At 37.3% G+C, this 144,179-nt stretch overlaps 1 protein-coding gene and 1 pseudogene across 3 annotated transcripts; one reads left to right on the plus strand and one right to left on the minus strand.

Moving 5' to 3' along the window:
• Nucleotides 1–16,097: 16,097 nt before the first annotated feature.
• SPOPL (speckle type BTB/POZ protein like) lies at nt 16,098–84,723 on the plus strand. Of its 3 annotated transcripts, none has more exons than XM_026510062.4 (11): nt 16,098–16,364; nt 55,783–55,919; nt 56,107–56,228; nt 56,473–56,624; nt 58,505–58,632; nt 64,185–64,362; nt 64,443–64,498; nt 65,879–66,001; nt 76,825–76,967; nt 77,056–77,109; nt 80,456–84,723. In XM_026510062.4, the coding sequence occupies exons 2-11, from the start codon at nt 55,842–55,844 to the stop codon at nt 80,598–80,600; spliced, it is 1,179 nt and encodes a 392-aa protein (XP_026365847.1). In that variant the 5' UTR covers nt 16,098–16,364; nt 55,783–55,841; the 3' UTR covers nt 80,601–84,723. The 3 variants fall into 3 exon arrangements, with proteins under 3 accessions (XP_026365847.1, XP_057173351.1, XP_044244168.1); XM_057317368.1 differs by lacking the exon at nt 16,098–16,364 and adding an exon at nt 36,401–36,452; XM_044388233.3 differs by lacking the exon at nt 16,098–16,364 and adding an exon at nt 44,023–48,095.
• Nucleotides 84,724–130,621: 45,898 nt separating this feature from the next.
• Nucleotides 130,622–131,086, minus strand: LOC113263404 (peptidyl-prolyl cis-trans isomerase A-like; annotated as a pseudogene).
• Between the last annotated feature and the right edge of the window lie 13,093 nt (nt 131,087–144,179).

The following is a 144,179-nucleotide window of genomic DNA, read 5'->3' on the forward strand; positions in this document are numbered from 1 at the left end:
TCTTTGAATAAATGAGAGTTGGACGGATTCAGCAGATTCTATTTTCAGAGTAGAACTATTAAGACCTGCCAATGAATTGGATGTGGTAAGATCAGGGAACGGGAACAATCAAACATGGTAAATGACTCGAGTTTTTGGCCTGAGCACCTAGATAAATGATTATGTGTTAACTTTTCATGAGAAAGACCAGGTCTAATACGCATATGTGGGTTATGGGTAATAGGTAAGAATTCTATCCTACACATTTGGAATTTTAGGAACCTATTAGAAATCTAACTGAAGAGTAAGAGTATGCAGCTGGTTATACAAATCTGGTAAGAGAAAACTAGGTGAATGTGATTTCATGGAACTCTAGAAAAAAATGCTATATCAAAATGCAGTGGCAATCTATTTTTGATGCTGCTGAGGTTGAGTAAAATTAGGACAGAAGTTGACAACGGATCAAACAAATGCAGGCTATTGGTGATCTTGGGAAGATGATATCATTGGAGTGGTGAATGGTTTAAGGAGAGAATGGGAGGAGTTAAATGGAGGACAGCTTATACAACTGATTTGATGGTAGAAAGATAAGTTAGTTCCCCCTCTGATTATATCCATTTTTATTGCAATATTAATTAACACTAGAGAGAGCATGAGCGGGGGCGGGAAGGGTAGAGTGAGGGAGAAGAGGTTCCCCACTGAGCAGGGAACCAGATGTGGGGTTCAATCCCAGGACCCCAGAATCATGACCCAAGTCAAAGGCAATGTTTAACCGACTGAGCCACCCAGGTGCCCATATTTTGTTCTTCTTATGGCTGGATGTTTTTCCACTGTGTGATTTTACCACATTTTGTTTACCCATTCATCAGCATATAGACAATTGGAGTTGTTTCCACCTATTACCTATATGAGTAATGTTCATATAAACACCCGTGTATGACTTTTTGTGTAGATATAAGTTTTCATTCCTTTGGTTATATCTAGGAGTGGGATTGCTAGAAAATACAGTAGTTGTATGTTTGGCAATTTGAGGAACTGCCAGACTGTTTTCCAAAAAGGCTATACCATTTTAAATTCCTACCAGCAATGTACAAAGAATGTGTATTTCTCCACATCCTTACCAACACCTATTGTTATCTGACTTTATGATTATGAGTCATGCTAGTGGGTCGGAAGTGGTACCTCACTAGATGTGTATTTCCCAGATAACCAATAATATCAAACATTTTTTAACAGATTCTGTTACTGACCACTTGTATATCTTTAGAGAAATGCATATTCAAATCATTTGTCCATTTTAAAAAATAGATATTAACTCATTTAATCTTCACAACAACTATAAGATACGGGTGGTACAACGGTCCCAATTTTACACATAAGGAAACTAAAGGAGAGTTTAAGTAACCTGCTCAGGAATGCATAGCCACTAAGGCCTGGCTTGAGGTTCGATGCTCTTAACTACAATGCTAAATCCCAGTGTACAGACTCCTGTTTCTAAATTCTGTTCAGTCTTATTCAACATCTCTGCCTGCACCAACCCCATACTTTTACAATATATTTTCAAATGTGTTTTAATTTCTGAAAGAGAAGTTTGTACCTTTCTTCTGCATTTTCCAAGATATTACTATTTTCTCTACAATTTGACCTATAGAATCAGCTTAACTTTTAAAAATGATGATTACAAGTACACTTCTAAATTACCTTGGGGAGGATTTGTATCTCAAAAGTAGTGTCTATTAGGAAGAAGCTCTTTATCTACATTTATTGGATCTTTTACTGTTTCCTGTAGTTTTAGTTTTTAACATATGAATCATATTTTTGTTAGGTATTTTATAGTTTTTGTTGTTGCAAAGAGGTTCCTTTTTCTGTTTCACTCTTAACATACTGTTGAAAATATATGAGAAAATATTGATATTTTTATACTAATTGTGTCATCATACTGAATGATTACTGTGTAATCATCATACTGAACTCTTCATTGATTCTAGTAATTTTTTCCTGGATTTTCAAGATAGTTGTTTGCAAATAATTATATACCTTGTCATCTGTCCATTTTTAAATTCAGTTATTCATCTTTTTATTTTTTGAGTTGTAAAAGTTTTTTATATTTTCTAGATAGGAGTTCCTTATCGTATACATGATTTGCAAATATTTTCTCCATTTTATGGGTTGTTTTCATTTTCTTGATAGTATCCTTTAATATGCAAGAGTTTTTCATTTTGATGATGTCAAATCTATCTAGATTTTCTTTGGTTGATTGTGCTTTTGGTATCATATCTAAGAAACTGTTGCTTAAGCCAAGGTCATGAACATTTACACCCATGTTTTCTTTGAACTGTTTCATAGTTGTAGCTCTGACATTTTGTCTTTCATCCGTTTTAATTTTGATATATGTTATGATCACATAACACAATTTTGTATAGTACTGTACATAGTATAATTTTGATAGTACTGGACATAGAATTCTTAATTTCATTTTCAGGTTATTTGCTACTAGTGTGTAGAAACACATTGATTTTTCTGTATTGATCTTGATCCTAAAACATTGCTGAACTCATTTACCATGATACTCTGATTGCTGTAGTATTATTATAATTCTTGAAATCAGAGACTCTTATCTCTCTTTTTTCTTTTTCAGAGCTATTTATATAATGCCTTTGTCTAGTTTTGATATTAGGGTAATATTGACCTCATAGAATGAGTTATTATGTATTCCTTCCTCTTCTGATTTTTTGGTAAAGTTTGAGTGGAATTGATAGTATATTTGTTCCTTAAAAAATCTGGTAGCATTCACCTGTGAAGCCATGTGGGCCTGCAAATTTCTTTATAGAAATTTTTTTGGGGGGAAGCTTTCCAATTTCTTTAACAGGTATCAGTCTTTTCAGGTTATCTCTTTCTTCCAGTGTGTCTTTCAAGGAATATATCTATTTCACCAAATTGTCAAATGTATTGACATAAAATTGTTCAAAATATTCCTTTATAATCCTTTCACTGTCTGTAGAATCCATACTGATGTCCCCTCTTATTCCCGATATCGATATTATGTATCTCTTCTTTTTCCTGATCAGTCCAACTATAGGTATATGTGTCTTACTGATCTCAAGGTATCATCTTTTGGTTTCATTGATTTTTCTCTACTTGCTTTTTACTTTTTATTTCTGTTTTGATCTGTACTATTTCATGCCTATTGTTTCCTTTGGGCTTAATTTCCTTTACACTGTTAGTTTCTAATGGTGGAAGGTCATTCACTTCAGACCTTTCCTTTTTTTAATTGTTTGTTTGTTTTATTTATTTATTTATTTATTCGACAGAGATAGAGACAGCCAGCGAGAGAGGGAACACAAGCAGGGGGAGTGGGAGAGGAAGAAGCAGGCTCATAGCGGAGGAGCCTGATGTGGGGCTCGATCCCACAACGCTGGGATCACGCCCTGAGCCGAAGGCAGACGCTTAACTGCTGTGCCACCCAGGCGCCCCAAGACCTTTCCTTTTTTTAAATATAGGTTTGATGGTTTAAATTTCCAAGGGAAATACCCCACTGATTCTTTTATGTTGTGTTTCTATTTTCATTTAATTCAAAATAATTTCTAATTTCTCTTTTGACTTCTTTCATTAATGGGTCATTTAAAAGTGTATTATTTAATCTTGAAATATTTGGAAATTTTGTCAAGTATCTTTACATTATTGAATTCCATTGTGGTCAGAGAACAGACTCTGTATGATTGGAATCTTTTTTTAATTTCTGAGATTTGTATTATAGCACAGAATATGATCTATTTTGGTAAATGGTTCATGAACACTTGAGAAGAATATGTATTCTACTCTTGTGTACAGTGTTTTATCAAGGTCAATCAGATCAAGTTGGTTGTCATGACCGTTGTTCAAATTTCCAAGTTCATTTGTCTATTTCTCCTTGTGGTTCTATCAGTTTTTACCTCATTTTTTTTGAAGTACTGTTAATAGGTGCATAAATCATTAGGATTACTTCCTTTTGATGAGTTGACTACTTAATCCTTATGAAATGACCATCACAACCATTACAAAATGAAAATTTTACAATAGAAATAAAAGTCATTTCATAAGGATTATGAAGGATTATGCCTGGTAATACTCTCACTCTGAAAATGTCTTTGTCTAATGGCCACCACAGTGTTCTTTTGACTAGTTTTAGCCATGTTGTATCTTTTTTCTATCCTTCTAACATATTTCTATCTTTATGTATGAGGTGTATTTCTTGTAGGCATAGCTGGATTGTGTTTTCAAATCCGATCTGGTAATTTTACTGTTTTAACGGCAATGTTTACCCTATTTATATTTAATGTGATTATTTATATGGTTAGATTTCTTTTCTGTATATCTTTGTTAAATATGTTCTTTGTCCCCCCCTTCCCTTTTCTGCTACCATCTTTTGGATTATTGTTATTATTTTTTTTAATGAATTTGCTTTCTGCTTTGTTGGGTTATTCACTATGTCTTTATTTAGTTATTTTATTGATTGCTTTATCTTGTTACAGTCTATGTTCAAGTGATAGTATAACACTTAAGCTCTACAAAAACTTTAATTTCTCCCCTCCTGAACTTTATGCTAATGTTGTCATGCATCTTACTTATATGTATTATAAACCCTGCAGCACACTGTTAATATTATTGTTTAAACAGTAAGTTATCTTTTAAAGGATCTGAGTAGGAAAAAAAAAAAAAAAATATATATATATATATATATATATATATATATATATATATATATATATATATATATTTACCTATATAGTCACCAATTCTGGAGTTCTTTATTCCTTTGTGTATATTTACATTTACACCTGGTATTATTTTCCTTCTGCTTGAGGACCTTCTTATAACTTTTCTTATAGTATGTGTCTACTGGTAATGAATTCTTCTAGTTTTTATACATCTCAAACATATGTCTGACTTACTTCACTGTTGTTGAAAAATATTTTAGGAGGACATATAATTCTAGGCTGACAAGATTTTCATTACTTTAAAGATGCTCTAATGTGTTCCCCCTTGGATTATTTCCAATAAAAAAATTCTTTTCAGTCTTATGTTTGTTGTTTTGTACATGTCTTTTATTTTGGGGTACTTGTAAGTTTTTCCTTTTTTATCACCATTTTTGAACAATTTGGTGATGACAGACCTTGCTGTAATTTTCTTCCTGTTTCTTGCAGTTGTGTTTCATTGAACTTCTTGGATTTGTGGGTTTATAAAGGTTGGAAAGGTTTTGAATATATTTCTTGAGAAAATTTTTCTGCCTCTACCCCTCTTTCTTAGGGCTCTAATTACACATTAGGCCACTTAAAGTTGTCTGACAATTCACTAATACTCTTTAATCTGAGGTTCCTTTTTCTATGTGAGTTTCACTTTGGATAGTTTCTATCGCTATGCCTAAAAATTCTTATCTTCTGCCACACCTGATTTGCTGTTAATCCTAGGCACTGTATTTTTCATCCTAGACATTGTAGTTTTCATCTCTAGAAATTTGATTGGGGTCTTCTTTTTTGTTTTTTTAATGTCTACTTACCTCTTTGAATATATAGAATATAGTCACAATTGTTTGATGTCCATTGCTACTAATTATATTATCTGTGTCAATCTGGGGACAATTCTGACTGATCGGTTATTTTCATTGTGGGTTGTATTTTTCTATCTCTTTGCATGTGTGGTGATCCTTGATTGCATGCATACTTTGTGATTTTATTTTTTGGATGCTGGATACTTTTAAATTCTCATAAATCTTCTTGAGCTTTGTTCAGGAATGATGCTAAATTATCGGAAACAGTTGATCCTTAGGTTTTGCTTTTATGGTTTTACAGATTGGGAGCAGTTCTGAGTCTAGAGCTAATTATTCCCTGCTAATGAAGCAAGGCATTCTTGAGTAATCTACCCAGGTCTTATGAACTATGAGTGTTTCTAGTCAGCCTGGAGGTAACGGGCACTATTTCTGGCTCTTTATGTGCTCCAGGCATAGACTGTCTTTATTCCTGCCAGAGGATTCTTTCCTGGGCCTCAGGTAGTTTCCTCACAGCATGTGTTGATCAGCACTTTGCTGAATATTTTGACACCGGTACCCTTACACACTGCCAGTTTTCGTTCTGTGCGGCTCTCTGCTCTTGGTTCCTCATCTTATCAATTCTCACTGCCCTGATGTCCCTGGCCTCTTACATCTGTCTCTTCAATTCATGGTCTTAACTGGGCTTCACCTCAGCTTTCCTTTCTTATGTGACTGCCTGAAAACTCTCTCAAGTTAGTATGCTGGGGCAACAATAGGTCTCATCTCTTGTTTCTTGCCTTTCAAGAATCATTACCCTTTATTACCTGATACCCAGTGTCTTAAAAACCATTGTTTAATGAAATTTGCCTGTTTTGGTTCTGTTTTGTTGTTTGTTTTGGTTGTTACAGGTGGGAAGGTGAATTTAGACTCTGTAACCCTGTCTGTGAACTTTTCTTAAGCAGAGGTAGCAGGAAGGACTCTGAAATGGCCCATCATCAATGTCTTCTCTTATTTATGATGGGAATGGAAAATTTGCCACCCCCCCCCCCCCCACACACATACAGTTTTTTGCTTCTCAGATCTTTAAAAAAAAACAGATGAAGCAAACACTGATTACACAAACAGATTCCTTCTCCAGAAACAAGAGAATTCCACCGGGGAACACTCCTTTATGGTGTAGTATCCTACCCCAAGCTTTGTCCTGATAGTTTACGAATTCAAATTTCTCCACAGGGGTCTGATGGGAAGTTGCAGGCCCGATATAATATGTAATTTATTGAAGAAATGGCAGTGAATGTAGAGGTAGGCCTGGTCCAAAGTCATTCAAATTCAGTAGTATGACAGCAAATAAAAGGGCCCTAACTTTCTGGCCCAACTTTATTGCACATCTTCATCCTAAACTCCCACCATCTACCTCAGTCATAAGACTTTTTATCGAAATACTCCATGGGAAAAAAGTTCTTAAAAGAAGAGCAATATATAATATTAATAATTATAGTGGCATTATTATTAATGCTGATAAGTCCTTTGAAGAGGATCTATAGTCCCCCAAAGAAAGGTTAACCAGGAGGATGCAAAATCATAGATGAGGAAATGAATCTAATTGCCCTGAAGCAGTAAGTATCCTTTTTAACAGTCTTGGAGAGGCTGTGTATCCACAAAGCTTAGCAACACACTCATGGCAAGGACAGTACATCTCTCTGTCTTCCCAGCAAAAGTAGCCCTATTATTACAACCTGCTTCTCGTGTTTTACAATCTGCTTTGGTCAATATTTCCTTAACCTAGGAAGAAAGCTAGCCAACACAGTTAGAGATGAGAAACTGCTGTTAGAAACCTATTGACGATATAAGCTAAAAAAGACATGTTTGTAAAGCTAGAATCAGTATTTTTAAAATATCAATTTCTATATTTTAAATAGGTATGGTTTGCTTTCCAATGGTAATTTAATGATAAGTAAGAGTATCATATTAGGAATTTAAATAATATGAAGGATTCTACTGATTATGGCCTAGCCATCATGCTCATAAAACTCTAACTCCTGCTGCTACTAAAGGTAGTCTACACTAGTACAGACCCAGATTATCTGAGTCATATTATGACTGAAATATATGTTCCTACTAATATTCAATGATGTCTTAAAGGACATCAAAAGAGAGCAACATATGATAGTCAGATGTAAAGTACTAGTGTATTTTTAATACCTAATATAAATAACAAAAGGAATTAATTTTATGAAGAAAGCCCATCTTGGTTAGGTAGTCTAACCACAATACTAAGCAGGAAGATTAGTCTTTCCAACATAAATACTTAGTGAGACACATCACTGCTATTACAATAACTACTGACTTTCACTGCAAGGTTTATTGATCTCTTAAGACAAGTTATGTTTCATGGCTGCATTTTTAAAAGTCCTTCCTTGTAGTTTTCTTTAGAAAGCCAAATTCCTTTACTTATTTTTTTCGACAACTTAAATTAAGAAGAGGTGACATTTTTCCAAATAAGTTTGGTTCAGTCAGTGGTTTTGTTCCTCTCTTTCTCCCTGGGGACATTTGGCAATGTTTACAGAAGTTTTGGTACCAAAACTGAAGGGGAGGGTGCTACCGGCATCTAACAGACAGATGCAAAGATTCCACTAAACCTTTTACAATGTACAGAACAGCCCCCTACAACAAAGAATTATCTAGTCCCAAATGTCAACAGAACTGAGATTAAGAAGTCATATGTTAGATATGATGCTACTAAACTTCACTATAAATTCCAATTGGGAAATGCGTTTGCTGCAACTTTTAAAATTACATTTAAGAAAAAATAATTAATCTTATTTATAGTTTTTAAACAACCTCTTGCATTTGCTTAGCATTTTATCACTTACAAAATTCTTTCATACGTTTTAATCTCATTTGTTCACTGCTCTGATGAAGTCATCTTTTCCCTGTTTTACTACTGAGGGCCCTGTTGTACAAGAAGAGGCTTAGGGATTCAACCAAAGTCACACAGATTCAAATTCTGGATGAAAAATCCAGTGCCCTTTTTTGCTACCTACAGTTATGACACTCTTGTTAAGAACATCATATAAAAAGGAATTTAAAAATTAAAAAAAGCAAATAAATCATTATCCATCCATGGTGATATGACTCCAAAAGACAGATGTCATATGCTCTAAGGATGGAAAGGAGCAGAGAACAGGGAATGGGTTGGGTATTTTGGGAGGTGGGAAGCAAGTATGGGAGATAAGAAGCAGAAAGAACAAAGACATTAGTCAAGCCATGTGGATAAGCACAGACAGATCCCTAAATTTAAAATGACTCCTTCTCTGTGAAAATCATTCTTTCCCCTGTAAATAGGATAATATTCTTATGAAAACATAAAATGGACAAAGGTGCTGAATCCACCCAGAAAAAGAGAAACCACATTCATTACTTCAAACGGAGAATTTGATACAAGGAATCTATTGTACAGGTGATGGAAAAACTGAGAAGAATCCAGGGATTAGCAACCCCAGGAAGCCATAATACTTTTAAACAGGCAGGAGAGAGGAAATAGTATTGCCAGGGCTCAGGGCTGATTCCGTGGTAGGCTTGTCCAGGAGGAGATGGAATCTGGGAGGATACACATTGTTGCTGGGAACAATGCCTAAGACAGAAAGAGAGGGGGAGAAATACACTGATTTCTTCCTTCTTCCCACCCTCCAGGCTCCTGACAGTGCTTCCTATTGGCCTAACCCAGCAGGAAGCCAGCTGACACAGGGCATGGGAAACAGCTGGGAGCTAGCTGAGATTTGGAGCACAGAAGAGCCAAGGGACGAATCTGAAGGAGACAAGCTCAGAGCCATCACATTGTCCTGTGGGCATTTTGCCAATGCAAGGACACCACAAATTAGTTTGAGGCATCAAATGAATATTCCAGTACTAAATCATGTTTTCCTTCAAGGCAAGAAAAACAGATCTTAAGTCTATCCTGGACCCAACAAATAAGTAAACTAAAAATCAAACTCAGAAAAGGAATCTGACAGATGAAGCACAAAAACATTTTTCGTAAATATCTAGACCTAAGTAATGACAACTGAGAGAAATAAAAATATAGAAAAAAAAAAAAAACCGGTTCTAATGGATGTTCAGAAAGGAAACTTGGATTTTGTCACACCTATTTGGCATACAGTAGGCTCCACATTCAAAATAGAAGCAATTTCTGAACTCCTGATACATCACGAAAATATAAACATTCATCACCTTTCCTCTTAAATTTGTGGACTGTAGCAGAACACAATTTTTAAAAGGCTAGCCTAATTTTCTTTCCAGCGGAAAAAATACTGAGAAAGGAGACTAAAGAGGCAATAATGTATTACCATAGGTTCTCCCTTTTAACTGGTTCACTGTGTGTACTGAATATGCATAATTCAATTTTAAGAAATATATTGAAATTGTAGAATCACTATTATAAAATCAGAAATCATGGAAAGTAAAAGCCAAACTTCTAATGGTTATTTCAGCTAAGTAATAGTTAATATTTAAAAGAGATATAACCTAGGGTAATTGCTGAGACATTTGGTTTCTTATATATACTCTCAATCTCCAATAGTGAATGATCATTAAAGCCTCCAGAAAAGTATAGCAGTGATGCTGTTGGTAACTGAGGCAGAAAAGTCCCCATTTAGGGAAGGAAATAGCTAAAGCAGATGTGAACAGGCACCAAAGTAAAAAAAAAATGTAAAGCATGATTTCTAGTAGCTATCCTGCCTCAGACACAAGTGGGTCTTCCTGGTCTGTCCCAGTGGACAGGGTAAGACTGAAACATCCAAAATGCAGCGCTGGACCCGTCTGTTTGAGTGGAAGAGCCACCAGAGAGCTGGATGCAGCTGCAGACTTATGAGAGTCCAGTGTGCAGAGAACATCATCATAGCTACAGGGTCAAGCAAACAAATGCCATAGTCCAAAACTGCAGTCTCCTAAGGGGAGGAGGCTTTAAGATTTTAACAGTGGGCCCCCAGTGGTAGGAGCACTGTGAACGCAATTCCAGGGTCTTGTGATGCTGTGAAATCCCAGCAGGCCAGCTGGCATTTGGAATAAAAGGAGTGTCTGTGTGAGCAGCATGAATAAAAGGTGAGTGACCTAGGCAGGGGATCAAACAGAGAAGACCAGTTATTAAAAACTGGAAAAGAAAAAGATTTAAGTGATGATAGGAGGTAGAGAGGAGGACTTGAACCTGAATCCAGTGTGGAATTGCTTACATCCTTCCCTCCCAGAGCCATTTTTTAAATCCTTTTAAGGTTCAGGTTCTAACTAAAGGCAAAACCCCTAGAGCCCCTATGCTTTTCCAGGTTTCACCAAATTGAGAGCTGGAAAAGAAAATGGCTTGGCTCTAAAATATACAGAAAACTGCAAAGTGAAATTAATATATATTTCAAGAGGAAAATTTTATGAATCTCTTTCATTTTGCACAACTGAACATTGTATTTTTCATGTGGGATATGACTATATTTTTGTGTTTGACAGGATGTGGGATAAGGCCTCTAAAAGAATATCCAGGTACTATGCAGCCCTTTAGTTGGCCCTTCTTTAGCCTGGCATAGTTCAGGCAGGGAAGGTCAAGAGTGTGTTAGAACTTCAGCAAGGATGGGCAGGCAAGAAGAGGAAGGCAGAAACTCAAATCACCAAGGCCAGAAACGTGGGGGTGGGAAGAAGAGGGAGGCTTGGGGGAAGGGTGTCTGAGACAGATGCAGAGGTTGGGCTTGACTGGGAGCTGGGAGGTACAAGCGCAGTGTCCCTGGAGATGGCACAGTCTAGTTTCTAATTTTGGAAATGGCCATACCAGGGTTTCCAAACTGGCAGGCAGGCTGGCAGCAAAGGGCTCTGAATAGTAGAGAGAACCATCTGGAGGCACGTGGCCACTCAGTGTTATGGAGGGGTATGATGCAGAATTGGCAACAGCTAGACAGCAGGGCTTGGTTTCGACAGGGAGTAAGAGGCAGAAGGGAAGTAAGGACTGAGCCAGAGAACTCAGTCCTTCTAAAGGAGCAGAGCAGTGAAAATCAGTGAGTAAAGGAACACTGGGGCACAGAGGTTCCAAGGCTCCCAGGTTCACCTAGTGTGATTGGCTACTGAGCAATCCCAGGAACACTGCTAGAGCTCAACCAATGGGACCTCCAGGATTTCTAGACTGGGAGTCTGGAGCAGGGCCCAAATCTATATGCCTCCCCCTTGAGAGGAGGGGTACCTTAGTCTAAGTGAAACAGGGGGTCATCTGAGATTACTCTGGAAGCAGGGCCCCTTAATGTGTCCAGAGAAAACGGCCATGGAGCTATTGTTTCTTGAGTTAGGGTCAGAGGGAAGTGAAGTGATCTCAATTTTCAGGGAGAAAGCTAGAGAGATAGGGAACCACCCAGCCGGCTTTGCAGGGGCAGATGTTTAAATAAACTCCTCTAGCCTGAAATTGCCCTGATAGGCAGAAGGGTGTGTCTCTCTGGGAGGGGACCAAAGACCCTGACCCGGAGACATTGTGATGACTGAGCAGAGATAAAAGAGGAGGAGACTGAGCAGTTGTACCTCTACAGTCATTTGAGGCTGCTGCAGAGGCTGGTGACCTCTGGCTGGAGAGCACAGTGGAGAGCTCTAGGCTTCCCCTGGGACTATCTCCAAGGTCAGGATCAACCAGAACTTCTCGGGTTACCTGAGAGCAGAGCAGGGGCAGGGCCAGGGCACCAGCAGAGGAGAAAGAGCTTAGCTAGCCAACCTGAAGAAGAGAGAGGTCATCAGGGACTACTAGATCATGGCAGCTGCAACCGCCTGGATCCTGGCACACTGAAAGATTTCCAGCAACTGTAAGTGACCTTGATGAGAGTGAGTTCTCAGGGCATGCCTGGAGGGATGCTGTAGGGACTTTGAATAATCTTGTCAAAGAGATCATTTTTGTTGTTTTTGTCCTATTATATTGTAAACAGAGAACTTGTAGATAGGGTAACCAAGATTTTTTCCAAGACGGTTTATTGCCTATGTAGAGGTATTGCCATTTCTCATTCATTGGGTATTAGTGATCCAGAATCCAGGAATAACTAATGTTTTAAGAGCCTCAAAAATGTTTCAAAACTGATTAAAATTAATATTTAATTGAATGGCTATAAAATGTAACAGTAAACCAACTCATGAATGCAACTCAACCCTTACTCTTCACATGGTGATAGAAGAAAAATAACAAAAATCATCTTTCTTATAGTAGACCCCACAGATTATCGAAAGGACCAAAGTATTCAATACATGAATGCATATTTAATTTAAAACAAGAGTATCCAGAAGTATTTGACATAATGTGGCCGGGGACATGAAAATAAAGGTGCCAAAGAAGGACTTAAAGGACACAAAAATGATCCTGTTCTCAAGATTCTGGGTGGGCCCTATCTCAGTTTTCTGGGAATGACTTTTGAATAAAAGTACATCAAACTTGCTGGCTCTTTCTTGCTATAGGCATCACTATACAAAGGTTGTAGGTATTTAATTCTAGAATTCTAAAGTTTTTGGATCCTTAGTGAATATCATATAATGCAAAAGTACTACAAAACTAGGAATTCACATGCAGGGTGAAAAGCCAGAGACAGAGAAAGAAATGGAGATGTGGGAAGAGGAAATGAAATTACGTGTAAATATCTCACAAGTTATTAAAGAGCTTTAGTGTTTTCTTCCAAATAAAAGACCTAAAATTTATAACAGTGAAAAATAATTAGCAACGAAGTTGTTCTTTTCTTTCCACATAAATTCCAGAAACTAAATGTTATGTTAAATGTCTGGTCACAAGTGTTAGTTTATGGAAGTAAGGCCTGAGTTTGGTTCCCTTGAAGAAAAGGGATAGGGGATAATGGTTAGAAAAATATGGAGAAGCCAGCCTACTAGGAGAGAAGAGCTTGGTGGACATTGGGAAGGGTGGCGTTTGAGCAAAATGTCCAGAAAAGCACAGAGTATCTCACTTGGGATTCATGAAGTATATCATGTTTACTAAAACGCACAGTACCACTTTCTTGACTCTAAACAGAATAATGAATTTGTGAATTATCTGCTACTGCATGCTTTATTTTTTTGATAGCTAGAACTGGAAAATGATAGAACAAAACAGGTGGTGGTATAGAAGGCAGTGGTGAGTCTATTGTGTGTACCCAGTCATGAAATGGGATCATCTGTGATTTTAATTTAGAAAAGAAAAATAAAATGCTGCAGTCACTGAAATATCAACTGAAATAAAGTGGGACACTTGGTTGATCCTTCAGATGAGCCTCATAGAGTTAGGTCAGGAAGATCCAAAGTCTAGTCCTCATCTGTGTTCATGACACTCAGAGAATGGTTCTTTTGATCTTTACCAACTGCCAACCTATTAATTACAGTAAGTAGACCTTGCAAGTCATCCACTGGAGAGTGTGAACGGTTTTCTACATAAAACTGGCACTGGGCAGAAAAATGAGTATCAAAGCGTTCTTGATCTCTAAGGAGTTGGAACACCCTAAGTGTCTGAAGGAGTCGGAACACCTTGTATTGCCTTGAGCAATGCAAACCTGATAAATGACTGGTGGAAGCACACTTTGCCCAATACCAGTGATAAAGCTGTTATTTATATATTTATAAAAATCACTTATGGCAGCAATAAACTATAGCCTATAATAGTCTAGTTTTCCAATAGATATCCAGTAAGTTCGAAATCAAATCAACAAAGGTAGTTCTTTAGGGTATTGGTATTGTAGCACCAAGCTTTGATCCAAGCTTATTGACCACTGAGTCATCTTTTACCTTGCCAAACCATCACAGTTTTATTATATTAGTTTATTATTTTATTAATATTTAGTTATAAGCCATACTTACCCTTACTCTTTACTGTTACTTTATCAGTGGATAAAGTCACCAAGAAAAAGAATGGTATGTCCTAACACTACAAGGAGATCAAGCCTAAGGAAAGGACTCTATGAGAATACCCTGAAGAGCTATTTGACATTCTTGTGGTAGAACCACCCCCAACTGGAATCCAGTCAAGTGTCAAAGGTCACCTAAGTACCACTCATTCCTTAATTCCCAATCGAAAATCTACTTCAAGGATTTATTATAATGATTGCTTGAGCTTATTACATGTTATCAGTACCTAACAAAGACTGAGCAATAGAAGACAGGGTGTGATGTAATTTAAGGGGTTGAAAGAGCTAAAGGCCTGAGCAGAAATTATACACAATTTTCACTGTTTCTGTCACATATCATAAAGTTAACACAGACCTACAATGAGTACAGCAAATAGTTTTAACTTTACGTTTGGAGAACACGAAATTTTGGACTGATATTTCCTTTCCCCACCAATCCCTAGTACACTAATGCTCACTTCCACTTTTGCTTTTTAACCCTTGGCTAAGGCAATTTTGAACTTTATAGTTATGCTATCTTACCTTTTTTCTGAAACTCTGGCGCTGGTTGTATTCCTCACATGTTTTGTGCGTTAAATACATGAATAATACAAAGTAGTATTAATTTGAAGTGAGGGAGATCTGCTTTTCCGGTATTCAAACTCCATTCACCCTTGAATGAGTTACTTATTATTTCGAATCCTCAGTTGCTTTATCTGTAAGATGGGAATCATTTCTACCATGAAACTGTGAAGTTGAGAGGATTTAAAAAGATCATACAAGTCTGTGCTTACACTGCTCAACACATAGTAAAATAATAAATGTTTTTCTTCCACCTTTCTTTCCTTTTCTTGAGAAAGCAGACAAGCAGTTGACTGATGCGCAGTTTAAAAAAAAGTTAAAGGAACTGGGGGGTTTTAAAATGATATTCGTGCCTGCACTGGTCCCTCAAAACTCTAAAATGAGTATATTCTTGGCAGCTAGAGCAAGTTTTCTCTCACCAGTCCTGAAAAGTGTTCTGTTCGTTGTCACCTTTCTTTAAATTCCATGAGGAAGTCTCCTCATGTCTTCAGACATTTGCTTAGATATAGCATTATTTACGGACGTTTAGTCATGGGATGCCACCTGTTCTTCTGTGCTTTGCAAGCAACCTCAGCTGCCTTTAGGCGGACCCCTCCTTTCCCAGGCCTGAGACTTCCCTTTGAGACTCATCTCCAACCGTTCCAATGTGGCACTTCATCTGCCTATCCGGAGTTGTCTTTATTTCTCACTGGAGACTGTATATTACTGTTCTTGTTTTAGCAGTTCACATAGTTATGAGCTCGCAACAGGGGCTCGGTAAAAGTTGCGTCTTGGCTTTCTACTCTGGTACAGCCCCAAGGAAATTATACCGAAACGGCTGCCGCCTTTCGCACTCTACGTCTATCATTTTAAGAGGCGTTATCAGCGGGCTTTTTAGGCAAGGAAAGTTTTATGTTGGGTCGAAGGGAAGTCCCGCAAGACGAGGGAACTCCTCGTCTCTCCACCGAGGTAAGCGCCGCTGACGCGCCCGGCTGAGAGCCCAGTACCTGGCGCAAGCGGCGGCGGCGCTTTCCAAAACCCGGCGGCGGATCCGGGCGGGCCCGGAAGTGCCCGGCGCGGGAGGGAGGGAGGAAGAGCCTTGCGAGTCCACGCCGCCGCCGCGCGCACGCGCCCTCGCTGGCTGGGGCTGGGGCTGGAGTCGCAACTCGGAAGCCGGAGCCCGGACGGGCCCGGGGCCGGGAAGGGGGAGCTGCGCGGGGGCGGGAGCAGCGGAGGCAGCCGCCCCTGGCGGCGGGTTTGTTTATCCCGGGGAAGAAGTTTAGGAGCGGGAGATAGGGAAGGAGGGCGGGCCGGGGAGGAGGGATGCGGCTCGGTGGAGGCGGCCGCCACAGGGACTTGCCGCCATCACCTCCGCCGCCGCGGCCGCCGCAGCCGCCGCCTCAGCGGGAGAGGAGCCGCTGCCGGGACTGCCAGCCGCCGCCCCGCACGTCCTGGTAGGTGCCCCTCCCCCTCCGAGGTCTCCGCCGCATCTTGGTCCTTGCTCCTCCAACCCCCAGCCCTTCCAGCTCGCCTGCGCTGGAGCGGGGCGGTCTCCTCCTCACTCACTGCGCCCCCATTCCTCCTGGCTCGGGACCCCTGTTCCTGCGGCGTGCTTTCCCTTTCTCAGGGCTGCTTTCCGCCCCCGCCTCTCAGCCCCACCCTCCGCCCCCCGGCCCGTCTTCCCCTCGCCAGTCTCTGCTTGCTCCTGTAGATGCCCCCCCCTTATCGATTTCCCAGCCTCCGCCTACCAGGAGCCCCCAGATTTTCCTCCACAAGCCTCGCCCCTTTTCCTTCTTCGGTCTCCCTTCTTTATACCTGTATATCTCCACGCCCTCCCCTTTATACCTAGTCTGTTTTCTTTCCCTCCCGGAGTCCTGCCCAAAGAGGGAAGCCCCTTCCCCCCCGCACCCCAGCGTCCCCATTCATACCTCCCATCGCAAACATATGTATGTGTGAAGTTATCCCTATAAGCCCATTTTAGGGTGAATTCTCTGCTCTCCGGCCAGACCACTTAGTGTTTACTGTGGTGTTCATGCCCTCAACCTACCTCTCTACCTCCGAGCACACATTGCCCGCTCACATATTCTTTCACGTTCACCAGGTAAAATCAAAACTAGCTCTGCGGTTCAGGGTCCAAATGTTCACTTTCCCCTTTTATTCCCTTGTGCTGTCCTTTCTCCTAACTCCTCTTCCTCTCCAGTCCGTGTGTACTTGAATAAAGGGGAGAGGATCGTGGAGTTTTCTTCCTCAGAGCAGTAGATCCAGTAGAAATAAGATTTACCTTTTGTTTATCCTAACTTTTGGCCTCTTTCTCTGTGAATTGTGTCATTTAGCCATAGTTTTGAGGCTTTTGATGCTTTGTCTATACTTGAATAATCCTGGGCCTAGATTCTTCCATTGTAATACTTGTCTTCCCAGTTTTTCCTTGCAGCTGAATCCACTGTTTCTTAGGAAATTTAATAAAAGGTTTATATCTTGGAAAATTACATCTCTGCTGCCATAATGGGAAAGCTGGAATATTTCAAATTATTCTGTTATTCTTGGGAGAAATGGTGCCAGGTGGTTAAGAGCTCAGATGTAGCTAAACTGCCAGGATCTAAACCCCTGCTTTGCCATCCACCAGTTCTGGCCTTGGGCAAGTTATTTAATCTCTCTATGCCTCAGTATTCTTACAACTCTAAAATGGGGATAGTGATATACTTGATAAGATGGTGGTGATAATTGCATAACTTATTGCAGGTAAAATACAACAGTTCCTGGCACCTGGTAAGCGTTCAGTAAATGTTCTTTATCATCATCTCTTAGCTTGACTTCTTTTGGCCATTGGTAGGTTTAATTTTGAGGAAGGAAAGTGGGAATAGAAGGCTGCTTTTTGCTTTTTTTTCATTTAACACCTTTTTTGATGTAGTTATGATTCATATTTTGTTACTGTATAAATTAATACTTTTTAGTGTGAAAAATACAGAGTTTTAGCTCCCTATTTAAGGGTAAGTTACTAGGCTACAAGCAGGTCAGTCCCAGCTTCAGGTGTCTTTAAAATGTTATATCTGTTTTGAGAATAAATGAAATATGTAGCAAATTTATCATAGTGGAAAATGAGGGTTTTACTAGTAAGAATTTTAGTATACTGCAGATTAAATACTGATAACTGATTGTTCACACCTATCAGTCCTTTATGATGGATTGATACTCAAGAGTTTGGCTTCATTCAAAAGACAAGTGGCTTTTCTCTCTTAACACATTATTTATTAACACAGCCATGCCTTGATGTTTCCCAGATTTTTCTCACTCTTTAAAACCCTGACAGTTTTTGTCACATTTGCTTACCTCCTGTGCATTATTATTTTCCTGATACTTTTTTGTAACAACTCAATTAAAATCCAAATAGGTACTGTTTAGTTTAGTACTGTTAAAAATAGTGACATATACACTATCAAAATAAAGTTATTACCCACGTATAGCTTAAAATCATATTTTATGTCCAGTGGAATGTACTCCAAACTTTGAGTGACAGTGACTTTGCTTATGGTGTTTCCTGGCCTAAAATAACCTCTGCTCTTTTCCCGACATATCCAAGTTCTACCTATCTTTCACATAGTTTCACCCAACACTGGTTTCTTTGTCTCTTGGTTTTCCTGCTGTCTGTATTCTGCATTTTTGGCTTTGAATAATATAAGCCCTGATTCAAGAAAAATGACTTCACCTAGAAAAGGACTTTGGAAGTTTATGGGAACTTTGAAGGGGTGGAATGAAATTGACACTTAGCATCTACTCTGTGCTGAGCACTCTTCCTTTGGTTTTGTACATATTCATTCTTTATAAAAATATTTAATGAGCACTTACTTCATGCCAGCCATTGAGGATACACAAGAGCAGCCCTTCTGAACCAAGAGTTCTAGTGAATATCAAGCCCTAATGCTCTAAGGCATCCAAGGTATATAATGAATTAACTCCTCTCCTATGTGCCTAAAATGGTACCAGCTATGTACCTTGAGAGAGAGAACTGAGGGAATAATCACTTAACTTAGTTTCTGTAGGGCTTAATTCTTACAGAACCCTGGCGGAGAAAAGCTCATTCAGAGAATAATAATATGGACTCTGCTTTTTTGTAATTTATTTTAGTGTGGCACTGATAGACAATAAGCAAGTAGGCAGATAAAATTATTTTGTAAGCATACTGGTAATATTAAAGATAATGGTAATCACTAACACTTACAAAACACTGTGCTAGGCACTGTTTCAAATAATGCAATATCTTGTTTAATCCTCATAGCAATCCCTTGAAGAAGGCTTTATTATATCTCTGTTTCAATAAGGAAACTAAAATTATTTAACTTCCACAAAATCACACAGCTTTGTAAGCAGTGGAACCCGATGATATTGTTGTAGTATATTACCTTTTGTTGCCTCTCAGATCTTCCAGTTCCTTGTTGGTTACTTTAGACAAAGTTCTTCACCTTTCCAGGGAAGGAAAAAAAAATTAATTTTGACAGTGAGGTTTCCCTGTCTTTTTAGGTTGTTCAGGGAAGTAAAGGAGATGTAACTTTTGTAAAGCACAGGGTAAACAGACTTATCCAAAGTCTTATATATGACTCATTTGCATTTTGGTGGTCCTGCTCACCATTATATTTCCTGACGTAGATTTATTCACTTAACCAAAAGTTTACTAAAGAACTGATACGTGCCAGACACTGTGCTAGACTCTGGTGATGTATGTTAATGAAAGGAATGTACCTGTATTCATGAAGGGAAAACTTTTGGAAAAAGAAACTAAATAGCTGATTACAAAATGATAATTACAATTATGGTTATTGCAACAAAGGAAAATTATTTTAAGCAATAAAAGCCTACTAATGTAACAAGGAATGCTTTTCTGAAGAGATGACTTTTAGGCTAAATCTGAAGGATTAACTGAAGTTACCCAAGTGATGTTGGCAGTTTCAGCTTTCTAGAACTGAAAAGCCCTATAGGGGTTGGACCTTAGCACATGAAGCTGGTTGATGCAAAATGAGACCAGAGCAGATCACAATGTCCAGTCATTGCTAAGCATTTTGTGCTTAAATCCTGGCGATGGGAAGCCACGGATAATGTTAAAAAGCCGAGTAAGTTACTTACATTTTTACTTTAAAAATATCACTTGACTGCTCTGCGGAGGACACATTGGAGAAAGGCAAGTGTAAATGCAGGGAGAACAGTTAGGCCAGTGCTTCTCAAACTTATCTGTGGAGAAGGACCTGTTTTGGTTTGTTTCGTTTGGTTTGGTTTCTAATCTGTACTGGTACTTGAGTGACACAGAATAAAATGGATGTTGTGGCAGTTGTCAAACTGCTGTAAAAATTTCTAAACACTTCTTTCAGTTTCTGTATTTACCTTGTCTCAGACCAGTAACAGTAGTTCATGGGTGACTGTTGGTCTACAGACCACACCTCTGAGTAGTAGAATTGAGTTCAGCTATTATAGTAATTTAGGCAGGAGATGATGGAATCTTGATCCAGGATGGCAGCAATAGAAAGTAGCTGTTGGGGGGAAGTTAAATTGATAGGATTTGGTGATGAGTTAGAGTAGGGGGTCTAGAAAGAGGAGAAGGCAGGTTTCCAGGGTTGGTGGTTCTTGTGCCTAACATAGGAAATACTGGGGAGAGGAGCAGCGTTTTGTTTGTTAGTTTCTGGAAAGTGAAGAGAGTATTGATCATAATTCAGTTGGGAATCCTCAGTATATGGCTTGTTATTGGTATCTTACTGTGGGAGGTGGGGGATGCCATTGCCCAGGGAGAGAGGGTAAAGGGATATAATAATCCCCTGTGAATTTTCAACATTTAAACATTGGGAAAAAGAAATGTAGCATAGGAGACTGAGAAGGTGTAGCTGGAGTTAGGAAGAAATTTTCCTTGACATCATTGAAGCCAAGGCAATACTTTTTGAAAAAGTCGTGGGTAATTAACTATGTCAACTATGTTGAATGAAGCTGAGAACTCAATTAAATTGGAAACTAAAAAGTACTCTTTGGATTGAGCAACATGAAGAAAATTTTATTATTCATTTATTTCTTGGGGGGGGCGTGGCAGAAGAAGACGGAGAAAGTATCTTAAGCAGGCTCCATGCCCAGCCAGCATGGAGCCTGACACCAGGCTCCATTTCATGACCCTGAGATCATGACCTGAGTTGAAATCAAGAGTCGGACACTACCCTGCTGAGCTACCCACAACATGAAAATTTTGTATTTCTCAGTAGCCTATCCATAAACTAGTTGATGATGAATTTTGTTTTAACCTGCCAAAGCAACAATCCTAAATTTAAGATAAAATTATCATCTGTAGCATGAGCCATCCTCCTTCAGTTTAGACCCGTGTTTCTATTTATCACCATCTAGATGTTCTATAAGCGTCTCAGATTCTTTCTACAACTCATTCATCAGAACATACTCAAACGGAATGTTTTTTGAGTACTATTTATCAAGTATTGAATACTAAACTTCTAGAAATGTGATTAAATTTCAGAGACTAGGGGCATTGGACAATTAAATATTGTTACAGTGTGATTAGTGCCATCATTGCAGCTTATTCAGGTTGCCTTGGAAGCACAGAGAAGAGGCATCAGGGAAGGCTTCCTATGGAAAATGACATTTGAGCAGTATCTGAAAGGTAAGTGGAGAGGCAGTGCAGTGCAGTGATGGAGGAGTTTAAAGACATGATACTGTAGCTATTTTGAAAGCATTCAAAGGCAAAGGTGAGGAATTGGGACTCTAGCATGTGCATGTTAGGTTGGAGAGGTTGGCTGTGCCATTCAAAGGTTTTTCTCTTGAAGTTGTGTACCTGTTTCTGTTTGCCATTTTGATTTATATCACTACCCATGTAAAGGCACCGAACATGGAGATACCTGCTGAATATTTTCAAAACTTAAAGATTATCTTTGTTGAGCATTTATTGTTCAAGGTGCTTTTTTATTGTTATTGGTTAGCTTTATGTTTTATATATTACACCCATACTTATAGAATCATTATGTAATTGATAGCATAACTTAATTTTATCAGTTATGCTTTGGTGATTTTTTAAAAATTTGCCAGAGAGCACACACACAAGCAGGGGGAGAGGCAGGCAGAGGAGAAGCAGGCTCCCCGCTGAGCAAGGAGCCTGATATGGATCTCAGTCCTAAGACCCTGGGATCATGACCTGAGCCGAAGGGTGCTGCTTAGCCGGGTGCTGCTTAGCCGACTGAGCCACCCAGGCATCCCTGCTTTGGTGATTTTTTTACGGGAGAAATTTAATACATACAACTTTTTCTCAAACTTGGAGAGTTGAAAATGAAGGCCTTGGTAAAGATTGCTTAGAGTTTACTACTAAACTTAAGGTATATGGTTAATGATGGTGCTTTTGGACTCCGTAGAATAAAAACAGGCCCCTGATACCATAAACACTATTTTAAATAGTTGTCTAAATGTCCCTAGATTTACCCTCTTGCACCATAGTAGAACATAGTTCATCTGCAGGAATTACTCTCTGAAGAATACTGTAGTTGGCAAAACCTTATTGGCAAGATCAAAGGCTCATAGAAAATAGTGTGTTAAAAGGGATAAAGAAGTTAAATGGATTTCAAAATTTTAAAACTGTAAAGGTTCCAGAATTCATCTGCTTTAAAATAAAAGGGGAATGGGCTTTATCAAAATTTGCTTCTGAATTCATTGAGTTACTGTAGAAATGTTGTTATTCTGATCTGCCAGGTTAATCTCCCTTAAATTTTGTACAAAGAAAATTGTAACTCTTAAAGTTTTTTTCTTGTCCTTTAATATCTTGCTCTTGCCTTCTCCCTGGTTTTTAGTTCCTTAAATCTTGCTGAACTCTTGTGTAACAACTGTATATTTTTCATACGTTACTATGGTTCTTAGAGGCATGCTTTTTCAGGTCTTTTATTTTTATGCATATAGAGCTCTGGTGTTTTTCAGACTTACCTACATGTTCTAAAGGAGGGCAGAATAATTTATATTTTGAATGTGTTCTGTAACTACTGTATGTGAAACAAAACTTTACATAGGTGAAAGCAGATTAAAAGAAATTTATCTACAAATTTAAAATTGTGTTACCTCAGTCCATGTTTATGCACCGAGAGCAAATGCATGATGGAAGTAATTCATCTGTGCAGTATGAACATGCTTAGAAAATACTCCTTTGAAGTTGTATTTGCTTTCATTCTTTATTGGATATGGGAATAAATAATTAGGAATGACAGTTTAAAAAGGCGCTTTACTCTACTATTAAGTATTGCAAGATCTCAAAGGTTGTAATATGACTGAAAAGTAGTATGATGCTTTTAAAATACTACTTGAGATTTGTTAGCAAAGAAGAAACCATTGTTTCCTGTCTGGATATGTTTTTTGAAGCAAATTTAACAGTTTTTTTTATTGTGTATAAATGTATTTGTACTTCTTCCACCACCCTCTCCCCCCAAGGTAATTACGTGACTTTAACTGCAGTTGATGCAAGGCGTTTTTTTCGGTTGTAATTTGGATACAGTTTTTGATGTTTTAGTGGGAAATTCCCCTGAAAGGTAAATAGTTTTCATCCTGGAAGTCAAAAACAAACACACAAAAAAACATTGAATATAAATTCATTCTGAAGTTGTCAGGGCAAATATCAACACAAGAAGCTACTAAATACTTAAATTAATTGAATTTGATTTAATTAAAATTTTTGGTGGCGATTCTTAGGACCAGTTTACTTTTTTTAGTTATTCAACATGGCAGTTGAGCTTCAAGTTTTATATGTCCAGTTTTGTTAGACCTCAAGTGGGCACACACTAAGCAGAATGGTCATTTCTGATTGCATTCAAAGTGTATTTATTATTATTATTATTATTATTTGGAGAGAGAGAGCATGAGTGGGGGAGAGGGAAAGGAAGAGAGAGAGTCTTAAGCAGGCTCCATGCCCAGTGTGGAGCCTGTCGCAGGGCTCGATCTCACGACCTTGAAATCATGACCTGAGCCGAAATCCAGTCAGACACTTAACTTACTAAGCCACCCAGATGCCCCTAAAGTGTATTTTTTAAAACTTGAAAATACCTTTTTTATGTGAGCATTTTATCAGTGGCATTTGAGAACTAGCTTGAAGCGAGTGGTATTTGGTAGTATCCTGATTTATGCTTTATTCTTGATGATTTTTATTTTCTCAGGTGTCTTATTTTCACTGTTACTTTGTCTGTCTGCTTCCCCCCCCCAAGTCCCTATCAATGAAAATTTCATAAAGAAATTGTATAATTAAACCAGTATTTCTTCCTTGCAAAGTGTATAACCAAGTTTATTTGAACATGGATCTGAGAAACTGACAGTAGTGTAAAGGTATTTTCATAGACTTTTCTCATAGATCGTTATGGTTTACAGGGAAGAATTGCCCTTTTTAAAGTGCTTGTACCAGACGCTATGTCAACTGTGTTAGATATTTTACACCATTAGGTATAGATAATACAATTATTTTTTGAAATGTACTTGCCTACAGTTATCAGATGCACCATTATTTTATGTACCCTAAAGAGAGAAAACACTATCAATTACAATTGTAAAACGCCATCGATTTTAGAAATGTTAAAATATGGGAGAAAATGAGTATCTTAGAATTAATGAAATGTGGTATTAATGCTACCTCGTTTTATGGTTATCACCCAAATTCCCCAAAATAACTAACCTCCCAGCATGAAGTGAAAATTTATCCTGCTTTACCTTAGAGTTTTCTGAATTCTAAAATTCTACTCAGAGCTCTCTAAGCAGCATGGCACAGAGATTAAGAGCATGTAACCAGACTGCTGTTTAACAGCTTTGTGAATTTAAGCAGTTACTTAGCATCTCTGTCTCAACATTCTCATCTGTAAAATGGAAATGGTAACAGTACTTACCTTGAAAGAGTTTGTTATATAAGAACTAAATGAGTTATATTTACATTTAGAATTGTGCTTTATACATAAATGCTTTGTGTAAATGTTGGTTAATTAAGAACAATATTGCTATTTCTGATCTAAGATATGTAAGTAAATGATGTGTTTAAAAGGGAGGGACAAGGGGCCTTATCAAATGCATCATTGGTATTTTGGGCACCCAGTGAAGAGTTAAGTATTTTGTTGATTTGTCTTTTTTTTTTTTTTTAATTTTTCTATTTGTCTTTTAAATTAATGTGAGAGAGCATTCTTGACAACTTTGATATCTAAGTTGCATTTTTATTTTCATAAAAATAATACTGTATAAAGATTCAGCTGAAATCTGCTTTTCTTTCATCTGTGTCATGACATAGTTAGAGTATTGACATGCTATGATGGATGTCTTGAAAATAACCTGTGATATACTTATGATTCCTGTCAACCTCATAAGGAATTCATTCAGAAATAAGAGTTTCAAATTACAGAACAATGTTTTAATTTTAGTTAAAACATCCTACTTCTACATTGTGAAGTATATGGAGGAAAAATAATACTGAGGCAGTTTTAGTTTATTTTGATGGTTTTATATATTCATGATTTTTTGGTTCATTTGAGATTTAAAATCTTGTCATATACTTTAATAACAGGTTAAGACCTTCCTTTGAACTTCTTGATTTTTTCAACATTCTCACTTATGCTTTGTTTTTCTGTTTTGAGCTCACATCATTCATTTATTCCATAAGTGGTTATTGATCAGCTGTTAAATATCAGGTTCTGTGTTTACACCGATGAATTGGAAATAGACCTTGACCTGGAAGTCTCATTATTTGGGATATATTAATACTGCCTAGTCATTGAGTGCTTAGGCACAGTGCTGCAAATTGTATATGCACTCTTTGTGTTAATCCTCATAACTACCCTGCTAGTGTAGGTTACTATTTTTCAAATGTTTCTTCTAAATGATTGGCAAAAGAGTGAACCCTTCACTGATGGAGGGGAGGTGAAAGTCTGAATGATCAAGGTGTAGTGGTGGAGGGGGAGAGCTTTAGTGTTAAAATTTTTTTTCAAAAATTTTTTTCAAAAATTTTTAGTGTTTTCTCCTAAAAAGGATTGGACTCTTGCATTCTATAACCTTAATACAGCCTTCTTTGTTTTAATATAAAATTTTTTTTTTTAATTAGCACGAGGGAAGATTCAAAAGAGCGTTCTGTCCCAATTTTAGACTGGAAGGAACATGGCACTGGGAACAGGATTTTAATTACAGACATCTAGGCATCAAGCTGCTTATTTATTTATTAAATATTTATTTGGTTTTTTTAGGTAAATTTTTTATTAAAGTGTAATACACATTTGAAGATATGCATACTGCATCATACAGTATGTACACCCATGTGTCTGGCTTCTTACCCCAAACATTTATGTATTTCTATTTTTATTATTTATTTCTTTTTCTTTTTGAGAGAAAGTGTGTATGTGCGTGCAGGGGTATGGTGGAGAGAGGAAGAGAGAAAATCTCAAGCAGGCTTCATGCCCAGTGCGAAGCCTGATGCAGGGCTTGATCCCACCGCCCTGAGATCATAACCTGAGCTGAAATCAAAAGTCAGACGTTTAACCAGCTGAGCCACCCAGGTGCCCCTGCAAAACATTTATTTTTATATGATCCATTCATGTAATGTGTAGCAGTAGCTTATTCATTCTCATTGTTCTGTAGTATTCTGTTCCACTGTATAACTGTATATACTATAAATTATCTACTCTACTGTTAATGAGCGTCTAGGTTGTTTTCAGTTTTGATCTGCAGTGAGTAATGCTCCTATAGAGTATTCTTGTGTTTTTGCTGCGCACGTATACGTTTCTGTAGTGTATGTTCCTTGTGGTGCAACTGTTGGGTCATGGTGTGCACTTGTATTCAATTTTAGTATGTATTACCCAGTGTTTCCCAAAGTGGTTATATCAGTTTATACTTTCATCAGTAGTGAATGAGAGTTCCATTTGTCCCACATACTCTGCAACATTTGTGTGATATTGTCTCATTTGTTTAGCCATTCTGGTGGGTGTAAAGTGGTATTGCATTGTGGATAGGCTAGGTTTTCAAAATAAACATGATTCCCTTACCCACTCATACCCACATCCCCTCCCACGTGCACACCAAAGAAAAGTGGAATAGAGACATGTTTATTTTCACATAACCCATCAGATGATTCTGGCTGCCTTGTCATTTGATCAGATGCAGTGTATAAAACAAATTTAAGTATAATTTAAGGAAAATGAGAATGTCATGAAAATGATAGCTTCACTGTATAGTTCACTGACTTTCTGACAGATGGTGCATTTCTGCCTAACTATTGCTAAATGTGGAGAAGGTTTTAAGATTTTGCAAGCTGGTGAAAAGTTTTGTAGGCTAGTTTATTGAGTGAGTCTGCAGCATTGGCTCAAAGCTCTCATTACACAATGCTGGAATGCACTTGCTCATACTTGACTGTCTACCCAGATTGTAGGTTGTGTAGGTTCATTTTTTTGTGAGGTTCTGCTACCTCTTAAATAAGGGAAACATTGTCTGCACAGCAGGACTTACTCAATTTTCAGATCTTGAAAGTTGAGAAAATTTTACCATATGCCCACAGCATGCTGGGTGCTGTTTTATATTTAATTTCTTGTTATATATGGAGTTTTTTCTTGTGTCAACAGAAGACAGTATTGCTAATATAGTTTTCATTGTCAGATTGTGTAGTGAAAACCAGGGATGCAAAAAATATTTCTACCTGTGTATCATTTTCAGTGTTAGGATTGTGGTTATTCCTCATTCCTCAATGAATGTAGATCATCTTAGAATTTATGTAGGGAAGTGCCATTCCTGTACCTTTTATTCTTAATTGGTTGTTGACTTTTTCTATTAAAACACACATATGAACTCACAACTGCAGATAAGATAGGTTTACCTTTTTTTTTTTTAAAGATTTTATTTATTTATTCGATAGAGATAGAGACAGCCAGCGAGAGAGGGAACACAAGCGGGGGGAGTGGGAGAGGAAGAAGCAGGCTCCCAGCAGAGGAGCCTGATGTGGGGCTCAATCCCACAACGCCGGGATCACGCCCTGAGCCGAAGGCAGACGCTTATCCGCTGTGCCACCCAGGCGCCCCGATAGTTTTACCTTTTTAACATTTTTATATCTGACTTCATTTCTTACTGCTGCAAAATACTCTTCCTGGGTAGAGCAGCTGTTTGATAAATACTGTGCTGTACATATTCGAAAGTAGTTACTGATTATTGCTAGTCATAAGAATCTTGGAATTATTAGCTCATCAGAAGAGCTGAGATGGCATTCATGTCCTTAAAGTGTTCCCATGAGGTATAAAAACGATTCAGTTTATTTTGCAAAGCATTTCCTTGGTGAGAGAGGTAGGGCTGGTAGGTGGATGGCAATAACCTCCTTTTATTAAGTCCAGTTTAACCGTGTGCTACATCATTTCAGAAAAGACTGGCTTAAAACTCAGGATCTTGTGACACATTGTTCTTCATGGATCATTTTGCTTTATTTCTTTCTCTTTCCCTTTTGATTTTGTTTTCTTTCTTTTCTTTCTTCTTTTTTTTCCTGTAAACTAAGCAGCTATATGAAATGTTTTTCTTCAAGAAAATATTTTTCTTTAAGGAAAATAAAGTTATTTTAATGGTGATGTACATGCGGGGTGTAATGATGTAGACCTATGGATTCCTACTGTCCTTAATTCTAAAGCATACTATTTTGCCAATTTTTTTCCATAGATTTTAATAACTGAAAGGTCCAATAAGTGTAGTTTCTCTTATCTTTTTCAAGGATGATGGTTTATCCTTTTGCTTAAGATAGTACTAATTTATGTCTTGTGTCCCAGTATCATTGTTTTATTCAGCATTTGTAGTATTTAATTTTTAATGAAATACCATTTATTAATAGTTGAGTTAAAATAAGCCTGGGTGGGTTTGGTAGATTTTTACTTCCAGCTGCTGCCACGGTCTTGTGTAGTGATATGTGAGATACATGTGTAATAATGAGTTCTGTCTTTAACAGGTGGTAAAATCTGAAAGGAATCTGCTAAGTATACCTCTCTTTTTCTGACCCTTCTCATACGGTATAACCAACACCTTCCTTTAATGACAGTATCAGGATGGGGATTTCCATGATTAGAAGTGGGCTGGAATGCATATGACTAGGGGCAACAAACTCCTTTTGGTAGGTATGATGCCATTGTCCTATTGACTACTTTAGGTACCAACCTGTTCCATGTCGGTGCTGTAGCTTGCACGATTGAAGTCATAAGGATGGCAATAGAAAGTGGGAAATTACAGGCTATGTGAGCCGAAATAGTGACTGAGTAGTCCTGCCGTGGAATGTGTGGAGCATCAGTGTTTAATAAAGCTTTGTGCAGTGGTGGCAGTGTTCTATAATCTCCACTTCCATTTTGGTAGCCACTAGCACCTTGTGTCTATTGGGCACTTAAAATGAGTCTAGTACAACTGAGGAGTTAATTTCTCATTTAATTTAATTTAATTTAATTGTTTCATTATTTGGTAAGATGTATTTTGCAACAAACCCTTTTGACAACAAATAGTTAAAAGTAGAACTATGTACTTAATGAAGGCATCCACTCTCTTCTGCTTATAAAGATTTTTTACATGCTCAGAAATCTAAATAAAGGAGCAGACTGTGGGTGGTTAGACTGACATGGAGTAGAGGATTTACAGAATGGTTGTAGTAAAAGAGCAAAGGAGTGAAATGTGAAACATGCTTGCTAGAGAGTGTTTGAAGTGAGGCATTGTGGGTTTTCAGTTTGATAAAGAAGGAAATGAGGCCAAAACGAGCATAATGACTAAAGAATGGGAAGGGCTTAATGAAGTGTTGTGAGTAAGTATTGGGGAATTAAATTGGTGACAAATGGGTTTAATTTTCATTGTTGGCTTAAGCTATTGTAGGTAATAAGCTCCAAGTAAGAATCTTTGAAAAAGATTGCTAAAATTTCAAGTGGGTGAGAGATCTTTTAGGAAGGTGAGGGAACTCTGATGCAGGTAGATGGGAAGTCAGCAGGAGTGCAGCCATTCAACATGATGGCAGGAACTGTGAAGACATGGAGACAAGTGGTAAAGTGGTAAAGTCCTCCACTCTAAAGGAGCCTAACTGGAAGAGGGGTGAGAAGATGATAGAAGGGAGAAGAGGGTAAGAGAATATAACATTGGACTTATGCAGTTGTCATACAGTTTTGGCAGAAAGTTAGAAAAGTGGTCTGGAAAGAGCAGTGGGAGATTGGAAGAACTCTACTTCCAGCTCCCTTTTCTAGATTCTTCACAGGTATAAGGAAAGGACCTAATTTTAGCAATTCTATTTTATCTGCTTTAGATAGGTATTTACCTCTCTGACCTTATGTTTCTTCAGTGCCTGACCTGTTTAGGTACTTAATAAATGTTTGTTTAGTAAATGCTAGATGAATGTGAAAAGTGTTCCAGTGCCCTGGAATTCTAGAACAAAGAGCATTGCTTAGACACTTTCAAAAAATGATGTGAAAACTAGCAAAGGAACTGTTACTTTAACGCAATTGTATTTTCAAAGAATGGAATTAATTACCCAATTTTAATTAGACATGTTTATATTTGAAAGGATAATACCGGTAATAAATTATATAACTTTACATAAATCAATGGATGGTAGTTTCTTAATGGGTTATTAAGGGTAGTTAAAATATTTGGGGGACTGTTCTTGATTTTTTAGAGATTGACAAGAGGACATTGCAAGATTGGTGTGTATTTTTCAGATCTTTAGATAATTATTAAAATTCTAATCTCTGGCAATGGGTACTGTGTTTCGTCATTGGAGCATTAAACTCTTGGAGGAAGGAATTGTAGCAGATTGATTGATTAACTTTGCATGAGATGGGTAAAGAAGTCTTCACTTCTTTAAGGGAAAAATTTTTGATCCTCGCTAAACAAGCAGGAGGAGAAATATGAAAGCAAAGATTCCATTATGACTTTGTAAACAAAACACCACTGGGGGCAAAAACTTGAATCAAACGAAGTTGGGGGGAAAGTAGGAAAAGGGAAATAATAGCTTTTGTTTTGGATACATGTTTTAGGACTTAGGTAAATTTGAAAAACGTCTAGGGTTAATTCCACTAACTGCAGAAACTAAGTACTTTTCAGACCTTCTCTCCTGTACACTCACTAAATCTGTTAATACTCACTAAAATCTTCCTGGGTGAGTAATGACTCCCTTTCTGAAGATGAGAATGCTAAGGGCCAGAAAAGGAAAGTGACTTGTTCAAGGATTGTAAGTCCTAATTTTTTAAAAATTTGCATTGTTTATATACAGGTCTTTCAGTTATATTTCAATGAGTTTTAACAAATGTATTCACCTGTGTAACAACAGCCCAGTCAAGATATAGGTCAACTCCAGAAAGTTCCCTTGAATGTTACATAATTCCTAAGAGACATTTGGACATCAGTCTTATCTTTTTCCAGCTATACCATTACTTGCATTAAAAGGGAACTGAAACCTTTAGAGATAAGCAATGTGGGAGCAACAGTTAATAGTTGATATAATATTTGTTGGAGAGCCCAGTGATAAAAGATTGAAAAAACAAAAATAGAACCTGAAAATACATATTTAGGGAAATTTCATTCTGCTCTTCTTAAGAGTTCATGAAAGTATTACTGTTTTGTAAACTACTTCTACCTTTGAGTTTCATATTGATATTTATACACATTAAACTAATTTATTGCGTGCTTTCTGTGTACCAGACACTATCCTAGGTGTTTTCTGTACATTCTCACTCAACACACCAGTCATTTGAGGTAATTACCATTCATTTTTCCATTTGTTGAGGTATTACCATTTATTATTATTATTATTATTATTATTATTGTTATTAATTATACAAACAAGAAAACTGAGGCCCAGAGACCTTACACAGCTTTAGGATTTGAACTTAAGTCTAATATCAGAAACCAGATTTTTAACCCTGATGGTAATCCCTGGATCATTCTGTAATACTAAATTATATTTGGTACTTTGCTTTTTAGGAGGCAATAAGTTATACCCTGCCTAGGAAATATGTAATACTTCTCCAGTAGCTAACTTCAAATCCAGTCAGTATGTCTTTGCTTACTATCTGCTGCCTTCTGTTTGAAGCAATGGTTACATAAATGTGAAAATATAGTACTCTCAAGGAGTTTAGCATATTTGATTAGAAAAATTGTTGTATTATCAACTAAAACTCTTGGATTTAATTTTTGACTGACTGGTTGTTTTTGTTGTTGTTTCTTACCTGAATGATTTTAGATCACATTGCTTCTGTGTTTCAGTTTCACTATCTGTAAAATAGAAGTAACTACTTCACAGGGTTATTTAGAGGATCCAACGAGATAGTATTATTAATTCTGTGCAAGAGGCATTGGCTATAAAAGTATTTGAGTAGCTAGAGAATAATTCATTTTACTGAAAAAATGTTACGATTGGTTAGTAAAAGTTTTACAGAAGAGGGGGAAATTAAGATGGGCAGATTAAAAAAGTGTTGGTGCTTAAAGAAGGGATAAGATTAAATTATCATTTGTTAATTTTGATAATTTACTACTCTGAGTTGGGTAAAAAAAGTGTGGTATGGTAGTGTAACTTACAAATTAGTGCTTGAATTAAATAAATTAACTTTCGGGGCGCCTGGGTAGCGCAGTCGTTAAAGCGTCTGCCTTCGGCTCAGGGCGTGATCCTGGAGTTCCGGGATCGAGTCCCACATCAGGCTCCTCCGCTGTGAGCCTGCTTCTTCCTCTCCCACTCCCCCTGCTGTGTTCCCTCTCTCGCTGGCTGTCTCTCTGTCACATAAATAAATAAAATCTTAAAAAAAAAAAAAAATAAAAAATAAAATAAATTAACTTTAAAATTTTTAAATTGTATCAAAAATTTATAACATGTATATTGCCATGTGTCACACATGTTTTAAACAAAACAAATTATGCATTGGTAATTTCTGATAAAGGGTTTTGCTAGCACCTTTAATCCATTGCTAAAATTTTCAAAATTTAGGCTAATGCCTAAGTAAACTTCCTTTTAAAGACTATAGTGAACTCAAAGGTAATGCTTTGGTATTAAGTGTATCTGGATAATCTTGTTCCTTTAATCATGCTTGTGCTGCTTAAAAATATTATAGGGGGACCTGGGTGGCTCAGTCAGTTAAGCGTCTGACTTTTGATCTCAGCTCAGGTCTTAATCTCAGAATTATGAGTTCTTAGCCCTATGTGGGCTCCACGCCCCAACTAAAAAAAAAAAAAAAAAAAGATACACACACACAGACACACACGCAAACACGTATTTGGGTAACAACATTTAGTTTTAACTTTTTGAAATTTTTACCAAAAAAGACATGGATCAAAGTTTTGCTTTTTTGTTTGTTCTCTTAAGCACATTTGAAATTTTAGAAGGTTTTTCCCTGGGAGACTTACAAGATCTAGTCTAAATTATGAAGTCAGGGGCTGTCATCCTTTCCTTGTTTCCACAGGGTCTAACTAAGTGTAGGTTCCCCAGTGGATCAGTAAATAAGAGAGAGTGACTAAAGGAAGGAAGGAATGATTAAAAAAACAAAACAAAAACAAAAAGATATTTTGCAGTTTGGCCAAATTGAATGAGTAGTCTCTTGACTACTGGTCTCACCCCTTTTTAGTTCACCACAGTTTGTATATTACTACAATTTAAAATCTTACCTTATGAGGTTATTAACCGTACTTAAAAAACTGTCATGCTAACTGAAGCTGATTTTTAAAAACCCCAGTACAGTCTTTATAAGATTTCTGGAAATAATCCCCTTTTAAAAAGTGAAATATTTATTTGCAGATAGACTTCTGTTTTTCTTATTGTGTCTTGTATATGACGTATTACATAAGGAATAAGAAAACAATTGAACTTGCAGCAACTAACAGGACATACAGCTCTAGTTGTTTGCAAATGATGATTTTTAAAAGTGGCTTCCAAAGATACAGAGTGTCCTTATGTGTTATGCTGTAGGAAAAGCAGTCAGGTTCTGAAATGATCTATAGTTAATTTTTTTTTTAAAGAAGCTCATTGCAGTATGAGGAAATTAATGTGGTGATATCAAGTAAGTCTTAGTCTACAGGATATGAGTCTTGTGTATTAAGTCGTAGAACTAGATGGGACTTAATGATTCTTGCCTCAGACTCTTTGTATAGCTCAGTGCTCAGTGCTGTGCAAAAGGGCATGTAGCCTGAAACCTAAAATGGCTAGGAATAGAATCCCCCATCTCTCTCAACACGTGAGCCCCAGAGCTTTTTTCCCCAGATTTTTACCATTGTTAAGGAAAATGACGTATCTACCTCTAGAAATGTTGTTAAATGACTTCTTTTAGTCCTTTCTTTGAAATACAATAAAGCAACAGAAATGTTTTTTTTTGAAATGTGATTTTTGTGGAGTTAATAATGTGTGTACCCAGGGGTTGACTTTTAGTTTATTTTTGGTTTTTGTTTGTTTTAAGGGAGAACTTTGGTGTTCAATGACAAGGCAACAGTAAGCAGAAGCTTTAAATCTCTCTAGAAACCTTCACCAGAATGTATTAATGGCCTTTAGGAATTATCAAATGGAAAAAGAGTTGGCTTTAAATGTCTGTAAGTCTTCTGCCTATCCTTGTAAAGTTTCTTTGTATGTGTGCAATTAAAATTACCTGCTTACTTTCAGTGTTAGATGTTGAGGATTTCAAAAGAGATTCCGTAACTTTGGAATAAGGCCCTGGAGCAAAGAAATTGAAAGCTAGCCCAGCCCCACAGGATAACACTCAGGTAAAATGGAAGACTCAGAGCTGAAGAACACATGGATGGTCAGGGCAGTGATGATGAGATTTTTGTATTTATGGTATTAATAGCTTTCTGCTCTAACCCTCAGGCTAGAACAGTGGTTCTCAAGGTGAGATCGCTAGATCAGCAGCACCAGCACCACCTGAGACCTTTGTTAGACATGCACATTCTAGGGCCCAGTTCAGGCTCACTAAATCATTAACTCTGGGGTTAGGGCCTAGCATTCTGGCTTAACAACCCTGCCAGATGATTCTAATGCACACTTAAATTTGAGAATCACTGCCACATAGAAATATGACCTGTAAGTGCCATTTGTCATCCCTTAGAGACTGAGACTATTAATATTAAATTGGACCATATAAAATTACCAGTATTCTGCTTTTGACTTATAAAAAGTTCAAACTGTAAGACCCGCTATTTTACTTAGGCCTCTCAATAGTCAAAGTAAGAAAGAAGAGCCTAGGTAAGTAGACTGTAAGGTAAACAAAGGTATTGGCTCAACCCCATGCATTTTTTTTTTTCTTTTTTAAGACTAAGGCCCTGTATAATTTCAGCAGCAGCAGCAGCCATGGCACCTGGGTGCCCATGTACTCCTCCTACTCCCTGCAGCTCCTTTGGTTTTCCCCTTATTGCTGGGAAGAAGGAATGATCTTCCCATCCTTAGGCAGTTTTTTTCTTGAGAGCTTTTCATCACTGCCTGTTCCTTCCCCCTAAGGTTCTTCTCAGTAGCACGTGTGTCCAGAAATACTACCACTGAGTCAAATTATTCTACTGAAAGTCATAGCTGTTTCTGTTTAAAGAGACTTTCTCTCATGGTACACACATTTTAGTGAACTTTAGATTTTTAAGCAATGGGAACTACAAGATGACTTTTCTTTTTTCATGTATATATATATTACAGCTTTAATTAGCTGTTCCGTTAATTCCCTTAGACCATATAATTAATCCTCCTCCCTCTTTCTTTTAAACACTGAGGCTTTGCAGTACAGAAATAGATAAAACACAAAAAACCTTCATAGAGATCATAGTAGACTAAGTAGTAAAATGCACTAAATGAAGGGGGTGATGGAGGTGATGGAGTAGTAGTTGTGTTTAATGTGAGCTGACTATGGCAATGAGTAACCAGGTTCACTTTTCTAAATGGGCATACTAAAAAAATAATAATAACAAAGTAAATGGGCATACTGTGATGTATACTGCTCCACCCTCCTGGCTAATAATACTTTTCAAAAATAGAAGTCTCAATTGTGTTGAGATTCATGTTACATGAGAGTGAAAAGGATAGGAAGCCATCTTCCCACTCTCAGTTCCACTTTTCACTGCAAATGGTGCCTGCTTTTATTTCTGTTAGTGGTTTTTAGTAATAATGTTATTTTTTATTTATTAGCTCTAGAGATTATTATCTCTGGGAATGATAGTCTTGGTCATCTCCTTACTCCCCCCCATCTCCCAATTATTCACTGTTAATTTTATATCATCAAGGTATTTACATTTTGTTTTGTAACTATAAATTCTTTTTAGATCAATTCTAAAAATTTTAAACTGAAATATTTACAATGTGATTATATAACTTACTGTAGAACAAAGTGGAGTGATCTCACAGATAACGAAATATAATCCTGTGTACATTAAAATTTTACAATTGATAATTTTCCAAATATCAAATTCTGATGGATTCTCTTTTAGTTTTTTCAATTTCCTTCTTTTCTTCTGAGACCTATTCAGTTCAATTGTTTCTTCAATTCCATGTTTTTTTCCCCTTGGATTTCTTTTTCAGTTGGTGTAGAGCTGTGGTCTTCAAAACGAGGCATCCATCCACATTAAAGAGGGTACGCAGAGTAATTTTGGGGGGTATAGGAATATATTTGAAATTAAATTATGTGTTTTTATCTAATTATTTTTTAATTTTTATTTTAACTGTGCTTTATAATATGCAAATATATTAGTACAATGGTATGTTAATTTATAAATAAGTATAAAATACTAAATATTTATAAATATTGAGAGCATATGTTCAGATGGTTTTTACTTATAAAGGTGTGTCATACAAAATTTCTTTGGGTTCAGAATACCTCATTGAGTAATTATCAATATAGGCTGGCAGACTTTTCAAATATTTGCTGTCTGAAAATATCCTGTATTTGGCTCATTCTCATGAATAAATTTGAGTATGGAATTCTTGAGTTTACATTTTTTCTCCTTATAAATCTTAAAAGCATTAATCCTGTGTCTTAACAGCATTTAGATTTGAATGTGACTTGTTCCTTTGTAGATAACATGGTGAAACTGAACAGTTTTACTGAGATGTGTCTATGTATAGATATTTTTCAGTAAGCATTTTGGTACTTGGTGAGGCCTATGAACTTGTGTCTTCCTTTCAGATCATGGTAATAACTTCGCTTTTTCTTTTTTTTTTTTTTATACGTCCCTATTTTTTCCTGTTCTCATCCCCTTCAGGAGCACCTATTAGCTGTATTGTATCTCTTCAACCCAACCTTCAGGTCCCTAGTTTCTCTTATTTCCTATATTTTTTGTGTTTATTCTGTCTCCTCAAAAGTAGTCTTTATCTTTTATTTTGCATTCATGCATCAGTTATGGCCATTCACAAGAATTACAAGAATTTACAAGAATTAATCTTTCCTGATCTCTTTTTCAGAGTAGCTTATTGTTTTATATTCAAGTGTACTTCATGAGAAATTTTTTTGAGTGTACCATTCTGCCCCGTGTATTGTCTCCATTTCTGTCTGTTTTGTTTTCAGTTTTGGATCTTTTCCCAAATGCATGTTGTCTTTGGTTTTCCATTAATATTTTCGGATGAAGAGCTAGGTTACTAAATAATTCTGGCATGGTTTTCCCTAAAGTTGCGTAGGTCTCTTCCCCATCAGCCTCTTCCCTGAACGGGAAGGCTGTGGATGAATTCAGTGTAAGTGGGCGAAGTGTTTCAACATGACATACCTCTCTGTAGGTTGTGTGGGTAGGTTAGGGACCCCCCCCTTCCCACATATGTCAAAATAAGGAGGGCTTTATTTCCTGTGGTGTAAAGTATTTAATTAGTTAGGAATTACCTCTTCTCCCTGTCCCATTCTTAATGTCTCTTACTATATTCCGAGTTAGTCCAATCTGTGTCCTGGTTGTCTCTCAAGCACTGATAATCTTATAAGGAATGTACCCAGACAGGTGGCCAGCTTCCCTTAAGGAGCAGTTCTTGGCCTTTGGCATGATGGTAAAAGCCACAACCACCAGCCTTGGGAAAGGGGAGGGTCCCAGCTGCCTCAGCTAGCCTAAATACTGTTTCTAAAATAATTAACCTTATGATTGCCACTTGGCCTTTTCCTGCTTTTTTTATTTGATGAAAGGTTGGTTTTTCTTTGGACCTTTTTGAAAGAACGGTGGATACTATCTTGGATTGTGATTTTTCTCCCTTAAGTTCCCCATAATTTGCTCCCATCTAATTGATGTCTTTGCTAATTTATTCCCATTTATGTGCCTTGACTTTTTCAAAATTTCTGATCCATCAGTATCACCCTTATTTTCCAGCCCTGTTAATGTCTTTATTCTTTTATAAAAAACTTGTCATCTCATTGATAGTGTTGGAAAATAAAAGATAGATGAATGTGTTCACTTTTCTGCCTAGAACCACATTCTGTTTTCAAAGTTCCATTTAGGTTCAGTATTTGATCTAGGTATTTATAAATTAGAAAATTGTTAGAAAGCTCTTTATCAGGCACCTGGGTGGCTCAGTCGGTTAAGCATCTGCCTGCAGCTCAGGTCATGGTCCCAGGATCCTGGGATCCAGCCCCACATTGGGCTCCCTGCTCAGCGGGGAGCCTCCTTGCTCCTCCCTCTCCACCTACTTGTGCTCTCTCTCACTTTCTCTCAAGTAAATAAATAATATCTTAAAAAAAAAAAAAGGCTCTCTATCTTTCACATGAGTTTGGAAGAGGGTATGAATCTCCTTTGTTCTGGGTTTTTGTTTTGTTTTTTTAAGGACTTTTATTTATTTTTGCAAGAGAAAGAGAGAATGGGAGGGAGGGCATAGAGAGAGAAGCAGGCTCCCTGATGAGCAGGGATCCCGATGCAGGACTTGATCCCAGGACGCTGGCATCATGACCTGAGCCAAAGGCAGATGTTGAACCAACTGAGCCACCCAAGCACCCAATGTTCTGGGTTTTTTAAATCAGGCTTAAAAGAAACTTACCAAACTGACACACAATATGAAAGAGAAAATCATAAGCAGTCCTATATTGATTAAAATTGAATTTATTATTAAAAACACTCCCACAATGAAAATTTACACAGATGGCTTCACTGCATAAGCTCTTCCACAGAATAGGAGACAAAAATTTCACAGTATGTTTGACGTTAACTTTTCTACCAAAATCTGTCAAGCACATTCTAAGAAAGGAAGATAAGGAAAATATCTCATGAACATAGATGTAAGAACCCTAAATAAAAATAAACTAACAGCAAATCAAACCTAGCACTGCATAAAAAGTAGACAACTTCATGACCAGTGGGGTTTTACTTGAGGAATGCAAGGGTGATTAACATTAGAATCTATTAATGTAATTATCCTTTTAACAAAGAGGAAAAATAGATCACCTTGATAAGTGCAGAAAAGGCATTTGATAAAATTCAATACCCATTCAGAACAAAAACTCTTCACAACTAGGAATAAAAAAAGCTTCCTTAATTTTACAAGCGTCTTTAAAACATACACCTACAGCACTACAGTAAGAGTTCCCACTGAGATGAGATAAAGGACCACTATCAGTGCTTTCATTCAACACTACTGGAATTCTAGCCTTAAGGCAAGAAAAATAAAAGGTATAAGAATTGCAAAAGAAAAGAAAATGATCATCATTCCTAGATAACATGATTGTATACAAAGTAATGAAATTAACAGGCAATTTTGTCCGTGCTGCAGCACACAAGGTCAACATACAAAATCCATTTAATTTCTATAGGTTAGCAACAAATAATAAGAAAATAAAAATGTTAAAAGATGCCATTTATAGCATAATTTAAAAACCCACTTGTAGAAATAAATCTAAGAATGCTCACAATCTCTACACAGAAAACTACAAAATGCTATGAGAGAGTAAAGATAAGGTTCATACTATGAATGATTTCAGTGACCTGAAATTTGTTTTTAAGGTTTTCTTTATCATGCAATAATATGGTTGGTTTTGGTAAATGTTTTCTGTGCAGTTGAGACGAATTTTTATTCTTTTGCTGTTGGGTGTCGTGTTCTCTCTCTGTATATGTATGTATATATGTCAGGATCTTAAGATTGAGCTGCATCGGTTCTCTGCTCAGGGCAGAGTCAGCTTGGAATTCTTTTCCTCTTCCTCGCTCCCCCTCTGCCCCTCCGCTCATGCAGGTGCATGCGCTTTCTCTCTCTCTCAAGTCTTTTTTTAAAAAAAGAATTACATTCTTGTGATTGACCCTTTTCCTCTTTTTCTTTCTTTCCTTTTTATTTTTCCTAGTGCTTCTTCCTTTAAAGTCTGTTTTGTCTGATCCTGGTGTAGCTGTACCTGCTTTGTTTTGGATAGGATTTGTAAGGTACACATATTCCCATCCTTTTAAAGTTTAAACCTTTCTTACCCTTACATTTATGTCTTCTGCAAACAGCAAATAGTGGCATTTTTTCTTTCCTCACATAGCTTCCCATCATGTTTACACCATATTAAGCCCCATATTAAACAGCATTTAAATGTAAATGCTTTGTTATTATTGATTAGAACAACAATGTTAAATTAAAAAAAGAAATTAACATTGGTATAATATACTGTAAACTAACTGTGGACTTGAATCAGATTTTTGCCAGTATTCCCACTACTTAGAATGGTCTTTTTACCATTCCAAGATCTGACATTGCACTTAACAGCTACCTCTTTGAGTATATTTATTTAATCAGTCTGGTAATTGGCATCGGTAACATTTATATATAAATGTAGTTATTTATATCATTATCTACCATCTTACTATTTCATTTTTATATTTTTTCCTTTTTTTTGTTTATCATATATTTTTTAAAGATTTATTTATTTATTTTTAGAGAGAGCACGTGCGTACTACTCACAAGTTGGAGGGGCAGAGGGAGAGGGAGAGAGAATCTCAAGCAGACTCAATGCTGAGCACAGAGCGGGATGAGGGAGGGCAGGGCTCAACTCTGGACTCCCATCTCATGACCCTGAGATCACAACCTGAGCCGAAACCAAGAGTCTGAAATGTAACCCACTATGCCCACCCAGGTGCCCTTGTTTATCATATTTTTAGTTAAGCTATCTCACTTCTCTTTTAGTGGTTACCCTATGCTTCATTGACTGATTACAGTTAATACCAGTACTATGCTTACCATTCCCCCAAGAATGCTAGAGCCTTAGGACACTTTTTATTCCATTTATCCTCAAGTCTTTTACGTTATTGTTGTTTTGCATTTCATTTATACATATATTTACATCCTAAAGACATTACAGTTATTGTTTTATTGACCAGTTTTGGAAAATTCTCAGTTATTTTTCAAATATTGCAGATGCACTCACACATATGTTAGATGTTCACTGTGTCTCACGTTTGTCCTAGCTCTTTTTGTATTTTCCATAATTTGTGTGTTTGTGTTTCAGTGCAAGTATCTTTTATTGTTAATTTAAAAAGTTTTCTAGTCCTATTTTTTGCTGTTTAGTCTGCTGTTAAACTTACATATTAAATTGTTAATTTCAGTTATTTTCCAGTTGTAGAATTTCCACTTGACTATTTCTTAAAGAATTACATAAAACTCTATTTTCATCTACACTCTCCATCTTTCAGCCTACTTTTCCACACCTTCCAAATGAGAACCTGATGCTCTTACTCAGGTCCCTTTCTCTGGCAGATCCTGAACTCTAGTCCTTACGTCCTCAGCAGTATGAAATTTCTGAAATTTGTTACGCTTTTTGGAGGCTTTTTTCTTGGCTTCCTGCTCCATGTAAGGTAAGCATTTGGCAGAAATCTTAAAGGGCACTTTTCATCAGGGTCTTATTAACCTCTCAAGTATCCTATTTTTATCTCCTACCCCAGGAGGGGAACAAAATCTTTATTTCTGTCCCTTAGCTTAGCAGCAGTCCCTGGCCTGGACAAAGCCTGGATTCTCACTCTGGATTTTAGCTGGGCTGAGCAGCAGATACTGATAGAGAAAAATGTAGCTAGAATCTATCAGCTTACCTTTCGATTATTTGCTCTCTCTGGAATTTTGGGATCCCCTGTCCTGATGGCTTGAACAGCTCTAGATGCCTTTAAACAGATATTTTATATTTATTTCAAGTTTTCTACTTAACAGCAGAACTTAAGTTGCCTGCCAAGTATTCCATTATGCTCAAAACGGAAGACCCTGTGATAGCCTTTAAGTACTTTTTATATACATTAATTATTTGTTTTGGTTATTACCAACCTTACCACCACTTATCCTCAAATGTCACTTGTGAAGTTTTCATTATTATATGTGTATTCTAGTATTCAGTTTGTGCAGAGCGTAAGCATGCCCACACCCACCCACACACAATTTCATTTTATTCACTTACAAACCAAGCGAAATGAGAAAGGAAACAGAGGAATTTAAGAATTCCTTTAATAGAGAAAGGAAAGGCCTAGTGTCTGTAAGATTACAGAATCCGTGACAAAACAAACAATGATACAAGCTGGTCTCACGGTAGAACACTTGCTGCTAAAATCTGTGCTGTAGTTTGTGGTCTTCCTATCATTTTTTGCTTCCTGCAGAATCCACCTCAGGGACTATCTTCAGGATATCCTTGTCCTGAAAATATTCATGATTACTGTGTACATTCCTCTGTCACATTATCATATTGAAAGTATCCATGTATCTGTCTCTCCTACAATGTTATAATCTTCTCCAGAGTAGAGACTATATGTTATTTATCTTTGTAGCTAAAGGTCCATTAGAGTGCATGATATATCTAAGCATATAATAAATACTGCTTGTACTCCCATGAAGTCATCATATGCTTAATTCAGAGATTTTTAAGAAATTTATAATACACATATTATTTTATCATTTTAATAAACATTTATTAATCTAGTTATTCTTGATAAGTCTTAGCAAAATTGTTGAACATGATATTAAGTTACATATTAACTCATCTCCTTTCATTTCGTAATCATAGTCATCATGTATGTAAAATTGCTTTGGTAATTTCAGGCTATTTTCAGTTACAACTTCATGATGCAGTTCAGAAGACTTTTAGCATGAATATGGTAGTATTTCACAGTAGAATGATTTACATTTTGTGAGTTGAATTAATAAAAAGGCTAGATAATATCACAAAAGTGGCATCTCATTAACATACTAGTCACATTGTATAACTGGATAGAATTTTGATAATCTTCAGACAGTATGATTTAAAAAAAGAAAACAACAACTCTACTTTGCTTTTAAATTCATATATTTCATTGGTGGAAACTTGATAGCTAACACACTTGGAATACTGACCCAATTGAAGACAAGTGTTAAAAAGCTTTAGTAGTTTATCTTTTAAGAGTCATTAAAATGATCTGTTTAGTACTTTATTACCTAATAGCTAATTTCGATTCTGCAGTTACAGAAGAAACTTTATAATCACTTCCTTTTTAATCACAAAAGAAGTATGTATATGTGGGTATAGGACATGTATTGCATATACTTTTTTTTTAATGAGGTAAAATTCAGATATTAGAGTTCACCATTTTAACGTTTTGAAGTGTATAGTTCAGTAGTGTTTGTTTAGTACATTCGTGATGTTGTGCAGCCTGCACCACTCTCTGGTTCTAGGACTTTTTTATTACTTCAGAACCTCATACCCTTTGAACACTCAACTCCCCACTTCCCGCTCCCTCCAGTCCCCAGCAACCACTACTCTACTTTCTGTCTGTATATACCTTCCTGTTCTGGATTATTTCATACAAATGAAATCATACAACATATGGCCTTTTGTGTCTGGCTTTTTTCACTTAGCATGGTATTTTGTGGTTCATCCATGTTGTAACGTATATCAGTTCTTCATTACTTTTTATGAAAATGAAATGAATAATATTTCATTTTTTAGATAGACCACATTTTATTTACCCACTCATCTGTTGATGGTCATTTGGATTGTCGACCTGTGGATTGATTTTTAGCCGGTAATGTTTGGCTATTGTGAATAGTGCTGCTGTGAATATTCATGTACGGGTTTTATTTCAACACCTGTTTTTGATTAGTTTGGATATATACTTAGGACTGAAATTGCTGGGTCATAGGGTAATTCTGTGTTTAACTTTGAGGAAGTGCCAAACTGTTCTACACAGTAGCTGAACCATTTTACATTTCTACCAGCAATATACAAGTTTTCCAATTCCTCTACACCTGGCCACACACTGGTACTTTTCCTTTTTTTTTTTTTTTTTTTTTAAATTATAGCCATTGTAGTAACTATTATTTTTGGGTTTCATCATGTTTACTATGCTGTGTCTTTGGATCTCTGCATTTATCCTACTTAGAGTTAGTTGAGCTTCCTAAATGTGCATATATTGTTGTTTTCAATAAATTTGGGGGGTTTTCAGTCATTATTTCTTCAAATATTTTTTCTCCTTTTTGTCTCTTCTCTCCTTTTTATGTCAAATGCTTAATAGTGTCCTACATTTCACCAAGTCTCTGTTCATCTTTCTTCATTCTTTTATCTCTAGATTGTATAATCTCATTGGTTACTCAGCAAGTTTCATAATTCTTCTCCGAGTTCATATCTGCTGTGTATGAACTTAGCCCCCTTTGTAAAATTTTAGTTTTAGTTATAGTACTTTGCAACTCCAGAATTCCCTTTTTGTGTATATGTAACTTCTGACTCTTTATTGATGTTCTCTAGTTATTTAATCAGTTTCCTTTAGTTCTTTAGACATATTTACGGTGACTACTTTGAAGATTTTGTCTGTTAAATTCAGCATCTTCTTGCAATCACAGTTTCTGTTATCTCTTTTTTTTCCTGTTATGTGAGCTGTACTTTCTTATTTCTTAGCATGCCTCATAATTTTTGTTAAAAACTGGACTTTTTATAATAATGTAGAAATTCTTGGAGCTGGTTTTTCCCTTCTAGTGCGTGTTGTATCTTGCTTGTTCATTTAGTGACTGGCTGGGTTATTTTAGTGGAGTCTACATTCCTGTTCTTCTATCCCCTCATCCCCTTACACACACACACACACACACACACACACACACACACACACACAGTGTTAACCTTCGGATGTTTCTCCTGAAGGGGCATAAATTTGAGTTTTCCTACAATTACTTTGGGGTGACAGTAGTTTGGGCAGGGCTCTTTTAGACTGTCTCTTCCTGACTACGTGTAACTGTTAAGGTCCCCTAATCTAGTTCTGATTACACTCTTCTTCTCAACAGTACCCTCAGGCATTAATTGCTGTACAGATTAAGCTAATCAAATTTGAGTTCCTTTGGAGGGATAGTTTCTTAAATCAGTGCTTGAGGTTTGTTCTGACTCCAGGCAAGTTACTTCTACCTATCTCTCTTTTTTGTTCTCTCTGGCAAACCAGCCAGCCAACCAACCTTGGGTTTAGTCTTTATGTCCAGTTATTTCTCCAGTCTCCCCTCAGTTCCCTTTCACAAGGGCCTCTACTGTTTTTCAGAGCACCTTTGTCCATTCCCTTGCAAATGAAGTCAGTATTTCTCAGTTCCGGAAGAGATGTAGAGCTATATGTTTTACGGCTCCCTTCATCCCAAAGGCAATATCACCATATCAGGTCTTGAGTACGTAGTGGGGACAGTAATGCATTTCTCTCCCAGTGATGTCTCTCCTCTAGGATCTGAGCAGTTGGTGGAATGGAGGGAAGGGAGGGGAATGGTACACTCATGTCTACTTGGGTTGGCTCTTCTCATGTGGAATCTTCACGTTAGAAGCTGGAACAATAGCAGTCAGTGCCCCAGCAGCATTATGCAAAAGTTAAAGCCATCCCATCAGTGTGGGTTGTATGGAAGAAGAGAGCTTCCCCCTACACACACACATACTTCTTGGCCGCATTTACCTAGTACCTTACCTTCAGGAATAGGTAGCTGGAGGCAAGATGAGAAGTGTTGATATCCTGACCTTCGCAATAAGATAGACCCCTGAGCCCACTGGGGAAAGAGGGAGCCCTGTGCTCTTGGCTGTACCAGTCTGGAGTGGAGTCTCCACCTTCCTGAGCTAGGGCAAAGGGGCCAGGCAGATCCTGGTACAAACATCATAGACTCTCACTTTTCTTACAGTCCCTAGTAGATTTTCTTGAGCACATCGTTCTTCATTTGCCCTTTATCCCCAGGACCATTTCCAGGGACTACAACAAATGTTTGTACTTTCATAATTTTCGCTGTGAAGCAAATCTGTGAAGTTCCTTAAGCTGTCATGCTTCAAAGTTTTTTGTTTTTGTTTTGGGTTTTTGTTGTTTGTTTTTTTAATGATTCAGTCTCTTTACTGATTAATAGGTTTGTTCTGATTTTCTGTTTGTTTTTGAGTCAGTCTTCATTTGTATTTTTTTTTTTTTAGAAATGTGTCAGTTTCCTCTAGGTTATCTAATTTGTTGGTGTACAATTAATCCATAGTATTCTCTTATCCTTTTCATTTCTGACAGATTGGTAGTAATGTCCTCTCTTTTGTTTCTGATTTTAGTCATTTGAGTCATCTTTCTTTTTTTCTCTTGGTTTAGATAAATGTTTGTCAGTTTTGTTGATTTTTTTCAAAGAACCAGCTTCTGTTTTACTCTTTTTATTGTTTTTCTGTTCTCTATTTCATTTTTCTTCCCTCTAATTTTTGATATTTCCTCCATTTTATAAGCTTTCGCTTGATGTTTTCTTCTCTTTCTAGATCCTCAAGTTATAAAATTAGATTATTCAGATTTTTTCCTTTTTTGTAGGTGTTTAAAGCTATACATTTCCCTCTGAATGCATCCTTCATTGTATCCTATAAATTTTGGTATGTTGTATTCTCATTTTCCTTTGTCTGAAAGAAAATGCTCTTTTCTAATGTTTCTTGTGATATTTCTTTTTTTGCCTATTGGTTGTTTAAGAACGTGTTCTTTAATTGCTGCATATTTGTGAATTTTTCAGTTTTCCTCTTACTGATTTCTAGTTTCATTCCATTGGCATTAGAAAAGATACTTTGTATGATTTTAGTATTGTAAAATTTATTAGAGCCTTATTTTATGTTCTAGCATATGGTATAAATGGAGACTGTACCATGTGTACTTGAAAAGAACGTATATTCTGCTCTTGATAGGTGGATGTCTGTTTTTGTACTGATGTTCTTCCTGGTTGTTCTGTGCATTATTGGAAGTCAGTTATTGATGTCTTCAACTATTCAGAATTGTGTATTTCTCCCATTCTATTGGTTTTTGCTTAATATAGTTTGGAGCCTGTTGTTTGGTACATATATGTTTATAGTTGTTTTGTCTTAATCCTTTTAGCAATATGTAATGTTCTTCTCTGTGTCTTGTAACAGTTTTGACTGATGTCTGTCTGTTCTGGTTATTTATATGAAGTATCTTTTTCCATCTTTTCAATTTAGCTTATTTTTTACTTCCATAAATACATGGAAATCACTTCTAGCCTTGTAGCCAGTGCTCTCTGTTAGGACATTCCTTAGGCAGGCTATTTAGAACTCTGCCTTAGTCTTCACTTTCTACATGGTACCCGAAGATCAGTCAGAGTTGATAGCATAGGGTGTTGTCTCGTATTTGGCAAGCATGTATTTGGCTCCAGGTGTGGACATGGCCTTCTAGCTTCCTCAGTGTACACAGGAACTTTTCCTTCTTTCTTTTCCTTTCCTTTCCTTTCCTCTCCTCTCCTGTCCTCCCCTCCCCTCCCCTCCCTTTCCCTTCTCTCCCCTCTTCTCTCCTCTCCTCTCCTCTCCTTTCCTTTCCTTCCTTTCATTTATTGTAGAGAGAGAGACAGCATGAGCAGGAGGGGCAGAGGGATAGGGAGAGAATCTCAAGCAGACTGCACTGAGCATGGAGCCCAGTGTGGGGCTCAGTCTCAATGACCATGAGATTGCTACCTGAGCCAAAACCAAGAGTCGGACGACATTTACCTGACTGGCCCACCTAGGCACCACATGTGGGAACTTTTCAAAGCCCTTTGCCCCCAAGTATCTTAGCCTTTTTCTTCCCAGGCTTTCCTATCTGGGTATTGCTTGTTAACAACCCTTGTTCCACACAGCTGCAGCTAATACATTTGCCTTTAAATGCTTTTGACAAACGGTGCCACCCAGAATACTGCTTCTACCATATGGAAGCTCCCAGGCATGGGAAACAAAGGCAGGCTCTTCAGCTGATCCTTCAGGGAGTTACAGACGAGGGAAAGCGCACAACCACAATTGTTTTAGAATAAGTCTGTATAGCTCCCTCTGGTACCAGCAACCTGCACCAGAAATGTGGGCTGATGTCTTCATGTCTGCTGCTGAACTGGGGAAGGGGCCATGGTAAGTACGTATGTTAGAACGTACTCCCTGAAATTTTAAGAGCTGCAGTTCTTCAATCATTCCCCTGATTATAAGTTTTCATTTGATTCCAGAGTTCCAAAAAAGTTTTCCCAGCTTATTCATTGCTTTTGTGAAGGGATGAGTTTCGGAGTTCCCCACTTTGCCATTTTTGGTGACATCTATGTACATATACTCTATTATATCATCTGTAAACTTGTATCTGTATAGTTTAGAGATTCATAAGTGGATAAGAAGAATGTGAAGAAATTCATCGGTATGCTGACAAATTCAGGATACAGATAACTTCTCATAGGGAGAGATTTGATGGTGGGAGGGCACACAAAGATAGTGGGAGGATGGTTGACATTTTCTGAATATTTGAAATTCTTTATAATTTATAGAGTTATGTGTATGTCTGTGACATATATATTTGAACACTAATTTGGCACTCAAACATTTTGTTAAGGTAGAAAATTACATGTGTTTATTTCAATAGCAAGAGTCTTGTTTTCCTTTAATAAGTAAAAGGAAAGTACTTAAAATTTTAAAGGCGTATGTAGAATATGAAAGAAACCTTATTTGTTAATATGTGTTGATTGATTATCTTGTATTCTCTAAATCTTATTTTAGCGTTGCTCTCTCTTTCTGCAGGCTTTTCTGTAAGAATAAGATTAGGAAGTCAATGTCCAGGGTGTAGTTGATAGTCTACTGTTCTTTTTTTTGAAGACAGAAAAAAAATAGAATACTGGAAACAGCACTGAAATGGACTTTGGGAGTTCTTTTTCTTTCTTCCAATATTTATCTAACAGTATAAACTTGGACAGTTTATTTCTCTAGTCCATCTCTCTCTTCTTGGTCCTCATCTACAAAATGAGAGTTGGACCAGATATAGGTATGGGTTGTAATATCAGAAGGGGCAGCTGATTTCATGGAAAGAGTATATATAGACTTTGGAGCCCGTTAAATTTGTGTTCAACCATTTTCTGGTTATCTGCAGTCTAAAGTAAGCTTTCTAACCTGTCTGATCATTTTCTTGTGGTTAAGATGGGATTACTACAACACATCTCATAGATTTGTTGAAGAATAAACAAGGTATGTAGTGTCTCATAAGTGCGCACCAGAATTCTTCATACCCCCATTCTATAACTACATCATTTGCAAGAGTAGTTGGAAAAAAACCAAAAATCTTTATAGCCTTTTATTTAGTTGGCTTTATATATGAATTATGTTGTGAGTTACACTTGAGGAGGGTAATAGCTCTTGTGGAGGCATTGAAGAACTTTCTGTTCTTTTCTCTTCTGGTTTTTTAAACTTATGTATGTATTTTATTAATGTTAAATTAGTTGTTATGAAAATTTAAATATTAAAGATTAACATTTTCTTTGAACATCTCTTAATCTCGGCTGCTTAGTAATACGTGCACACACACACATTACATGTTTTCAGTGGGTTCATATGGTATGCAAATAACTATTTTCTACTTTTAAAAATAATGACTTAAATTTCTTTATTAATCAAAACAAAAATTAGAAAATCTCACCACCCAGATATAGCCTCTGTTAATATTTAGGTGCATATCTTATCAGACTTGACACTGCAGTGCCAAAGTGCAGCTCAGTGCATCTGTGTGCCAGTCTGGCTTTTTTTCATGTATCTATGCTTATATTAACGCTATATGCTATTTATATTTATATAAGTGAGATCCTTTTAGGCATACTCTTTATGTATGTATATGTATAAATATAATATTATTAAGTGTATTAAAATTAAATTGGAATTATATAAAATTATATATATTATATATATCCACACACAACAGATCTTGAATACTTCCCCTGTCATTAAGAAGATTTAATGTTCTTAGTGGTTGCGTAGTTCTACATGTATATCCCAAAAACATACTGTATTTATATTTATGTTTTTCCACAGTTGTAATACTTTTCCCAGGATAAATATCTAGGCTGTATCTGGTAAAGAATTCTTCTGATACTGATTGTAAAATTGCTTAACAGGAAAGGCTTACCGGGGACACCTGGGTGGCTCAGTTCTTGAAGCTGCTGCCTTTGGCTCAGGTCATGATCCTGGGGTCCTGGGATCAAGCCCTGGCATCAGGCATCTGCTCAGCAGGAAGCCTGCTTCTCCCTCTCCCTCTGCCCCTCCCCCAGCTTGTGCGCTCTCCTCGCTTACTCTCTCTCTCATAAATAAATAAAGTCTTTAACAAAAAAAAAAAAAAAAAAGACTTACCAGTAATATCTGCCTCTCTGCAGTTTTGTTGGCTGTAGAGATTAACGATTTAAAATAAACTTTGATAATAGGTAATAATAGGTAAAAAATTGTATGTGTTCTTTCTGTATTTCATTGATTACAAATGAGATTAAATTTTTTCTTTTCATGTGAATTGCTTGTATATCTCACTAATTTTCTGAATGTTTTTTGAAATCATTCTTAGTTGCCAAAAATGATGTAAATTGTTCCCATGGCCATCAAATAATGCTGTAGGTATTCTCATACTTATAATAAAATTAGTAGCTTTTTTATTAGCATTATTTCCTTCCCTTTTGCCAGGAATTCCACCATAAAAAATGAGAAGGGAGATTATTAAAACAACTTTATAATTTATATTCCCACTAGAAATGTGTGAGAGTGCCTATTTTTATATTGTCACAGTCTTTTGGATCGTTGTTGCCAGTCTGATAGGTTAAAAAATGGCTTCTTAATTTTCTTTTAATTTGTATTTCTCCAGTAATGAGTAAAGTTCTTTTTCTGTGAATTATTTGTGTTACTTTTTCTAATTTTCAGGAATTTCTTACATACTGGGGAAATTAACCCCTCATGTGATGTAATGCAGTGCAGATACTTTTCTTGGTTTCTGTTTTTGAAATTGTTCATGATGGTGTATTGTTTGCTTTAGAGCCAATGGCAAAGTATTAACTGGGATAGGGCCCTTTCACATATTTTTAACAGGTAAATCTGATAATCTTTACTCTTTTATTACATTTATTAATTGAATTTTCTTAAGAGAAATATCCAATCCATATTTCTGTTCATGTTTCCACTCCCAGCCCAGTAGACAGCTGTAGTAGTTTTATCAGTGTGGACCTAGCCAGGGAAACAGCAGCTTTGCTGCCAGATCAGGTGGATTTGATTTGGGACTAGGGGGTGGGGAACCTGTGGTTTTGTCAGCTAAAAGTAGCAAACTCAGTGGAAGGAAAGGGAACGGTCTGCAGGTTTGCTAAGTAACAAGGCAAAAATAATAGTAATAATAATAATAATAATCTGGGCAGGGACATCAGAGGCCACACAGTATGGTGGCAACAGATACTGCTGTTAAGTCCAGGCAAGTTATGAGAAGGAAGACAAACAATCCATAGAAAAACAAATCAGAGTCCAGAGTTACTACAATATATTAATCAATGTCCAGCTTTCAACCAAAAATTATGAGACATGCAAAGAAACAGGAAACTGTAACACGTATTCAGGGAAAAAAGTAGAAGCCAGACATAAAACTGCATATGATGTGATTCTATTTAAATGAAACATCTAGGTAAGGTATAACTGTGGAAAGCAGATTAGTGGCTGCCTGAATTTGGGGGTGCAAAGGACCTTTTGGGATCATAGGAGAATTATAGTACTGTGTTGTATTGGTGAGTGCCCAACTGTAAAAATTCACTAAGAACCAGTCATCTATAATGAGTGAATTTTGCGATAATGTAAATTATACCTTAATAAAGCTGGTAAATGTGTAGGGAGAACTAATATCTTTGAAATGACAGTGTTCTACGAGTGATCTTAACTTACTGCTGTGACTGCCTGTTCGATGTTCTGTTTCCAAATAAAAGTAAATAACCATTTGTGGTTTATAAAAGCAGTTGAAGGTAACAACTTGGGGGTATTTAAGAGCAGTACCTAATTTTTATGCAGAAATGAGTAATTCTTGTTAAAGTGACAGTGGACAGTGCTCTTAAATTACATACTCACTTTTCTCTGAGGCATGCTGTCCGCCATCCTTCGTCTCTATTCTTGCTTGTTTGTTCAGGAACATCCACTTGTCTTCACCTCTCCTTTAATGGTGTTGGTTTTTTTTTTTTTTTTAGATTTTTATTTATTTATTTATTTATTTGACAGACAGAGACAGCCAGCAAGAGAGGGAGCACAGGCAGGGAGAGTGGGAGAGGAAGAAGCAGGCTCCCAGTGGAGGAGCCTGATGTGGGATTCGATCCCAGAACACCGGGATCACGCCCTGAGCCGAAGGCAGACGCTTAACGACTGCACCACCCAGGCGCCCCAGAATGCTGTTGTGATTTTTAAGTACTCCTGATAGAATATTCCCAGTGTTATTATTCTGACTTTCTTGGTGATTCTCACGTGTTGCTGTGCTTCAGGTACATCATATGATAGGAACCCTTGTATGTGAGGAATATAAGTACATTTGGGTGAACATATTAGTGTAGTTGTCATACTTGAAAGGGGAAATGACATAAACCATTAACAGGGTTAATTTTAAAGTTGTTCCATTTGAAGTATTTTCATTATTGCATACATCACTTTAATGAAGTTGCATCCCCCGTCCTCCCCAAAATTACTCTTCTGTCTCCGTCTTCCCCATCTGAGTATATGGTATTGCCATCCTCCCAGTTGCACCAATCCCAAACTAGAACCTATCCTTGATTTCTCAAAGATTTCATTTATTTATTTGAGAGAGATCGAGCACAAGCAGGGAGAGCAGCAGAGGGAGAAGGAGGGGGAGAGGCAGGTTGCCTGCTGAGCAGGGAGCCCGACTCAGGGCTCATCCCAGGACACCAGGATCATGACCTGACCCAAAGGCAGACACTTAACCGACTGAGCCTCCCAGGCACCCCCTCCTTCCTTAAATTTTATTCCATTACAAATTTTGTGGGTTTTTATTTTTTTTTAATTTTTTGAAAATTCCGTTGATTTTTAATATTTCTTTCAATTCATAGAACCACATTTCTCACCTCCCCTGTTAACACTATATTAGTGTGTTGCCACTGTCTCTTGCCATACAACTCTTGATACCTCCCCAGTTTGTTTTCTTGCTTTTATTCAGATTATTTCCTGAAAAGTTGTAATCTTGATCTTACTGCTATCTGAATTACACTGTTAGTCTCCTACTAAAAAATCCATCAGTGACATCAACCACATTGGACTCCTTTCTTTTCCTTAAATTTTCTCAGATTCTTTCCTGCCATAGGGCCTTGGCACTAGCTGTTCTTTCTCCTTTCTTACACACACTTTTCCTTGACTTGTCTTTGCTGTTTTTATCTTTTAGTTCTCAACTCAAATATTAACTCTTCAGAGCAGCAATCTTAACTGATTTTCTCAATTCCTAATTGAAGAATTTTTAGCTATTGCATAAAAATTACTTTTCCTGTTTCTCTTTTCTTTTAATTTCATTTACTATCATTTATTGTCTTATTTAGTAATTTATTTAGTCTTATGTTTTTCCCCCCAACACGTTTCCTGTGTTTGAATGAATTCATTTCCAGTGGTTCAGTGAATTATAATTTGTCAGGTTTTTTTCCCTTTAAACTGAACCTTAAATCATTTAAGTTTAGGTGGTTTTTTTTCACCACAAACCCAGCTTTTGATTTGAGTTAACTATTTCTTGATCTAAGGATCAAATGAATGTCACCCCTTCATTTATAGATATCTACTGATTTTGCGCCTTAAGAATAACTATTATTTCATAATTTTATTTAATGTTTTATTCATTTGACCTATTTTGTCACAGGGCTCTAAGAACTTTTCTTGACATGTCTGTACAGTTTTAAAACATCATAGATTTGTCGTACATGTTCAGAGATATAAATATAAAAACCATCATGGTGGAAGTTTTTATCTCTGTTTCTGCTTTTGATTCATCTGTCTTTGGCTGGAAAATAACTTGTGTGAATTCATCCCTTCACCAAATAGCTCTGGAGGTGGTTTACATATTTTACACATCTGGAAATGAATTTTTGCTGCTTTAAACATGAATAAAAACATGATAGAGTGTAGAATCCTTGTGCCACAGCTCTTTTTCCCTTAGAACTCTATAGTAATTATCCTGTTACCCTCAGGCATTTAAAAATGAGGAGAAAAACAAGGCCATCTTGATTTTTGTTCCTTTAAAGGAACACATGTATACTTGTAGCATCTTTTTTCTCATTTTGAATTTCACAGAAATATATCTCAGTGGTAGTTTTGTATTTTTATTGGTTATTTCTGGTACAGATTTTTAATGTGCTTCATTTGGAATTTTAAATTTTTTCAGACCTTTTGTAGGTCTTTTTGTTTCCGTGCATCTTTCTGATAGCTTTCTTCCACCTTTGTTTTCTTGCTTCATACTATAGTTTCATTGTTTGTAGACACAGAACAAATATTTTCTTATGAATTTTGGATGATGTGCCTATGTTTGAATGTGATTTTGAAACACCCCACCCACCCCTGCAAACTACACTATTTATGTCCTCTTGGGTTTCGCTTTTCTTTTATAGACTTTACAAATTGCAAAGTATCATCCTTTAGTTACTAATGTCCTAGTGAGATTATGCTGAATTAATTGTGTCCACATGGATGTAGTATATGAGAACAGCTAACTAGGAGGAAATTTTATGATAAGGACATATCTGGTAGGGGGCACTCTAATAGAAACAAAATCTTCAACAGAGACCTGTTTATCTGAGATAGAGGTAGACTTCTGTGAAAATCTATGTAATTATTCATATAAAATACTGGTTGTTAGTTGCCACCCTTTGTTTTGACCAAAACTTTGGCAGATAAGTGACTAATATTTATAGTTTTCAGGACTGTTCTAACTTTGCAACCCTTTGGATTTTTGTGAATATATCAGAAGATAAAGGTGAATCGGATATTAGTTGACCTGGAATAACATGGATTTAAACTGTGCAGGTCCACTTACGTGCAGATTTTTTTTCAAATATAGTACAGTAAATGTATTTTCTCTATGGGTGGCTCATTTGGTTAAGTGGCTGCCTTCGGCTCATGTCATGATCCCAGGGTCCTGAAATCTGAGCCCCACATTGGGCTCCCTGCTCAGCGGAGAGCCTGCTTCTCCCTCTACCTCGGCCTGCCCCTCTGCCTACTTGTGATCTCTCTCTGTCTCTCTATCAAATAAATAAAATCTTAAAAAAAATTTTTTTTCTTTTCTCTAGCTTACATTATTATAAGAATATAGTATGTGACACATACAAAATATGTGTTGTTATCAGTAAGGCTTCTGGTCAACAGTAGGCTATTAGTAATTAAGTTTCTGGGGAGTCAGAAGTTATATATGGATTTTTTGACTATCTGAAGGTTCAGTGTGCTCCTAACCCCCACCTTTTTCAAGGCTCAATTGTAATTGTTGTCAGTAAGCTTCCATGTTATTTTGTGATTTTATCTCTATGCTCTTACTATTAAACTATGTTATTTTTTGGTTTGTGATATTTTGATAAGTATACCTTTATAAAATAATATCTAAGCATTAAGTTTGTTTAGATTTTAAGTGTTATATGTCACAAAGGATTATGATTTTTTTAAATTATTGAAATAACAAAATCCTTTCATGTTCCTTCATAATCAAATTTGGGAAACAAATTGTTTTATGACTGTTTAAATACTTATTCCCCCTTGATTCAGTCAGTTAAACTTTTTGATCAGTAAATGAAACTTTTTTTCTTTTTAGTGAAGTATTCATCTGTGTGGCATATTGCATAAATCTTGGAAGACTGCAATAAAGTGGCAATGTCTCGGGAACCCAGCCCACCTCTCCCTGGAGATATGTCTACTGGTCCTATAGCAGAAAGCTGGTGTTATACACAGGTACATGCTGTTACAAAGGCCTTCCTTTATGTCACTTACAAATTTTATAGTATTTTGAGAATATCGTAAAGCGTTTTGTTAATAGTTATTCCAAGTGTTAGAAAAGTGGGTCATGGGATTTTTAATATAACGACAAGTTAAAAGCAATAAAGTCTTCATTGTAAAAATGGTTTTCTGAATCTCTTAGGTTAAAGTAGTAAAATTTTCCTACATGTGGACCATTAATAACTTCAGTTTTTGTCGAGAGGAAATGGGTGAAGTGTTAAAAAGTTCAACATTCTCATCTAGCCCCAGTGACAAAATGAAATGGTAAGATTTTTTGTTTTGAATTTTTTTTTGTTATTATCTTCAGCTACTTTATAGTTTTGTTATTGTTTCTTAATGGATTATATTAGATTTATAATAAGTTCCTAATAGTATAGAGAATTATAAAGAACTGGAGATATTGATAGGAGTGCTATTTGTGATGTTTAACAACTAATTTCAGTATTGCCTCTCTTTTGAATGTTTTAAGTTTTATATTCCTCCATATGAGCCTGTTGTTTTATTTTAGGTGCCTGAGGGTAAATCCAAAGGGATTAGATGATGAAAGTAAAGACTACTTGTCCCTATATTTGCTTTTAGTCAGCTGCCCAAAAAGTGAAGTTCGAGCAAAATTCAAATTTTCCCTTCTAAACGCTAAAAGGGAAGAAACAAAAGCAATGGGTAAGTGATTTGGAGTAAAGAAGTCTCTGAGTAACTACATATTAACTTACGTACTTTTACCTAGAAAAGGATATTTTTTTTCCCCAATGAAATCTGCTTAACCTAAAACATGCAATGTGGCCATTGTTTAATTTAAATGTCAGTATGGAGTTATGGTTGTTTTAATAAATCTTAGACTTCCTAAGACATGTAAAATTTGTTAAAAATAATATTAAAATTTTACTTTTTCATGTCCTAAAACAGTATTTACTTGTCACTTAGAAAAATAGTTAGTTGCCTTTAGGGCAAGGTGCCTGGTTCAATTCCTGGCAAATATAACTGGTGTTCAGGAAATAGTTCTCCCTTGCTGTTTTTGCCAGATAATAAAATCTGAGGAACAATGTGAAGAGATTGAATGTTCTGGTATTCTGTCACTAGAATTTTTTTGGGCAGTGGACTGAACACTGACCAAAAGGAAATGAATTTTTCTTAGTCTCAGGAGCTATTAAATTCATTTCAAGCTTCACATATATAGCCAGCTGAAACCATGTGGCCTAGAGCTTCATAATAGTAGAGCATTGTAGGAAATGTACAGTGTGCATAGCAGGAAAATATATCATGAACTGCCACATTAAATTTTAAGTGATTTCTAGAAATGAATCACAGAGTCAAGTAACGTCATTACAAAAAAAAAAAAGTTCTTCCACATAAAAGTTTTAATAATATTTTTATTGCTGAAGCAATATAGAGTTTCGTATGTATTTTCCTCATATCTGACATTTATGGTAGTGGAGTGTCTTTGTTTAGGCTGCTGTAACAAAGTACCATAGACTGGGTTACTTATAAACAACAGACATTGGCTTCTCACAGATCTGAAGGCTGAAAGTCCAAGAGCAGAGTGCCATCAAGTTCTGATGAAGGCCCTCATCTGGGTTGTAGAGTGCTGACTTCTCAGTCTTCACATGGCTGATTGAGCTAGGGAGTCTCCCTTGTAAGAGCACTAATCACATTCATGAGGTCTCCACCCTCATGAACTCTTCTAATTCCAATCACTGACCTTTTAATACCATCATATTGGGGACTATGATCTCAACAGAAGAATTTTGAGGAGATACATTCAATCCATAATGTGAAGTCTTTCAATTAGATTTGTTACTGGTTTTTCACCTCCAGTTAATACTTTGTATAACAGATTGTGAATACTTTCTGTTGAGGATCTTGTTTATTTTATTATACACAGTTCTACAGTATGCTAGGCATTTGAAACATTCACTTCAGACATTGTCTTTTACAAATTATACTAAAACCATCTTTTAGACTTTTATGAAAGTTGTTTTTAGAGGTGAGGGGATTTACCTCCAAAGATCTAGGAGTGATAAGAGACTTTATTTAGTTTTTTTTTTTTTTTTTTAACCAGTTGATGGATTTTTCTCTAGTTCAGTAAAACTTAAATTAGTGTGATAGATGCCCCAGGAAAGTTAAAAGGATGCCTCTGTTGACTTAGAGCATCCATTTTTAGAGGGAGAATAAGAAATGAGGGGTATGTTTCTAATCAGGTTCTGCCCGGGAAAAGTATGCCTACACTGTATTTTGTTCCTCTGTTATTCAAGGGCCTGCATTGTTACTGAGATATCTTCCTTCTCCAGGAGGTTTGATATGGCTTTTCTCCTTAGAGATCCAGAAATCTGAAAGTGAGCTAGCTCATTGGTGGCCAGAATTTGAATAGTGCTATGAAACAGTCTTGTCCTGTGTGATGTAACTCTTAAGACATTTCATTTATGAACACATATATCTATAATTTTTATAATGTATTGGCCAAGTTTTATTTTTGCACATTCGTTTAACGGTGTTATCAATGAGATGATTTTTTAAATTTAAACTTCTATTCTATTTTCCATCAGAAAGCCAAAGAGCGTATCGATTTGTACAAGGGAAAGACTGGGGTTTTAAAAAATTCATTCGAAGGGATTTTTTGCTTGATGAAGCTAATGGTCTTTTACCAGACGACAAGCTTACATTATTTTGTGAGGTGGGTATATTTTTTATTTCAAGGAACTCCAAAGTTATATTTCATGATAAAGCAACAATGTAAAGTAGAACAATATTGGGTATACTTCTTTTTTTTAATTGGGTATACTTTTAAAATTAAGTAATTGGTGTAATCAATTAGGTTTCGTTTTTAAATGTTTTACCACTAAGACTAGATTGTTTTAGAAATCAATATAGTAAGTAGCCCATCCTGAAAAGTATCTGTCATGTCTATAACTGTAAATTATATATGGTAGTTATACTACCACATACTAAATACTTCTTCCTCCAGGGAAGACTATGGATGTGTATCTCTTTATATGAAAATTTGTATCTTCTTCATTCTGAATAATTCTAACATAGTTGTTCATTATTTTTTGTCATATTCAGATTGACCGTATTAAACATGATTAGTAGTGTATCAGTTTGAATACATACTGAAATATGTACATACCTACATAATGAAAGTGCCTGAGAAGATTGGGAAGCTTTTTGTTTATTCATACAGTTGGCTTCATTTAATTGAATAGATGTTAGCATTATAAGAAATAGCATCCCAGATTTTTAAGATTTGCCCTTGTCTGTTCACAAACTTGTGAGGTATATTTATTTGTATAAAATGTCATAGTTTAACAGTTGTAAGTAACGATTTGTCTTAATTTGAGTGTAATAATTTACACTTATGATTTGTCTTAATTTGAGGCTGGAATTTTTTGTCATTGTTAACATTACATGGTTTTTTATCTGTACAAATTGTTGAGATTCCTCTTTGTAGGGAGTTCAAGGATTATATTATGTTACCAATACAGTTCATAGAGAGTATACATCAGTAACATAGGTTTGTCAAAATGTTTAAGGTAGTTGATAATTTTCATAGGAAAACTAATTGAAAGGTTATGATCCAAGTAAACTCAATGTTAAATATACTTCAGTAAGTTATTATAGACCAGTGAGTGTCTTGGAAGCATGGTAACTTACTTTAACTGCTACTAAATTAGCTTTAATCTCTTTGTAGAAAATATGTAGAATTTCTTGGCAACATTATAAACTAATTGTATGTTTTTATGCTGTGTCAGAAAAATAATTGAAATGTGACTCTAGAGACTACATAATGCAAGTATAGCACATCTTATTTTCACTTAGACAAGTTAAATGAGCTGTAGGATGAATTCGTTATGAATATAATTATTTGGTTGGTAAAGCGCGTACCACAAGTGCCTTCTGCAGAGTTTATCATTAAATAATTTCTAAAACAAATACTAAAGCATTTGTTGCCAATAGACATATATTCAGAGTAGTATTTTAAATAAATACAGGTTATATTATTTAAAAATTTTAGCATCCTTAATGTAGACTCTTCCAGAACTTTAGCAGTTATCTTAAATTCCAACATGTTAATTGTTTTAAATCTTATAATTTTGAATTTAAAGGACCTTAAGAAGCTATGTAATCCAGTTTCAAAAATTTACTGCAGTTAAAATTAACGTCTTTATGCAAATAAACTCTTTAAGAAAATAATTTCTTTTTTTTTTAGAATTAAAATAGTGTTTACAGATATTTTCATAAGCATATTATATTGGAACCTAGTCAACCAAGAAATTCAGAATGAAGGCTGAAATTAAAATCTTTTTTCGAAAGCATACTTTTGAAGTATGTTTTTTATCCACATGCTAGTGACCTCCTAAAAATATAACTCACCGTGACTTACATTTAAGTTGACATTGATCAGATTCAGCTTTGGATACTTGTAATATGTACCTTTTTACTGATGTAGAGACTTATACCCTGGGCACTGTATTTAGCATTGGTGGGCAAAAAGTACTTTGAACAAACATTCCTTATGCCCTCCACCATTTCTTCCATACCTCTCATTGATGCCCTTCCTTCTACAGCACCTCCAGCACTGCTTGCAGAAGAGGAGGAAGCATTGCACTGCCCTACCTAAAGAACTGCCTCCTCCCCCTCCCCTGCAAGTGGTGCTGTAGACAGGTAAGGCAGTTTGGTGCTACCCTTTTTCTGCAAGACCTAACTTCATCTTGCAAGTTCCATACTACGAATCAAGTAGCCAGAGGTAGATATTTCTAGCAGTGTAAAGAGCTCTGCCCCTCCTCTGCCTCCCAAAGTGATGCAGAAGACAGGACTTGAGGAATACGTTTGAAAAATAGAAAACTGTTCAGATTAGTTCATCTTTTTAAATCCAACAGATTTTAAATAATCCCGTAATCTATAGACCCGGTACTATTCCATGATTGCCGAAGATGATGCATATACAGATAGAATATATGTATGTATTAAGTTTTTCATAAAGTTAATTCATTTAGAAGGATACACTGTTTTCCCATCCTATTTTTTTGTTGCTATCACTTCTGTTTTAAAATACTTGTGATAATGGATGCAAGTTAGGTTTTATTCTTTAAAAAGCTCTTTTATGGCAAAATGAAAAGTTGACAACACTGTTTCTGTCACCCTAGAAGGATCCCTATCTAAGATAGTCAAAAAGTGTAATTTCACAGTTTTAGAATTTGTACATGTTCATCATTAGTCTAAATTATAGTCTCACAATTGAGGTTCTGCTTTGCAGCATTTGTCAATTTTGAGTATTGTAACTTTGCCTTTTTATTTTGTAAAAACAGCAGTTTAACCATAGGAAGGAATCTCAGACTTTTTTCTGAATTTTTTACTCTAGGTTCCATTCAGTAAGAATGTTCATTACCTGTATTTGAATATGTCCTAGAGAAAACTAAAATTTTACCAATTTCTTAATTATAAGTATCAAAATAATCAGATTTTGTTCCGTATTGTTAATTAGATCATTAATTTTTGCTGCATAATTAGTCCCTTGAATATATCTTGAAGTATGAAATGTTAATTAAGTCTTAGTTAAAATTTGTGGTCGCCATGATAATACTATGTAGATGTGTATGTTAATAATACAACTTCATCTGAGTTATGATTACATATACAAGATAAAAATATAACATTATCAATATCTACACCTGATAAAAATGCCTTTTTTTTTTTAATTGTTTTACTTCTTCTGTCACCTGATTTTGGCCAAATTTTTACATTTAATATATTGTTTTAAGTTAGGATAATAGACAATAAATAGAATTTTAAAAATCCTTTCCTAAATTAAATATGTTGTCACATTTTTATGACTTGACTGCATAATTTATGCAAGTTATTGAACTGATCCACTTCCTACTGTCTAGAAATTTTTAAGAGCAGTGCTTGATAGGAAGAAATAAATGTCTATGTGATAAAAAAGTGGTCTTTAACTAAACCCTGAGTATCAACATCAGCATTTCTAAAGTATCATTAAGCTATAATGGTGATGTAACAGGGTAATCAGGTAAGGATTAATGAAGTTTTTTTTCTTTTTTGTAGACATTTTAGAAACAATTTGGATAATTAAAAAATTAATAAGAATAGAGAACCTTTATTGCTGGATTTATTTTTTTATTTATGTACACAATGTCTTGACTCCTGTATTTAGAAAATCATCTCAGTATTGCTGCAATAAATCCTTTTTGAACCATAGTTGCATTAAAGTAGTACTACTGATCTTAAAAGATATCCAAAGAAGTATTTGTGTAGTACAAAGAAAGAATTGTAAAAAAAAAAAAAAAAAGGGAATCTGAGAATTGTAGGTCTAGTTTTCCTTTGATATTGATTGCCAGTGTGACTGACACATTAGTTACCTTCTTCAATCTTCCTTTGAAATCTTTTTATAAAATAAGGTAATTGGATTAGATGATTTCTATGATACATATGATTCCAAATAGTTAAGAATACAAGTTGGAAAAACAAAGTAGCTAATAAAAATATCCTTGGAAAAATAAAGTTTTTCTTTAGACGTATCCATTCATTCCCATGTGATACAAGTTTATATACATCAGAATGAAGGAGAACTTCCTGAGATTTAATATTCTTCAGATATTTTATACTGGACCATTATTATACATTCTGTGTTAGCATGGTTGTACTTTGGTCCAATGTATCCATTTCCAATTTTCATTTTCTACATATTTTACTATATTGGTATATGTCCTTTTTTATGCCTACTTTTATTTAATAAAAGCCTTATCAGGGGCGCCCAGGTGACTCAGTCAATTAAGCCTCTGCCTTCAGCTCAGGTCATGATCCTTGGGTCCTGGGATCAAGTCCCGCATTGGACTCGCTGCTCAGGGGGAAGTCTGCTTCTCCCTCTCCCTCTGTTGCTCTCTGTCTCATTCTCTGTTTTAAAAAACAAAGCCTTATGAAATGTTTTTCAATGAATACAGTTATTGCTGCATAACAAATGACCACAAAACTTAGAAGCTTAAAACAGTATATAACTAATATATAGTACTATTGGTTCATTTACTGTGAAATATTTGCTTTACTAATTTAGTAGTATTTTTTTCCATTTAGTAAACGTAATATGAAATTTCTAATATTAGTAACATACTTTTTCTTGAAAGTGGTGCACAAAACTCAGTGGTGTTTTAAGATGTTATTTAGTATATAGACATCTTCAATGAGAGAAAATTTAATTCATATTAAATTGAAATCTTTATAAAAGCAGTGTTTTAATCATACTCTTTTTAAGAAATGAGAGCAGTTATTTTTTTTTTAAGATTTTATTTATTTATTTTAAAGAGAGAGAAAGCACAAGTAGGCAGAGCGGAAGGCAGAGGGAGAGGGAGAAGCAGGCTCTCCTCTGAGCAGGGAGCCCCACGTGGGGTTCAATCCCAGGATGCTGGGATCACGACCTGACCCGAAGGCAGCTGCTTAACCAACTGAGCTACCCAGGCGCCCCAATCATACTAACTTATTTATTATTTCATAGATAAGCAAAAGGTTTACAAATTGAACTAAATTGAATTTGTATTATTCTTACTATTGACTATTATAAAAGATTTCCATGAATTTTAATGAGTGCAGTTGCTTTTGTGAGAAATCTTGTACTTTACAGTTTAAATCAATATTACTAGATTTTTAAATCAATTTTACTAGAGTCAAAACATGTAGGAATTATACTTAAAATACTTCCCAAATTACATATCATAGACTATAGTTTTATAACCTTTTTTAATACTATAAAAAGTCTTTATGAGTGTGATGCCATTTCTATTACATATGTAGTAAACTTTAAATGTTGATAGGTCTTTGGTGTGAGAAAATAAAAATTAAAGAAATTTCTTCCTTCACCTCACAAAAATGTCTCCTGCTTGTTTCAGTTTGACATCATCTTATGACTTTTATTTTCCTGAGAAATAGGTTTTGTGATTACTTTAATAACCAAGCATTCCAACCAATCGATAAGCCATTTATTTACATAAAATGTCACTTGAAAATGATCTAGTTTGTTTCTGATTTTTTTGTATATTCTCTCCTTTAAATTGTATCCTTAAATTTAGTTCCCAAGTATTAGAATTTTTGATCAGGAGTACTTTGAATTATCCAAATGATTTTAATGATAAGAAATTTAAGTGTAGACTTAATAACTAATTACTGATACTAATTTATAAAAATACTAAAGTGTTTTTCTTGCTGTCCTTTTTTTATTAGGTGAGTGTGGTCCAAGATTCGGTAAATATATCAGGACATACTAATACAAATACCTTGAAGGTGCCTGAATGTCGACTAGCAGAAGATTTAGGTAATCTCTGGGAAAACACAAGATTTACAGATTGCAGTTTTTTTGTGAGAGGACAAGAATTTAAAGCTCATAAATCTGTACTTGCAGGTACTTTCAACTTTTGGGTAATATTGTACATTTTTTCCATAAATCTGTGCATTAAATAATGATGCTTAATCTTGTTACAGCTCGATCCCCAGTTTTTAATGCAATGTTTGAACATGAAATGGAAGAAAGCAAAAAGGTAAACATGGTTTAAAGGCTAATATTTAATTTGTACTAATGTAGAATAGTGAAATGTATATTTTGAAAGTTAACGGTGCATGTTCTCATTGTTACATTATGATTTTAGAAATAGAAGGATAGGAAAAAAATAGGGAAAAAATGTGTTCTGTAGTAGAACAACAGATGGAGCCTAATGTGGGTGAATATTCCAAATAATAGCTATTTTGATGTCCATCTGGTGGCAAAATAAGTGGGTAGTTGTTATCCAAAAAGGTGGTTCTGGTCCATAGCTGTTTGAGAGTTCTGTGGTTAAGGTGTTTATTCCTCTTTTCTAGACTATGCGTTGATTTTGCCTACATTCTTTTTACCACTAAAGAAGATACTTATTAGATTTTAAAAACTGACGTAAATTACATCCATGTTATTATATATTTACTGTAATCGATATATTACCTCTTTGGTTTTCCCAAATGTTTCTCCTTCACCTGTCATCTTGAAATGTAGTCAGATTAAAGATCAGAGATTGGTTCTTTGCTGGGAGCCTTCATGCTCTAATTGGATAACTCGAAAGTTTATTTATGTGGCTCTCCTTCATTCTTTCTGTAGAACTAAAGACTGCAGCAAATAGCTGCTTTCTTTCCTTGGATTGTTGTCCTGCCAGGTACTATGATTAGCCTTCTGTTCACTTCCACATAAGGAGACGGGAGTAATGTCAAATGTTATTGTCAGCAAAGGGTCAGAAAAATTTGGTATTGTTTAGTGTTAGATGTTTAGCTTCATTGATCCCTTGAGAGAAACCAAATACAAAGATGTAGGAGTAAAAAAAGAATTACTGCTCATTGGATTTGAGTGTGTTCTGAGCAAAGAGATAATATGCCAGTAGATAGTATGGCATGTCATTTTTGCAAAAAGGAGCATTCCAAGGTAGTAAGCTATGGAATTATTTGAAATACCTGACCCTACTTTTGCTTAAAGCTGGGAATAGCACCATTGGTTATGGGGTCTTAGGCATTGTACTCTGACCTTGGAATTCAACAAAGAAAAAGTTTAATAGCTGTCTTCTTCTAAGATATAGGTTAAAAACTGAACACATGTATTTTGTTTGGCCTAAAGGCTTTCGGGGTTTTTTGTTTGTTTGTTTGTTTGTTTTTACTTTTTTTAACTGAGGTTTTATATACCTACGTGGTAGTGCTTGACTGGGTATACTTCTGTTAAACTTCCTGCTTCACTTGGCCTGCTTAGCTTACCAAAGATTTATTTACCTCCATTTTAAAGTAGAGTTTAAAATAGAGCACTTGGGTGCAAATTTAGTTAAATTATTAGCAGAGTTTCACTTTGGTTCATTTGTGCATATGAATGTTCTTTGAGTATAACTATTTTATGTTGTTTTCAATATCAGAATCGAGTGGAAATAAATGATGTAGACCCTGAGGTTTTTAAAGAAATGATGAGATTCATTTACACAGGGAAAGCACCAAACCTTGACAAAATGGCTGACAACTTGTTGGCAGCTGCAGACAAAGTAAGTAATTAGGTCTTAAAAATCTGAAAAATCTCCTCAAGCTTGTTGTATCCAGAAAGCTATCAAATGAAAACCCCAAATAACTTAAAATATTGAAGAATTAATTTATACTATTTATAGATGGCTCTTGAGGATATTATGAAATAGCATAGTGGAGATACTATGAAAAGAGATTTTTTTTAATCAATAAGGCATAAAAATATCTTGAACCAGTTAGAATATATAAATAAAATAATAATAAAAAAGAAAATACTGGATTTTTTCCTAACTTAATTCCCTGTATTCAGAGATTGATTTTTTAACATAATAGCACAGAAAGAGAAAAAATGTTAATATTATAATGTTCTTTTATAATGGTGATTTAAAGCCCACAGCTGATATCATTCTCAGTGGGGAAAAGCTGAGAGCTTTTCCCTTAAGATCGGGAACATGAAAAGGATGCCCACTCTCACCACTGTTGTTCAACATAGTACTAGAAGTCCTAGCATCAGCAATCAGAAAAACACAAAGAAATAAGAGGTATTCAGATTGGCAGAGAAGAAGTCAAACTCTCTGTTTTCACAGATGACATGATACTTTATGTGGAAAAACCAAGAGACTCCACGCCCAAATTACTAGAACTCGTACAGCAATTCAGTTATGTGGCAGGATACAAAATCAATGCACAGAAATCAGTTGCTTTTACTATACACTAACAATGTAACTGTAGAAAGAGAAATTAGAGAATCGATTCCATTTAGAATAGCACCAAAAACCGCAAGATACCTTGGAATAAACCCAGCCCAAGAGGTAAAGAATCTATACTCTAGAAACTACAGAACACTTACGAAAGACATTGAATAAGACACAGTAAGATGGAAAAACATTCCATGCTCGTGGATTGGAAGAATAAACATTGTTAAAATGTCTGTGCTGCCCAGAGCGATCCATAATTTCAATGCCATCCCAATCAAAATACCAGTGACGTTTTTCAAAGAGCTAGAACAATCTATCCTAAAATTTGTATGGAACCAGAAAAGACCCCGAATCGCCAAGGAAAATGTTGAAAAAGAAAAACAAAGCTGGGAGCATCACATTGCCTGATTTCAAGCTATCTTACAAAGCTGTGATCACCAAGACAGCATGGTGCTGTCACAAAAACAGACACATAGATCAGTGGAACAGAATAGAGAGCTCAGATATGGACCCTCAGTTCTATGGTCAACTAATCTTTGACAAAGCAGGAAAAAATACCCAGTGAAAAAAGTCTGTTCAATAAATGGTGCTGGGAAAATTGGACATCTATGTACAGAAGAATGAAACTCGGCCGTTCTCTTATACCATACACAAAGATAAACTCTAAATGGATGAAAGACCTTAGTGTGAGGAATCCAAAATCCTAGAGGAGAACATGGGCAGTAATCTCTTCGATATCGGCCATAGCAACTGCTTTCAAGACATGTCCCCAAAAGCAAGGGAAACAAAAGCAAAAATGAACTTTAGGGGCTTCATTAAGCTAAAAAGTTTCTGAACAGCAAAGGAAACAGTCAACAAAACCAAGAGGCAACCCATGGAATGGGAGAAGATATTTGCAAATGACATTACAAATAAAGGGCTGGTATCCAAGATCTATAAAGAACTTCTCAAACTCACACCCAAAAAAAAACACATAATCAAGTCAAAAAATGGGCAGAAAACATGAAGAGACACTTCTCCAAAATAGACATACGAATGGCTAACAGACACATGAAAAAATGTTCAACATCATTAGCCATCAGAGAAATTTAGATTAAAATCACATTGAGGGGCGCCTGGGTGGCTCAGTTGTTGAGCGTCTGCCTTCGGCTCAGGGCGTGATCCTGGCATTCTGGGATCAAGCCCAACATCAGGCTCCTCTGCTGGGAGCCTGCTTCTTCCTCTCCCACGCCCCTGCTTGTGTTCTCTCTCTCTCAGGCTTTCTCTCTGTCAAATAAATAAATAAAATCTTAAAAAAAAAAAAAAAAATAAACCCACATTGAGATACCACCTTACACCAGTTAGGATGGCAAAGATTAATAAGGCAGGAAACAGCGAATGTTGGAGAGGATGTGGAGAAGGGGAACCCTCTTACACTGTTGGTGGGAATGCAAGGTGTTATAGCCACTTTGGAAAACAGTATGGAAGTTCCGCAAAAAGTTAAAAATAGAGCTACCCTATGACCCAGCAATTGGGGTAAGTGTTTACCCCAAAGATACAGATGTAGTGAAAAGAAGGGGCACGTGCATCCCAATGTTAATAGCAGCAATGTTCACAAAAGCCAGACTGTGGAAGGAGCCGAGATGCCCTTCAGACAAATGGATAAAGAAGATGTGGTCCATCTATACAATGGAATATTACTCAGCCATCAGAAAGAATGAATACCCACCATTTGCATAGACATGGATGGAACTGGAGGGGATTATGCTAATTGAAATAAGTAAAGCAGAGAAAGACAGTTATATGGTTTCAGTTACATACTTTCACTTACATGGTTTCACAATTACATGGTTTCACTTACATACTTTGATTTATATGGTTTTCATATAAGGAATAGCATGGAGGACATCAGGAGAGGGAAAGGAAAAACGAAGAGGGGGAAATCAGACGGGAGTCTGTGGACTCCAGGAAACAAGCTGAGGGTTTCAGAGGGAAGGGGGGGATGGGTTAGAATGGCGATAGATACTAAGGAGGGCATGTATTACAATGAGCACTGGGTGTTATATGCAAACAATGAAGCATGGAACACTACATAAAAAACTAATGAAGTACTGTGTAGTAACTAACATAACATAATAAATTTTTAAAAGATTAAAAAAATAATTACAAAAATAAATTTTAAAAAATTATAAAAAATGAAAAATTTTATGTATTTGAGAGAGAGAGAAAGAGAACACCCATGAGTGGGGGTGGGGAAGGGGCAGAGAGAGGGGGAGATGCAGACTCCCCACTGAGCAGGGAACCCAACTCGAGACCTGATCCCAGGACCCTGAGATCATAACCGAGCCGAAGTCAGATGCCCAAATAACTGAGCCACCAGGTACCCCTATAATGGTGATTTCTTAAAGTTTGAGAAACAATGCAAAAATACCAGAAAATCTCAAAGCCAGTAGTTCTCAATCCTATAAGCACACTGGGAGGTTTTTCTAAAAGTATTGATCTTCATGCCACTTATGTTAATGTATATAGTATGTAAGTTTATGCATGTACCTATGTGTGTGAATATGTGCATGTATCTGTACATACATATACACATACACAAACACACGGAGAGGGAAAAAAGTGTGTGATACTGTACTTTTTAAAAAGATTTTATTTATTTATTTTACAGCACAAGCTGGGGGAGTTGGAGAGGGAGAGGGAGAAGCAGGCTCTTGTTTCTTACGTTGTTAATTTTAGCCATTCTGACAGGTGTGAGGTGATAATCTCATTTCAGTTTTGATTTGAATTTCCCTGATGATCAGTGATGTTGAGCATCTTTTCTTTGTCTCTTGGCCATCTGGATGTCTTTGGGAAAATGTCTGTCTGTGTCTTCTGCCCATTTTTAAATTGGATTATTCTTTTTTGGGATGTTCTATAAGTTCTTCATGTATTTTGGATATTAACCCCTTACTGGATATATCATTTGCAGATGTCTTCTCCCATTCTGTAGGTTGCCTTTTAGTTTTGTGGATTATTTCATTTGCTTTGCAGAAGCTTTTTATTTGGTTGAAGTCCCAATACTTTACTTTTGCTTTTGTTTCCCTTGTGTTAGGAGACATATGCAGAAGGAAGTCGCTACGGCTTACGTCAGAGAGGTTACTGCCTGTGTTCTCTTCTAGGATTTTTTGTGGTCTTAGGTCTCACATTTAGGTCTTTCATTTTGAATTTTTGTGTGTGGTATACATAAGTGGTGCAGTTTTGATTCTTTTGCATGTTGCTGTCCAGTTTTCCCGACACCATTTGTTGAAGAGGCAGTCTTTTTCCCATTGGATATTCTTTCCTGCTTTGTTGAAGATTAATTGACATATAGTTGTGGGTTCATTTCTGGATTTTCTGTTCTGTTCCATTGATCTATGTGTCTGTTTTTGTGCCAGTACCATACTACTTTGATTATTACGGTTTTGTAATGCAACTTGAAGTCCAGAATTGTGATGCCTCCAGCTTTGCTTTTCTGTTTCAAGGTTGCTTTGACTATTCAGGGTCTTTTGTAGTTCTGTATGTTTTGATTGTTTGTTCTAGCTCTGCAAAAAATGCTACTGATATTTTGATAGGGATTGCATTAAATGTGTAGATTGCTTTGGGTAATATAGACATTTTAACGATGTTTGTTCTTCCAGTCCATGAGCATGAAATGTATTTCCATTTCTTTGTGTCATCTTAATTTTTTTGTATTAGTGTTTTATATTTTTCAGAGTACAGGTCTTTCACCTCTTTGGTTAGGTTTATTCCTAAGTATCTTACTGTTTTTGATGCAGTTGTAAATGACATTGATTCCTTAATTTCTCTTTCGGCTGCTTCATTATTGGCATATAGAAATGCAACAGGTGGGGCGCCTGGGTGGCTCAACAGTTAAGCATCTGCGTTTGGCTCAGGGCGTGATCCCGGCATTATGGGATCGAGCCCCACATCAGGCTCCTCCGCTATGAGCCTGCTTCTTCCTCTCCCACTCCCCCTGCTTGTGTTCCCTCTCTCGCTGGCTGTCTCTATCTCTGTCGAAAAAATAAATAAAATCTTAAAAAAAAAAAGAAAGAAAGAAATGTAACAGGTTGTTGTATGATGATTTTGTATCCTGAGACTTTACTGAATCATGCCTCAGTTCTAGCAGTTTCTTGGTAGAATCATGTCTTATGCAAACAGGGAAAGTTTTATTTCTTCCTTGCTGATTTGGATGCCTTTTATTTCTTTTTGTTGTCTGATTGCCATGGCTAGAACTTCCAATACTATGTTGGTGAGAGTGGACATCCTTGTCTTCTTGTTCCGGACCATAGGGGAAAGGCTCTCGTATTTTCCCCCAAAGAGAATGTTAGCTGTGGGGTTTTCACATATGGCCTTTATATGTTGAGGTGTGCCCCCTTTAAACCTAATTTGTTAAGGGTTTTTATCATGAATGGATGTTGTACATTGTCAGATGCCTTTCTGCACCTATTGAAATGATCATATGGTTCTTATCCTTTCTTGTATTAATGTGATCTGTCATGTTGATTGATTTATGAATACTGAACCACGCTTGCAGCTCAGGAATAAATCCTACTTGATTGTGGTGACTTTGTTGTTGTTGTTGTTGTTGTTGTTGTTGTTTTTGAATGTATTGTCGGATTCAGTACCCTACTATTTTTTTGAGGATTTTTGCATCTATGTTCATCAGGAATATTGGCCTGTAGTTCTCCTTTTTAGTGATATCTTTTTCTGGGTAATATTGGCCTCATAGAATGAATTTGGAAGTTTTCCTTCCTTTTCTATTTTTTTAGAATAGTTTGAAAAGAACAGGTATTAACTCTTCTTTAAATGTTTGATAGAATTTGCCTGTGAAGCCATCTGATCCTGGACTTCTGTTTGTTAGGAGTTTTTGGGTTACTGATTCAGTTTCTTTGCTGGTTACCAGTCTGTTTAAGTTGTCTATTTCTTCCTGTTTTAGTTTTGGCAATTTATATGTTTCTAGGAATTGATCCATTTTTTCTAGGTTGTCCAATTTGTTGGGCATATAGTTTTTCATAATATTCTCTTATAATTGCCTGTATTTCTGTGATTTTGGTGGTTATTTCTCTTCTCTTTGTGATTTTATTTATTTGGGTCCTTTCTCTTCTCTTTTCCTTTTGATAAGTCTGGCTAGAGGTTTATCAATTCTGTTAATTTTCCCCAGCTCCTAGTTTCATTGATCTGTTCTGTTGGGGTTTTTTGGTTTTGTGCTTTGTTTTTAGTTTCTATATCATTTATTTCTGCTTTAATCTTTACTATTTCCTTCCTTCTGCTGGCTTTAGGCTTTGTTTGTTATTCTTTATCTAGCCCGTTTAGGTGACAAGTTAGGTTATTTGAGATTCTTCTTGCTTCTTGAGGTAGACTTGTATATTTCTATATACTTCCCTCTTAGGACCAGGACTGTTTTTGTTGCATCCCAAAGGTTTTAGACCATAGTGTTTTCACTTTCATTTGTTTCCATGTATTTTTTTATTTTTAATTTCTTCTTTGAATTCCTGGTTGACCCATCATTGTTTAGTAACATGTTGTTTAACTTCCTTGTATTTGTGGTCTTTCCAGATTTTTTCTTGTGGTTGACCTTTAGTTTCATAGCATTGTGGTCAAAAAAGGCACATTGTATGATTTTAGTTTTCTTGTATTTGTTAAGGCCTCTTTGTGGGCTAATTTGTGATTATTCTGGAGAGAGTCCCATGTGCACTGGAAAGTATGTGTATTCTGCTCTTTCAAGATGGAATGTTCTGAATATATCTGGTAAGTCCATCTGGTCCAGTGTGTCATTCAAAGCTGTTGTTTCCTTACTGATTTTCTGTTTAGATGATCTGTCCATTGATGTAAGTAGGGTGCTAAAATATCCTATTATTTTATTATTATCAATGGGTTCCTTTATGTTTCTTATTGACGTTTACGTATTTGGGTGCTCCCATGTTTGGTGCATAATTATTTACAGTTGTATTTTCTTGTTGAATTGTCCCCTTTATAGTATAGTGTCCTTTGTCTCTTGTTACAGTCTTTATTTCAAAGCCTAGTTTGTCGGATGTAAGTATCAACTACTCTGGCTTTCTTTTGACATTCATTTGCATTGTTAATTTTCTCCATCCCCTCACTTTCAATCTCCAGGTGTCTTTAGATCTAAAATGAGTCTCTCATAGGCAGCATATATGGGTCTTGTTTTTTATCCATTCTGACACTCTGTCTTTTGATTAGAGTATTTAGTCCATTTACATTCAAAGTAATTATTGATAGCTATGTATTTATTGCCATATTATTACTTGTTATTGTTTCTGGAGATTTTCTCTGATCCTTTGTCTTTGTTACCTTTGGACTCTCCTTTGCAGTCAAACAGTACCCTTTAACATTTCTTGCAAGGATTGATTTAGTGGTCATGAACTCCTTTAGTTTTGTTTTTCTAGGAAACTTTATCTCTCCTCCTATTCTGAATGACAGGCTTGCTGGATAGACTGTTCGTGGGTGTAGATTTTTGCCATTCAGCACTTTGAATATATCATGCCATCCTCTTCTGGCTTGCCAAATTTCTGTTGAGAAATCTCCAGCTAGTCTTAGGGGTCTTCCTTTTTAAGTTAAGGACTTCTTTTGTCTTACTGCTTTTAAGATTTTTTTTATCACTGTATTTTGCAAATTTAATTATAATGTCTTGGTGTGGGCCTGCTTTAGTTGATTTTGATGGGAGTTCTCTATGCCTCCTGGATCTGCAGGTGTGTTTCCTTCCCCAGATTAAGGAAGTTTTTAGCTGTTATTTCCTTCCTCAAGTAAATTTTCTGCCCCCTTTGCTCCCTATTCTTCTGGATTCTTACAATAGGAATGTTACTACATTTGATGGAGTTACTGAGTTTCCTAAGTCTGTTCTCATGTTGTAAAATTCTTCCTTTTTGGTGAGTTTCATTATTTTCCATTATTTTGTCTTCTGATTCACTAATCTGCTCCTCTGCTTCTTCCAGCCTGCTGTTCATTTCATCAAGCCTGATCCCGTTCATTGTATCTTCTTCTCTGATTGATCCTTTTTTAATTCCTTTATCTCTGTGGTAGGGTCTCACTGATTTCTTCCATTCTTTTCTCAAGTCTAGTGAGTTTCCTTACAATCATTGCTTTAAATTCTTCATCAGGCATATTATTTATATCTGTTTCACTTTGATCTCTGGCCATGACCTTATCTTGTTCTTTCATTTTGGATAATCTTCTCGTGTCTTCTCATTTTGTCCAAGTCTGGCCCTGCTTCTGTGTGTTAGAAAAATCAGTTAAGTCTTCTGTTCCTGAAAGTAATGGCCTAATGAAGAAGAGGGTTATGTAGTGCCCAGGGCCTGGCACTTCCAGGGAATGTCTCCAGTGTGTTCTGCATGCACTCTGCTATTGCGTTCTGGTTACTCTGTCCTTTAGGCCAGTTGTCCATAAGACTGTCCTTGCCTGCTGGAGGCATTATTTCATCCCTGACATGAACGTGGTGAGTTTTAACTATGTGTGCTCTCTGCTGCTTGTGAAATGTCACCTGACACCACTTCATCCAGAACCGAACTATGGGCAGGGTTTGTGCTGGTTTTCTGGCAGAAAGGCCTGCTGTGCTGAGACTGATGGACACTTGACTGAGAAAGGTGGTCCTGCTAGAGTGCAAGGAAGTGGCGCTTGCTGTAAGCAAGTAAGGCAGCCAATGTCAGTGCAGTGCTGGCTCTGTATTTATGCTAAGGGGTGGGGGAGTTAACTGGTGCTGGCTGGCTCCTTTTTTCTAGGAGAGGTGTCTCTGAATGCTACCTCTTGGGGATCCTCTCAGAGAAGAGCAAATAATCTTACCCTGATGTGTCCGAGACATTCTTCAGAGAGCTGTTTCCACACAGCCTGGCCCTGGGTTTTTTGTCTGTTTCTGTCTAGGAGCAGGGCATTATCCTCCAAACTCTGTCCCAGCCAAGCCCACAGACTTTTAAAACTCTAGGCTTTAAGCCCCACTTGTTGCAAGAAGTCATGAAATTCAGCTCCTCTCAATTTGCAAGCCAGGGTTTTTGGGGAAACATTCCCATTTGCTTTCCCGTGGGTGCCTCTCTCTCTCTCTCTCTCTTTCACACTCTCACCCTTCTCCACGACCACAGCTCCTTCCCTTTCACAGCACCCATAATCCATTCTCCCCTAAACCAGGTCTCCACACTTCCTACCTTTATCAATATGGCCTCTTCTTTTCCTTTAGCTGTGGAGTTTAGAACAAACTGTCAGTCTTCCAGTCTATTTTGGGGGTATTTAGGATGATTTGATATTTATCTAGTTGTGTTCATGGAACGAGTAGCCTAGAGTCTTCCTACTCTGTTGCCATATTTCTCTCAAGCTGGAATCTGTTACTTTCTTACAACTGCCCATGAACCTGTAACTATTCAATAAAAATTTAACTTAAAAATGACATTTGTAGTAGCATCAAAAATATTAAATATATAGACATATATCTGGCAAAAGATTTCAAAAGACTGAACTGATAATTACAATATACTGATAAGTGAAATTCAGGTACTACCTAAATAAATGGAAAGAGAAATTTTGTTCCTGAACTAGTAGTCTCAATATTAAAATTTCAGTTCTTAAAATTCACTAGTAAAACCAACATATCCTTAGCAGGGTTTTTGTTTTGGTTTGGTTTTTTGGTTTGGTTTTTTGACAAGTGGATATAAAATTTATGTGCAAATGTAAGAACCTAGAACAGTCAGATAACTTTGAAAAAGAAGATCAAAGTACAGGGCTAAAACTGCATGATATTATTATAAAGCTTTTAGGATGTAAGGGGCACTTGGGTGGCTCAGTCGATTAAGCGTCTGCCTTTGGCTCGGGTCATGATCCCAGGGTACTGGGATAGAGCCCCGCATAAGGCTCATTGCTCAGCAGGGAGCCTGCTTCTCCCTCTGCCTCTGATGCTCCCCCTGCTTGTGCTCTCTCACCCCACACAAAAAAAAAATCTTAAAAAAAAAAATGAAGCTTTAGAATTTAAGACTGTGTTGTATTGGTAACAAGATAGACAGCTTATTGGAACAGGATGGAAAGTACAGAAATAGACTGTCACATATGTTGGTATCTAATTTTTGATAAAAGTGAAAAGATAGTTCAATGAAGAAGGAATGCAGAAACAAATGTGGTATGTCTATACACAATGGAGTGGTTTTTTAGCAATAAAAAGCATTGAACTGTTGATAAAATGGCAAAGACATGCATGAATTTCAGAATAAGTATGCTGAGTAGAAGCCAGTCAAAAATGAGTACAAATTGTATGATTCCATTTAGGGAAGACTCCAGAAAATGCAAACTACAGCAGTAGAAAGCCTATCAGAAGTGTAGCCTGGGGTGGGGAAGAGGGGAGGATTACAAAGAGGTAGGAAGAAACTTTTGGGGATGATAAATAATGTTCAGTGTCATGACTTAATGACGGTTATATGGTATAAACTTACCAAAGTATAAACTTTAAATATGTGCAGTTTGCTCTATATCAGTTACACTTCAGTAAAGCTGCTAAAGTTGTCATAATAACTGAAGAAGTGGTTATCAAAATGATTTTTTCAGCTTTATAATTCATTCTTTAAGATTGAGCAGTGGCAGCATACAGTGTACTGGCTGGTACCCTTTGGTATTTAAAATAGAGAAGAGAAATTCACTGAAAGTATTGAGCAAGAAGGGTTTTTTAAAAGAATAAAACCCTGTTTTTAAAATTGACAGTATGTATTTTTCACAAATTGAAATTTCCTAAGGCAAATTAGTGTTTCTCTTGAATTCATTCATTCGTATCTTCTTAATATTAGGTTAAAATAACTTTAAGACTTCTTATTCTCAGTCATAGGGGCACCTAGGTGGCTCAGTTGGTTAAGTGGTCTGCCTTCGGCTCTGGTCATGATCCCAACGTCCTGGGATCAAATCCTGCATCATCTCCCCTGCTTGTGCGCTCCTGTGCGCGCGCTCTCTCAAATAAATAAATAAATAAATACATAAATAAATAAATACATAAATAAATAAAAATAATCTTTTAAAAAATAAAGGACTTTTTTTATTCTCAATTCAAAGTGTAATATGCTTTAACTTTATTTTCTACGTTACAGACAGCAAGTATTTTCTAAATTACAAATGCCAAGTATTTAGTTTGAGTAAATCTTTAATTCTTATGTTTTCCTTTTGGATAGTATGCACTGGAACGGCTGAAGGTCATGTGTGAAGAAGCTTTGTGTAGTAACCTCTCAGTAGAAAATGTTGCTGATACCCTTGTCCTTGCAGATTTGCACAGTGCAGAACAGTTGAAAGCACAAGCCATAGACTTTATTAATAGGTAAGCTATGCCTATATTTCAGTGGGCATGACACCTTCAACATTTTTTCACTGGACTTTTTTTAAGTGTGTTTAAATCTTCAATGCAGGTGCAGTGTACTTCGACAGCTTGGGTGTAAAGATGGGAAAAACTGGAACAGCAAGTAAGATGACATCAGTTTCTGACTTAAAGTTGATCTGCATACATGAAATTAAGTGTTTGCATAGCCTTTGCTCATCTACAATAAGTATGAGTCCAGATTATTAGTTATATGAAGCAAACTGCCAGTTATTTTAAAAAATAATAATTTGACTTAGTGGATTCTTGAGGCTATGCTCCCTTGTAGATCAGCTGCTAATATGAACTGGGATGGACATTTTAATTTCTTAAGCACATATGCTCATAGCGTATGGCTGAGTCCAGGTATTTCAGTGACTATTGGAGATCTTTTCCCTGCCCCTTCAGAAAGCATTTCTATAAGTATGGGAATACTCATTTTATCCTCTGAGGAGTGTTCCCTTCAGATTTGCCTAGGAAGTTTTACATTTGAATGCTCACCCACTGCTTCTTAGGTTAGCCAAGTACCTCGAATCATATGATATTTAGACTAGCTGCCTAATATTCCCAAATAGTTCAGTTTGTTCTTTCCTTTCTCTGGTAAAGCTGTAAGAGGTTTGGTAGATGTTACATCTTTCTAAGGCTGCGGCTTCTGAATATGACCTAGAACTTATTATTCCCTTCTTATGTTTTCTTCTCTCATTTTTAGAGTAATTTGTCTACTTTTTATAATTATTCAAAATCCAAAAAGGTGAAGAGTTGATAGTTTGAAGAATTTGCACCTGCCTTTGATTAGTTTCTACCTATAAAGCCTTCAGTCCATTTTCACATATTATCAAAAGTTGATATAAGTGAAAAAAAGACAGTGTTAGAGACAATAAAATGAGTGTTGACCTAATTACTTCCCATTGTTTTCATCCGTGACTACTTTTAAATTATTGATTGTTCTGTATATTGGTTAGTGTGTGATAATACGTTATCATGGTATATGATCCTTGAAAATGCATTTGAATCTAAAATATAACGTTATTCGCAGTAAATGATAATTTTGTGATCCTTTGTACTTAGCCACTTTCAAGTTCTAGTTTTATTCTGTTAAGAAAATATTTTACATTGTACAGCTTTTTTCACTGTCAAAAAATACCAGTTTACTTCACATCCCCTGGAGAAGCTGTTGTATGTACAGATCTTCAGTAGATATTTGTTGAATTAAATAAATGAAAATGTCAGGTATAGTAAGACGTATGTATGTATGTGATTCTGAACAATTAGTTAAAATTACAAACATAATGACATAGAGGTAATATGATGTCAGGCAAATTGAAAAAAGTTGTTTTGTTATTAGCTGCTGTTTAGTTCCACAAACATTTACCTAGCATTTATTGTGTCTCAAGCACCATGCTAAGGAGTTGCATATAAAAACGATTAGGAAAAATCCTTTTCTTGAGAAATTTATCTAATGCTGAAAACTAAGTACGTGATTATAGTATTATAATGTGGTAAATAATGTGATAAAAGAAGATGTGTACAGGGCACTGGATAAAGGCTGGATGGTTTAGGGTTGGCTTCCTGGAGAGGACATCTGAGCCTTTAAACATGAATAGGAATTAGAAAAACTAAGAAGGAAATAACAGGCATTGTTAACAGAAAAGATAGCTCAGTCTAAAGTATAGAAACATGAAGCTGTAGGTGATCATTCATTTGACAGATATTTATATTTATTATCCATTAAATACCCTAGGCACTGTGCTTATACAAAGAATATAGTGGTGAACATGACAAATGTTCCTCCTGCCTTCAAGGAGTTTATAGTTTAGTAGGAGGCAAATAGGAATTAGACAGGTAATTGAAATAAAGTGTAACAATGGATAATATATAGCATACCCATCCAAGCATATAGCAAAAGAACCTTACCAAAACTAGGGGAAGAAAGCCTTTTGGGGGAATTGTATAAATACCTGAAGTATTAGTAGGAGTTACTCTGGTATGGAAGAGGCAAGAAGTGGGGCGCCTGGGTGGCACAGCGGTTAAGTGTCTGCCTTTGGCTCAGGGCGTGATCCCGGCATTATGGGATCGAGCCCCACATCAGGCTCCTCCGCTATGAGCCTGCTTCTTCCTCTCCCACTCCCCCTGCTTGTGTTCCCTCTTTCGCTGGCTGTATCTATAAATAAATAAATAAATCTTAAAAAAAAAAAAAAGAAAGAAAAAGAAGAGGGAAGAAGTGTGAGTTTATCAGATTGGGGAGCTCGAGCTGGTAATGGTAGTTGAGCAAGGTTAACTACGGGTAGACACATTAGAATGTTATTGGAGTAGTTCAGGAAGAGATGGAGGGTGAAATTAGACTTGATTGGTGGTAGTTGGGTCTAGAGAGAAATGGAAAGATACAATATTTTGAAAGGACAATCTAATATTTGGATATTATTTGGTGGTTGGATGCAAGGGAGGAAAGAGACAAGGATAACTAGATTTGTTGTTCAAGCAATTCAATATTTACTCTGCATGCTCAATTGATACACAGTGAACAATTCAGTATCAGTGTGTGAAATGCCCAAGCATGTAAGCACAGGGTGCATAGGTAGAGAGAGGAAGTAGGAAAACTTGTTTCTCTATCTGAAGAACTTGGATACAGGCAATGGGGAATAGTAGAAGAGGATGAAATGTAAACCTGTTTGCGTTACTAAGCAGCTGATGGAACCTGGTTTGAGAGGAGCAAGATAGGAAACAAAGACAAATTAGGAGACTGTTCTGATAATCCAAATGTGAGATGGTGTGAACCTTGACTGGGAATTCGAAATATCTTTGGGAATTAAAATAGGGCTTTTGATAATTGATTTAAAGGACAGGGTCTTGGATGACTCAGGTTTTTGACTTGAAACACTGGGTGATAATGGTAGCATTAGCTGTTTGGAAATGAGGGAAGAAGAATTTCGGGCATAGAGAGAGACATGTTGAGCTCTTACCTGATGATTCTGAATTTGTAGGTCCTGAGGCCCTTCGAAATAGAGAGAAAAAGTGGTTGGGAGTGTACCTTGTAGGGAGGCTTAGGTTTAGCAAATCAGTCATTATCATCATGAATGGATATGATAGAATGAGTAATGAACATGAAGGGAGAAGAGCAGAGGGCAAAAGTTGGAACTCTAGAGAAAACCTGTGTGTAACAGCCAGGGGAAAGCTCTTGAAAGACCTGGTACAGAAATGGTAACAGTGGGAGTTAGGACTATGGAGAAAAGTATCACATACTTCCAGAGTATAGAACTTCCAGAATAATTTACTAGTTTTAGTTACAACAGAAGATACCAGTAAGGTAAAGATGGTATTTTCATGAATGCACAGGGCTTGATGACAGAGTGAGGCAAAGTGTTTAAAACATTTTGAAATTTGTAAGATTTTTTTTTAAATGATATATTTTGAAAAGTACTGTTTAATAAACATAACTTAATTTTATTTTCCAGCCAAGCAGCGGACATAATGGAAACATCAGGGTGGAAGTCCATGATTCAGTCTCACCCTCATTTAGTAGCAGAAGCCTTCCGAGCACTAGCATCTGCACAGTGTCCACAGTTTGGCATTCCACGCAAACGGCTAAAACAGTCCTGAAGTCTTCCATGAACTGTAGAAAAATGGAATTGACTTTTACTCCTCCAGGTCCAGAAGGATTCTAATACACAAACCATAAACAAGAGTTGTTTCTGTTGTCTTGTCCACAGAACAGAAGCTGAAAAAGCATATTGCTTGCATTTCAGGTGGATAATTTATGGTTTATTCTTCAGCTTTAAATTAGACTGATTATACTCTAATTCACTTCAAGGCCTTAAATTATCTTCAATGACTTCTCTTGTTCATATAATACTTTAATTTTTTTATTGTGCCTTGTCATTTTGACTAAGGCTATGCAGGATTGCACTAGCTCCATAATGCAGTAATATTGATGATAACTGAAGATATTAAGTTTCAAAAGGATCTTCCATTAGTTTGAGAAAAAGGCAAAATGAATTTTATAGGGTTTGTCCTTCACTGTCTCAAAGTTTAAAACTAGGTTCTTCTTAAAAGCACTTGTATTGGAGATTACTGATAATGTCTCCAGTCTAAGTTCTATAAATATAGGAGAACCTGCTTACCTTGAAGGTAAGTTACGGCAATACACTGCTTCAATTCTAATTTATTTTTCATTTCAGGGGGCAAATATGCAATGAGTTGGCCCAAATTTTTAGTAAAATTTGTGATGTTTGTCTGTGTTAACTGTCCAACAGACTAAGAGAAGCATAACAAACCTTTGCTTGTGTTTTTTTGTGGGTGTATTCAAGTTTACAATGATTGAGAACTGATTGAGGTTAAGATTTCAATAAAAAGAAAGCATGTTTTGTGCTGAATTAATTTTTTTAATTTATAGTAACCTACATTTATATGAAGAATTCTGTCCATGTTGAAAGTAAGGATGACCAAATGTAAATTTAATGAGTTGGGCCAATTAAGAAAGATATATATGCACTTTTAATGTGTAATTTTTATATGCTAAATGGTACATATATTTTTTTTTGTTTTTTGAGGGTATTAAGGTATAATTAATTGTGTCTTAACTTTTGAAAGAATTTTTTAAGACTGACGGAGGCAATTGGGATGTTTGTAATAATAGACAAGAAAGATATCCTTGATTATAGTTAAATTGGTTTGAATTTCAGATATTTATTATTGAATTTATTACTGTCTTATCACACTTTGGAGAAGGCAGTTGAACAATAAACAAATCCTGGATACTCTACTCTCCTTAAAACAGTGAACTGATATTTGCAGACTAAGGAGAGAACCCTTAGAAACACACAGGCCACACTCTGAACCTTTTTTCCCCCTAGCTTTCTCCTTTCTAGGTTTCAGTTACTGTACTAACATTGTGGATGATACTGAAATTCTGCATAATGTGAACAGGATAAACTATTTATAAACTGCTTTTCATGGGCCAGTTCTTTATTATAAATGAATTTAGCTTTAAACACATACACATGTTCAGTGTTTGGATAGCTCTGTTCACATGGAGGTCTGTTCTGGTGCATTGTCCCAGAGACGTAGGAGCAATCAGTGGCAAGTCACTGCATCTGATTTCCTGTAATAGTGACAGTATGCTTCTTAGGCAAGATTTGTACTTGACCACAAGGGAAAAAGTGTCACTGGAAAAAAACGCATATACCTATATATTCGCATATATACTTTATTCTCCAGATTAAAATTTGTATGATGTGTTTATTTAATTTTTGAATTTAGGACAAAAGGAGAAAAATGAAGCCTGAGGTTTTAAAATAGATTTTATTTTTGTTATCTCTTTGTTAGGTATTCACTGAAGCAATCTTAATATATAAAGAGTGATTCATATTTACATTAAACAAACACTGTCATATAAGTATTTGTTATCCACAACAAACTGTAGTTTGAAAAGATCATATTTTCAGATAAGTTCATTTCTTTCTGTGCAGTTTAATTGGAATCTTTCTTACATTAACTTATATTTGAAATTGGTAAAATCCGTTGGGATTGAAGGATTCTTACATGTTATTGGACTCCATCCTGTGTAAGAAAATGTAGGGAGCAGAACCCAACTTCCTTAACTGGATTGAGTCCATTAAATTTACAATGTACAAATTTAATACGCACACATACATGCACATGTTGTTTTAAAAAATTTGCCAGGGTCTTTAAACAAAATTCCTCAGGCTATAGAACCTTGTTTTCAAAAAGTACTGGTAAATCCGTTGATATCAAATGCACCCAGGCTCATTGTGAATTAATTCACTGCTTCCATCTACATTTCTAATGATAGTGACTTCAGTAATAACACCCATATAATGAACACTGCAGCTTGCTCCTACCTACTTACTTAATTTTTCTTGCAGATCTAAAGGGTTTTATTATAAAGTTGTTTTTTGCTTTTTTGTTTTTAAGTTTGGTAGCACATTTTGTACCAAAAACGTCGAACACTGTGCTGTGAGAATATCCACGTTTGTAGAAATGTCCACTTCTCAGATAATATAATGCCTACTATTATACTAACAGAATCGTATCATAGTTGATTTATTTTTTTTTATTTATTATGGGTTTGTTTTTTTTTTTCTTTTTTTTGGTATTGTGGGTTCTTGAGGCAATGAAAAAAAACTTAATGTATTCTGACGTGAGTGCTCTAATTTTTCATTTTGAAACTACACACATTGTTTTCAGTAGGCACAGATTCTGTCCTGAGCAGTTTTGCCTTTTACCAGCCTGCTCTTGTTTCCCTTTTGTCACCTAAACAGAGGTTTTCCTTAGAAAAGTAGTGATTTTAAATGTTACATGTTTTCAAAGTAACCATTGGAGATCTGTTCATTAGCTTGAGATACAGAAACACTGTATTTGTGCCTTTTTCATTTTTAAATTTTAACATATATTGGTATTTAGAGCACAAATATGAAGGTGCCATAATGTTATGGCTTGCCATTGTTACCTCCTTGAATACTCGTGTGTCATTGTCTTGAAATAGTAATTGGAGAACCATGCATGTATTATGTCATTTGGAAGTGTGTGTGTGTATGTGTACACGTACTTGTGTTTGCTTGGACTTGCGTGTGGTATGTTCAGAAGAGTGAATTTCTGAAAATAGGACTCAGTTAAATGTTGAAAATTCAGGTTGGAATATTTCATTAAATGTGCTTATTTGGGGGGACAGTTGGTAGGAAATTATAATTTTCAAAAATGTGACCATTTACTGCATGATGAAATGTGAAAACAGTGCCTTTTTAGGACATCAGTTTTAAAGTTAAGTTTTAAAATATTCACAGAGATCTCTTAAAACCTTGTCATGAACATTATTAGCTTATTTTTTAAACTAGACCTAAGTTAGAATTTAAATTGCCAAAAATAAAATTACTGATTTACCCATTTAAGTTTTGTGCATAAATGTAAAAACTAAGTACAATTTTTTATGAAAATGTGGATCATATACACTACCCAGTGTTACTAAATTAGAACACTAGAGACTTCAGTAAATTGTTTTGTTAAAGTGCAACTCAACAAGCTTTCCTCATAGCAAGGTATTTGAAAGGTGAATTATTCTGACTTGGACATTCTTGCTCTTTGGATAAAATAAAAATATTCAATGTATTCTTGCAAAAGGAGGTGGGTGGGTGGGTTTTACTGTTTTCAGATTATAAAGACAGCACTTTCAGCACATAAGAGTATTTTGCAAACCTCTTTTATATAGATTATGAGCTCTACTTTATTTGTTCATGGAATGATGTCAATTTTAGGTCTAGTTGAACAAATATTGAGTGCCTACCATATGCAAGACTTCCTCTTCGCTAGGAATGAAATCACCACACCGTGTCTTCTGTTTGCAGTATGTGGACTTTATGTTTAAAAAGGAATTCTTATATTTAAATCTTTTTCTGTTTGTTAGAGTTTATCATTGTATACTGTAACCCAGTTAATTTCACATCCAGTTTTTTAGAATGAAGATACAACTTAAGTGAGTCCCATTTTTGAAAATAAAATTCTAAAATTATTTAAAAATTAATTCTGGGGGAACTTGATTTTCAAGATTCAAATGTGTAAAGACTTATATTGAACTTTTCAGCCTCATTTTTAATCAGCTGATGTTAATGATGAGATACATACTTTTTGTATCTTGTTGCTGAAAATATTTTTTGCATTTCAGCACGTTGAGTTAAAATAAAGTTGTTACTACTTATTCAGAATTAAATGGTTTATTTTGTGTTTATTTGAAAATATGAACTCTTTTTCATTTTCAGATTGCTATGATGCTTTGCAAAAGAGCCATGTGTTTGATGTGGTAACTTTAAAATATGCATAGTAGTTGTCTTTCCTACATAGGAAAGCTACTATTTTTGGAACCTACTAAAGACTCCTTAACTGTGAGAAATACCTATATTTGCTTTGATGTGTGCATTATCAATATTGAAAGATTTATGCTAATGTCACGTAACTTTAATATAATACTTAAAGATCACCTTTCCCTGGTCCTCCTGTCCCTTCTTAATTTTAACTGGCAAGTTAATTATTGCTGCCATCAAAAAGGGCAGAATTGGGTCAGTGCATTCCTGGCCTCGTTTAGTAACAGTAACACAATTAGTGCATGAAAATTATGGCCAAAGTGGCAGTAGTATGAATGCACAGTGAGAAACCTTCCATTCACCCAACACACATACACATGTACGCATATACTAAATTACCCTTAGAAGAATCAAAGAAGGATTGAATAACTTAACATAAATAGGGCAGGTAGTGGTCATATTCTAAACTTCAAATGAATTATGTATAACCATTCCCCTTCTATGCAGCAGCCAACACTCTGAATATATTTTTTAGAACATTGGAATGTAGTGTTTCCTCAGTTCTACCACCCAAGAATCATTTATTTCTAAGAGAATGCCAAGAGTGGTATTTGTTTTGATCACTACTTTTAAATAGAAGACACACTTGCATGTAATAATGTTGTTGCTACTTTTTTGGTATCAGATTTGCATGTACCTGCGGTGGATAGTGGCAAAGAAGTTTGTCCTTTCTGTTATGAATGCTTCCGTTTCACCTCTTCTTCTATTGCCTTCCATCCTTAATTTTTTGTAAAGGATTCAGGTATAGCCAAACAGTTGTAGGACTTAAGAATAACAATACAGCACACCAAAAAACAAAACACAACAAAAAACAGTGTCCTGACAATTCTGATACTCTCTTTGCTCTAAAATAGATTACTGCCATAGCAGGTTATTAGAATGTATGCTTAATTTTAGCTAAAAAGTTGTGCAGTTCATGAAAATGGAATGGGCAGAAATGAGGAAAAATAAAAATGACGTGCATTTGAAAAAGAGGAGAAAAATTAGATGCATCAAACTTGATAAATACCAAAAATGCAAAGCAGAAATTTGAATCAATAGAAAGCAAGGCTCATAAATGCTCCCAAATCACAAAGACAAGAATAGATGAAAATAAAGATGATTCAGTTTAATTTCTATATCCAAATAATGAGTGCCAGTCATTGTACCGAACTTGATAATATAAACAAAGTATAAATAGCCCATATCTTCATAAGTATGTTCTTGAAGTAAGCACAGTTACATAATATGTATGTGAATTGTGATAGGAGTGCAAGAGTGCCACTTAATCTGGAACGGGGATGGAGATCCCAGATGTCCTCTGAGGAAGTGATGTCTAAGTTGAAATTGAGTGGAAGTTAGGCAGCTTAGTGTGAGTGTCATCCAACCCATTATGTGAAAACCCAGAGGTTGACCAAGGTTCATAGAAAATGTGTGTGAGAATGAAGATGAACATGGCTATATCCTTATGTGTAAGAGAAGGGAAGAATAAACCAGAAGGTGAAGGTCATGATTTTTTTAAAGGTATTAGAGGAATCAAATTTAACCTGAGTGTTGAGGGATTTGAAGTGCGGTTATGTCATGATCAATAATCTATCAATCTTCAGTTGAATTGGAGGGGGCTAGAGGAGAAGGTAAAGAGACTTCTGAAGAGATGAGGAATGCTAGTGCTCTGCCAGGAGCACTGAAATGGAGCAAAAGGGAGAAATCTATGAGGAAATGCTGCGAGAGCTTGGAAATAAATTGCGTATGGTAGAAGGAAGAGACAAGATTCAGGAGTGACTCCGAGGTGTATTTGAGCAGCTGGGTGGAGGGTAGTACCATTCATGGATACAGTAATCACGAGAGGAACAGCAGCTTTGAGAGAAAAACCAATTATTTTGATTTGGAGCCTGTGGAGCTTAAGATTGCTATTGGACATTCTGGTTGGGTATGTGATCCTTAAACATGAGAGTGATCTGGGTTATAAAGTCAGGAATCCTCAACATACAGAAGATAATCGGTGCATGCAGGTTAGTAAAAAAGACAGCACAGGGAAGAAACAACAGAGTATAGCTTACAAAAGACGATGGCCACAAAGATAAAACCAGAAGAGTGATTCATCCCAGAAGTTGGAAAAAAAGAATGCTTCAAGAGAAGAAATGGCTAACAGCGTCGAATGCCGAGCCGTCAAGTAGGAAGCTAGAATATGAATTAAATTTTTGAAAGGAGACATGACAGGAGTCTGAAGTGGGGAAAGAAGTAGGATTGGAGTGAGGAAGTGGATGCCCCAAGTATAGAACATAGGATGTTCGGCGAAAGCAGCAAGGAAGAAACTAGCTGTGGGATGGGGTTAGGATCAGTTTTTTATTTTGCTCTCTTTTTTGGTAGGAGAAGTGTCTGTATATTAAGGTAATGATGAGGAGTCAGAAAGTAGAAAACAGATGGGATTACTAAGGTTTTAGAAGAGAAGAGAAATGGAATTAGATGCCAGACAGGAAGATTGCTCCTAACATGTGCAGGGGAGAAATGATGGATGCAGAGTCAGACTTACACATTGTTTTGTTTTAGCCTGAAAGTTAATATTTTATGTCTCATTCCTTGTGAAGGGGGCAGGTGATGGGTTTAGAGCAGGGGTCAGCAAATTTACTTCATAAAGGACTTAGAAAATATTTTACCTGCTCAACCAGGCCATTGTAGCATGAAAGCCACCATGGACAACATGTAAACAAATGAGTGTGGCTGTGTTCCATTAGAACTATTTACAAAAGCAGGCGGTGGGCTGGATTTGACTCTTGTGCCACAGTTTGCTGAATTCAAAAATTTGAGAAGACCAGAGAAGTAGATCGACTTTACAGAGGATGCGTTAAGAACCAATGTTTGCATAATTGATATTACCAAAGAAATAATTGGAAGACAAACAGTGACTAAAGATATTGTTTTTCTTTTTAAAAAGTGAAATTTGGGGTGCCTGGCTGACTCAGTTGGTAGAGCATATGCCTCTTGATATCAGGGTTACACTGATTGTAGAGATAACTTAAATTTTTTTTTAAAGTGAATTAGGAAATGAGAAAATTTATAGTGCTCTAGGTAGAATTCATGAACAGTTATCCAAACCTAGACACAATGGGTGACTTGTAAATTGGAAAACTAGGTAGTGTGAGCATCCAAGAAATAAGTATTTTATTTTATTTTTTTTATTTTTTTTATTTTTTTATTTTTTTTAAAGATTTTATTTATTTATTTGACAGAGATAGAGACAGCCAGCGAGAGAGGGAACACAAGCAGGGGGAGTGGGAGAGGAAGAAGCAGGCTCATAGCAGAGGAGCCTGATGTGGGGCTCGATCCCAGAACGCTGGGATCACGCCCTGAGCCGAAGGCAGGCGCTTAACCGCTGTGCCACCCAGGCGCCCCAAGAAATAAGTATTTTAAAGTCATATTTCTCTGATGAGACTTTCAGTGAAAAATATTTTTATTCAAAACTCTTAGCTGTATAGTAATTCACTTCTAATGTTAACATTTAAATTATACAGTAGTAGTATATTAACACAGTGCCTGAAGCATAGGCAATGATGAATATTGATAAAAATTAATCCAAGCATAGGAAGTTGAGGCTTGAAATGAGGCAATGAGTATTAAACTGTTAGAAGGAAGTCTAACTTATTGTAACATACAGAAATATGTATGTAAAAGTTGACCACAACCCCCTCACCCCAACCTGGTGCGCTCCCAACCCTACCTGCCCCTCCTCCTGCCCTTCAGGATGACCTAATGGAGACAGCTATTAGCCTCCCTGCAGAGGGGTCTTCTTGCCTTCCTGATGAACCTTGGCTGGTTTAGAAATATAAACTATATAAAATGTAAAAGTATGTTATAAATGTAAAAGTGGCCATCTATTATAAAGGAAACCAGACAGGAGGAAGATGGGAACTGGAATTGGGAAATAAAAGTGCAAAATTCTTCCTCTTGCATAAACAGGAATTAAAAATATTTTCTTACTGATTTTTAAACTTTGAGTTATAAACATTTAAGAATTTTTTTAAATTAAGAAACTTTAATTATATCCACTGGTAGAATTTAAAATAGGCTACATATATATCCTCCAAAATGTGTGTGTGGCGAAGTGGGGGGAAAACCAATTAGGACACCAAGAAAAGGAGAAGGCAAAGATAAAATTACAAAGATCTAGCAGAACTAGTATGACGAATGGAATAGGTTAAACACAGCTACTGTAAGAAAAACTTATTCAGCAATGATCTCATTCAGCAGGTTGTGCTAGCTGGGAATGCAATAATGAGAGAGAAATGCCCTATTCTGATGGAATTTACTAAAATCAATAATAAAATACAAGCCTTGTGAAAGGGAAGTAAAAGGTGTTGTGTGGCACATCTCTCAGTCCACAACTGCTAGCCAGGCATAGAGGAAGAAGAGCATTTTTATAAAGGAACAAGTGTGACAGCCCAAGGGTAAGAGGGAACGGTGATTTACTGAAATTCAGTAGAGCTGAAGGGTAGTGCTTTTTGTTGATGTGTATGTAGTGCCTCTGTGTGTGTGCGTCTTGTCTTGGGGATAGAAATCCAAGTGAGAGAATCCCAGTAGGACTAAGTCAGGAAAGCCCTTTTAAGTTCTAAATTGCCCAAATTGACTAGATTAAGGGAAAAAACGGAAACAATTATCAAATAATTACATCCACGAAAGGCTTGGAATTAGGTTGACTTTATATGGAAATGATTTCAAACTTTCTAGAAACTGATCATTCCCATGATACCTGAATTGAAGTAAATACTGCAAAGTATTTTCTTTTAAGCTATTATAAACCAGATAACCTTAGGAAATTGCAGAAAGTAAATGAAATCATATGTGTAAGACTAATGCAGCATCCTAGTGGTTAGTAGTAGCCTAGTAAATGTTCTCACCAACTGTAATTGTGGATTTGTTCATTTCTCCTTTGAGTCCTGTCAATGTTTACTTCTTGTATTTGAAGCCCTTTTTATTAGGTACATGCATACTTAGGATTTTAATGTTTTTCTAATGACTTGATCTTTTAATCATAATGAAACAGTCCTCTTTATTTCTCAGAATCCTGTCTTGAAGCCTCCTTTAGTAATATTAATGTAGCTGCATCGGCTTTTTAAAGCTTACATTAGCATGGTGCCTATATTGCCACTCTTTCAACTTCAACCTATTCGTGTTTTTATATCTAAAGTGAGTATTTTGTAGACAATGTATAGTTGTGTCTTATTTTTCTATCCAGTCAAATAAGTTCTTCTTTTTAATTAGTGTGTGTAAACTATAAATACATTATTTAAATTACATTATATAATTACTGATATGTTAAAATTTGCATCTGTTGTCTTGATATTGCTTTTCTTTATTTCCCTTTTTCCCCCTTTGTTGCTCCTTTCCTGCTCTTTTTATATTTTTTAAAAAAATATTTTTAATATTTTATTTTTTGTCATTGTTCTAGACATTACAGTATATATCCTTATCACAGTCTACTTGCAATTAATGTTGCATCATTTCATTTAAACTATAAAACATGTACCCGTGTTTCATTTGTCACTGCCTTATCCTTTGCACCACTCTTGACATACGCTTTACTTCAATATATACTATAAACCCTACAATATCATGTTATTGTTATTGTTCTAAACAGTCAATAGTACTTTTAAAGAAATTAAAGAGGAAAATTAAAGAAAATATTTTCTATTTACCCACATATTTACTATCCAATGCTCTTATTCCCATAAATCTGCCTTTCCATCTATTTATTGCATTTATTTAGAGAGCTCTGGAGACAGTGTTGGATAAGTTAGTGATTGATAATCTGAAAAGTAAACAAATTTGCAAACAAAAATATTTGTTAACTCCTGGGAATGAAAATAGTTCTACAGAGAGGAAATGAAATCAGCATACTATGTGCCCCGCCTGAGAACGATGTTTTTATACCAGCATCATGATGAAAACACTGAATATTGTCATAACCACAAATTGTGATTTTATGCTCTTAATCTTTTAGTGGGAAATTAATAATGTCTGAAATTAAAAAGTAAAAACTAAAAAAATTTAATAAATAGTCATAACAGCAAGTTGGGAGTTTGGAAATGGGAAGGTAAGTTCCAGAGGGAAGCTTTGACAGTTGGCAGAGTTTGCCTCTGGGAAGCAGGAGTGGCAGTAAAGTAGGGGACTGCTCTTTCTCCTAACAAGTTTAAATTTACCATTTACCTTTTTATATTATATACATGTACTAATGTGATAACAAACCATTGTGAAGCTAGTGGGAATATTCCAATGAGAGGAAAAACACGAGTATAGAAGAAACAGACTAATGGACCAAGTAAGATTTCTGACTACACACATTGGTATGATAATCCACAAAGCAAGTGCCCTTAAATACAAGAAAAGAGAGTTGTTCTGGTCTGTTGAACAAGAGGAAAGGATGATAGGATCAGAGCATATGGTGGTAGGTTTCTGTGTTTGGGGGTAGGAAACCAAAGGGTGTCCTGGTTCTATTATCTCTATGAAGTCAGCGCGAGAGTAAAACGCAAGCAGTGTTACTGCTTTAACCCGAGGCCCACCAGTGATGACAATGAGAGGATTTTTTTTATGATTTAGAAAATTTCCATTCATTTTCTTTGGGTTATTTTTGTTGTCATGCTCATCCTTAGAGCCTGATACTTTACTACTTATTTTGTATGTTTCCTTTCATAATTTCTCTTTTCCTTCCGCTTAGTCTCAGGTTTACTCCCCTCAAAAGACTAGTCTTTTGAAGAGGTTCTTTGTTCTCTGAATAACCAAAGTAAGCTTTGTTTACGGATATCTGAGGACTGTTAGCATCTGCAGAAAAAATATAACTGTCTACGACATCCCTATAATCTCTGAACTCCCGTGCTTTGAATAGCATATTGTCTAAATGTTAAAGACGCTTGAAGTCACACGGAGATACAAAACAAAGTCTCCTGTGCATGACTTTCCATCTTGAAGAGCCTGTGGATGTGCTCTGGGCCTAGACAAAGGATTTGGTATGCCTGAGATAGTGAATGGAGAAAGTTGCATAGACATTAAAGGATACTCAGTCTAAGCCTGATGAATAGAACTTGGGTCCACTGACATCAGTGTCTCCTGCTCTCAGCCCACATAGACATTATTAAGTATCTGGGAGTTGGTATCACTGCAATTGAATCCTCTATTGCCTACCAGCTGTGTGTTCTTGGGCGAGTTACTTAAACTCTGAGTTCATTGCCCCATTTCTTAGAATGTAATTAATAACTTTATTACCTTATAGGAATGTTGTGAGGATTGAATGACAGAGTAGATATGAATGCAGCTATCACACCTGACATACATACAAGCACATACTTGGCTACAGGAGGAAGTAACTCTCATCACTCACCACCACCATCAATTGATCAATCCACAGTTAATCCGAACACATCTCTACTAAATTTAGGGAAACTTGCTCTTTAGAGAATCAAGTTTTCATCTTTTCAATGAGGCAATTAACAATCAGCTTAAAATTCTGATGTGGGAAGTACGAAAACAAAATGGAGCAAGACAGGGCTAATGTGGAAGGTTAGGGAAAGGGAGAGAAGCTGGAGTTAGAGACAGAAAGAAGAGCATGAGAGCAATTATGGAACAAATATGCTGAGGTCTTAACTTGGGTTTATGGCCATGTGTATGGACATAGAGGCAGACCCATTATTTTAAAACTGTGCTTACATGGCCAGCTTGTAAATGCGGGTTCATCATGAAACCAATAAAGCTGCAGCTTCAGAGCTCCCTCCCTTGCACAGATGAGCTCCTTCCAGGGCTCTGGGAGAAAATCTGCTAATGCGATTGCATATTCATATGTTTCAACTGAAACTGCAAAATGTTTTAACTGTGATTGGTTAAGACTGTTGCCTTTCACTTCAACTTTCTCTGTCACTCTTCCCCTCATACAGGGCTGTGGGGGGGTGAGGGTTGGAGTGGGCACAGGAATTTTGAGGCTCCTACCAAGGAAAGATGAGTTGGGAATATATTAAGTTTGAGTTTTGTGGGCTATATGTATGTGGGTCACAAATGTTCATGTACAGTTAAGTTACTGCGAGCTGTTCTGGTAGGAATGGCTTCCAGGAATAATCCTACTGCCCACCATGCCACTTCCCTAAAACCTGTACAAAAAAAAAAAATGCAGAATCATATGTTGAATCATGATATAAACATGTCTTATTGCACCTGGCATTGAAGTAATGGATAATGAAGGAGAAAAAATGTTAGAAAAGTATGGAGCCAAATAGCTTGTGGGAAAGTCTTCTAACTTTCAGATGTGTAAATTTTCAAGAGGTGAATTTAGTTCTCATTAATACCTAGAAAAAGAAGTTGAGTATACTCAATAATGCACAATATATAATTATCAATGCATGATCATTTTTTCTCTCTTGATGGAATTTGTGTGAAATGTATCCAAATGTCTGTATTTATGGCACAAAACCTGTAGCAGTATTGAAGATGTGGTACACCTGGGTATGAAGTCATGTTTTATGCATCCCAGCATACTGCATCTCATTATCAATAACAAGTTGTGAAGCTGACTTTTTTTAAAAACCATCAGTACTATAACAAATTTCATCAGCCATGTTTCAGGCTGAATTTTCTGTTACCTCTTTAAAAGCATTATATCACAAAATTGTCAATATGAAGAAGTGCTCACAGGTTATGCAACTAAGAAAAAGAAGTATAGTATATGTCAGGCAATTAGTAAAAATATGGTGTTTATATTGATTCTGTGATGTCTGTATCAGCTTTGACAAGTTTGTAATTTATTGTAATTTTGTTTTTCATTCAAAATAAATATTCACTTTTCTCACAAATTTTGTAGTAATATTTTAGTTTTTTTTCTCTTAAAGGGTCCCCTCCCCAAATTGTATAAACCTCAAACCTCATAAAACTTGACATTGCCTGTACAGTGAGGTGATGCAGGATAGATCAGGTTTTCCAGAAAGGGACATTAGTTCACTCCTAACACTGCTGAGAGCTTCCAGTTAATCACTAAACTCGAATGAATCATACCACAGACTGGGCTACTTTCAGAAATTGACTTCTTTTCTTTTAGTACCTATTACAGTCTCTTAATTCTCCATAATGGATCAGCTGCATCCTAGAGCAGATGCTGGCCAAAGCCTTTGGGCATCCTTGTGCTTAATGACTTTCTCTTTCAAATTAGCATGAGACCTCTCAAGTCTTGTTTCCTCCCAGCAAAATGGGGCAGTGAGGACACAGGATCTAGAGATCCCAGAGAAAAGTTTGTGATGTTGTTTCTGTTATTGGTCTAAGTAAAGAATTTCTTAATTTCTCTCTTCCTTTTTTTTTTTTTTTTAATGAAGGATAAACCTAGGAAATCCTCTTTATGTCTTACAAATCAAACTGGGCTTGAATTGTTTCTGAGATAAAAAAGTAGGTGCTCTTTGTTGCAGTGATAACAAATGAAATATTAATATTGTGGATACTAAATTTGACTTTCATCTTTATCAAGGCTGAAACCATCAGTCTTTATTTTTTTTTCAAAAATAAAATTAAAATAAAATAAAATAAAATAAAATAAAATAAAATAAAATAAAATAAAATAAAATAAAAAAAGGGGCAAAGCAGGCTCTTCGCTGAGCAGGGAGCCTGATGTGGGGTTCGATCCCAGGACACTGGGATCATGAGCCAAAAAACAGCCATTTAACCGACTGAGCCACCCAAGAGCCCCACCATCAGTCTTTTTAATAAAAAGATCGATGCCCTGGTTTCTCAACTCTCAAAACAAGCATGCTGAACCAACTTCCTGAGCTAGAAACCATGGGAATGAAAAGACAGCAGAGCAAACATGAAGCTGCAGCATTTTGTTAATCTGTAAATTAAACGATCCTCACATGGTCTATCTTCCTTCTGCCTGGATCAGACATCTGCTCGTTTGCGTTTTCCAATCAGGCAGTGTTTCATTCCTTCCCTTCCTCTCCAGAATGTTTCTTTATTTTCAGATTTGTAGAAAGGGCTTTACATAATGGCTATATTTATTTCTTTTGTAGCTCTTGGAATAAAATGTATCGCTGTATCTCATCTACATTTAAGTTTAATGATTTCCTGTCTTCTTGGTCAATGTTTGTATCTCTTAGGGTATTGAGTTTGTTTTGTGAAAAAGATGCTGAGAACGTCTTTCCAAAATTATCTCAGATTTAATGACCTTCTACTTAGAGTCTTAAGACCTATATTTTTTAGCTGATCCTTTCCTCCTTCTTTTCCCTCCATTTCCCTATTCTTTCTTCCTTTCCCTGGCCCCTTTATCATTCAAGGAAGGCTGGGGAGAGCGAGAAGTTACTTGCTGGTTCTCATATTCTCACCTGGGACCCAAAGGGGACTCCGTGCACCTTGACAAGATGACTGCTGATGACATCAGCCAAGAGAGCAGTTTCTTCCCAGAGACCATTTGGATCTGAGACTGGGTTGCAACCATTGGTGAAATCAGAACATCACATAAGGAAAGGACACTCTGTGAGCCACAGATAAAAGTAAGTGATTGTGCATTTAGGGAAGTGTTTCTCAGAATTGTGAAATGAAGTTTTATCTTTCTGCTTCTGGGACAGCTGCCAACCCCAATCCTGCTTACAATGTCATTTTGAGAAAATATTCACTCAGGGTACAAAAAAACCTTTAAAAACTTTGGATTAGATCATATGTCTCGCCAGCCCCCTGAACTCAAGGTCCAACCTGCATTTTTATTTATGTTTAATCTGCATTCTTCACTTAGTCCCCAGTGTTCTCCTTAATAATTTGTTTCTTACATCTTCTGTCCTTATTCCAACCACAAGGGAAACATCTTCAGAGATCCAAGCGGCAACAAAAAATGTTGTGTATGTCTTGACTCTTTGATCACAGTAGACTCACAGACCTTCAGTACCTCTTATGTGACTATCTGAAATCAAGGCTTAATTTATCCGACCATGTACCACTACTATTTACATCTTCCATTTCCCCTGGAGAGGAATGATCACCAGCTCTTTTAGCTACAATTATTTCTGTAATACACCTTTTATAAATAAACTTAATACTACAGAAAAAAAAATTAAGCATGCACAGATTAAGACGAAAAGAGCAAGAGAAAACATGACAACCATTAAATATTAATACATTTTTGAGATTCTAGTTAGTCAAGGCAAAAAGCGAAAGCTGATGAATTAACATTATCCCATAAAAGGAAATGTACCAGTTCCTCAGATGATATCTTTTTAAATGTTGACTCATTAATGCAATTGATCATATTACAACATTCCAATAATATCAGCATCTTCCATGTTTAAGAATCTCACATATATTCAAAATCTGTAAAATGGCAACAGCAATAGTAACTATTAGAAATCACCATTTTTGTAGGTCAGAATAGTTAAATATTGACAATTTCATACGGCATAACCCGTATCTTATTAGTTTGTTAAGATCAGTAATGTAGGGAAAAAATTGTTCCCATCCCTATCTCCACCCAAACCCATTGCTCCTTTTAATGGTAATTTTGTCTTCATCCAGAATATCTTTATATCAATATAAGCAAAAACGAAAAAAATAAAAATGAACCTATTCTTTATTTTTCCTTTTTTTGCAAAAAAAAGTATACCTTACTCAGTTATACGCGTTGCTTTTTTTAAAAAGCTTACCACAATTTATGTATCAGTAGCTTCTTGTCCTCACCTCTTCTTTTTTTAAAAGCAAGTATATAAATATTCCATTGTAAGAACGTAATATGACTTATTTTTATCACCCCCAATTAATGGCTTTTTCAGGTTGATGGTATTTTTAAGATGATTATTGATATCATCAGGCAAATCCTTTGCTATTATAAACAACGTTGTAGTAAATAACACGGATGTTACATCCTATGTATGCAGTGTGGGATTAAGATGCTTCTCAGAAATGGAGTTGGTGGGTCCAATGTAAACATGTTTGTACTTTGGATAAACACCATCACATTGCTTCTACAGGGGTAGTTTATATTCTCGCCAAGCAATGAATAAAAAAGCCATTTCCCTGAAGCTTTGCCAACATAATATGTCATTAAATGGTTGGAATTTTTCCTATATGATAGGAGGAAAATAGAATTTTTGGTTTTAATTTATATTTTTATTACTATGAATAAAGCTTAGGCTTTTTTTTTTTTTTTCATTCAGGGAACTTTCCCCACCCGCCACCTGGAAAGCGACTATTCATCTCCTTTCTCCCTTTACTGTTAAGTTATGGGTCTTATTCTTATCATTTTCTAGAAGCTCTTTATATAATATTAAGAAGATTGGCACTATGCTTCTAATATAAACTGTAAATACTCTTCCCAGTTAATTACTTATATTTTGACTTTGCTTATAGTTTTGTTTTTTAGCTGAGTAGAAGCTTTTATTTTTATAGATGTGAGTGTATCTATTTATTTGTCTTTTCTTTAATAGCTTCTAGATTTTGAGTCATAGCTCCAAGTTTGTAAAGGAATTTGCTCAAGAAGACCTGAAAACTTTTTTCAAACAATTATTTGATTCATGTGGAATTTATCATATTATAAAATGGAAGATTTGAACCAACAGTATTTTTTAGATGGCTATTTAGCTCTTCCAACATCATTTATTGAAAAGTCTACCTTGTCCCCTGTCATTTCGGATGCACTTTTATATAGGTCTATCTCTGGATATTTATCTCTGGATAAATATATTTCATATTTATCTTGTTCCATTGTCTATTCTTGCACCTATACCACACTGGTTTCATTATACAAAATTTATTATCTGTTTCAACATCTGATAGTTTAGTTCCTTTTCAGTGCTCTTTTTCAGAATTCTCCATGTTATTTTTCCATATAAGCTTTAGAATAACTTTTTTTTCTTTTTTTTTTTAGTTCTTAAAAGTGTCCTGTTGTTGCTTTTGAGATTACAGTACATTCTAAAATTAATTTAGGGAGAACCAACATCTTGTTGTTTTTACTGCTAGAAAAGCTATACCTTTTTTTTTGTTGTTGCAATTAGAAATAGGGTTTTTTTTTTCTATTGCATTTTGTAACTTGTTTCCATTATATATGAAATCTATTGATTTGTGAATACTAATTTTCTACTCTACTACCTTATTGAATTCTCTTGTTGCTTCTCGTAGTTTTCAAATTAATTTTATTTTCCAAGTATATAATCATATCATCTGCAAATAGTGACAGTTTTATGTCTTCCATCCCATTTTATATAAGCAATATATGAATATATTATTCATTATATAAAAAACAAGCAATACAGAAATATTTTGAATCACAAACAAGAATCCTTTTTAACTTCCTCAACCAACCATTTTTCTCAAATGCAACCCACTTTTCATCTAAAGTTTCTTCTGCATATTTTCACAGGTTGCTATGTAAAACTATGCACAGTTTTGTTTTTCTATTTTCATATTTATCATGTACTTTGTATATATTTTACATAGTTGTCTTTAAGAATCATTTTTTAAAACAATCACAGATGTAGAAGTTTGCAGGTATAGAACAAAGACTTGTTTTCCTGAATCATTTGAGAGGAAGTTACTGACCTGATAATCCATAATCCTGAATACTTCAGTGCAAATTTCCTACATTTCCTACATACTAGGATGTTATCCAAGGGAATCATCAAAATTAGATAATCAACATCAATACGTTAAAACCATCTAGTCTGAGACTCCATTCATATTTCACCAATTGTCTCAGTAATGTTCTTCATGGCAAAAGAATCCAACTCAGCCTCACTTGTTACGTTAGTTGTAATGTCTTCAGTCGCCTTCCTCGACTTTCATGATCTTGACTCCTATGAAGATTACTGGCCAAGCATTTTGTAGAATGGCCTTCAATTTGGGTTAGTTTGATTTTTTTTTTTCCTGATTAAATTCAGGTTACACACAGGAACACAGTAGCAGGAATATCACAGAAGTAAATCTATGTTCTCCTTGTGTCTTATCTGGTGGTATTTGACTCTCGTTTGTCCCATTACTGATTACATTCACTTTAATTGTTTAATTAAGGGGCTGCCTGCCAGGCTTTTCCACTGTGAAGTTACTCTTTTATACTTTAGTAATTAGGTAAGTATTTTGTGAGGAGTTACTTTGAAACAAAGTATATATCCCACTCTTCATCATTTTTTTTAACTTATTTCTTTATGTATTTATTTATATTCATATGAACATGCATGTTTTTCTATTTTTTTTCAGTGGGTTATAACCCATTACTATCATATCTTTTGATGGTCAGATTGTCCCGGATCTGGTCAGTGGGGGCTTCATCAGGGTAAATTCTGTGTTTTTTTGGCCATGTCTCCTGATATTCTTTAAGCACGTTCTTGCTTCTTAATACAGCAAGATATTTCAGACTTATATTTTTGCCTCAGCCCTAGAATCAGCCATTTCTTCAAGTAACCACAGTTCCTTCTAGTGGAGAATGGTATTTAGAAATCAGGATCTAGGCACTTTGTATGCTTATTGCTGCTAGAGTATCTGTTCCCTGATCCTTTTCATGGACAGAGCTAGAGAATATATGTTTATGTATATGTATGTGTATATGTATATGTGTATACATTTATATACTTACATCTTTTTTCTATACTTATTCTATGCCCATCTGTGTACGGAAAACCCCAGGTTGACATCAATACTTCCAATACCAAACTACACGATTAATTTCAGTGTTCTCCCTTTTTGTCGCTATAGACCCCTTCTGTGCTAGTGATAAAACTGTTTCACATTATCCTTAATAGGTTTAGTGATTTTGTCAGTTGTCCTGAAAGCAATCAATCTCCTATCTGCACCGGCACCCAACCCCTCAAGTTCACATGGGCACCCTTTTCACCCTGTTCAGACTCTGACATCCCACTCTGGGACACTGCAGCTTCTCCTTTCTCTGGTGCGATCACCTATCTTGTTCTACCCACGTAATGACTGTAGAAATGAAGTTGTTCAGGAAGGAGTAGGGGAACAGGAACTCTAGCTAGATATCTTTTAAAAATTGTTTTGTTGTAAAATAACCCAACATCGATTTTGAAATCAAAACCAGTCTTTATTTTAACTTGCTTTGTATTTTACTTAATGCATGCATTGGAAATCTTTCAGTGTGAATAGACATATAACTACCTCATTCTTTTAAAATTTCCTTGATTAATTCGATAATATAGTTATACTATAGTTTGTCAATAGAAGGACAATAAAGTATACATCTGGTTTCTTGAATTTTTAAATTTATAAACAATGGATATCTTGTACATATTGCCTCTTTGTGTATATTTCCTTTTAAAAAATATTTTATTTATTTATTTGACACGCACCCAGAAAGAGAAAGAGAGGCAAGGAGAGGGAGAGGGAGAAGCAGACTGCCCACTGAGCAGAGAGGCGATGTGGGGCTTGATCCCAGGACCCTGGAATCATGACCTGAGCCGAAGGCAGACACTACCTACTGAGCCACCCAGGCACCCCATTGTGTATATTTCCATGTAGAAAATACAAAGTGGTATTCCAGGACTGAGGGATATTATTGGTATTTTATTTTAGTCAGCATTTTTGCTAAATTTTCTTTTGAACTGCTTATGTTTTTCTTACTGATTTGAAAGAAATTCTGCATATTAAGACTATTAAAACTGTTTTGTATGTTATAACTCTTTTTATTTTTGGTCTGCAATTTGTTTTTTCATTCTTTTATGGCATCTTTAAGCCATATATATATATATATATATGACATATATATCATATATGTATATGAGGATTTTAAGATGATTAATCTATCCATCTTTTTCTGTAGCTCTCATTGATTTTTTAATTTTATTTAGAAATGTCTTCTAGTTTATGGGGTGCCTAGGTGGCTCAGTCATTAAGCATCTGCCTTCGGCTCAGGTCATGATCCTGGGGTCCTGGGATGGAGCCCTGCATTGGTCTTCCTGCTCAGCGGGAAGCCTCCTTCTCCCTCTCCCATTCCCCCTGCTTGTGTTCCCTCTCTCGCTGTGTCTCTGTCAAATAAATAAAATCTTAAAAAAAAGAATTCTTCTAGTTTTTCTTTTCTTCTGATTATTTTTAACTAGGATATAACTTACATAAAACACAATGCATGGATCTGAAGTAAAAAGCTTAATGAGCTTTTCTTATTGTCAACCCACCCCAATCATATTGAACATTTCCATTACCCCAGAAAATTTCCTGATGCCTGTTTGCAGCCAATCTTCTTGCTCCAGAGGCAACACGACTATCTGCTTTCTATCACCATAGACTAGTTTTGCCTGTTCTTAACCTTCATATTAATGAACTTATACAGTATATACTCTTTCATTTCTGGCTTCTTTCACTCAACATAATGTTGTGGAGATTTATTAATATGTTTATGTATCAGTAGTTAATTTTTTAAATTTCTGACTTGTAGTCTATTATATGTTTATATAACAATTTGCCTATTAATTCTTCTGTTAATGAACATTTGAAATGTTTCCATTTAAGAGCTATTATGAATGACACTGCTATGAACTTTGCTATACAAGTTTTTGTTTTGTAAGTTTGGGATATTTTCATTTCTTCTGGACAAATACCTATGAGTGGAATGAATGGATTATAGGATGTGTATGTGTTTAACTTTACAAGACACTAACCCAGTTTTCCAAAGTGGTTGTACTTTTTTACATTCCTACAGCAAAGTCTGAGAGTTATGGTTATTCTACATTCTTGCCCACATTTTTAATTATTGCCATTCCATTGTGTGTGGAGTGATATCTTTGTGATTTAATTGTTAAATTAATGACATTGAACACTAACTGTTGTTGGTTATCCATTTATCTTCTTTTGTGAAGTGTTCAAGAGTTTTGCCCACTTTAAGATTTTTTTATTTTATTTTCCTTTTTTTTAATATAATTTAATGTATTATTCTTTTGTTATTAATTTATGATTGGTTTTAGTTCTTTGTGTATTCCAGATACAAATCCTTTGCCAAATATGTGTATTTTTTTCATCCTAGTTTATGGTTTGTTCTTCATTTTCTTTTTAAGTTTTTTAAAAAATTCATATGACAGAGAGAGAGAAAGAGAACACAAAACAGCAGAGCTGCAGAGGGAGAGGGAGAAGCAGGCTCCCCACTGGCAAGGGGCTCGATTCCAGACCCTGGTATCATGATCTGAGCCTAAGGCAGATGCTTAACCGACTGAGCCACCCAGGTGCCCGTTTCTTCATTTTCTTAATGGAGACTCTCAATGAGCAAAAAAGTTTACATTTTGGTGAAACATCATTTTTCTATCTTTTAAAATGGTTAGTGCTTTTTGTTTGCTGTCAAAAAAAATTTTTTTTGCCTGCCCCAAGTTCACAGAGACTTTTTTGTTTTCCTCTAAAACATTTAGAATTTAGCTTATACAGATTTACAATTCGTTTTGAATAAATTTTTGTGAATGGCATGAGGTAAATGTCAAAGTTCTTTTTTTTTTAATTTCAACTGAATATCCTGTTGTTCAAGTTCTATTGTGTTGAAAAGACTTTCCATTACCCCATTGAATTCACTTGATGCTCTTTTGTTGCTGTTGTTAAAGTGAAATTTGCATAACATAAAATTAGCCATTTTAAGTGTATAATTCAGGGACATGTAGTACATTCACAATGTTGTTCAGCCATCACTTCCATCTAGTTTCAAAACCTTTTCATCACTCCCAAAGGAGACCCATACCCATGGTTGCCCACCTCCCATTCCCCGAATACTTTTCTTAAAAAACAAGTCACCAACGAACTGACCAATATGTTCAGGTCTTGATTCTGTCTTGTTGAAGTATGTATCTATCTATATGCTAATACCCCAAGTTTTATGGTATTATTATTGTAGCTTTATAGCAAACCTCGCAATCATGCTGTGAAAGTTTTCCAGCTTTGTTCAGTTTGAAGATTGTCTTGACTATTTTAAGTCCTTTGTTTCAGTATAAATCTTAGAATTAGTTATCATTTTCCATTGAAATAAAGCCTGGTAATATTTTGAGTGAGATTTTATTGAATCTATAAATAAATTTGAGGAGCACTGACATCTTAACAATACTGAGCCTTCAAGTTCCATGTATATTGTATATTTATTCACTTTTTAAGGCTTTCTTTAATTTTTCTCAACAATGTTTTCTATTTTCAGTGTAATGGTCTCTTATTATCTTTATTCCTAGTTGTTTGATCTTTTTTTTAATGATAAGATAAATAATATTTTTAAAAATTTAGAATTGTTTGTTGTATTTAGAAATACAAATGATTTTTGTAATTTGACCTTAAATCCCATGACCTTGTCAAATATACTTACTAATTCAAATAGGTTTCTGTAGCTCCATTAGGGTTTTCCATCTGTATAATCATATCATCTGCAAATAACAATTTTTCTTCTTCCTTTTCAATCTTAATACAATTACTACACTTCTCTTGCTCTAATGCCTTGGCAGAGACCTCCAATACAACATAGAATAGCAGTGGTGGGAGTTACATCTTTGCCTTAGTCCTGATCTGAGAGGAAAAGCATTCAATATTCATCATTGAGTTTGATACTTGCAGACTTTTCATAAATACCATTTATCAAATTGAGGAAGTTCATGTGTGCTCCTGGTTTTCAAAGTTTTTAAATTATTATCATTATTCATAGGTGATTTATTTTGCCAAATACATTTTTTAGGTAATCATCCACATTTTCTCTTCTCTTCATATAGTGAATTATATTGATTATTTTTTTAAAGTTAAAACTAAATTTTATTCCTGAGATAAGCCCTGCTTGCTATTTTCTCTTTTTTATTGTTAGATTTGATTTTCAAATATTAAAGATATTTTACATACTTAAGAGGAATATTGGTTTGTAATTTGCTCATCTTGTAATATCTTTGTCATATTTTGGAATTAGGGTTTTGCTGGCCTCAAAAAACAGATTAGGAAATGTTCCTACTCCTCTATTTTCTGAGAGTTTGCATATCATTGTTTCCTTCCTTTCTTAAATGTTTGATAAAGTCATTTAGGCCTAGAATTTTCTTTGCGGGATTATTTTTAATTATGCACAATTTTAAAAATAAATATAAAGCTATACAATTTTTTTTATTCCTTTAGTACCTTTTGGTAAGTTGTGTTTTTTAAAGTATTTGTCCATATCCTCTAATTTATTCTATTTATTGGTAGTATGTTGTTTATAATATTCTTTTAAAAATCTCTTTAATGTCTCTAAGCTCACCTCCCCTTTGGTAATTGTTAGTTTGTATTTTATCTCATTTCATCTCAATCCAGTTTTGCTCAGTGTTTATCCATTTTATTAAACTTTTCTAAGAATGAACTTCTGGTTTTATTGTTTTTTAATTTTTTTCAATTTCATTGATTTTGATTTTATCCATATTATTTTCTTTCCTCTACTTACTTTAGGTTTGATTTCCTTGCCTTTTCATACCTTCTTGAGGTGGAAGTTTACATCATTTATTTTATGTTTATGATATTTTCAGATATAAGCATTTAATTAACACTATAAATTTCTCTCCAAGCACTATTTTAGTTGCCTCATAAGATTTGATTATGTTTTTATCACTTAACTTGAAATATTTTCTAATTTCCTTTATGATTTATTGTTTGAATCATGGATTATTTAGAAACGGGTTGTTGAATTATCAAGTACTTAGGAATTTTCTAGACATTTTACTGTTATTGATTTCCAACTTAATTTCATTGTCACCAATGAATGAACATAGTCTGTATAATTTCATTTGGAATTTATCCAGACTTGTTTTATGGTGTAGCACGTGTTCTGTCTTGGTGATTATTCCATGTGTACTTTGCAGTTGTTGAATGTAGCGTTCTATGCTGGGTGTCACATTCAGTAAAACAAAATGCCAATTCTTGTGAAAGGAAAATTTTCCAAAGACAATTTACTAGTAGACTTTTATTCAGCTACAGAATCAGACAGTACCCAATCTTAGCAGATAGGAAGGAGCTCTGAAGAGTTGCACAAGCAAGAGATTTTTATAGAACAAAGTGAGGAGGAACAAAGAAGTTATACGGGACGTCTGCTGATTGGTTAAAGCAGAATTGCTTTCCTCATGTGGAGTGAAGGCAAGTCCAGGAACAGGTCATGTAACTTGTGCTAAGCAGACAAGCTGTGATTGGTTGACTTGAGCCTCCCTGTTCTGGGTGAGCTGAGCACAGAAACTTAGTATTTGCTTTGCTGACATGGGGCTTAGCACAAGCAACTCAATCTTGGGGCTACTTTAGATATCATAACAGTCAATTCCTGAGATACATATAAATTTTATTTGTGAATGTGTGAGGAGGTAGGGATCTAATTTTTTTCTTGATAATTGTTTCAATACCTATCATAGTTGATTTGAAATGCTGCCTTTTACATGTCAGTAACTATTCTTGACTGCTATATTACTTCCTGGGATCAGGTACACAATTACCTAATATGAGACCTGACATGAGCAATTAATTCCACCAATTATTGACTGAAGGAAATATTTTTTGCATAGACATAATTCATGAACACAATTACAGTTCTTCTTTGTCTCCCTATAGCATCCGAGCCTATTTTTATATATATTCTACTTTATATATATTCTAAATGTAAGAGGACTACATATGTTTAGGGTGATGTTTAAAATCCTTCCACAGCAACCTGGCTATGCAACAAATAACTCATGACTTATACTAAATAAATGCTCAACCTATATCATGTAATTTGGATTGGCTTGACTTGCTGATATTCTTTCTTAACTCCTGCAAATAATACCATTTGGAGTGCTAGAGTCGTCCTATAATTTAACTGTTAAGTTGTGACATGTTCCCTTGGAAGACTGTCTCATGAGAGAGGTGGTATGAGTAGTGGTGTTAGTTGGTCAGGGAAGAATGTAAGACATATGGTAGCGGCTGACAAGTGTTTCTCTGGCGGCGGCTTCTTCTTCTTCTTCTTCTTCTTCTTCTTCTTCTTCTTCTTTGACTTTTCCTGTGCCACCTTGACTAGAATTAATTTTTTGCCCTTAGAATGCTTAGAGGTTCTCTCCTAGGATGTTGATCACATACTGAATTGCACTATTATTCAGAGACATGGCCTACTTGATCTATGAAAATGTTTCTCCTGAATATACTTAGACACATACAACAATGGAACTCTTTATCCTTTCATCTGTTGACAGACATTTGGGTTGTTTCCGTATCTTAGGTCTTATGAATAATGCTGCAATGTACATGGGAGTACAGATATCCCTTTGAGATAATTGATTTGTTTCCTTTGGGTATGTGCCCAGATGTGGGATTGCTGAATCATATGGCAATTCTATTTTTAATTTTTGAGGAACATTGATACTGTTTTCCACAGTGGCTGTAACAAGTTAGGTTCTCACCAAAAGTACACAAAGGATCTCTTTTTCCATACCTTCAGGAACCTGAAAACATTGAACTTGTAGTACTGGAGAACAGAATGGTGATTGACAGGAGTTGGGGGTGGGGTCTAATGGGTAGATTTGGTCAAAGGGTACACACTTTCAGTTAAAAGATAAGTTCGGAAGTTCTAATGTACAGAATGGTGATTATAGTTAATAATCCTGTATTGAATACTTGCAATTTGTTAAGAGATCTTAAGTGTTTTCAGCACACCCCCCAACACACAAACAGTAACTATGTGAAGTGATGGATGTGTTAATTAACTTGATTGTGGTAATCATTTCATAATGTGTGTGCATGTGTGTATAAATTATCATCTTGTACACCTGAAAAAATCACATTATACAACCTAAGTACATACAATTTTTATTTGTCAATCATACCTCAATAAATCTGGAAAAAAAAATTAAAAACTACAATACTAATGCAAGTTTTATCATTATCATTTCTAAGCCTGAAAGAACCAAATTCAAATTTAATTTGCAATTAATTGAGGGTTTTGTTTTTGTGGGAGAAAAAGTTATACACAGTATGTCATAGTAAGAATTTGTTCAGAGATAAGTTTTTATGGAAAAATGATTTTTTATTCATTTAACCACCAATAGCTAGATACCTTAAACAGATTTATATAAACTCTGGACACCATTTGAATATAGGTAGAAATGATTTAGCTACAGAGTTCCAAATATACTCCCTTATATATAAAATCATCTCTCATGGCAGAAAAAGTCTTGTATGATCTTGGTATGAATATGAATTAGTAATGTTGGAAGGTGACTTGGCAATTTCCATCAAAATGCCAAAAATAAGTATACTTTGCAAACTAGCAATTCAAATCCTATTTATCAATTCTTCAAAATCAATGTACATGCCAGTTTTTATGTATAAGGCTATTCAATGAAGCATTTTTGGAATAGCAAAAACTATAAATGGTGTAAATTCCAGTTGATAGAGGGAGAGTGAAAATACTAGTCATTGAAAATAATATGGTAGATCTAGTGATACAGATGTAAAAATATTTCAAGACATATTGCTATGTTTCAAAAAGGCCAGTTACAAACAATACATAGTTTTTTACTTAACTGATGTGAAAGGAAACCATGTATGTATCTATGTACATTAAGCTACATCCTGTGGTTACCTGGGAAGAAGAAAAGGATCCTGATGGAAGGTAAAAAAACGACCTTAGGTTTTTGCTACATACGGTTTTGCGTTTCTTGAATGTTTTAACATGAGAATGTTGCCTTTTGTGTAATTATTTTCATTTTAAGAGTTAAAACATAGAGAAAATATAGAGTAATGATTAATGCTGTCTTGCCCTGTTAAATTAAAGTCATATATGATAGTGAATACGAACATGAACTTTAGGGGCGCCTGGGTGGCTCAGTCGTTAAGCGTCTGCCTTCAGCTCAGGGCGTGATCCTGGCGTTCTGGGATCCAGTCCCACATCAGGCTCCTCCACTGGGAGCCTGCTTCTTCCTCTCCCACTCCCGCTGCTTGTGTTCCCTCTCTCATTGGCTGTCTCTCTCTCTCTGTCAAGTAAGTAAATAAATAAATCTTTAAAAAAAAAAAAAAAAGAACATGAACTTCACAGTCAGACTAATCTGTGATCTGAATCTGATTCTAATACTTAACCAGCTATGACTTTGTATAAGTTATAATTTCTCTGGGTCTTTTGTTTTTTTATCTGTAAAATAGCAATATCTAAATGAGATAATAGGTATGGACCACAATGTTTGGTGCATAGTAATTCTTTGATAAATAGTAGCTCCTATTTTCACCACTTTTCCTCCTTTTTATTATTATTAGTATCATATCATTAAAAATGATTTCAATTTAAATCGCCCACATTCATGGACTATTTAAAGTAAGTGTATAATGTGTGTTTGTGTCTATGTGCACATATGCTGTTTAGATGTCCTAGTTTATGAATGTGATTATTATGGCCACTTTTGCCCATCAGGTCCTTATGATAATAAGCCAATGAGCCAGGAAGCTAAGCTGAGTGGAGTTCCAGGGCAATGGTGACTACAGTATTGCCTTTATACCTGGGCAAGAGGGCTCTTTGGCTCTGAGCCTTCTGTGTTATAGTACCCATATATCTGGTTCCTGAGACAATTTCTTATACTCTATCTCTGAAAGAATAGTTGATTGTGAAAACTTGGGGTTCAAGTCATTGTCAGTTTTGGAGATAGACACCAATTTGGAGTTTGAGGAAGACTTGGATTTGAAGAGCATTTAGATAATAGAAAAGGTTAACAAATTCATTTGTTCAATCTTCTCTCTCTGATATAATAAATGTCTTAGATTTTTGCCTACCAAAATGTCTTTACCTAGTTGTGCCCAGCATTCATTTTCTTCTTTCTTTCTTTCTTTCTTTCTTTCTTTCTTTCTTTCTTTTTAAGATTATTTATTTATTTATTTATTTGACAGAGAGAGAGAGAGAGAAGACCTTGGGATCATGACCTGAGCTGAAGGCAGATGCTTAACTGACTGAACCACCCAGGTGCCCCTATTTTCTTGTTACTCTTTCTGTTCCAATTTGTTGTTCAGGAGGGATCCATGAATTAGCCCTGAATCAACCTCAGTTCGCATAGTGACAGATAAATATTTTGTTACATAAAATAATCCAAATATTTTATACATATGCACATGCATATACATGTGCATTTAAACTACAGAATATATTTTTATAATCAAAAGAAAAGAAACCACATGTGAGTTATACAACAAAAGGTACATGTCAATAAAATATAAGAAAATTAATTAGAAATTAGAAACAAAAATGACTTAAAGGAGAAGCAAATAATATATGCCAGTAATCCTGAAACTAATGTTTAAGAGGAGTATTCTCTGGAGGCACCTGGCTAGCTCAGTTGGTAGAGCATGTGACTTGATCTCAGGGTTCTGAGTTTGAGCCCCATGTCGGGTGTAGTGATTACTTAAAAATAAAATCTTAAAAAAAAAAGTTTGTTCTCTGGCTATTGTAGATTAAGATAGAGTCCTGTTTGAAGAGAGATCTGAACAAATCTTACAAGATAATACAACTATTTTCAGGTTTCTTTGTAAACATCCCAATATTGAAATATTTGGAATAAGAACTAAAGAAATGTGAAATGGCTCTAGATATTGCTTTAAATAATGGCCCAAACTGTGATATATAAGTGACAACAATTTTAGTAATGAAATTAAATATATTGTAACTTTTTTCTGTGATGGTAATTTTTCATATGTAAATGAATTATGTTTGAACATGATGTATAAAATTCATGTTTCATGTCTGAATCTAGGCATTGTTTTAAGCATTTTGTTGAAAATATCAGTTGCTCTTGCCTCAGCAGAGCAGTTTCTCAAGATTAAAATTCACAGAAGCTATCTAAGGACAATAATCACTCAAGAAATTTGGTCTAATTTGGCAATCCTGTCAATATAACACAAATTACATGAAAGCTTGATAACAACAACATAATTAGTACATTTTCTGAAATTAAGGCAAGAAAAATAAATTCTATGGGATAAATGTATGATAATTTATGGATTACGTATGTCTTTATTTTATTACTCATCCTAACATCACCAATCCTTCAACAGAACACCCAGGTGGATCATCTTTGACATTTTGCCAACTTTCAATTAAATCAAAACCATAGCTTTCCAATTTCTTTTAAAATTTTGTAGTAATGATAGTATATTTGTCAAAACAAAAGAACAGAACATATTTTATTTAACAATTTGTGGCATGAAATATAACCTTGAAATTATTAGACATATGTGATGGAGGTCTCTGTGTTCTTATCCTGAGCCTGCAAATGCCAGGGGCAAGCTAGTGTGTTGTGATTACATTAGTGATCTCTCTACAAATGCAGTGAACAAGTAACCCCATGTGCCAGAGGTCTCAGCACAGAGGATCAGGTCTGCTGGGAGTGAAGAATGAAGGAAGGGAGCCTAGACTATGGCACTGCTTGTTTTTTTGCGCAAGTAACATGGTGTTTCAAGTCTGATTCATGATATTCTTTCTACCAGAAATGCCCTTTCCTCTATATTCACTTAGATGCTTCCTGTTTGTTCTTCATGTGCAATGTTGTGGATTGAACCGTGTCCCCCGAAAAAATATGTTGAGGTCCCAACACCTGGTACATGTGAGTGTGACCTTTTGACAATAAGATAATTGTAGATATAATCCAGGTAAGAGGAGGAGGCCATACTGAGTTGGGGTAGGCTCTAAATCCAATGATTGGTGTCCTTCTAAGAAGACTATGAGAAATGCAGTGAAGAAGGCTGTATGATGGCAGAGGCAGAGAGAAGCTAAGGAATGCCAAGAACCACCAGAAGTTGGAAGAGGCAAGGAAGGTTATGGTGTTTTCAAGCCTGTAGGCTGAACTCATGAAATTCTTCCTTGGAGAAATGCACTGTCCTCTTTGTTCATTTGGACACTGCTTATTCATCCTTCATGTACCACTCATTGCTTCCAACTTTGTTGGACTTTGTTGACAGCCCAGAGTGTTTAGGTTTATGCCAAAGTAGAATGTGGCCAAGTAGAGGATGCTGCTTCTTCTTTTATTTTTTTTTATTTTTTTTTAAAGATTTTATTTATTTATTTGACAGAGAGACAGCCAGCGAGAGAGGGAACACAGCAGGGGGGGAGTGGGAGAGGAAGAAGCAGGCTCCCAGTGGAGGAGCCCGATGTGGGACTCGATCCCGGAACACCGGGATCACGCCCTGAGCCGAAGGCAGACGCCCAATGACTGCGCCACCCAGGCGCCCCTACTTCTTCTTTTAACCTTGCATCATATTATTGTTTCCCCTGAAACTGGGAAGAACCACGCACAGTCTTATGGCAGCAGCCAGTCTTCCTAATATGTTCTCGGTATCAAACTGTCTAACAAATCGGACTGGCATGGCCTTGGTTGATTCTTTCCAACTCTACCTTTTGGAAAGAGGCAACCTTGGCCAGTAGCTGCTCATGGTCTAGGAAGGACAGCTATGTTAGTGCTCATTCATCTGGGCTAAAAAACAGCCTTTTGCTCTGCAGATAATTCCACCAGATGCGATGGCTGAGCTTCTGTGTCTCAGCCCCTGTGTCTGAAGTCTTCAGTGCCACCTACCTGGCATTTAAGTCAGGAGCAGCATTTTCCAAAGGACCCTGGTGTCAGCAGCTGCTTGCGTGGGTAACACTAGGTGTAATCATCCACTTATGCTCTCAGATTAAGAGTTGATTAGGCCAATTGTATCCAGATCATTTTTCCCCTATGAACAATGGCAGGTGCAGAGCACATTTTCAAAAAAATCTAGTCCAAAATATGAAAAAAAGTTATTTTTTTTCATTAGAAATAAAATAGATTGTACTTAGCTCCTGAATTTTATTTTATCTCTCCCTGGGTTTTATTAGCAAGCTTAATATAGCTGTATTAGAAAAGGAGCATTTTAATCTGGAGGGAAGAGTTTGCCCTCTCAACAAATCAACATTCTCTTCTCTGCAAAACATGGAGCTTGAATATGCAAATGATCCTGTAGTAGGAATTATCATTAGTCACTCTTTCACAAAGAAATAATTGAAGAACATTGTAGTATATGACAGACAGCATTAAGATTCATCAAGTTTCAATTCTTGGGATCTGTCAGCTTGTCGAAAAGCAGATGTCTGATTTTTGTGGCCTTGCTGGTGAAACACTGGACTCTTTCTCTTAGTGCACAATAGTCACCTGCTATAATTTGCTTTGAAATGAACAAGATCTGGCATGGTACATCTTCTATCTAATGGGCAATATTACAAACAAGATTAAAAGAAATGGCTATAAAGTTGTTGTCTTTGCAAATCGAATTTGGCAAGATACTACCGCAGGCAACTAATAAGCTTACTAGATATATTATTTGGACTGATCACCAAACTCAGAAACAGCATAGTTTTCTTCACAGGCCTTAGTAAATGTATAGGGGAGTTTGTCATTCAAATACTAACAATTAGAAAGAATCTAGGGTGGATTCCAGCAAGAGAAGCTGTAGTTCAATTTTATATGCAAAAGAAGGAAAAAGAGATCATTATTCAGCATAACTTTTATGGTTAACTTGAATCTTTGAGGTAAAGTTGAAGAATCTGTAAGTTTGAAAACCTTTACTATTAATGTTGATAAAAAGTTACTATTTACCGAGTAGTTAGTCTACAGCAGCTATTGTATTTAGTGCTTTCCATCTAATCTTCATAGTGATAAAGTCAGGTAAGCAACACTCATTCTCATTACCTAATGAGTAACATGAAGGTTTTAAACATTAACTTGCCCAAGATCAATAGCTAGAAAAGGGCAGGGTCAGAATTCCATCTATGCCCATCTGACTCTAGAGCCTGCACTTTTTAGTCACTGGGTTACATATGTCTGAGCCAGAGAAGACCATCCTATTGCTGAGAACTTCTATTTATGAAGCCGACTGAGTCACCTGATTGCTTTGGACACGTAACCTGTATCTACAGGAAGCACAGCCTGAGGAAGTGGCACAACGTGCCCTTGGCTCTTAGGACAGATGTAACTTCTTCCTAGTTTTTGCTCTCTCTGAGCGAATAGACGTTTTGTACCTATGGAAGCACTTCACCTTCTCAAATGGGAGGTTTTAGGAGTGTGGTATTGTGATTTATAATAAGAAATATATATTTGGTCTTTGTCCCCATTCCTAGCACAGAGCTCCTAAAACCCTTGGAATTTCCTAAGTGATAAGAGTGATAAAGGTGTCTTCATATTCATAATGAACTCCTTTCGACCACACCTGAGTTCATGTGAATAAGTTGACTTTTGCAAAGCACATAAGGATGGGGCTGGTTGCCAGAGGAGCCAACCATGTGACTGGTGGGTTGGAACTTTTCAGTCCCAGCCTGCTGACCTCTGGGGAGGGGGGAAGGGCATGAGATTGAATCAACTACTAATGGCTAATGATTTAATCCATCATGTCTATGTAATGAAGCCTCATAAAACCCTGAAAGGATGGGGTTTGGAGAGGTTCCAGGCTGGTGAACACGTGGAGGTTCGGGGAGAGTGGTACACTTAGAGAGAACATCCCATCTGGCTGTACCTGAGTTATATCCTTTTATACTAAACAAGTAATCTAGTAAGTAAAATATTTCTGAATTCTGTGAGCCACTCTAGCAAATTAATCAAACCCAAAGAGGGGGGCCAATCTATAGCTAGTTAGTCAGAAATACAGGTGATAACCTGAATTTGTGATTAACATCTGAAGGGGGGGGGATCAGTCTTGTGGGACTGAACCCTTAACCTGTGGGATCTTATGCTATCTCCAGGTAGATGGTGTTAGAATTGTGTTATAGGAAATCCAGCTGGTGTCAGAGAATTGTTTAGTGTGGGAAAAACAAAAAAAAAAACCCACGCATTAGATTTGGTACCAGATTGTAGGTATATTGATTAATGTGACTTTAATTCAAAGCTTTCTGTGGCAGATAATTTTAAATGACCTTCAACCCAAATATTTCCAACTCTTTTCTTGCCACTTGCTGACCTCCAAACACTCAATTTTCCAGTCTCTCTTGAGCTAGGTGAGGCCATACAACCTACCTCTAGGCCATGAGAAATAAGTGCAAGTTTGTTGGGAGTACATTCTTGGAAATTTGTGCTCTCCTGATAAAGGGGGAAGATGATACTGTTGATCCTTGAAGCAAGCCTACCCTAGACTTGTTCTATGAGGAAAAATAAACCCAACTCCTAAAGTTACTGTGAGTTGAGCTGTTTCTTTTGCTCAGTTACACTCGTAACAGCTACAGCTCCCAATATTTAACCATATTAATTTTTTTTCTTATTTAGTTTAATTAGGTCAATAGTCACATACAACAAATAACATGATATTATCTCCATTTTGAAGATAAGGGCAACACTGTGTATGGTGATAAAGCTCCTGGTGCAAGAGCTGGAGCTGCAGGCCAGGCCCTCCAATACCTACCTTGCCTGGTGCCCTTTAAACACTCAGTGAAGAAGCTGTGAATGCCGTGGGGTCTTTCCTGATCTTTGCATTAGAAGTATTGAGGACTTCAACACCATTGCAGGTTGATTTAAAATGGAGAAGAGGAAACATTTTTTTGGATATAGTCCTCAGAAAGATGAAGGGAGTCATTTATGGAACAGAGGCTGGTAGGTTGCAAATATAATGAACACGAGAGAGATTTCTGCAGAAAGAAGCAGAGGGATGGAGGAAAATGAATACAAACATCCATTATGGTCGTTAATCAGCTGAGGATTTGCACAGAACAGGACAAGAGATTTATCTAAGTATTTTAATGTGTTTCCTTTATTCCAATCTAAGTGCAGAGTTTTAATTAATAAATCAGTTAATACATTGAGAGAGAAAAGAAATGAGAAAGAGAAAAGGAGAAAGGGAGATGAGAATATGAGCTATCGCTAAGCTGGAGCAACCATGTCAGCTCCTCAGCGGAACAAACCATGCAGTGGCTTGCCTAACATGGATCTCCACCTTCTCTTCCTCCTATCCAGTAATATCCAGGGAAATGCTCCTCCCACTGGGGAGACTCACTGTAAAATTACATGGCAAAGGGTGTGGGTGTGAAATTCTATTACAGGAGAGTGAAGAATTGGTACTAAAGATCAACCTGCCACAGAACTCTATACTGAGCCTTCAATCTCCCCACTGGCATGTGGAGAAAGTTGAATGGTATTCTGCATTAATGGTTGTAGGCAGTAACCTTGATGATGTAGAGGGAGGCTTCCCTTGGTGAAAACATCAACTCCACATAACCTAATATTCTGGTTGACTCTGGCCCAAGGCATTGAAGGTCCTATTTAAAAAGCAAATTATTTGAGAGGCATAAGCCATTGTCACTCAGTGATCTACCGAGGCAGGATGCATCACAGATGTATAAGTCAAAAGATGGATAAAGAATGAAGAGTTTGGGTCTGAATGCAGTGATGCAGCTTTGGAGTCTGAGTACCTGATATCAGGCCTCATTGGAGTGCCATAAAAGGAGGGGCTAAAGATATTAAGATGAGACAAACTACCTGCACCAGAGACAGAAGGATGGTTAGAGAAATTTGTCCAGCCTTATCACAAGTGGATATGTTCAAAAATTTCATAATGGATATAATCCCTGGGAGGTCTCATCTATACCATGGTTGTAATTACCATCTACAGGTCAATGCTTAAATTTAAGTCTCTTGTCTGGTCCTTTTCTTTGGCAATATTCCTTGGTTTTTGATGCTTAACTTCAAAAGCTCACAGATCTTCAGATCAGCTGAGCAAGGCAGTGCTCAGCTGGGTCAGGCTGGACCCAAGCTTCAGGTTGTTCAGGTCAGCTCCCATGTGTCTTCATTCTGGGGCTTAGGCTGGAGGGCCAGTGGCTACCTAAAACATACTCTTCTCACAGAAGCTCAAAAGAGCGCAAGTGGATAAATCAAACATGAAAGTATATTTAAAGTCTCTTTTTACATCTCATCCACTAATATTATACTTATCAAAGAAAGCTACATGGCCAAAGCCAAGATCAATGAGGGGAAATGCTCCTCCCACTGGTGAGTCACTGTAAAATTACATGGCAAAGGGTGTGGGTGTGAAATTCTATTACAGGAGAGTGAAGAATTGGGAGTAAAAATCAACCTGCCACAGAGCTCTAGCCCCATCTATCCAGCTGCCTACCGGAGACAAATGCGTTTGGATACTGCTAAGGCACATTAAATTCGATGTGAACAACACCGAACCTGTAATCTATCTCCTCCTTACCCCATTCATGCACATGCAACCCACTGCTTCTCCAGTGTTTCCCATGTTGGTGAATGGTACCACCATCCATCCACCCACCTGTGTAAGCTCGACTCCAGAAGTCATCCTTGGCATCTCCATCACCCCTCCCTAATTCATCAATCACCAAGTCCTATTGGTTTATCTCCTAAATATCTCTTGAGTCCATCCACTTTTCTCTGTTTCTAATACTATCCTTTCCTGGAGCTACCATCATCTTTTGCCTGAGCTATTTCAGTACATCCTGACGGGTCTCTTCACATCCATTCTCACCCATTTCTATTGTACCTTTGCTCTATATACAGAATGATCATTTAAAAATGTGTATCATCTTAGTCTTCTGCTTAAAGCCCTTTAGTTTCTTCCCATTGTCTTTAAAATAGCTACAGAAGGCCTTAACATGGCACCCTATAGGGTCTGCATGATCCAATCTGTTCCTGACTCTGCTGCCCTGTTCTATGACACTTCCGCCTCTTGTCCCTGTACTCAGGTATTACCCCTTCTACTCCTTGACAGCTTTCAGCTCCTCTGACTTAGATCCTTTGCCCACATTGTTCTCTTGCCTAGGGATCCACTTGATCACATGCTTTGTCTGTTTAACTTTGACTCAGCCTTCATAGCTCAGCTCAAATGTCACCTCCTCAGAAAAGCTTCCTCTGACCATTGATATTAAAACAGTCTTCATTATAAACTTTCTAGGTACAGTATACTCTTCTTTTTTGGCCCTCATCACAGTTTTTATTATTATGTGATTCCCCAAGAAGGAAACACAAGTTAAAGGAAAATTAATGAAGGGAACTAGTTATAAAGATGCTGGAACTTGTGGGAAGCAACTGTTGATGAAAACCACTGCCATTCCTGGGGCTGGAGGGATGATGGGGAGAGAGACTATTATCAGAGCCCAAAAGTTGGGGATGCCTGGTGGGTGCTGGAATCTCGGGGGAGAAGCCACATAGTGGGAGTTAGAGCCACGGCCAGGGCTGTCCAAAGAGACATAGTGAGGGAGGAGAAATATCTCGTGGATTTCCTCCTCCTATAACCCTCCAATCCTGGTTTGTGGTTTGCAGAGCTTATTCCTGTCACAGCAGAATCTGTGAAAAACTGGGTAGATGCCAGGCTTCTGTTTTCCAAGGAGAATATCAAATAATGGAGTTCGGTGCCTCCGAATTTGAGCAACATGTAAAATCTGATAAAAATCAAAGTGCTTACATTCATAACTATCTCACAAACTGATTGAAATAGATTATTTGCAAACATGTTTTTGGTTCTATTTCTAAAACTTGTCATAAAAGTATTTTGAACTGTTTTTGGGAAACTCTTATATTTTGGGGAAGCTGTCTTGGAAATTACAACTTCCAGGAGAGGTTACTGTAACCATAGCCACAGGTAGCAGGTGGTAGTGGCAAAATCTGGAAGAAAGTGAGATACATTTCCAGGTGTCCTTTCTAACTAATTCTACCTTGTTGTGTAAAATTGTACCTGAACCTCCCTATGTTGGCGTTGGTAGTAGTGTAAAGCAGGCAAAGACCAGGCTCCCTGGGCCCGTGAATGCCCCTTTCATTTTGTGTTCTTTCCTTGACATCCTTCATGACAAGTGTCAGAGAGACAGAGGTTGTTGGGCAAACATTCCGGTTACTGTCCCACTTCTTTCAGCATCCTCACAGGTAGGCAGGGTTATGTGACTGGTTCTGGCTGCTAACAGGTGTGATTATGAATGATGTGTGTCATTTCCAGGCCAAGGTATAGACAAGCTGCCACAGCGCCTGATTTGGATTCATGTTGAGATGCCCAGCTTAGGTCACTGAGGCACGCATGGAGGAAAGTTGCTCTCAAGAGTTATATGGACCCACAGTAGACTTTTTGTGAGCAAGAAAGAAAACTCTGTTATAACTACTGAGATTTTGTTCATCAGCGTATCTTCGGAGCCTGAAGATTGCCTGGCACAGAGTAGATGCTTGATAGACTATTTGTGAAATGAATGAACAAGAGAGAAGTGCTCTGTCCATGGTCATGGATGGAACCCAAGGCTGGATGGGAATTGAGTTCTGCCTGGAGCAGCATGAGAACTAGGGGAGTCTAGAGGCCTGGCTGATTGGGACGGTGGGAGCATTGTTCTCAAAGAAAACAGGTGGAAGTGGAAAAGGAAAGCCTACGCCTGCAGTGTGCCTTAGAGCCAGCGCTAGAAGTCTGACACTGGTTAAGTGGTTACGAAATCCCTGGAATCCCCTGGTTAGCACTCTCTAGCAGGTCACCTTTCTTGTTCAAGGGCACACAAAACCTGTGCATGCCTGGCATGGGAAAACTCGATTTCCAAATGTGGCCCCCAAAAAGCATTTCCTGAGGCTTTGCAATATTTCTAAATATTTCAGAAGCTGTATGGTATTTTGGATTTCTGTCCATAGGACCTACAAGAATTAATAAGTGCACCATTTTGATGAATTGCCTGTTGACTATATTGTTATGAGAAGTGACAGAGAAAATAAATACAAATGAATTACATTTTTGCAAAATAAAATAATCCCTAAAGTAAATATTAAGTCTGAGCTGCCACTGCTTAGGCACCATTTAAGAAACTTGCAGCCTTCCACTGAGGCTTTGGGTGCTTGCTTGGCCCCAGCGTCTGCTGCAGCTCACCCTGTGACTTCACACAGGTGCAGCCTGAGAGCGCTCAGCCCCAGCAGGGGAGGGGTGGGGGGTTGGGAGTGGGGGGCGCCCTGGTTGGAGTGGGAGGTGCTTGGAAGGTGCTTAGACTACTCAGGCAGGCACAGCCAGCAGGTGTGGGGAGCAAACCTGGGAGGCAAGCCTTTGGTCAATGAAAAATGGAAGTGGGGAATCAATACATACTTCCCCCCTTCCCCCCAGACAGCTGGCCACCCAGAGTCTCAGTCATTTACAAGGCTTTATAAAAGAGTGTCCCTGGAGATCCAGCCTGCGGCGGCCAGCTTGGTGACCCTTGCCTGTCTCATTCCCTTCTCCCTATTCCTGCCACCTGGGAATTGTACTCTCTGATAAATATTAGCATACACGTTTTGCCTCAAGCTCTGTCCCCTGGGAATGCAGGATAAAACACTGTCTAAATATTGTCTCCCAGGAGTTATCATAAACATCAAAAGACAAATGGGACTTGAAGGTTAAATATTTATTGTGTGCACATTTGTTTTTCACATTTATACCGAATAACATAAAGAAAAGCCAAATGCTTTGAGGATCCTATGGAAATTCAGTTAAAGCCTAAAATTCCTGCCAGCACAAGTGTTCTTTCCCATGAACTAGAGTAGGTAGACCATAGGAATTAATACTTTCATTAGCAAGCTCTTTATAATTTCAAGAATTTTTCGGATTACCATCTCTTTATACCTTTGTACTAATACTAGTTTTACATAAGGGGAAATGGAAAGTAGGAGGTTTAATTGACATATTCAAAGACAAAGAGTAAGAAGGCCTCCAAACAGGGTGTAAATGATCCAAGTTTTCTCCTCTTCAACCAAGGTTTCTCCCCTTATCCTTCCCTGCTTGCTTCTCTGGACCCAAGTCTGTTGAAAAGCACACAGAGAGCTGCACATGAGAACCGGAGGCAAAAAGCGAGCCACTGGCCGACATGGGCAGAAAAATTCAAATGATTTTTCACTTAGTAACATTAATGTAAATAAACCTCAGATTTCAAATATGATCCTGCTACCTGTTAGCTAACGTAGGTGTTCCGTTTGAGCTGTTTCTGTTCACGATGATTTGTCCTACGACAGAACATTAATAGCTTGGCTTGAAATGTAGGGGGGTAACAAAAGAGTGCAGGTATCTTGTGCCAAATTATTGCATGCAAAACCTGAGAACCAAGGAAAAGAAAAATATTGATTTAGAACATAAAGAGGAAGAAGAACCAGTAAAGACATCTACAGTTATTTCAAGATCAGAGTCGTGAGTCCAGAATTTTATTTTGCCATCTAAAGAGTTGTTCAAAAGACAGCACAGGTAAATTCCTCGTGAGGGTGTTTGGTTGGCATTCACACTGAAAGCAAGAGAGTGATTTAGGGGTCACAGGTTAGAAAAAGGAGGATGTGCCAGAGGGTACCCTTGGGGGACTTAGTATCTGAGCCCAGAGTCCTTCCGGCATCCTTGGATGGAAAAGATAAGTTGAAGACATAGAGGAGGTTTGTTGACTGCTTTCCTGGTGGGATATAGAAGGGCTTCAGGAGTCACCTTTGGGGGGACAGAGGTTCTCCCCAGCAAAGAAGGCAGGGTTTCCCCTAGCTCACACTAAGGTGCATCTTTGCATGAATTAGAAAAAAACACGATCCCTCCCAGGGGCTCTTTTGCTGTTACCCTCATGTGATGGCTATTCTGCTGGTCACAGCTCTCCTCTGATGGAGACCACTGCTGAAATCCCCACTGGCCTTAGGAGGACCGATAGTGCTCTTAGGAGCCCTCCCAGCACAGCTGAGACACGCCGTGATGGTCCTTCTAGATAGACTTGGCTGTAAACGGGAACAGAACACAACACGGACTGAACTTAATGACTTCAACTGCGAGGGCCAGTCTTAGTTTCCAGAGAGTCAATCTAGCTGAAATTTCCCTTAAATGGGTCCTTGTCACTTAGGTCCTGACCTGCAGCCCTGTGGCAGAGACCACTCCAAATCCCCCTCCCCAGAATGCACCCAAACCCCCACTATCCTTGGGATTTTGGCCTAATCATCCTCTTCCCCAATTTCGAAGTACTTGCAGTCCAAGGGAGGGAGAGAGAGAGAGCTTCCCTTGCCTTGTTCATGCCCTGGGACTAGCCTCTTGGAAGGATGCGTGACAGATGATTTATTCCTCTTAGAGAAGGCAGATCACTCCCTTACTCTCAGGACAGGATCTGGCCCACAATTCCTTCCCCATACTGGTTCATTGAGCCATGCAGCACACCTGTGGAGACCACCCATCCCGTTCCAGGAGCAAAGTGCCGGGGGCAGCCTCCATTAGCGCCGGTTTTCTCCAGCAAGAACAGAAAGCAAGTCTGTTCATCTCCTGAAGCAGCCCGGTCTTGCTGCTCATTTCCTATAAATAATTGTTTAGTTGAGAATTCACATGCCTCTCTCAGGAAAGCCACATGTTTCAAGCACAGGACAATCTACTCCTGTTTTAGTGTGAAGAATTTAACAATTCAGGGATACACTTTGCTAAAACATCCAATTTACATTGCTATGCCATTTACTTGGTATTTCAGTCTTAAGTATTTATATTTGCTACACACAAGGCTTCCCTGAGGGCAGTATCTGGGTGCTTACCTTACATTTGCAGGACTGAAAAGGGTTCTTTCCAGAATAAAAAGATAGGCCACAAAGATAAATTATGGTTTCTAGAGCAGAACACCAGAAACTGCAAAGAACCGCATTATGACAGGTTTCCAGCTTTAAAACACTGTATCCTCAGTTCCTTCTGGAATAACTCACATTTATCCAACGAGAGCATTGAGGAAAGCCTTCATCTGGGGTGTCTCCAAGGAATCGCTCCTTTTCCTTCCTGCCAGACCCTCAGTCTCACTTGATGTTTGGTGATTATTTTTGACATACACCCTGGTCCATACCTCACACTTTTACAGACCCAAATATTTATTTGTGATATTCCAGATGTAGGGAATTTTCTGTCTAATTCTGACACAAAGTGCAGCGTATGTCAACTCTTTCTACCTCCCTCCTTATTTTGATTCCCCTTAGCTACAGTAGAGATCCATGTAATTATGAGATGTAGAGAAGTTTATTCTTCTCTAACACATAGTCTGCAGCGTCTGATCTAGCTTGTGTCACTGAGTGACTTTTGTCAGGAAGAGGGTAACTTCCAAATTGAGCATCACCTGAAAAATCTCTCCCATGCTACAGAAAAAAATCCATCAGGTTACTCTGATTTGTAGTAGCTTGGAATTAGCTACTTAACCATTTTAAATTAATCTGTACCTGGGATGAAATTTCTTTTACTTCATGACATCAATGAAAACCTTACATGACCATGCCCCTGTATTTCTCTTCCTCACATCTTTCTTGGATTCTGAACTAGTTTTTCAAAATGTATTTGGATGCCTCAAATGTGTCTCAAAACCTAATGGCTCAAAACCACGTTCACCATCTTCCCTGACAAATCGGCTTCTTCTGACTCACTTATATTAAAGATGAGTTAAACCACTCGCTCATCTGTCCTCACTCCTCTGAGACTCCTCTCACTCACTACTCGTATGTACTACTTGTTACCAGCTCTTGATGCCTTTCTCTCTTCTCCGTTCCACTGGTCTCCACCATGCTTCCTTAGGACTCCTGCAGCTGAGTGATGATTTACCACAGACAGTAAGTGCATGGAGTTCGGGCTCACGGCTTAGATTGGGTCCGCCACATTCCGTCTGGACTTGGTCAAATTATTTTACTTCAGTAAACCTCAGTTTCCTCATCTATAAATGAGAAATAATATTAGTATGAGGATAAAATGAGATAATGAGAAAGTGTTTGTAACAGTACATGACACATAGTAAGTATTAGCCTAAACACTCCGTGAGTGTTTCCCTGTCGTATCACCCACTCCATTCTGGTGCCATCACAACAGAATGTGTGGTGGCCAATGAGTGCTCAGTATTGTGAGATGAATAAGAAAGAGCTCATTGTTACAACGCCACCTCTACAATCTCCTCTCCACAAGCCTTCAGAGCATGGCAAATTGTATCATTGTTAAAAGACGTTCCTGCCCATCTCTCTGAGTTGCAGGGTTGGGTCGGGGAGAGTTGGTTATCTTTCCCTGCTCTGCTATCAGGTGTGGTTGTGTGAGTTGCTTTGGTTAATGAAATGGGAAGGGAATGTCCTGTGGCATCTCCAAGCGGAGGCTTGGAGTTTTCTTTCTTTTTACTACCATTGTCTGTGTGTGTATAGTGAGAAGACTTAAAATTTTCTCTGTTCGCAACTTTCAAGTGTATAATGCAGGATTGTTGGCTCTATTCAGATCCCCAGAACTTCTTCATCTTATAACTGAAAATTTGTACTCTTAACCAACATCTCTCCTTTTCTCTACCTCCTAGCTCCTGCCAACAATTGTTCTACTCTCTGTTGTTATGAGTCCCACTTTTTAGATTCCATGTGTAAGGGGGATCATACAGTATTTGTTTTTCTCTGTTTGGCTTATTTCACTTGGCATCACGCCCTTCAGGTTCATCCATGTTGCAAATCACATGTGGTTTTCCAGCTTGTCTTTCCCTTTGTTGAAAGACCTGCGGTGTTCCAGGTAGAAAGGAGGTGTACTGTTAGTGGGTCCTAGAGTGAAGCCAAGTGGAACTGAGCTGGAGTCTAATTGTATCAGACAGGTAGAAAGAAGGAGCAACAAATAAGTATTCCCTGCTGTGAGCCCCTACAATTCTGAGATTGTTTGTGATCCTTCTTTATCCTGGCTGATCATTCAGAAACACACTCATGAATATGTTGCTTTCCATTAGCTACAGAATAAAAGCGTACTGTCCTTAGCATGACATACAAGGACCTTCAAATTTGGTCCAGTGATCCGCTCCTCAATCTACTTCTCCTGGCAGTCCGTACTGAGACGTTCTCTGCTTAATCCACACAGAAAATTTTAACCTCAGAACATCACTCTGAAGACCTGTTTCCACCTCTCTGAGATCCTGCCTGTCCTTAGCACCTGACTTAAGGAGAAACAGAAATCTCTTCTCATTCTAGTGAGTTCAAGGTAGGATTTATAGCTAACGACTAAGTGGTTTACAGATTCACTGGAAAGACTAAGGAAGCCAGTTAGCAGAACTTCCTAGGAAGAAGGTCATACCACAGCACCGGCTGACAAGGGAGCTGCTGTTTCCACCACATTCACCAAACTGCCCTTCCCGCGCGGACGCAGCCCCTCCAGCTGCCTGCTGCTAAACCGTGCCACTTCTGGGACCACTGACCCAGCAAAACTGGGCTCTTGGCTACACCCAGTTCCATGCTCAAGCCTCTCACACACGCATGTGGTTGGCAAAGTCCAAATCACACCCACAACCACCAGCTGCAAGGTCATCTGAGAAAGGTTGTTTTTAACTTCCAGGCCTGCAATCCAGAAAGGCATCCTAGAAAGAGGTTGGAATAAATGCTGATTGGGTCATTCCTCCATGATGAGATCAGTCTTCTAAGAAGAGAAAGAGACCAGAGCTCCCTCGCTCTCTCCATCTCTCCCCCCCACCCCGACCCCCCGGGGATACAATGAGAAGGTGGCCACCTGCAGGTCAGGAGGAGTTCTCACCAAGAACTGAATCAGCCGACACCTTGATTTTGGACTTTCCAGCCTGCAGAACTGTGGGAAGTAAATGCCTGTTGTTTAAGCCCCCCACCCTGCCCCAGCCGAGGTATTTTACAGTTACAGTAGCTCAAGCTAAGACAACCCTCAATAGAGAACCTTCATGCATCTTGTTTCCTGAAGACCCCTTGAAACGTGTAGAACACGGATCATTATTGCCATCTCTGAGATGAGAAGCCTGAGACTTGGGCACGTCACATGGTGAAGCCAGGACCAAAACGCAGGTTTGCTAGATGCTCGTCCGGCGCCCTCCCAATACGCCCAGGAATCTAAATTTTTCTAAGTGCTAGGCCCTGAGACTTTGAAAGTCTGGGGTGACAAGTGCAGCTGTGGCTGTTTCGCTGCAATAAGGTGGCATTATCAGCGGTGCCGAGAGCTCCCCGAGGAAAAGCCCGCCCTCCGACAGGGTGGAGAGTCAGCTGCCGGGAAAATAATTAATCCTCAGTCCTCTGATTCCTATTAGGATAGTGTCTCTCTCATTTGTTATCTTTAAATGAAGTGAAGTGGGCGCTATCAGAAAAGTGGTGCTTCCTCCTTGGCTTGTTGGGAAGTTGGGGGGAAGCAAAAATATTTTCCACATTTTGATTTTCACTGGAAATTTTCACCGGAAGATATAAGTCTTTGTGGGCCATTCATATGCCTAGAAAATCCTATTTGTTGTTATAAAAATCTAACCAGAAAAGAGAATTATTGATTTTCCTAGGAAATAATGAAAAGTCATTAATGCATTTATGCCTGTGTGCATTTAGGGTTTCAGAGTGAGAACGCTATTACAATGTTTTCAGTAGCATTTCTAGAAAATGATTCATTCCGGGGCCAAAGAAGAAATAAATTTTAAAATTCGAGAGTCTAGGGGCGCCTGGGTGGCACAGCGGTTAAGCGTCTGCCTTCGGCTCAGGGCGTGATCCTGGCGTTCCAGGATCGAGTCCCACATCGGGCTCCTTGGCTGGGAGCCTGCTTCTTCCTCTCCCTCTCCCCTGCTGTGTTCCCTCTCTCGCTGGCTGTCTCTCTGTCACATAAATGAATAAAATCTTTAAAAAAAAAAAAAATTCGAGAGTCTGAAATATTAATTTCAGAGCCTCTAAATCTAGAAATTATTAAATCCTGGAATGTTTGAACCAGAGGAAATCTCAGAAATGATCAGTCTGATGGAATTTAACCAAATTTAAAGCAAGAAAACTTTTTGTTCAAATAAGATTTTATGGAAAACTCCCAACCAGATAAGACCAACGCTGTTCTGAACGAAGTGGAGCTAGGTGGTCAAGCCTGACGCATGTGGCCACTTTCTCACAATGCTCCCACCCACCCGACATCTCCAAAGAAACCTAGGCTTCAAAAAACCCAGTTCCAAAGGCACAGAGATTGTCCAGCTCAAGGCCATGTAGGTAGTACCAGCACTGGAACTTGGACCTACGCCTTCTGATTTTTGTACTTTCCTTGAAAAATCCCTGGGACAATATATTCTTTGGTGACTTTTGCTGATCTTCCTTTGCCCCATGTCCAAGCACTCACACCCACTTCTCACTGTAGCTTGAGAGCCATCCCTTTTTGCTAATAGATCTGCTGGAATTCCTCTGTTCTTGTGGGTCTTACTTGTGGGTCTTCCAGGTCTTGTGGGTCTCCCAGGTCTTGTGGGTCTTCCAGGCTCAGCCCCTGTGCAAGGGACTCAGGATGCCTTGGTGAGAAGATATTGTCCCTGACCTTAAGGGGTGGGGGGCAGGGTACAGTGGGTTGTTGAAAGGGAAACCCAGAAACAGCCAGAGGAATGAAAAGATAAAGACATGGTCTTTAGAGCAAATTCTAATTAATCTTGGACAACTCCTGGGACATGATTTTTGTGCTCAGCTCACCGTCTTCTTCTAGGGTTTGAATAGTTAAAGAGATGGAGCAAGATAAACCAATCCTTCCTCTACCCAAACACCGCTCCAAATCCTTCAAGGCAATGGCAGTGACATCTATTTACATAAAAATTAAGTTAACTGATAGAATTTTCTCAAACTGAAGTTTATCTCCCAAAGTATTTCTTAACCTTTGGTGTCTACTACTGCTTGTCTGTCACTGAGAGCTAACAGATGGCAAAATTAATGAACAAATAGCAAAGGAATATTTATGCAAAACGTAGAAGCAACTGATCCTACTCAGGGTAGCAGCTTGTTTCTTTGCAACGCATGGGATCAAGGCTTTATGCTACATCCATCCGTACAGTATAGGCTGTCCTATGTTTGGGGAGGATAATTGTTAATTCATATGATAATGAGAATATCAATTTTTATCCTTATATATGCTTAGGATATCTCTGCATCATTGCCCAGAAGCTGGTAATCATGGTAGTGTCTGAAAAGATAATAGGTGTTGGAATAAGAGGTGGGAGAGAGACTTCATTGCATATACTTGCTTACACGTAGAAATTTTTACCATGTGCATCTTTTCAGTTTTCAAAGAAATTAAAATGGAAATACATGTGCTTTAAACATACGATGTTGGGGTCTCACCTCACAGGTTCTGAGTACGACCTGGGCACTGGGGCTTTTAAAGGCTCCCCAGGTAATTAGAGCATGCAGCCAAGGTCAAGAACCGCTGCTCTCAGCTATTATCAGAAACTCTTACTATCAGATACTGATAATTGTAAATTATTTAAGGCAGGTGTTCCTAGCTTTTTTTGAGAAAGGAAGGGCTCCTTGAATGTCAAAAACTTTCACAGCCTCTCACACCACAGTTGACATATTTTTGGTATGTGTTGACTGAAAAAGATCAAACGTCCAAAGTTACTATCAATTAATTTCAATAAAACTGAACACATATCTGAAAAATAGTAGTAGGTATATAAATACAGGTAAGAAGCAATGCCAATGCTCTTTATGGGTAATTCTACATTTTTGTATCTTCTCATCTAAGACTTGCATATGTACAGGTACAAAGTCTCCTTGCAAAATTCCTGGTTCCTTAGAAGTCCACAGTCTACAAAGTAGGAAGCACTGTATTTAGGAATTGCTTTTCCTGGACAAGACTGTAGGGAGACACTTTGACCTCTTGGGTAGTACACAGCAAACAGCAGATGTTTCCATAGTGTTGACTTGAGATCTGCTTGTTTTCTGTTATTGCTTTATTTTTTTTTTTCTGTTATTGCTTTATTTAAATTTCTACCCACGTTTCAGCATTCCCTAGAATACAAACTCTGCCTTGCAATCCTGTTTGCAAGCTTTGCCTAAATATGCACCAGGCTTTCCTCTCTTGGTAAGTTTGCCAGGGGCCATTTGCCTTGCTTGGAATGATAGCAGAGCACATATTCTCCTCCACCTCCTCCACCATGATGATGGCCCTGCTCAACCTTCCTTTTCATGAAAACCCCTCTTTACACCCTTCTTTAATACTGTGAGGCCACTAGCCCTTTACCTGTTCGAAGCCAGTCTGACTTTTCTCTTTGAAGGTCTCCTGGTTCCTTTGAATTGGATGTCAACAGAAAGGCACTATAAGGATTTTTCAGAGCTACTGGCTCCTTTACGGACCCCAGGGAACCTTTGGACCTCCTCTGTAGAACGACAGTATGAATATGAGAGCTTCATCAGAAGCTCATTAAAAGTAGAAAAATTGCCAATCCTGAACGCTCCATGCTATGTTACCCCCAATTTTGCAGTTATGAATTGCATTTACTCTTTTTCACTTCCAATCAACCATCAAGTTTATTTCAAGCAAAATTAACATATGCTAATCTAAGAACTATTCGATATATTGGATTTTCTTAGATATATTACCACACCATGGTACTTGGCATGATTTTTACTAAGCCTTACACATTTTCCTGTCAGTTCTGAAAACTATGGATTTTTTTTCCCTCCCTTGTGCATATCTGACTCTGCCTTAAAGTTAAAAATCATTAAAGAAACAGAAAAGCATTTCACCCCTTGAACGTGCAATATATACATAGTTCAACTTGTACCCACTTTGCAAACAAGCAAGATTCCAGCCATCCATCAACCTGTAGTAACTTTTATTTAATTGTATTTTAAAGGCATATGAGGTGACAGTAGTTGTTGGAAAAAAGCCTAAATAGCCACATCACAGTTAACTAATAGTGCTGAAGGGTTCACCAGAATTTGCTTCTAAGTCCTCGAGAAGAATGGTTTGTTCTTTTATAGAGTTTTCCTCTTTGGCTGTTCCTCAGCCATCTCTGTGAAATCATTTTTATAGTGAAGTTTTTCCCTCTTTCTTTCTTTATATTTTTTTTATATAATCATAAAAGTAATACATGTCTATTATGGAGTATTTTGGAAGAAAAAATATGCATTTTTTAGAAAAATCCTTAAAATCGCCATTATAATTTACTATTCAGAGATAGGCATTAACATATGGTTGCATTTCCTGTTCTCCTTTTTCTGTGTAAATGTGGGTGTGTGTGTCTGTATGTGTATATATATATATATACACAGACACACACACGCACAAATGTATAAATAAAATAGGAGCATATAGTATGCATATACATTTTTGTGTTCTGCTTTTTTCCCTTAAAATCTGTTATTAACATTTGTTTCCCCATCCATGTCCTCTGTTCTCATGTTCTCAATGCCCCATCTCATTTCCTACCAGGCCCCTGCTCAGAGTTTTCTCAGTCCTCACCTTGCTGCCCCCCAGTCTATCCCCAGGGCTGCAACCAAAGCATTTTTCTCCAGTATGGTACCAATCACCTCGCTCCCATATTTTAAGGCCTTTGACATGTTTCTTCGTTGCTCACAGGGTAAATGCAAGTTCCCTTTAGTGTCTGCATGAACTTCACCTCCCGACTCAGGGTTCTCCTTCAGTCACAGCCAGTTGCTCTCTCTCTCCACATATTCCGTGCTGTCGTAGCGTTTCTCGGATATGACCCACAGGCCGCCTACCTCAGCATCCCAGAGGAACTTTTAAACAACATGGAGTCTAAGGTGACACTATAGGTGCCCTGAATCAGAAATGCTAGATGTCACTCTAGTTTTAGTTAGGTCTCTAAGTGATTTTTGAATACCCCACAACATGGAAACTTCTTTGCTAAGACCACCTAATAGAAAAAATTAAAATCTATCATTTAAAGTCACTTCTCATCCACTTCATACTTCATTTGATCCTCATTGCATTGTTCTGAAGTTGGTTTTATCATCATTCTACTCATTCCACAGATGAGGAAACAAACAGATGAATTAAGACGCTAAGAGATTTGTCCAATTCACACAGCCAGTAAGGTCTGGAAATAATATAATATTCAAGCCTGCTCTTTCCAAATCCAAATCCTATGAGCTTTCTACTATACATTACCAGCTTCCCACTTTGACCTGTAAAGAGAGAGACTTTGTTCTATGTGCCTTCATCCTTCAAGACCATGGTAGACATTGCAGATGCTCTCACCATAGCCCCGAACACTCACCTTTCCAGTACACATGGTTGGTTGGCCTTCTGCAAGCACCTAGTGTTCTCTGTTTAACATCTTTCTCTTGACCTGAGCAAGAGGCAGACTCGAAATGCAGGGAGCTGGAGCTCCCAGGAACCAATGGCAGATGGGAGCTAGAGGTAAATACTCTAGCCTTGTCACCTGGGATGGGGTGAGGGGACTTTGAGATGTGTTCTACAGAGACTCCCAGAGGTGTTCAAGTGGTGCCCTGCTTCACAAAGCTTCCTTCGATCCCCTCCCTTCTCTCTCCCATCTCACTTTCTCATTCTGCCTTGATACTTTCTGGGGATCACCTGCCAAGTAAACTACTTGAACTCACATCTTGTCTCACGGTCTGCTTCAGGAACCCAACTTAAGACAAAGGCCCAGCTTAAACATGGCTTTTGAATTTCAAGTGACAGAAACACAAATCACACAGTGATAGCAACAACAGAAACTAATGCGTGGCTGAGAAGTCCAGGTACAGACCCTGCTTCTGACACAGTCAGCTGCACACATGCAAAGGTTGTTAACATTTCTGTGGCTCTCTCTCTGGCTCTTCACCTCTCTCCCTGTCCTGACTTCTCTCTGTTTTGTTTTTCTTCATATTGTTTTATTCTCAGGAAGTAATGCTGTGCTGAGCCATGTTGGTACCTGAGGCAAAAGGAAAAGTGTGTCCCCCATTTGTCCATATTTGTATATGTTTTTGATGTCTTAAATTTTTTTCCAGAATTAGATTTTTATTTTTTTGTTGTTGTTGTTTAGTTTTTATTTCATAGTCATAAATTTAACTCTGCAATCCAGCCAGACTTGTAAGGGAATAAGGAAAATATGGAACCCATAGAATTGTAGCAAGGACACAAAGATTATAGGATGTTTTGAGCAGATGGTAATAAAGGGGTGCTCTCCTGAGCCATAGAAGGAATGGTCTGGCAGTTAAAATAAAACACAAGTCAGATCTATTAAATTTGTCCGCAGTTAGTAATAGTGATCTTGCTGGTCTTGTCATTCCTGGAACCCAAAGCGCTCCATGGCTTCCGTAATATACATGTTATCTTTCACTTTGCCAAAGACCACATGCTTGCCATCCAACCACTCAATCTTAGTAGTGCAGATGGAAAACTGGGAACTGTTTGCGATGTGTCCAACATTTGCCATGGACAAGATGCCAGGACCCGTGGGCTTCAGGATGAAGTTCTCATCATCAAACTTCTCCCCATAGATGGACTTGCCACCAGGGCCATTATGGTGTGTGAAGTCACTACACTGGCACATAAATCCCAGAATAATCCTGTGAAAGCAGGAACCTTTAAAACCAAATTCTCTCCCCAGTGCTCAGAGCATGAAAGTTCTCTGCTGTCTTTGGAACTTTATCCCAAGGGCTCACTGTCCATGACTATGTCAAAGAACATGGTGGGATTGACCATGACTGGGAGGTGCAGGTGACTCTGGGATGGTGGCATTTCAAGGTCCAGAATTAGATATTTAAAATATTATTGATGATCTTGCTTCCACTAATGTTAAATTATAATAATCATCTTCAGAGTAAATAAGATATTTATACTTAAAATATTATTGTGAGTTTTAATACAAATGCTTTTTAATTTTTTCAAGATTTTCCCAACTATTCTAATATTCTGGGGAAAAGCTAGCCATTAAAAAAATATATAAAAACATGCATCTAGAGGACACATTTTTCTTTTTACCTCAAGCTCCGATAGGGCTCAATATGCTATTATCTTCATTTAAAATTCTGATATTTTGTCATAGGTTATTTTAATTAATTTTTATTTTTAAAGTGTAAATTTAAGTGTAATCTATATATTTCTTAATCTTTTTGGTACATACTCAAATTTTGCTAACTGGTGCAGCCACTGTTGAAAACAGTCTGGAGGTTCCTCAAAAACTTAAAAATAGAACAATTCTATGATCCAGTAATCAATCACACTACTGGGTATTTACCCAGAAAATGCAAAAACACTATTCAAAGGAATACATGGACCCCTATGTTTATTGCAGCATTATTTACAATAGCCAAATTGGGAAGTGGCCCAAGTGTCCATCGATAGATGAATGGGTAAAGAAGATACATAAAAAAGAATGAAATCTTGCCATTTGCAACAACATGGGAGGAGTTAAGAGAGTATAATGCTAAGTGAAATAAGTCAGTCAGAGAAAGACAAATACCATATGACCTCACTCACATATGGAATTTAAGAAACAAAACAAATGAGCAAAGGGAAAAAAAGAGACAGAAATAGACAAACCAAGAAAATAGACTCTTAATTATGGAGAACCAACTGGTGGTTACCAGAGGGGAGGTGGGTGGGGGGATGGAGGAAATAGGTGAAGGGGATTATGAGTCACTTATCGTGATGAGCACTGAGAAATGCATAAAATTGTTGAATCATATATTGTACCCCTGAAACGAATAAAACACTATATGCTAACTATCTGGGAATTAAAATAAAAAGACTAATAAAAATAAAATAAATAAAATGAAATAAAATAATTTTAAATTAAATTAAATTAAAAAATTAAATTAAATCAAAAGTAGGTGCTCCTAGCTCATGAGCGCTTCAACAGAATCAGCCACATCCCTCCGATGGCTTGATCTGTCCAATGGTTGTTCCTGCTGTTAGTTTGGCCATATGGTTAGCAGCCCAGTCCTCTGCTGACTGGGACTGCTGTACCCTACCTGTAAGACTCTTGCTCTTAGTCTCCTCCATACTATCCAGGCACTCATAACTTGATTACATTCGGGAACCGGGGAGCTGGGGTCTCTCCTAATCATGATGGTAGCTGACGTTGTTTTCACTGAGCAAGTTATTTCAGAAAAAAAGATTTCATCCTAGGATTCCTTCCTCTTGAGATATAGAATTATCTACACGAGGGCCAGAATTCCTCAAATTGTCCTGTCCTCTCAAGACCTCACTGCCCATCTTCTTCCTGCCTTTGAACACAGTATTTAGCCCAGGGCTCCACAGAAAACTGCACTGGTTCCATTAACAGGGATAACAACTGACACTTTGCATTAAGCTGATCTCCCCAGGTGCCCCTCAGCATCTCTTATCCATGGGATCGCTTCCTACACACCCAGGGCCACCAAGCAGCCCAGTGCCCTAGGCCACTCTCCTGCGCAGAGAGAGAAGTCAGTTACCTAGGGCTCTCTGGGACAAGTCCTGCTAACCATCTGCTTTCTCAAAGGCAACTGCATTTCCTAGAATCTTCAGAGAACTCCATCTAGTTTTCTCGGACATATGGTGAGTGAGAATATTTTAAAAAATTAATTGTATTTTTATATCCTAGTAGTCAATAGTCAAATTAAATTTAAGAAAATAATTCCATTTACAATAATATAGAAAAATATGAAATCCTTAGGGGTTACTCTGACAAAAGCTGGGTGAGACCAATACCCTAAGAACTAAACATTATTGAGACAAAATAAAGAAGCCCTAAATGTATGGAGATGCGTAGCGCACTTACAGATTGGAAGACTCATTGTTGAGTAGTCTGTTCTCATATCTATAGATTCAACACAGTCCTTTTCAAAACTCCAACAGGTTTGTTTGCAGAAATTTAAAAACTGATTCCAGGGCACCTGGGTGGCTCAGTCGGTTAAGCGTCTGCCTTCAGCTTAGTTCATGATCCCAGGGTCCTGGGATCGAGCCCCGCTTGGGCTCCTTGCTCAGTGGGGAGCCTGCTTCTACCTCTGCCCCTCACCCCACTTGTCTCTCTCTCTCTCTCAAATAAATAAAATCTAAAAAAAAAAAAAAATTAAAGGCTCATTCTAAAATTCGTATTGAAATACAAATGACCTCGAATGGTCAAAAGAACTTTGCAAAAGAGAACCAAGTTAAAAACTCAAACTGCTAATGGAGGCAGTCTGTGGTATTGGCTTCCTGATAGGCAAATTGATCAATGGAACAAAATGCAGAGTAAAGAAATAGACCTATATACATATGATCAATTGAGTGTTAATAAAAGTGCAAAGACAATTCAGTGGAAAAAAGATACTCTAACAAATGGTGCTGGGACAATTAGATATCCATATGCAAAAAAATAAAACACGATTTTCCATGCATGCCTCACACCATATACAAAAATTAACTTAAAATGAATCATAGGCCAAAATGTAAAATCTAAAACTATAAAATTTATAGAAGAAAACATAGGTGATAATCTTTGTGGCTTTGAGCTAAAGATTACTTAGATAAACCACTAAAAGCATGATCTGTAAAGTGAAAACTAAGTTGGTCTTCATAAAGATTAAAAATGTCTAGTCTTTGGAAGTTACCATTAAGAGAATGAAGAGTCACACCTCTGTGAGAGAAAATATTTGCATTTTAAAAGCATATATCATATAAAGGACTTGTATTTATGTATGTATATGAGTTATTATATATAACATAATAACGTGTTATATATTATATATAAATATAATAACATGGATAAATCTCAACATAATTATGCAAAGTAAAAGTAGCCAGATTAAAAAAAGGTGTATACTTTTGATTCCAATTATATAAATCTCTAAAAAATGAATACTAACCTATGGTATTGAAAGCAGAGCCATGGTTATCTGGGTGGGATGATGGGGTGGAAAGGAAGGAAAGGAGGTCAGGAGGGAGGGATCAAAGTGACATGAGGAAACCTTTGGGGGTGATGGGTATGTTCATGTCAAAAGTTATATTGTGCACTTTAAACATGTGCAGTTTAGGGTGCCTGGGTGACTCAGTCGGTTAAGCAGCTAACCCTTGAATTCAGCTCAGGTCATGATCTCAGGGTTATGAGATTGAGCCCCAGGTTGGGCTCCCCACTCAGCGGGGAGTCTGCTCCAGGATTCTCTCTCTCCCTCTCCATCTTCCCTTTCCCCCACTTGTTTGCACTTTCTCACTCTCTCTGAAGTAAATAAATAAATCTTCAAAAAAAATAAACATGGGACGCCTGGATGGCATCTCCCCTCCGGCTCAAGTCATGATCCGAGAGTCCCAGGATGGAGCCCCATGTCGGGCTCCCTGCTCAGCAGGGAGTCTGCTTCTCCCTCTCTTCCTGCCCCTCCCCCTTCTCCTTCTCTCTCTCAAATAAATAAATAAATAAATTCTAAAAAATCAAAATAAAACAAAACATATTGATGTCTGAACTCTGTATAGGCAAAACATTTTTACTAACATGGTAAGGAGTAGTTTCAGTCTAATATAAAAGGTCTAGAGTGCGGGGCCTGGTATCAGACTATTAGGGTTTAATTTCTGCCTCTCTCACTTGCTAACTGATTTTGGGAAATTACCTGCTCTGTGCCTTTTTATTAGCTGTTAAATAGCAACAATATAGTTGTCATCATCATCATGAGTTTCTATGAGTACATGGAAAGTGCTTGGAAGAAGGCCTGGCACGTAGCAGGTGCTCAATAAAAGTATTATCTGTTAATAATTTTTTTAAACTATTAGTTACATAAAAAGGCCAATAAAATACCCAAATCCCTTACATCAAAATGTTCTAATTACTTATGAGTATTAATTAGAAAATTATCTTTTCAGAGGGAAGGGCTGTTTGATATCAATCAGCAACCCTAGTCTCTAGGCTGGAACCTGATATGTAATTAGCAGGCAATGAAGATGCCTGGGGCGCTCCTTTCCAGGACGTAGGCATGCCTTGTTCTTTTTGCCATACAACCTCAACTTTCTTTTTTTTTCAAAGATCTATTTATTTATTTTAGAGAGAGAGACCGAGAGGGCCAGGGGAAGGGGCAGAGGGAGAGGGAAACAAGCAGATTCCCCGCTGAGTGGTCAGGACCCTGAGATCATGAGCTGAGCTGAAATCAAGAGTTGGACGCTCAACTGATTGAGCCACCCAGGCGCCCTCCATCTCAACTTTCAATCCTTGCCTCAGAGCCTCCCTTCAGAGACCATCCCGTGAAAACAGCCCATCATGCCCTATCACTCTTCCGCCCATTACCTGGTTTCTTTCCTCCCATCTCTTACCATTATCCCAAATTATCTTTTGCCCTATCTATTGCCCTACTCTTTTTCTTCTTCCCACTAGAATATAAGGTTCATGGACTCAGGCAATGTGTTTGTGTTTTTATTTGGTATTTTATCGCATCAATGCCCAGAACAGAGTTGGGAACATAGTATTTTCTGTTCTTTTTTTGAAGATTTTATTTATTTATTTGTCAGAGAGAGAGAGAAAGAGCACAAGCAGGGGGCGCAGTAGGCAGAGAGAGTTGCAGACTCCCCGCTGAGCAAGGAGCCAGATGCGGGACTCGATCCCAGGACCCTGGGATCATGACCTGAGCTGAAGGCAGCTGCTTGACTGACTGAGCCACCCTGGTGTCCCTTCTGTTCATTTTTTAAACATTGTATTTTAAGGATCTATCAATTCACAACCACTTGAAAATTAGAAAAACAAAACAAAGTGTAAAACACAAAACTGGACCTTTACCACAGGCAGCTTGAGGGACACTGATTTAGTAGGACTTGTTTACCATTTCCACACATACATAAACTGAGCCCCAGGAAAGTTCAATGACTTGCCCAAAGGCTAACAAGTGGCTACATCATAGGACCGGCAGATCACAGGACTGTCAGATCCCGGGACCGGGGTCTTGTGTGCTTTACTCCCTCGCTGCTGTGGAATCCCTTGCCTTTAGCACGATAATACATCGAGCTTCTCGGGTCATTCAAGTGTGTGAGCTGTTCAACTCTGGCTCATAGGGGACCAACAGTGTGCCCCTACTCTGAATGTTTCCCCAGGCCACGGCCACAGACGACACCCCAGAAGTTGAGCTGCAACAGCAGGGTTCTAGCCCTGACTGGCTGGCGAGCAAGGCCTGGAGTTTCATTAGTCCTGGATTCGCCTTGCTAAGTAAACATGCTTATTTGGTTTTAATATATTAGGCTTTGCTACTCAGAACTAGATTAAACTGTCAATCATCTCCCCCATATTTCATATTGTTTCCTCTGGGCAGGGGCATGCGTGATGTTACACATGTCTCGCCAATAAAACAGCCCTCTGGATTGAAATCTGTTCAGGACTTACAGCAAGATGTCAAATTAATTGTACCGAAATAATGAGTTAGCACCAAATGCTAATTAAATATTGATGAAAGTCATACTTTCAATTATCTTCATTATGGCCCCATGTTTTATGTAGGCATTAAATGCTTGCAGTACAGCTACGTCTGGTAATTAGCTCTGCACTATTAAAAAAAAAAAAAGCCCAAGTTATTGCCCTCCATATTAAAAGCACTTAGAAACCACTTGGAAAATGGAAACTCTGAAAAGAGGCAGTACTTTTTTTTTCTGAAAATGTTTGAAATTCTATGAATGCTGTAATTCCTATTCATAGTAATGGATACTCTCTCTCCTTTTTTTTTTTCAGCTGGATGGATTGGAAGTCAGAAGGGCCCTCGGAGTCGCCGCTGTGCTCTGCTGAGTCATGGCTTTTTCCGCTCTGGTTAACTTCTGGCAGCCTCTCCTTTTACACACCTACCCGCCTTTACCCTTTCCCTGCCTGGAGGTGCAACGGCTGCCTCTGGGCAAATAGGACCACTGCTCCGTTTGTTGAATCGTGATTCAGCTGCTCCTCGGAGCGCAGCCCTGGCGCTGCTAGCATTAGAATCACCTGGGTCACTATTTAACATGTAGACTCCCCGGCCCCACAGGTGACCCGACAAAGGAGGAGGAGGGGGCCAGGGACGTCGTGAATGATACAGTTTGACAGCGGATACATCACGACATTTTCCTTCCTGGCTGCAGAGAGGAATGGATGTGGGGTCTTTTAATAGCGACCTCAGCGGTCTTACAAGGGCCACGGGAAATACGTGTGTGTGAACATGTGCGCACAAACACATGTTCCGTGATTCTAATGTGCGGTTAGGGCAGGGAACCGGCATAACGGGCCCTTAAACAGTACGTACACTCTGCTCTCCTTTCTGCTTGGAAGATTCTTCCCACTTCTGTGCCTGAAGATTTCTCTTTCCATTCACTGTTAGTGATGCACTTTTTTGGGAAATGTGAACAGACTCTGTGCTGGTTGGTCATTTGTCTGTTTTCAAATCCACTCCTTTCAAAATAAAACACCCTCAGAGGGAGAATCAGGGGCCACTGGGACATCTTACCTCAGAATCCTGACCCTACCCTTTATTGGCTGTGTGACTTTACATAAGTTCTAGAACTTCTCTGAGCCTCAGTTTCCTCATCTGGGAAAGGGAGGTAATAAAATCCGCTTCCTCGGTTGACATGCACACCAAGTGAGATACTGTACAAGCACGCGAGCCAGGGGCTTGCTCTCCCGCGAAGGCGTAAGACAAGGAGGCTGCTATCTGAGCCACCTGACACGTGTGAAAGGGCTGGAAGAGATTCATAGTAAATACTCCATAAATGTCATTTAAAAAAATTAATTGGCTTCTCCAGCTGTTCTATATTCATTCACTGAGTTGGGGTAGAAATAGGGAAAAAAAAAAAAAGGAGCATTAGAGGGAACTGGTTCTGTCAAAGAAGGCTTCTGCTTCTGGCACGGTCTAAAACATTCTGCCTGCAGAACATGGCTTTTGCCACTCCCCAGCTCCCAGTCCTCCAGTAGCTTCCGTGTGAAAGCCGAAGTCCTCACCTTGTATGGTCCGGTCCTGGCCATTTGTTTAGCACCAACTCCACCAGGGTCCCCTTGCTCACTGGTTTCAAGCCACACAGGTCTTTGCGCTGCTCCTAGAGCAAGCCAAGCAATGGCCTCTCAGGGTCTTTATGATTTCTGGTCCCTTCTGCCTGGACCCCTCTGCCATCATTGCATTTATGGCTGGCTTCCTCATTTCACTCTGATCTACGCCTAACTGTCACTGCCCCAGAGAGTCTTCCTTGGCCATCTGTCCTCATCACCCTGTCCTGCTCATCTTCCTAGCATTTACCTAGACTACTGTCCGCTTATATCATCATCAGTCTACCCTTCTAGAAAGTAAACCCCATAACAACAGGGACTTCATGGATTCACTCATGTATCTAGAAGACTGCCTGACAGGGATGGAATGAATTCATGCCCGAAGGCTGGAGGTGAGAAAGGAAAGATTATAATCACTCTTCAGGACAGGCGTGTCCTCACCATTGCTCACATGGGCTCACCTCACAGATGGGAGGCGGTTGCCGCTGCGAAGCCACAATATCCCTAGTCACAATTACGATCTTTCCCCTCAGCCCGCCTGCTCCCAGTGAATGGCAGCAGCACCCTCCCCATTGCCCACATTAGAAAGCCAGGAGTCTACAAACAAAACAAAACAAATTAAAAAAACAAAAAACAAAACCCAAACCTGGAGTCTTGCTGGGGGCACTCCCCTCCCTCACTGCCTATGTCCAATCCATTAGGAGACTTGGTGACTTTGCTTCCTAAATATTTCTCAAGTCCATCTGCTTCTCTCCGTCTTTATTAACACTCTAGTACAAGAAATCATTACTTTATTTCTGCATCTTGTAGTACTTACTACCTGCTTGACCCTCTTTCCAGGCTTGCTCTCCAACAACCGTCCTCTTCACAGAGACCTGAGCAGTTGTTACAGAATGCAGAGTTGATTATGCCCTGCTGTCCTTCCCTTGCTTAAATATTTCCATGATTTTCCATTGTTCTTAGCACCATACTGAAGTCCTAAATTTGGCCTGAAGTTTTGGTACCATCTTGCCTTTGCTTCGTTTCCACTGGGTGTACTGGCTCCTCTGGCCTTGGGCCGTGTTTCTAAATAATCCAGGCACCTTCCTAGCTCAACCTGCATACTCTCATCACCCTCCCGCCTGGTTGCCTGGTTTTAATTAGTTAATCTCTCATCCTTTAGGTTTCAGCCCAATTATATTTCAGGAACGTTTCCTGATCCCACAGGCTATGGACTGATGTGAACCTTCACAGACAAGTGGCTTCTTCATCAGGGCGTTTACCACAGTTGTAATCAAAGAGATTATGCACTTATGCCTGTCTTTCCTACTAGATTATCAATCCTAGAGACGTCCTATACATTTACCTTGTGGGTGTTTTTCCATCACTTTCTAGAGAGTTGTGCATGGAAAGCACTCAATAAATATTGTTGAATTAATGAATATGACCTTACTTCGAGTGGTGGACCTGCTGGGGTTAGAACTTGGCTTTGAACCTAAGGCTGCCAGCTCTTAACTACACTTATGTTCTTTCAGCCAAGGGGCCAGAGAGAAGTGGGGGCTGGAAGTTCTGCCTGGAAGCAAGAGCTGGGAAGCATCGACTCCGGGGGCCCGTCTCAGCCCAGGTGCTTGGAGCCTGCTGTGTTCTTCGTCGTCCCCGTCAGACCCCCAGACTGCTTAGATTCTCACTCAGAGAGTTTACCTTTGCTTTTTCACTTCTGTCAACTTTTAAGGCCATGACAGAATATCACCTTTCAGGAGGCACACTGCCTCATTTGGAGCTGTGAAGATAAGGGAAGCGAAAGCTTAATTGACGGAGAGTGACGAGGAAGGTGCTGCTGTGTATCTGAAAATGAGGCGTGTGAGCCGAAATTGGATTTGTGGGGATAGTAACAGCCGAAACAGGCCACGCTGCGAAAGAGCAGCTAAAATGCGCTCACTCACTCACTCCCTCATTCATTCATTCACTCCTTCCGGTGGTGATAGAGCTCCTATTATGTACGAGGCACTGATCCAGCATGAAATATATAACCATGAAAATGATTGTGATAGTGTAGTGTGAGAGAGACAACGAACACATAAAAATGAAATATCTAACAATATTAGGTAAAGGTAAGCACTTTGAAGAAAATTAGTGTAAGGTAAGGAGATAATAGAGAGGGAAATGGGGTTAGGTTAGTTTATATTTGTTTGCTCGTTTATTTATTTAAGGTTAGTTTAGATGGGTAGTCAGAGAAGGCCTCTTGGAGGAGGTGACATTTAAGCAAAGATCTAATGAAATAGGCCACATGAATACCGAAAGAAGTTTCCAAGCATAGGAAGTAAGTGACATAGGAAGAAGTTTGGTTCACACTTCAGTTAGGGGAGGGTAAATGTTTTTGTTTCTTTTTTTAATTTTTTAATTTTTATTTTTTTAAAGATTTTATTTATTTATTGGACAGAGAGAGACAGCAAGAGAGGGAACACAAGCAGGGGGAGTGGGAGAGGGAGAAGCAGGCTTCCCGCTGAGCAGGGAGCCTGATGCAGGGCTCCATCCCAGGACCCTGGGATCATGCCCTGAGCCCAAGGCAGATGTTTAACGACTGAGCCACCCAGGCACCCCTGAGGAGGCTAAATGTTTTAACAAATGTTGGAGGAGGTCACTGAGAGTATATGAACACTGGATAACCTTGGAACTGGACCCTGACAGAGGCTCCTCACTCCCTCCTCTATCCTTGAAATGTACATTCCTCTTGCCCTCCCAGTCCTGGAAACCGTCCAAGGACACAGCCTCAAGACGGCGATGTGGTGCTGAGGCTGTCGAGATGTATACATGACTGAACCCAGTTAAGGGTGCTATGTAAACGTGTAAGATTTGACAAGTGGATGCAGGGACTTACTTGTCACGTGGCCACCCAAGACAAACCTCGTAAGTAAGTTCCCTTGCTTATTAAACCTGCCACCCACAAATCTGGAGTGGCTTGCCTCTCTCTTTGGCCTCTCCCTGACCTAGACATGGGCTGGTTTTAGATTACACGTGGGAAGTTCTTGAAGAGATTGGGAACGCATACCAATACCACCCACGCCCGTCATGGAAACTCAGTGGTTTCACACAAAAGATGCTTATTTCTTGCTCATTGCAGAGGCCAGTGTGGGTCTAGGAGATGTGCTTCCCCATATTGTTTCTGGGACCCAGGACCCTTCCCCTGGTGGCTTGACCACCCTCTAGCATCCTGAGTCCTCTGTATCCCATTGGCAGGTGATGGAAAGGGGTCACGTGGGAGGTTTTTACTGGCCAGGTCTGAAAATGGCACGTATCACTCATTTTATTGTTTCGTGGGCAAGAACCTAATCACATGCCTCTTCTACCAGCACAGGAGGCTGGGACACACAACTTAGCTGTATGTTCGGGAAGAAGAGGATCCAGGTTTGGAAAGCAGCTAGCCCATCTCTTTCCAGCAAACATAAAGAATATAGAGGAGCGAGAGTGACTGTTGCTGAAGGAAGATGAAATTTGAGAGGTGGGCACGTGCTAGGGCGGGTAAGGCTTCAGGTCACAGAATGGACTTGGTGTTATTTTCCTGACTGTATTGGCACGCTCCCAGAGGACTTTAAACAAGGGAGTGATATGCTTGGATTTCAATTTTCAAAAGGAACTTGAAAGCTCTTCGGAGACTATAAAGTAGAGACAAGAAAGGCTATGATAATAATTGATGGCAGAGGTGATGAGAGCGGGGACTAAGTCACGGCCGCGGTGAAGTGCTGAAAAGCGGTCTGACCAGTTTGGAAGGAAAAGCAAACAGGAGTTACTGTTAAATTGAATGTGGAGCCGGACAGAAAGAGAGGAATCAATGAAGTTTGCTCAATATTTTGTCTGAGAAACTAGGTAAATGGTTTTGCCCTATACTGAGATGGCAGAGACTGGAGAAGGAGGAGGGGACAGAAGTGGAGACCTCTCTTCCAGACGTTGTGTTTGCAACGCCTATTGAACAGCCGAGTGACGCTGTCAAGTGGACAAGTGCAGACGGGAAGCTCATGGTGGGAGGGAAGGAGGGATAGGAGCTGGAGATATAAAATTTGGGGTTATCAGGGTGTTGGTATATGAAACCAAGAGATTTGGGGAGGTCATTAATGTCAGTAAAGAAGAATGAATTTTGAGGACCACACTCCAGAGCATTTCAATATCGAAAGCTCAACTCACAGATTCATGGACTCAGAAATAAAAAAGCTGGTAGAAGTTATCAGGTCAAACCTCTCATGTTTTTCAGGGAAGAGACTAAGCTCGAATGATTCCGTTGCTTACCTAAGATCACGTCATTTACGTTAGCTGCTTCGGCTACAATCCAGATGCTAAAAGCAACATACCCACTGCTTCCTTGTCTATCTCATAATCAAAATATTAATTCCTGTGGTGAAATATAAGAGAGGGGACTCAGCGAGGTGTTAGGAAAAGGGAGGGAAATAAGCTGTGCTGGAGAATATGTTGGCCCCCCCAACCCCGCTCTTTGTTCTAATCACTGCAGAACACATTCTGTGTAAAGGCTAACGTATTAGGTCACTTACATGTTATTTCAACTCGGAACAAACTGGGAGAGTACTGAGCAGCAGCCAGTCCTGAAATACATTTCAGAGGGAAGGGGGGAAAATATGATGAGCTACTGGAAGAAAGAAAAGGGAAACCTGCGTCCATTGTCCTTATATCATAAAGCAGAAGTTAATCAGTTTTGCCTTTTTTCTGAGAGCTCTGGATTTGGGCTGTGGTTGGGGATTTGGGCAGAAGGAAGGTAAGGCAGGCCAGACACGTGATGGAAGTGATGGGGGAGGCCCAAGGGAATCGCACAGTCTCAAGGGGCCAGCCCCATTTAACCTGGGGCTGGGAAGAAGTCACTTTTGGGGGGCTGAAAAATAATACAGATGGTGGAAGCATAGATAGTCTGAGAAGATAATATCCAGAATGATAAAAGAAACTACATAAAATGAAGAGAAAGATGAACCTTGGCAAGGAAGAGAGGAATAATAAGCCCATCTGTCTGTTGTCCCTTTACCATGGTGGTTGAACCACGCAATGTTGAGTGGTGATTTTCCCACTCCATCATCCCTTCTAGATTTACTACTTGGCAATCTACTGTAAGGTGAAACTTTCCCTTCTTCCTTTATTTATTCATTTATATGAATGACCTTCTATTTTACTCAAGGAGTTGCAGTATGTTACAATGATTCTTTATTTTCATATTCAAATTGTCCTGGGCTATACCAATGGGAGCCCCTTTAAACTGATTCGTGTGGCCTTTTGATGTCTCCATCATTCTTGAGTGTTTGATTACTTTCTGGCACAAAAAGTTTTGTTTTGTTTTAAAGATTTTATTTCGTTATTTGATTTTATTTATTTATTAACAGAGATAGAGACAGCTAGCGAGGGGGGGAACACAAGCAGGGGAAGTGGGAGAGGAAGAAGCAGGCTCCCAGCGGAGGAGCCCAATGCAGGGCTCGATCCCAGGACTCCGGGATCACGCCCTGAGCTGAAGGCAGACGCTTAACGACTGAGCCACCCAGGCTCCCCAGGCACAAAAAGTTTTACTTTTATTTTGTATTTTTCTTGTTCTAGTCCTGGAGAGAGCCATTTCTTCATGAAGCCCTGGTTCCTTTTAACGGGGAATGATATCAAGAAATCAAGATCTAACCTTCAGAGTGTTCTTGCTTCTGGAGCCTCCCATAGGGCAGCACTAGGAAATCTATGTACATAGGTGCGTATGCATCTGCATCTCTTTCTCTCTCTCTCTCTCTAGTTAGTACAAGATGGTTCAGTCCAGCACTATAACATTTATTAACATTCCCCTCTCCTTAACTGTAACTCCCTTATCTGACAATAAAATACCTACCTTCCATTATTCTCAATGCATTTATTCATATG

Source organism: Ursus arctos, unplaced genomic scaffold, assembly GCF_023065955.2.
Source record: "Ursus arctos isolate Adak ecotype North America unplaced genomic scaffold, UrsArc2.0 scaffold_1, whole genome shotgun sequence".
Taxonomy (NCBI): Eukaryota; Metazoa; Chordata; class Mammalia; order Carnivora; family Ursidae; genus Ursus; species Ursus arctos.

Bases quoted from the DNA above. Each gene is read 5' to 3' on its own strand.
- SPOPL (XM_026510062.4), top strand. From the start codon at position 55,842: ATGTCTCGGGAACCCAGCCCACCTCTCCCTGGAGATATGTCTACTGGT. The intron at 56,625-58,504 runs GTAAGTGATTTG...ATTTTCCATCAG, and splicing joins GGAAGAAACAAAAGCAATGG to AAAGCCAAAGAGCGTATCGA. The intron at 66,002-76,824 runs GTAAGTAATTAG...CCTTTTGGATAG, and splicing joins TGTTGGCAGCTGCAGACAAA to TATGCACTGGAACGGCTGAA.